The 112739-nt window shown below is 36.5% G+C and overlaps 11 protein-coding genes and 1 long non-coding RNA gene across 27 annotated transcripts; 4 read left to right on the top strand and 8 right to left on the bottom strand.

Moving 5' to 3' along the window:
- Nucleotides 1-26552: 26552 nt before the first annotated feature.
- Nucleotides 26553-32951, bottom strand: LOC103984335 (exopolygalacturonase-like). The gene is made up of 7 exons (XM_065152919.1): nucleotides 32763-32951; nucleotides 32144-32539; nucleotides 31817-32045; nucleotides 28095-28165; nucleotides 27596-27901; nucleotides 26976-27494; nucleotides 26553-26877 (listed from the first exon to the last, which is right to left on the bottom strand). Exons 1-7 carry the CDS (start codon nucleotides 32949-32951, stop codon nucleotides 26641-26643), a joined length of 1947 nt encoding a protein of 648 aa, XP_065008991.1. The 3' UTR covers nucleotides 26553-26640.
- Nucleotides 32952-44008: 11057 nt separating this feature from the next.
- Nucleotides 44009-45764, top strand: LOC135637585 (uncharacterized WD repeat-containing protein C2A9.03-like). Its single transcript, XM_065150200.1, has 4 exons — nucleotides 44009-44149; nucleotides 44219-44324; nucleotides 44641-44727; nucleotides 44887-45764. Exons 2-4 carry the CDS (start codon nucleotides 44235-44237, stop codon nucleotides 45298-45300), a joined length of 591 nt encoding a protein of 196 aa, XP_065006272.1. The 5' UTR covers nucleotides 44009-44149; nucleotides 44219-44234; the 3' UTR covers nucleotides 45301-45764.
- Nucleotides 45765-46488: 724 nt separating this feature from the next.
- Nucleotides 46489-47277, top strand: LOC135638131 (photosystem I reaction center subunit V, chloroplastic-like). Its single transcript, XM_065151094.1, has one exon. The coding sequence runs from the start codon at nucleotides 46637-46639 to the stop codon at nucleotides 47117-47119; it is 483 nt and encodes a 160-aa protein (XP_065007166.1). The 5' UTR covers nucleotides 46489-46636; the 3' UTR covers nucleotides 47120-47277.
- A 1531-nt stretch (nucleotides 47278-48808) lies between these two features.
- LOC135581744 (uncharacterized) lies at nucleotides 48809-55571 on the bottom strand. Of its 4 annotated transcripts, none has more exons than XM_065151875.1 (5): nucleotides 55484-55571; nucleotides 55288-55354; nucleotides 53990-54277; nucleotides 52484-53633; nucleotides 48809-51839 (listed from the first exon to the last, which is right to left on the bottom strand). In XM_065151875.1, the coding sequence occupies exons 3-5, from the start codon at nucleotides 54115-54117 to the stop codon at nucleotides 49104-49106; spliced, it is 4014 nt and encodes a 1337-aa protein (XP_065007947.1). In that variant the 5' UTR covers nucleotides 54118-54277; nucleotides 55288-55354; nucleotides 55484-55571; the 3' UTR covers nucleotides 48809-49103. The 4 variants fall into 4 exon arrangements, with proteins under 4 accessions (XP_065007947.1, XP_065007949.1, XP_065007948.1 ...); XM_065151878.1 differs by lacking the exon at nucleotides 55484-55571 and having other exon boundaries at nucleotides 49209-49345; nucleotides 49437-51839; nucleotides 55288-55455; XM_065151877.1 differs by lacking the exon at nucleotides 55288-55354 and having other exon boundaries at nucleotides 55484-55499.
- A 2009-nt stretch (nucleotides 55572-57580) lies between these two features.
- Nucleotides 57581-58579, bottom strand: LOC135638506 (uncharacterized). The gene is made up of 3 exons (XR_010496619.1): nucleotides 58427-58579; nucleotides 58101-58354; nucleotides 57581-58011 (listed from the first exon to the last, which is right to left on the bottom strand). It is a non-coding gene; the product is annotated as an uncharacterized LOC135638506 (long non-coding RNA).
- A 2496-nt stretch (nucleotides 58580-61075) lies between these two features.
- Nucleotides 61076-63233, bottom strand: LOC135638505 (probable WRKY transcription factor 2). Its single transcript, XM_065151632.1, has 3 exons — nucleotides 62405-63233; nucleotides 62098-62256; nucleotides 61076-61950 (listed from the first exon to the last, which is right to left on the bottom strand). Exons 1-3 carry the CDS (start codon nucleotides 63217-63219, stop codon nucleotides 61386-61388), a joined length of 1539 nt encoding a protein of 512 aa, XP_065007704.1. The 5' UTR covers nucleotides 63220-63233; the 3' UTR covers nucleotides 61076-61385.
- A 14-nt stretch (nucleotides 63234-63247) lies between these two features.
- LOC135639136 (rho GDP-dissociation inhibitor 1-like) lies at nucleotides 63248-64112 on the bottom strand. The gene is made up of 3 exons (XM_065152917.1): nucleotides 63924-64112; nucleotides 63457-63829; nucleotides 63248-63376 (listed from the first exon to the last, which is right to left on the bottom strand). Exons 2-3 carry the CDS (start codon nucleotides 63754-63756, stop codon nucleotides 63248-63250), a joined length of 429 nt encoding a protein of 142 aa, XP_065008989.1. The 5' UTR covers nucleotides 63757-63829; nucleotides 63924-64112.
- Nucleotides 64113-66707: 2595 nt separating this feature from the next.
- LOC135581723 (syntaxin-22-like) lies at nucleotides 66708-72984 on the bottom strand. Of its 4 annotated transcripts, none has more exons than XM_065150793.1 (8): nucleotides 72733-72982; nucleotides 72407-72658; nucleotides 70186-70279; nucleotides 68955-69094; nucleotides 68270-68344; nucleotides 67207-67364; nucleotides 67028-67128; nucleotides 66708-66955 (listed from the first exon to the last, which is right to left on the bottom strand). In XM_065150793.1, the coding sequence occupies exons 2-8, from the start codon at nucleotides 72610-72612 to the stop codon at nucleotides 66890-66892; spliced, it is 840 nt and encodes a 279-aa protein (XP_065006865.1). In that variant the 5' UTR covers nucleotides 72613-72658; nucleotides 72733-72982; the 3' UTR covers nucleotides 66708-66889. The 4 variants fall into 4 exon arrangements, with proteins under 4 accessions (XP_065006865.1, XP_065006866.1, XP_065006867.1 ...); XM_065150794.1 differs by having other exon boundaries at nucleotides 72785-72982; XM_065150795.1 differs by having other exon boundaries at nucleotides 66708-66894; nucleotides 66970-67128; nucleotides 72407-72984.
- A 654-nt stretch (nucleotides 72985-73638) lies between these two features.
- Nucleotides 73639-82849, bottom strand: LOC103983891 (sodium/hydrogen exchanger 4). Of its 7 annotated transcripts, none has more exons than XM_065151147.1 (14): nucleotides 82588-82849; nucleotides 81477-81595; nucleotides 81286-81383; nucleotides 79082-79141; nucleotides 78883-78929; nucleotides 78591-78785; nucleotides 78280-78326; nucleotides 78136-78205; nucleotides 77762-77862; nucleotides 76861-76962; nucleotides 75691-75835; nucleotides 75490-75552; nucleotides 75331-75414; nucleotides 73639-74383 (listed from the first exon to the last, which is right to left on the bottom strand). In XM_065151147.1, the coding sequence occupies exons 1-14, from the start codon at nucleotides 82765-82767 to the stop codon at nucleotides 74129-74131; spliced, it is 1566 nt and encodes a 521-aa protein (XP_065007219.1). In that variant the 5' UTR covers nucleotides 82768-82849; the 3' UTR covers nucleotides 73639-74128. The 7 variants fall into 7 exon arrangements, with proteins under 7 accessions (XP_065007219.1, XP_065007220.1, XP_065007222.1 ...); XM_065151148.1 differs by having other exon boundaries at nucleotides 75691-75832; XM_065151150.1 differs by having other exon boundaries at nucleotides 78136-78202.
- A 4263-nt stretch (nucleotides 82850-87112) lies between these two features.
- Nucleotides 87113-88551, top strand: LOC103983889 (leucoanthocyanidin dioxygenase). The gene is made up of 2 exons (XM_009401224.3): nucleotides 87113-87716; nucleotides 87802-88551. Exons 1-2 carry the CDS (start codon nucleotides 87202-87204, stop codon nucleotides 88367-88369), a joined length of 1083 nt encoding a protein of 360 aa, XP_009399499.2. The 5' UTR covers nucleotides 87113-87201; the 3' UTR covers nucleotides 88370-88551.
- Nucleotides 88552-89407: 856 nt separating this feature from the next.
- LOC103983887 (calcium-dependent lipid-binding protein-like) lies at nucleotides 89408-107623 on the top strand. Its single transcript, XM_009401221.3, has 11 exons — nucleotides 89408-89786; nucleotides 91102-91203; nucleotides 93038-93088; nucleotides 95548-95668; nucleotides 96451-96569; nucleotides 96691-96789; nucleotides 97876-97956; nucleotides 98036-98121; nucleotides 100045-100270; nucleotides 105491-105658; nucleotides 107032-107623. Exons 1-11 carry the CDS (start codon nucleotides 89682-89684, stop codon nucleotides 107437-107439), a joined length of 1566 nt encoding a protein of 521 aa, XP_009399496.2. The 5' UTR covers nucleotides 89408-89681; the 3' UTR covers nucleotides 107440-107623.
- Nucleotides 107624-107801: 178 nt separating this feature from the next.
- LOC135637620 (uncharacterized) lies at nucleotides 107802-111932 on the bottom strand. 4 transcript variants are annotated; one of them, XR_010496336.1, is made up of 6 exons: nucleotides 111249-111755; nucleotides 109535-109831; nucleotides 109198-109413; nucleotides 108481-108609; nucleotides 107946-108318; nucleotides 107802-107856 (listed from the first exon to the last, which is right to left on the bottom strand). XR_010496336.1 is itself a non-coding variant. In XM_065150270.1 (6 exons), the coding sequence occupies exons 2-6, from the start codon at nucleotides 111053-111055 to the stop codon at nucleotides 108091-108093; spliced, it is 954 nt and encodes a 317-aa protein (XP_065006342.1). In that variant the 5' UTR covers nucleotides 111056-111084; nucleotides 111249-111388; the 3' UTR covers nucleotides 107818-108090. The 4 variants fall into 4 exon arrangements, 3 of the variants coding, with proteins under 3 accessions (XP_065006342.1, XP_065006343.1, XP_065006341.1); XM_065150270.1 differs by adding an exon at nucleotides 110972-111084 and having other exon boundaries at nucleotides 107818-108318; nucleotides 111249-111388; XM_065150271.1 differs by adding an exon at nucleotides 110972-111032 and having other exon boundaries at nucleotides 107818-108318; nucleotides 111249-111388.
- Nucleotides 111933-112739: the final 807 nt, after the last annotated feature.

The raw sequence follows: 112739 nt of genomic DNA, 5'->3' as shown, positions 1-112739 counted from the left end.
CCACCATTACTCTCTTTCCACCTCTCCTCTCTCATATATTCTCTTCATCTCCTCTCCTACCAACCACCTCTTCTTTTTATTATTTTTCTATATTTTTTTCGTTTCTCTTCCATTGGTAATGGATTGTCTGCCCCTTTGCCATCGATCGTTGTCTCTTCTAAGATCATTTTCTCATTATCAACTCTTATTATTATTGTACCTTAGTTATTAAAGTAAATATTATTCTATCATCATTTATGTAAGTTATATCTATGTCGACATTCGTGCTTAAGCAACTGAATTTAATATTTATCTTGTAATATTTTATATATTATCTTGTGTTATTTAATGTGCGTGAAGGTTTATGTTTACAATATAAGTTGATGAGATTAGTTTTATCATATTTTATGTGATTGATGTTTTATTTTTATTTGTTTAATATTTTTTAATTTTTATTAATTATGATATTTTAGATTTTTGCTATATAAAATTTTGAATTATTTATATGTTCTAAGGTATTTTCATAATTAAACATGTAGTCTGACTTGTTGATGCAACCTATCTCCGAGGGCTTAGTTGAATCACTTCTCGGTTATATTGATAACTATTTGTTGTAGTTATGATGCCACTAAAATTTAACGTATATTTTTCAAAAAAATATGAAACAAAATTGAGATATCCATTTTCCATGCATTGGATGCCAATTTGCATGCAGTACATTTTTTTTCCCTGATACAAGGAGGTTGAAGAAAGAAAAAAGGGAGAGGAACTCTCGTGTGGAATAGTTCATCACTTTTGCCTCACAATCCAACAATGAGAAACTAGATACAGGAGTCTGGTTTCACATTGCCATTGGAGCTACCATAGACATGAACACAAGTAGACGTCATATTTTTGGCTTGCTCGTCGTCGCCATTGCACTTCAAGCTGATGTCGTTGAGCTCCACGCCCTCACATGGAACAGCCTTGCTACAGACTAGTTTTATAGCTTCTGGCGAGGCAGTGGTCCCCGTGATGTTTCTGAATTTGATGTCCTTGATCTTAACCAGAGAAGGATCCTAAATGAAGAGAGGGAGGATGCACAAATTTGAAGACTTTGAGTCCAATTGAGAACTCTGATGATATATTTAGTAGTAGTAGTAGTAAGGAGGTATACCGTTTCGGGACAATTAGCATAGGGGCAATAGTTCTGATCTATGATGATGGGATTGTAGACATTATTCATGATGATGTCTTCGAAGACAAAACCGGTGGCCTTCAAACTGGATGGAGAAGATGGCCATGTCTTGATCCTCAATCCATTACTTGTACCGGTAAAAGTGCATTGCCTCACCGTCAACCCACTGACATCTTTCTCATTGGCATTTTTGCCGAGACTACCGACGCTGATGCCGTGGCCGGGACCGCATAACACATTAAAGATGGTCAAATTGGTGCAACCTGGGCCGATGGAGATGCAGTCATCACCGGTGCCGATGACCGAGTTGGCAACCTGGATATTGGTCGAGTCGGCTATGTGGATGCCATCAGTGTTAGGGCTGTCTCCAGGAGCACTGATTTTGATGGAATCAAGGGTGATGTCTCTTGATTCAAAGATTTGCATGTGGAATAACTTGCTGTCGATAGAAGAAATGCTACTGATGGTTGCATTCGTCACGAAACTGAACACCAAGTTCTATAGAGTAGCATTGCAGGGATTGTTAGTGCAAGTCAAAGTGAGAATGAATTAGTGATAAATTTTGCTTGGTTAGAGCAAGGAAGACAGGGCTAGAATACCGCGGGTAGGAGTTTGCATTTGCGTGTCTTGGGGCATTGGTTGTAAGGCCATGCAGAAGCTCCTTGTCCATGAAATATTCCACCACCTGAGATTACCAATCCATTAATGTACTGAAAATCGAGCCAGTTTTGTGTGTAAGCTTCGAGATGGGTGGATGCCAATAGCTGCCCTTTCACTTGCATCACCATTTTGCCTTTGCAAGGCCCTTTAAAGATTATTGGACCAAGCAAGTATTCTCCCTCTGGGATCACTATTGTTGCTGTCCCTTCCACTGCACATGCCGCACTCCATGTCGATTCAAAAGCCTATCGTATCCATAATTGTTACAACCGTAAGTATGGAGTTCTTGTGATAACAAATACAAAACGTTTCTTATGTTCGTCCTATGTTCCACTCAAACTTTTTACGATTCAAGTTCATGAAGATGTTTAAATTCATAGGATCAAAGACAAAAACTATTTGTAGTAGTAATAACCTATACTAAACATGAAAAGTTACCTTTGTGTTGTCGGTTTGGCCATCTCCTACGGCTGCGTAATCCTTCACATTGTAAACACCGACAATTGTGTCTGCACCCGCACCACTTAAGACGAAGAACAACAAGCTAATCCCAATAATACTTAATTCTAAACCCATTATCAAGAGTCCTCTCCTCGATCGATGTATTATTTGAATCGGTGCTTTTGTGTGCCTGTCAATATTCTGAATTAAGCAACCATTTATAGTCAGAGCATGCAAGAGATTTCTTCCCAAGAAGTCAACATGTCCAGATTTATTAGGCAATTTTTGACCACTAATTAATAACAACTTGCTATTTATATATGCTTGCGGTTGAGAATGATACAAACAAGTTTTGGTTTGCCATTGCACTATCCTATTCTTGGCCTATGTTGAATATGTAAACAACCTCTACCTTCCTAAAGTGTTGCCTCGATAATTTATGAACTTTGTGAGCTTTGTTGGTGTCTCGTATAATTAAAGTCTTTAACTTTTTTTGTCACATATAAAGTGAAAATGAACCATACATGATGCCATTGTGTCGGAAATAGTTATATATGTGAGATGAAATGAGATGAACTAATAGAATAGCACCATAATCAAATAATTAAGTCTTTTGTTTTGTGTTTCAAATTTTGGTATGATATATATTTAGATATCGGACGATAAAATTTAATCTAAAAACACTTCGGACAAAAGAAAAATGGAAGATTGACCTAATAAGGTTATGGTTATGATTGAATTAAGATGAATAGTGGCAATAGGTACACATGGATAAAAAGTCCTATGAGTTTAAAATTTAAACCTTTAGGGACAAAGAGAATGGTGGATTGGACTGATGTCCAATTTAACAAGTTTCATATATCATCTTCCAAGTTCAAATTCTAAAGAATAAAAGGTTGGAACAATTGGTTATTATCATCTTAAGTCTAATGAAATCATATAACTATTAAAATTAAATATATAGATATTTTAACAAATTTGAACGAATATAATGCTAAAATAAATACTAATATAAACACAGAACAATTCCATTTGTTAAATATGAATCATAATTTATTATTGATTACTGATAAACATAGTATTTTATCATTTTTTTACCAATAAAATAAATTATAAACTAACAAATAATTGTGTATCCGACGCACGTCTACAAATTGCACACATATACATTGATTGAAAACATATATTGTTACTTTTATGAATAGACCTGCTGAAATCATCATATACTTTTTATTATATATATTAGATAAAAACATATAATTCTCATACCTCCGTTTACTTGATCATTCGGATAGCACAAATCAACATGAAAATTTTAAAATTCTATTGGTAATTCAATACATAACCAAATATAATTAAAATATTCTATATTTTCTCTCTTTTTTATTTTTTACTTTTCCTCCATCACCATCAATTTAAGACTATATTTCTTTAATCTAGAATTAAATTTATTATCTAATATCATATAAGATCATATTAAATAGGGAAAGTCAAAATTAGTTAACCAATGGTCCTTAAATGCTCTATGCAAACTCCATTTTCATATAATTCATGTTTACTTTTGTTTTTCTTTAATCCCTTCATTCTCTTTATCACGAGAGCATTTTTTTTTCTTTTTTTCCAAATGTTTTCTTTACATTTAATAATGAATTTAACTATTATATAACTTTATCAATGTGACTAAATATCAAAATTAATTAATCTCTAGTACCATACAATATTATTATTAATAAAAGGACTCAAAATTTTAAAAATATAATGAATCAAGTGTTTTCTTGATATGATTTTATTATTTTAATAAAAATAAATCTGTAATAAAATATATCTTCAATACTTTTCTTTTTCTTCTCCTATCCCTCACTTTCTCTTCTGGCTCACATTGTAAGAGTGTGTTGTTTATATTTATATATTGTAGACCTTATATTGATTTATATTATACTCTTAGATTATTAAATAAAACTTGGATATTCGGTCCTTTCCTTCTAAACTTGACTTATGTATTGTGCTTCAACATACGAAATGATTAATCAATACTATAATGTTTTAATCCTTGTATGACATATCACTTTCCAATTAATAATGGTATAAATTTAATTATAAAATAATTTTTGAATTTTTTAAGATGAAAATATGAAATATATCATGACTCAAATCAAAGTACAGATGTATAAGTTACATCTCCAATCCTTTTTGAAAATATTGATAGATTTAATAAATCAAAATATCGATTTGTTATATATTTTAAATCACTTGATACTTTGAGTAAAGAAATTTTTAAGAAAATTTAATTTTCAACTAGGAATACTATGCCATATTTTTTCCGATCAACGTATCAATTTTTTTTGCATAATCGATAATAATGATTTTTTAATCAACCAAATGTTTTGAATTATTTTTTTAATTATATTAGGTCCAAATTTTTCTTTCACTAAAATCATCTCAATATAATGATGAAATATAATTTCTATCGTATAAAAATTTATTGGATTATTTTAATGCTTCTTAATACTTACTATTATAAATAAATTCCACCAATGATAATGATATGGTAAGATTTGAACAATTCAAAAAAAAAAAGTATTATTATTTCTCATTAATTATCTGCTTATGGCAATTGTCAAAATAAGAGAAATAAATGGTTGAACTAGAAAAACCTAGAATGACCAATTAGTCGTGCATTCAATGGGTTATATTAAAAACCAAAATAAACTAGTTGACCTTTATATAATAACTAATATTATTTAAATACTCTTAACTCTGGATCTTTCTTGTTGTTTGTTTTAGAGGGTATTTATGTTAATTTTAAATAATATTATAATGAGAAATAACATAATATTTATCAATGAATCACTCTCATTTCATCGCCCTCTCTTCTTCTCGCCATCTTTGCGCTTCACATGATCATCTTCCTCCACCATTACTCTCTTTCCACCTCTCCTCTCTCATATATTCTCTTCATCTCCTCTCCTACCAACCACCTCTTCTTTTTATTATTTTTCTATATTTTTTTCGTTTCTCTTCCATTGGTAATGGATTGTCTGCCCCTTTGCCATCGATCGTTGTCTCTTCTAAGATCATTTTCTCATTATCAACTCTTATTATTATTGTACCTTAGTTATTAAAGTAAATATTATTCTATCATCATTTATGTAAGTTATATCTATGTCGACATTCGTGCTTAAGCAACTGAATTTAATATTTATCTTGTAATATTTTATATATTATCTTGTGTTATTTAATGTGCGTGAAGGTTTATGTTTACAATATAAGTTGATGAGATTAGTTTTATCATATTTTATGTGATTGATGTTTTATTTTTATTTGTTTAATATTTTTTAATTTTTATTAATTATGATATTTTAGATTTTTGCTATATAAAATTTTGAATTATTTATATGTTCTAAGGTATTTTCATAATTAAACATGTAGTCTGACTTGTTGATGCAACCTATCTCCGAGGGCTTAGTTGAATCACTTCTCGGTTATATTGATAACTATTTGTTGTAGTTATGATGCCACTAAAATTTAACGTATATTTTTCAAAAAAATATGAAACAAAATTGAGATATCCATTTTCCATGCATTGGATGCCAATTTGCATGCAGTACATTTTTTTTCCCTGATACAAGGAGGTTGAAGAAAGAAAAAAGGGAGAGGAACTCTCGTGTGGAATAGTTCATCACTTTTGCCTCACAATCCAACAATGAGAAACTAGATACAGGAGTCTGGTTTCACATTGCCATTGGAGCTACCATAGACATGAACACAAGTAGACGTCATATTTTTGGCTTGCTCGTCGTCGCCATTGCACTTCAAGCTGATGTCGTTGAGCTCCACGCCCTCACATGGAACAGCCTTGCTACAGACTAGTTTTATAGCTTCTGGCGAGGCAGTGGTCCCCGTGATGTTTCTGAATTTGATGTCCTTGATCTTAACCAGAGAAGGATCCTAAATGAAGAGAGGGAGGATGCACAAATTTGAAGACTTTGAGTCCAATCGAGAACTCTGATGATATATTTAGTAGTAGTAGTAGTAAGGAGGTATACCGTTTCGGGACAATTAGCATAGGGGCAATAGTTCTGATCTATGATGATGGGATTGTAGACATTATTCATGATGATGTCTTCGAAGACAAAACCGGTGGCCTTCAAACTGGATGGAGAAGATGGCCATGTCTTGATCCTCAATCCATTACTTGTACCGGTAAAAGTGCATTGCCTCACCGTCAACCCACTGACATCTTTCTCATTGGCATTTTTGCCGAGACTACCGACGCTGATGCCGTGGCCGGGACCGCATAACACATTAAAGATGGTCAAATTGGTGCAACCTGGGCCGATGGAGATGCAGTCATCACCGGTGCCGATGACCGAGTTGGCAACCTGGATATTGGTCGAGTCGGCTATGTGGATGCCATCAGTGTTAGGGCTGTCTCCAGGAGCACTGATTTTGATGGAATCAAGGGTGATGTCTCTTGATTCAAAGATTTGCATGTGGAATAACTTGCTGTCGATAGAAGAAATGCTACTGATGGTTGCATTCGTCACGAAACTGAACACCAAGTTCTATAGAGTAGCATTGCAGGGATTGTTAGTGCAAGTCAAAGTGAGAATGAATTAGTTATAAATTTTGCTTGGTTAGAGCAAGGAAGACAGGGCTAGAATACCGCGGGTAGGAGTTTGCATTTGCGTGTCTTGGGGCATTGGTTGTAAGGCCATGCAGAAGCTCCTTGTCCATGAAATATTCCACCACCTGAGATTACCAATCCATTAATGTACTGAAAATCGAGCCAGTTTTGTGTGTAAGCTTCGAGATGGGTGGATGCCAATAGCTGCCCTTTCACTTGCATCACCATTTTGCCTTTGCAAGGCCCTTTAAAGATTATTGGACCAAGCAAGTATTCTCCCTCTGGGATCACTATTGTTGCTGTCCCTTCCACTGCACATGCCGCACTCCATGTCGATTCAAAAGCCTACCGTATCCATAATTGTTACAACCGTAAGTATGGAGTTCTTGTGATAACAAATGCAAAACGTTTCTTATGTTCGTCCTATGTTCCACTCAAACTTTTTACGATTCAAGTTCATGAAGATGTTTAAATTCATAGGATCAAAGACAAAAACTATTTGTAGTAGTAATAACCTATACTAAACATGAAAAGTTACCTTTGTGTTGTCGGTTTGGCCATCTCCTACGGCTGCGTAATCCTTCACATTGTAAACACCGACAATTGTGTCTGCACCCGCACCACTTAAGACGAAGAACAACAAGCTAATCCCAATAATACTTAATTCTAAACCCATTATCAAGAGTCCTCTCCTCGATCGATGTATTATTTGAATCGGTGCTTTTGTGTGCCTGTCAATATTCTGAATTAAGCAACCATTTATAGTCAGAGCATGCAAGAGATTTCTTCCCAAGAAGTCAACATGTCCAGATTTATTAGGCAATTTTTGACCACAAATTAATAACAACTTGCTATTTATATATGCTTGCGGTTGAGAAGGATACAAACAAGTTTTGGTTTGCCATTGCACTATCCTATTCTTGGCCTATGTTGAATATGTAAACAACCTCTACCTTCCTAAAGTGTTGCCTCGATAATTTATGAACTTTGTGAGCTTTGTTGGTGTCTCGTATAATTAAAGTCTTTAACTTTTTTTGTCACATATAAAGTGAAAATGAACCATACATGATGCCATTGTGTCGGAAATAGTTATATATGTGAGATGAAATGAGATGAACTAATAGAATAGCACCATAATCAAATAATTAAGTCTTTTGTTTTGTGTTTCAAATTTTGGTATGATATATATTTAGATATCGGACGATAAAATTTAATCTAAAAACACTTCGGACAAAAGAAAAATGGAAGATTGACCTAATAAGGTTATGGTTATGATTGAATTAAGATGAATAGTGGCAATAGGTACACATGGATAAAAAGTCCTATGAGTTTAAAATTTAAACCTTTAGGGACAAAGAGAATGGTGGATTGGACTGATGTCCAATTTAACAAGTTTCATATATCATCTTCCAAGTTCAAATTCTAAAGAATAAAAGGTTGGAACAATTGGTTATTATCATCTTAAGTCTAATGAAATCATATAACTATTAAAATTAAATATATAGATATTTTAACAAATTTGAACGAATATAATGCTAAAATAAATACTAATATAAACACAGAACAATTCCATTTGTTAAATATGAATCATAATTTATTATTGATTACTGATAAACATAGTATTTTATCATTTTTTTACCAATAAAATAAATTATAAACTAACAAATAATTGTGTATCCGACGCACGTCTACAAATTGCACACATATACATTGATTGAAAACATATATTGTTACTTTTATGAATAGACCTGCTGAAATCATCATATACTTTTTATTATATATATTAGATAAAAACATATAATTCTCATACCTCCGTTTACTTGATCATTCGGATAGCACAAATCAACATGAAAATTTTAAAATTCTATTGGTAATTCAATACATAACCAAATATAATTAAAATATTCTATATTTTCTCTCTTTTTTATTTTTTACTTTTCCTCCATCACCATCAATTTAAGACTATATTTCTTTAATCTAGAATTAAATTTATTATCTAATATCATATAAGATCATATTAAATAGGGAAAGTCAAAATTAGTTAACCAATGGTCCTTAAATGCTCTATGCAAACTCCATTTTCATATAATTCATGTTTACTTTTGTTTTTCTTTAATCCCTTCATTCTCTTTATCACGAGAGCATTTTTTTTTCTTTTTTTCCAAATGTTTTCTTTACATTTAATAATGAATTTAACTATTATATAACTTTATCAATGTGACTAAATATCAAAATTAATTAATCTCTAGTACCATACAATATTATTATTAATAAAAGGACTCAAAATTTTAAAAATATAATGAATCAAGTGTTTTCTTGATATGATTTTATTATTTTAATAAAAATAAATCTGTAATAAAATATATCTTCAATACTTTTCTTTTTCTTCTCCTATCCCTCACTTTCTCTTCTGGCTCACATTGTAAGAGTGTGTTGTTTATATTTATATATTGTAGACCTTATATTGATTTATATTATACTCTTAGATTATTAAATAAAACTTGGATATTCGGTCCTTTCCTTCTAAACTTGACTTATGTATTGTGCTTCAACATACGAAATGATTAATCAATACTATAATGTTTTAATCCTTGTATGACATATCACTTTCCAATTAATAATGGTATAAATTTAATTATAAAATAATTTTTGAATTTTTTAAGATGAAAATATGAAATATATCATGACTCAAATCAAAGTACAGATGTATAAGTTACATCTCCAATCCTTTTTGAAAATATTGATAGATTTAATAAATCAAAATATCGATTTGTTATATATTTTAAATCACTTGATACTTTGAGTAAAGAAATTTTTAAGAAAATTTAATTTTCAACTAGGAATACTATGCCATATTTTTTCCGATCAACGTATCAATTTTTTTTGCATAATCGATAATAATGATTTTTTAATCAACCAAATGTTTTGAATTATTTTTTTAATTATATTAGGTCCAAATTTTTCTTTCACTAAAATCATCTCAATATAATGATGAAATATAATTTCTATCGTATAAAAATTTATTGGATTATTTTAATGCTTCTTAATACTTACTATTATAAATAAATTCCACCAATGATAATGATATGGTAAGATTTGAACAATTCAAAAAAAAAAAGTATTATTATTTCTCATTAATTATCTGCTTATGGCAATTGTCAAAATAAGAGAAATAAATGGTTGAACTAGAAAAACCTAGAATGACCAATTAGTCGTGCATTCAATGGGTTATATTAAAAACCAAAATAAACTAGTTGACCTTTATATAATAACTAATATTATTTAAATACTCTTAACTCTGGATCTTTCTTGTTGTTTGTTTTAGAGGGTATTTATGTTAATTTTAAATAATATTATAATGAGAAATAACATAATATTTATCAATGAATCACTCTCATTTCATCGCCCTCTCTTCTTCTCGCCATCTTTGCGCTTCACATGATCATCTTCCTCCACCATTACTCTCTTTCCACCTCTCCTCTCTCATATATTCTCTTCATCTCCTCTCCTACCAACCACCTCTTCTTTTTATTATTTTTCTATATTTTTTTCGTTTCTCTTCCATTGGTAATGGATTGTCTGCCCCTTTGCCATCGATCGTTGTCTCTTCTAAGATCATTTTCTCATTATCAACTCTTATTATTATTGTACCTTAGTTATTAAAGTAAATATTATTCTATCATCATTTATGTAAGTTATATCTATGTCGACATTCGTGCTTAAGCAACTGAATTTAATATTTATCTTGTAATATTTTATATATTATCTTGTGTTATTTAATGTGCGTGAAGGTTTATGTTTACAATATAAGTTGATGAGATTAGTTTTATCATATTTTATGTGATTGATGTTTTATTTTTATTTGTTTAATATTTTTTAATTTTTATTAATTATGATATTTTAGATTTTTGCTATATAAAATTTTGAATTATTTATATGTTCTAAGGTATTTTCATAATTAAACATGTAGTCTGACTTGTTGATGCAACCTATCTCCGAGGGCTTAGTTGAATCACTTCTCGGTTATATTGATAACTATTTGTTGTAGTTATGATGCCACTAAAATTTAACGTATATTTTTCAAAAAAATATGAAACAAAATTGAGATATCCATTTTCCATGCATTGGATGCCAATTTGCATGCAGTACATTTTTTTTCCCTGATACAAGGAGGTTGAAGAAAGAAAAAAGGGAGAGGAACTCTCGTGTGGAATAGTTCATCACTTTTGCCTCACAATCCAACAATGAGAAACTAGATACAGGAGTCTGGTTTCACATTGCCATTGGAGCTACCATAGACATGAACACAAGTAGACGTCATATTTTTGGCTTGCTCGTCGTCGCCATTGCACTTCAAGCTGATGTCGTTGAGCTCCACGCCCTCACATGGAACAGCCTTGCTACAGACTAGTTTTATAGCTTCTGGCGAGGCAGTGGTCCCCGTGATGTTTCTGAATTTGATGTCCTTGATCTTAACCAGAGAAGGATCCTAAATGAAGAGAGGGAGGATGCACAAATTTGAAGACTTTGAGTCCAATTGAGAACTCTGATGATATATTTAGTAGTAGTAGTAGTAAGGAGGTATACCGTTTCGGGACAATTAGCATAGGGGCAATAGTTCTGATCTATGATGATGGGATTGTAGACATTATTCATGATGATGTCTTCGAAGACAAAACCGGTGGCCTTCAAACTGGATGGAGAAGATGGCCATGTCTTGATCCTCAATCCATTACTTGTACCGGTAAAAGTGCATTGCCTCACCGTCAACCCACTGACATCTTTCTCATTGGCATTTTTGCCGAGACTACCGACGCTGATGCCGTGGCCGGGACCGCATAACACATTAAAGATGGTCAAATTGGTGCAACCTGGGCCGATGGAGATGCAGTCATCACCGGTGCCGATGACCGAGTTGGCAACCTGGATATTGGTCGAGTCGGCTATGTGGATGCCATCAGTGTTAGGGCTGTCTCCAGGAGCACTGATTTTGATGGAATCAAGGGTGATGTCTCTTGATTCAAAGATTTGCATGTGGAATAACTTGCTGTCGATAGAAGAAATGCTACTGATGGTTGCATTCGTCACGAAACTGAACACCAAGTTCTATAGAGTAGCATTGCAGGGATTGTTAGTGCAAGTCAAAGTGAGAATGAATTAGTGATAAATTTTGCTTGGTTAGAGCAAGGAAGACAGGGCTAGAATACCGCGGGTAGGAGTTTGCATTTGCGTGTCTTGGGGCATTGGTTGTAAGGCCATGCAGAAGCTCCTTGTCCATGAAATATTCCACCACCTGAGATTACCAATCCATTAATGTACTGAAAATCGAGCCAGTTTTGTGTGTAAGCTTCGAGATGGGTGGATGCCAATAGCTGCCCTTTCACTTGCATCACCATTTTGCCTTTGCAAGGCCCTTTAAAGATTATTGGACCAAGCAAGTATTCTCCCTCTGGGATCACTATTGTTGCTGTCCCTTCCACTGCACATGCCGCACTCCATGTCGATTCAAAAGCCTATCGTATCCATAATTGTTACAACCGTAAGTATGGAGTTCTTGTGATAACAAATACAAAACGTTTCTTATGTTCGTCCTATGTTCCACTCAAACTTTTTACGATTCAAGTTCATGAAGATGTTTAAATTCATAGGATCAAAGACAAAAACTATTTGTAGTAGTAATAACCTATACTAAACATGAAAAGTTACCTTTGTGTTGTCGGTTTGGCCATCTCCTACGGCTGCGTAATCCTTCACATTGTAAACACCGACAATTGTGTCTGCACCCGCACCACTTAAGACGAAGAACAACAAGCTAATCCCAATAATACTTAATTCTAAACCCATTATCAAGAGTCCTCTCCTCGATCGATGTATTATTTGAATCGGTGCTTTTGTGTGCCTGTCAATATTCTGAATTAAGCAACCATTTATAGTCAGAGCATGCAAGAGATTTCTTCCCAAGAAGTCAACATGTCCAGATTTATTAGGCAATTTTTGACCACTAATTAATAACAACTTGCTATTTATATATGCTTGCGGTTGAGAATGATACAAACAAGTTTTGGTTTGCCATTGCACTATCCTATTCTTGGCCTATGTTGAATATGTAAACAACCTCTACCTTCCTAAAGTGTTGCCTCGATAATTTATGAACTTTGTGAGCTTTGTTGGTGTCTCGTATAATTAAAGTCTTTAACTTTTTTTGTCACATATAAAGTGAAAATGAACCATACATGATGCCATTGTGTCGGAAATAGTTATATATGTGAGATGAAATGAGATGAACTAATAGAATAGCACCATAATCAAATAATTAAGTCTTTTGTTTTGTGTTTCAAATTTTGGTATGATATATATTTAGATATCGGACGATAAAATTTAATCTAAAAACACTTCGGACAAAAGAAAAATGGAAGATTGACCTAATAAGGTTATGGTTATGATTGAATTAAGATGAATAGTGGCAATAGGTACACATGGATAAAAAGTCCTATGAGTTTAAAATTTAAACCTTTAGGGACAAAGAGAATGGTGGATTGGACTGATGTCCAATTTAACAAGTTTCATATATCATCTTCCAAGTTCAAATTCTAAAGAATAAAAGGTTGGAACAATTGGTTATTATCATCTTAAGTCTAATGAAATCATATAACTATTAAAATTAAATATATAGATATTTTAACAAATTTGAACGAATATAATGCTAAAATAAATACTAATATAAACACAGAACAATTCCATTTGTTAAATATGAATCATAATTTATTATTGATTACTGATAAACATAGTATTTTATCATTTTTTTACCAATAAAATAAATTATAAACTAACAAATAATTGTGTATCCGACGCACGTCTACAAATTGCACACATATACATTGATTGAAAACATATATTGTTACTTTTATGAATAGACCTGCTGAAATCATCATATACTTTTTATTATATATATTAGATAAAAACATATAATTCTCATACCTCCGTTTACTTGATCATTCGGATAGCACAAATCAACATGAAAATTTTAAAATTCTATTGGTAATTCAATACATAACCAAATATAATTAAAATATTCTATATTTTCTCTCTTTTTTATTTTTTACTTTTCCTCCATCACCATCAATTTAAGACTATATTTCTTTAATCTAGAATTAAATTTATTATCTAATATCATATAAGATCATATTAAATAGGGAAAGTCAAAATTAGTTAACCAATGGTCCTTAAATGCTCTATGCAAACTCCATTTTCATATAATTCATGTTTACTTTTGTTTTTCTTTAATCCCTTCATTCTCTTTATCACGAGAGCATTTTTTTTTCTTTTTTTCCAAATGTTTTCTTTACATTTAATAATGAATTTAACTATTATATAACTTTATCAATGTGACTAAATATCAAAATTAATTAATCTCTAGTACCATACAATATTATTATTAATAAAAGGACTCAAAATTTTAAAAATATAATGAATCAAGTGTTTTCTTGATATGATTTTATTATTTTAATAAAAATAAATCTGTAATAAAATATATCTTCAATACTTTTCTTTTTCTTCTCCTATCCCTCACTTTCTCTTCTGGCTCACATTGTAAGAGTGTGTTGTTTATATTTATATATTGTAGACCTTATATTGATTTATATTATACTCTTAGATTATTAAATAAAACTTGGATATTCGGTCCTTTCCTTCTAAACTTGACTTATGTATTGTGCTTCAACATACGAAATGATTAATCAATACTATAATGTTTTAATCCTTGTATGACATATCACTTTCCAATTAATAATGGTATAAATTTAATTATAAAATAATTTTTGAATTTTTTAAGATGAAAATATGAAATATATCATGACTCAAATCAAAGTACAGATGTATAAGTTACATCTCCAATCCTTTTTGAAAATATTGATAGATTTAATAAATCAAAATATCGATTTGTTATATATTTTAAATCACTTGATACTTTGAGTAAAGAAATTTTTAAGAAAATTTAATTTTCAACTAGGAATACTATGCCATATTTTTTCCGATCAACGTATCAATTTTTTTTGCATAATCGATAATAATGATTTTTTAATCAACCAAATGTTTTGAATTATTTTTTTAATTATATTAGGTCCAAATTTTTCTTTCACTAAAATCATCTCAATATAATGATGAAATATAATTTCTATCGTATAAAAATTTATTGGATTATTTTAATGCTTCTTAATACTTACTATTATAAATAAATTCCACCAATGATAATGATATGGTAAGATTTGAACAATTCAAAAAAAAAAAGTATTATTATTTCTCATTAATTATCTGCTTATGGCAATTGTCAAAATAAGAGAAATAAATGGTTGAACTAGAAAAACCTAGAATGACCAATTAGTCGTGCATTCAATGGGTTATATTAAAAACCAAAATAAACTAGTTGACCTTTATATAATAACTAATATTATTTAAATACTCTTAACTCTGGATCTTTCTTGTTGTTTGTTTTAGAGGGTATTTATGTTAATTTTAAATAATATTATAATGAGAAATAACATAATATTTATCAATGAATCACTCTCATTTCATCGCCCTCTCTTCTTCTCGCCATCTTTGCGCTTCACATGATCATCTTCCTCCACCATTACTCTCTTTCCACCTCTCCTCTCTCATATATTCTCTTCATCTCCTCTCCTACCAACCACCTCTTCTTTTTATTATTTTTCTATATTTTTTTCGTTTCTCTTCCATTGGTAATGGATTGTCTGCCCCTTTGCCATCGATCGTTGTCTCTTCTAAGATCATTTTCTCATTATCAACTCTTATTATTATTGTACCTTAGTTATTAAAGTAAATATTATTCTATCATCATTTATGTAAGTTATATCTATGTCGACATTCGTGCTTAAGCAACTGAATTTAATATTTATCTTGTAATATTTTATATATTATCTTGTGTTATTTAATGTGCGTGAAGGTTTATGTTTACAATATAAGTTGATGAGATTAGTTTTATCATATTTTATGTGATTGATGTTTTATTTTTATTTGTTTAATATTTTTTAATTTTTATTAATTATGATATTTTAGATTTTTGCTATATAAAATTTTGAATTATTTATATGTTCTAAGGTATTTTCATAATTAAACATGTAGTCTGACTTGTTGATGCAACCTATCTCCGAGGGCTTAGTTGAATCACTTCTCGGTTATATTGATAACTATTTGTTGTAGTTATGATGCCACTAAAATTTAACGTATATTTTTCAAAAAAATATGAAACAAAATTGAGATATCCATTTTCCATGCATTGGATGCCAATTTGCATGCAGTACATTTTTTTTCCCTGATACAAGGAGGTTGAAGAAAGAAAAAAGGGAGAGGAACTCTCGTGTGGAATAGTTCATCACTTTTGCCTCACAATCCAACAATGAGAAACTAGATACAGGAGTCTGGTTTCACATTGCCATTGGAGCTACCATAGACATGAACACAAGTAGACGTCATATTTTTGGCTTGCTCGTCGTCGCCATTGCACTTCAAGCTGATGTCGTTGAGCTCCACGCCCTCACATGGAACAGCCTTGCTACAGACTAGTTTTATAGCTTCTGGCGAGGCAGTGGTCCCCGTGATGTTTCTGAATTTGATGTCCTTGATCTTAACCAGAGAAGGATCCTAAATGAAGAGAGGGAGGATGCACAAATTTGAAGACTTTGAGTCCAATTGAGAACTCTGATGATATATTTAGTAGTAGTAGTAGTAAGGAGGTATACCGTTTCGGGACAATTAGCATAGGGGCAATAGTTCTGATCTATGATGATGGGATTGTAGACATTATTCATGATGATGTCTTCGAAGACAAAACCGGTGGCCTTCAAACTGGATGGAGAAGATGGCCATGTCTTGATCCTCAATCCATTACTTGTACCGGTAAAAGTGCATTGCCTCACCGTCAACCCACTGACATCTTTCTCATTGGCATTTTTGCCGAGACTACCGACGCTGATGCCGTGGCCGGGACCGCATAACACATTAAAGATGGTCAAATTGGTGCAACCTGGGCCGATGGAGATGCAGTCATCACCGGTGCCGATGACCGAGTTGGCAACCTGGATATTGGTCGAGTCGGCTATGTGGATGCCATCAGTGTTAGGGCTGTCTCCAGGAGCACTGATTTTGATGGAATCAAGGGTGATGTCTCTTGATTCAAAGATTTGCATGTGGAATAACTTGCTGTCGATAGAAGAAATGCTACTGATGGTTGCATTCGTCACGAAACTGAACACCAAGTTCTATAGAGTAGCATTGCAGGGATTGTTAGTGCAAGTCAAAGTGAGAATGAATTAGTGATAAATTTTGCTTGGTTAGAGCAAGGAAGACAGGGCTAGAATACCGCGGGTAGGAGTTTGCATTTGCGTGTCTTGGGGCATTGGTTGTAAGGCCATGCAGAAGCTCCTTGTCCATGAAATATTCCACCACCTGAGATTACCAATCCATTAATGTACTGAAAATCGAGCCAGTTTTGTGTGTAAGCTTCGAGATGGGTGGATGCCAATAGCTGCCCTTTCACTTGCATCACCATTTTGCCTTTGCAAGGCCCTTTAAAGATTATTGGACCAAGCAAGTATTCTCCCTCTGGGATCACTATTGTTGCTGTCCCTTCCACTGCACATGCCGCACTCCATGTCGATTCAAAAGCCTACCGTATCCATAATTGTTACAACCGTAAGTATGGAGTTCTTGTGATAACAAATGCAAAACGTTTCTTATGTTCGTCCTATGTTCCACTCAAACTTTTTACGATTCAAGTTCATGAAGATGTTTAAATTCATAGGATCAAAGACAAAAACTATTTGTAGTAGTAATAACCTATACTAAACATGAAAAGTTACCTTTGTGTTGTCGGTTTGGCCATCTCCTACGGCTGCGTAATCCTTCACATTGTAAACACCGACAATTGTGTCTGCACCCGCACCACTTAAGACGAAGAACAACAAGCTAATCCCAATAATACTTAATTCTAAACCCATTATCAAGAGTCCTCTCCTCGATCGATGTATTATTTGAATCGGTGCTTTTGTGTGCCTGTCAATATTCTGAATTAAGCAACCATTTATAGTCAGAGCATGCAAGAGATTTCTTCCCAAGAAGTCAACATGTCCAGATTTATTAGGCAATTTTTGACCACAAATTAATAACAACTTGCTATTTATATATGCTTGCGGTTGAGAAGGATACAAACAAGTTTTGGTTTGCCATTGCACTATCCTATTCTTGGCCTATGTTGAATATGTAAACAACCTCTACCTTCCTAAAGTGTTGCCTCGATAATTTATGAACTTTGTGAGCTTTGTTGGTGTCTCGTATAATTAAAGTCTTTAACTTTTTTTGTCACATATAAAGTGAAAATGAACCATACATGATGCCATTGTGTCGGAAATAGTTATATATGTGAGATGAAATGAGATGAACTAATAGAATAGCACCATAATCAAATAATTAAGTCTTTTGTTTTGTGTTTCAAATTTTGGTATGATATATATTTAGATATCGGACGATAAAATTTAATCTAAAAACACTTCGGACAAAAGAAAAATGGAAGATTGACCTAATAAGGTTATGGTTATGATTGAATTAAGATGAATAGTGGCAATAGGTACACATGGATAAAAAGTCCTATGAGTTTAAAATTTAAACCTTTAGGGACAAAGAGAATGGTGGATTGGACTGATGTCCAATTTAACAAGTTTCATATATCATCTTCCAAGTTCAAATTCTAAAGAATAAAAGGTTGGAACAATTGGTTATTATCATCTTAAGTCTAATGAAATCATATAACTATTAAAATTAAATATATAGATATTTTAACAAATTTGAACGAATATAATGCTAAAATAAATACTAATATAAACACAGAACAATTCCATTTGTTAAATATGAATCATAATTTATTATTGATTACTGATAAACATAGTATTTTATCATTTTTTTACCAATAAAATAAATTATAAACTAACAAATAATTGTGTATCCGACGCACGTCTACAAATTGCACACATATACATTGATTGAAAACATATATTGTTACTTTTATGAATAGACCTGCTGAAATCATCATATACTTTTTATTATATATATTAGATAAAAACATATAATTCTCATACCTCCGTTTACTTGATCATTCGGATAGCACAAATCAACATGAAAATTTTAAAATTCTATTGGTAATTCAATACATAACCAAATATAATTAAAATATTCTATATTTTCTCTCTTTTTTATTTTTTACTTTTCCTCCATCACCATCAATTTAAGACTATATTTCTTTAATCTAGAATTAAATTTATTATCTAATATCATATAAGATCATATTAAATAGGGAAAGTCAAAATTAGTTAACCAATGGTCCTTAAATGCTCTATGCAAACTCCATTTTCATATAATTCATGTTTACTTTTGTTTTTCTTTAATCCCTTCATTCTCTTTATCACGAGAGCATTTTTTTTTCTTTTTTTCCAAATGTTTTCTTTACATTTAATAATGAATTTAACTATTATATAACTTTATCAATGTGACTAAATATCAAAATTAATTAATCTCTAGTACCATACAATATTATTATTAATAAAAGGACTCAAAATTTTAAAAATATAATGAATCAAGTGTTTTCTTGATATGATTTTATTATTTTAATAAAAATAAATCTGTAATAAAATATATCTTCAATACTTTTCTTTTTCTTCTCCTATCCCTCACTTTCTCTTCTGGCTCACATTGTAAGAGTGTGTTGTTTATATTTATATATTGTAGACCTTATATTGATTTATATTATACTCTTAGATTATTAAATAAAACTTGGATATTCGGTCCTTTCCTTCTAAACTTGACTTATGTATTGTGCTTCAACATACGAAATGATTAATCAATACTATAATGTTTTAATCCTTGTATGACATATCACTTTCCAATTAATAATGGTATAAATTTAATTATAAAATAATTTTTGAATTTTTTAAGATGAAAATATGAAATATATCATGACTCAAATCAAAGTACAGATGTATAAGTTACATCTCCAATCCTTTTTGAAAATATTGATAGATTTAATAAATCAAAATATCGATTTGTTATATATTTTAAATCACTTGATACTTTGAGTAAAGAAATTTTTAAGAAAATTTAATTTTCAACTAGGAATACTATGCCATATTTTTTCCGATCAACGTATCAATTTTTTTTGCATAATCGATAATAATGATTTTTTAATCAACCAAATGTTTTGAATTATTTTTTTAATTATATTAGGTCCAAATTTTTCTTTCACTAAAATCATCTCAATATAATGATGAAATATAATTTCTATCGTATAAAAATTTATTGGATTATTTTAATGCTTCTTAATACTTACTATTATAAATAAATTCCACCAATGATAATGATATGGTAAGATTTGAACAATTCAAAAAAAAAAAGTATTATTATTTCTCATTAATTATCTGCTTATGGCAATTGTCAAAATAAGAGAAATAAATGGTTGAACTAGAAAAACCTAGAATGACCAATTAGTCGTGCATTCAATGGGTTATATTAAAAACCAAAATAAACTAGTTGACCTTTATATAATAACTAATATTATTTAAATACTCTTAACTCTGGATCTTTCTTGTTGTTTGTTTTAGAGGGTATTTATGTTAATTTTAAATAATATTATAATGAGAAATAACATAATATTTATCAATGAATCACTCTCATTTCATCGCCCTCTCTTCTTCTCGCCATCTTTGCGCTTCACATGATCATCTTCCTCCACCATTACTCTCTTTCCACCTCTCCTCTCTCATATATTCTCTTCATCTCCTCTCCTACCAACCACCTCTTCTTTTTATTATTTTTCTATATTTTTTTCGTTTCTCTTCCATTGGTAATGGATTGTCTGCCCCTTTGCCATCGATCGTTGTCTCTTCTAAGATCATTTTCTCATTATCAACTCTTATTATTATTGTACCTTAGTTATTAAAGTAAATATTATTCTATCATCATTTATGTAAGTTATATCTATGTCGACATTCGTGCTTAAGCAACTGAATTTAATATTTATCTTGTAATATTTTATATATTATCTTGTGTTATTTAATGTGCGTGAAGGTTTATGTTTACAATATAAGTTGATGAGATTAGTTTTATCATATTTTATGTGATTGATGTTTTATTTTTATTTGTTTAATATTTTTTAATTTTTATTAATTATGATATTTTAGATTTTTGCTATATAAAATTTTGAATTATTTATATGTTCTAAGGTATTTTCATAATTAAACATGTAGTCTGACTTGTTGATGCAACCTATCTCCGAGGGCTTAGTTGAATCACTTCTCGGTTATATTGATAACTATTTGTTGTAGTTATGATGCCACTAAAATTTAACGTATATTTTTCAAAAAAATATGAAACAAAATTGAGATATCCATTTTCCATGCATTGGATGCCAATTTGCATGCAGTACATTTTTTTTCCCTGATACAAGGAGGTTGAAGAAAGAAAAAAGGGAGAGGAACTCTCGTGTGGAATAGTTCATCACTTTTGCCTCACAATCCAACAATGAGAAACTAGATACAGGAGTCTGGTTTCACATTGCCATTGGAGCTACCATAGACATGAACACAAGTAGACGTCATATTTTTGGCTTGCTCGTCGTCGCCATTGCACTTCAAGCTGATGTCGTTGAGCTCCACGCCCTCACATGGAACAGCCTTGCTACAGACTAGTTTTATAGCTTCTGGCGAGGCAGTGGTCCCCGTGATGTTTCTGAATTTGATGTCCTTGATCTTAACCAGAGAAGGATCCTAAATGAAGAGAGGGAGGATGCACAAATTTGAAGACTTTGAGTCCAATTGAGAACTCTGATGATATATTTAGTAGTAGTAGTAGTAAGGAGGTATACCGTTTCGGGACAATTAGCATAGGGGCAATAGTTCTGATCTATGATGATGGGATTGTAGACATTATTCATGATGATGTCTTCGAAGACAAAACCGGTGGCCTTCAAACTGGATGGAGAAGATGGCCATGTCTTGATCCTCAATCCATTACTTGTACCGGTAAAAGTGCATTGCCTCACCGTCAACCCACTGACATCTTTCTCATTGGCATTTTTGCCGAGACTACCGACGCTGATGCCGTGGCCGGGACCGCATAACACATTAAAGATGGTCAAATTGGTGCAACCTGGGCCGATGGAGATGCAGTCATCACCGGTGCCGATGACCGAGTTGGCAACCTGGATATTGGTCGAGTCGGCTATGTGGATGCCATCAGTGTTAGGGCTGTCTCCAGGAGCACTGATTTTGATGGAATCAAGGGTGATGTCTCTTGATTCAAAGATTTGCATGTGGAATAACTTGCTGTCGATAGAAGAAATGCTACTGATGGTTGCATTCGTCACGAAACTGAACACCAAGTTCTATAGAGTAGCATTGCAGGGATTGTTAGTGCAAGTCAAAGTGAGAATGAATTAGTGATAAATTTTGCTTGGTTAGAGCAAGGAAGACAGGGCTAGAATACCGCGGGTAGGAGTTTGCATTTGCGTGTCTTGGGGCATTGGTTGTAAGGCCATGCAGAAGCTCCTTGTCCATGAAATATTCCACCACCTGAGATTACCAATCCATTAATGTACTGAAAATCGAGCCAGTTTTGTGTGTAAGCTTCGAGATGGGTGGATGCCAATAGCTGCCCTTTCACTTGCATCACCATTTTGCCTTTGCAAGGCCCTTTAAAGATTATTGGACCAAGCAAGTATTCTCCCTCTGGGATCACTATTGTTGCTGTCCCTTCCACTGCACATGCCGCACTCCATGTCGATTCAAAAGCCTATCGTATCCATAATTGTTACAACCGTAAGTATGGAGTTCTTGTGATAACAAATACAAAACGTTTCTTATGTTCGTCCTATGTTCCACTCAAACTTTTTACGATTCAAGTTCATGAAGATGTTTAAATTCATAGGATCAAAGACAAAAACTATTTGTAGTAGTAATAACCTATACTAAACATGAAAAGTTACCTTTGTGTTGTCGGTTTGGCCATCTCCTACGGCTGCGTAATCCTTCACATTGTAAACACCGACAATTGTGTCTGCACCCGCACCACTTAAGACGAAGAACAACAAGCTAATCCCAATAATACTTAATTCTAAACCCATTATCAAGAGTCCTCTCCTCGATCGATGTATTATTTGAATCGGTGCTTTTGTGTGCCTGTCAATATTCTGAATTAAGCAACCATTTATAGTCAGAGCATGCAAGAGATTTCTTCCCAAGAAGTCAACATGTCCAGATTTATTAGGCAATTTTTGACCACTAATTAATAACAACTTGCTATTTATATATGCTTGCGGTTGAGAATGATACAAACAAGTTTTGGTTTGCCATTGCACTATCCTATTCTTGGCCTATGTTGAATATGTAAACAACCTCTACCTTCCTAAAGTGTTGCCTCGATAATTTATGAACTTTGTGAGCTTTGTTGGTGTCTCGTATAATTAAAGTCTTTAACTTTTTTTGTCACATATAAAGTGAAAATGAACCATACATGATGCCATTGTGTCGGAAATAGTTATATATGTGAGATGAAATGAGATGAACTAATAGAATAGCACCATAATCAAATAATTAAGTCTTTTGTTTTGTGTTTCAAATTTTGGTATGATATATATTTAGATATCGGACGATAAAATTTAATCTAAAAACACTTCGGACAAAAGAAAAATGGAAGATTGACCTAATAAGGTTATGGTTATGATTGAATTAAGATGAATAGTGGCAATAGGTACACATGGATAAAAAGTCCTATGAGTTTAAAATTTAAACCTTTAGGGACAAAGAGAATGGTGGATTGGACTGATGTCCAATTTAACAAGTTTCATATATCATCTTCCAAGTTCAAATTCTAAAGAATAAAAGGTTGGAACAATTGGTTATTATCATCTTAAGTCTAATGAAATCATATAACTATTAAAATTAAATATATAGATATTTTAACAAATTTGAACGAATATAATGCTAAAATAAATACTAATATAAACACAGAACAATTCCATTTGTTAAATATGAATCATAATTTATTATTGATTACTGATAAACATAGTATTTTATCATTTTTTTACCAATAAAATAAATTATAAACTAACAAATAATTGTGTATCCGACGCACGTCTACAAATTGCACACATATACATTGATTGAAAACATATATTGTTACTTTTATGAATAGACCTGCTGAAATCATCATATACTTTTTATTATATATATTAGATAAAAACATATAATTCTCATACCTCCGTTTACTTGATCATTCGGATAGCACAAATCAACATGAAAATTTTAAAATTCTATTGGTAATTCAATACATAACCAAATATAATTAAAATATTCTATATTTTCTCTCTTTTTTATTTTTTACTTTTCCTCCATCACCATCAATTTAAGACTATATTTCTTTAATCTAGAATTAAATTTATTATCTAATATCATATAAGATCATATTAAATAGGGAAAGTCAAAATTAGTTAACCAATGGTCCTTAAATGCTCTATGCAAACTCCATTTTCATATAATTCATGTTTACTTTTGTTTTTCTTTAATCCCTTCATTCTCTTTATCACGAGAGCATTTTTTTTTCTTTTTTTCCAAATGTTTTCTTTACATTTAATAATGAATTTAACTATTATATAACTTTATCAATGTGACTAAATATCAAAATTAATTAATCTCTAGTACCATACAATATTATTATTAATAAAAGGACTCAAAATTTTAAAAATATAATGAATCAAGTGTTTTCTTGATATGATTTTATTATTTTAATAAAAATAAATCTGTAATAAAATATATCTTCAATACTTTTCTTTTTCTTCTCCTATCCCTCACTTTCTCTTCTGGCTCACATTGTAAGAGTGTGTTGTTTATATTTATATATTGTAGACCTTATATTGATTTATATTATACTCTTAGATTATTAAATAAAACTTGGATATTCGGTCCTTTCCTTCTAAACTTGACTTATGTATTGTGCTTCAACATACGAAATGATTAATCAATACTATAATGTTTTAATCCTTGTATGACATATCACTTTCCAATTAATAATGGTATAAATTTAATTATAAAATAATTTTTGAATTTTTTAAGATGAAAATATGAAATATATCATGACTCAAATCAAAGTACAGATGTATAAGTTACATCTCCAATCCTTTTTGAAAATATTGATAGATTTAATAAATCAAAATATCGATTTGTTATATATTTTAAATCACTTGATACTTTGAGTAAAGAAATTTTTAAGAAAATTTAATTTTCAACTAGGAATACTATGCCATATTTTTTCCGATCAACGTATCAATTTTTTTTGCATAATCGATAATAATGATTTTTTAATCAACCAAATGTTTTGAATTATTTTTTTAATTATATTAGGTCCAAATTTTTCTTTCACTAAAATCATCTCAATATAATGATGAAATATAATTTCTATCGTATAAAAATTTATTGGATTATTTTAATGCTTCTTAATACTTACTATTATAAATAAATTCCACCAATGATAATGATATGGTAAGATTTGAACAATTCAAAAAAAAAAAGTATTATTATTTCTCATTAATTATCTGCTTATGGCAATTGTCAAAATAAGAGAAATAAATGGTTGAACTAGAAAAACCTAGAATGACCAATTAGTCGTGCATTCAATGGGTTATATTAAAAACCAAAATAAACTAGTTGACCTTTATATAATAACTAATATTATTTAAATACTCTTAACTCTGGATCTTTCTTGTTGTTTGTTTTAGAGGGTATTTATGTTAATTTTAAATAATATTATAATGAGAAATAACATAATATTTATCAATGAATCACTCTCATTTCATCGCCCTCTCTTCTTCTCGCCATCTTTGCGCTTCACATGATCATCTTCCTCCACCATTACTCTCTTTCCACCTCTCCTCTCTCATATATTCTCTTCATCTCCTCTCCTACCAACCACCTCTTCTTTTTATTATTTTTCTATATTTTTTTCGTTTCTCTTCCATTGGTAATGGATTGTCTGCCCCTTTGCCATCGATCGTTGTCTCTTCTAAGATCATTTTCTCATTATCAACTCTTATTATTATTGTACCTTAGTTATTAAAGTAAATATTATTCTATCATCATTTATGTAAGTTATATCTATGTCGACATTCGTGCTTAAGCAACTGAATTTAATATTTATCTTGTAATATTTTATATATTATCTTGTGTTATTTAATGTGCGTGAAGGTTTATGTTTACAATATAAGTTGATGAGATTAGTTTTATCATATTTTATGTGATTGATGTTTTATTTTTATTTGTTTAATATTTTTTAATTTTTATTAATTATGATATTTTAGATTTTTGCTATATAAAATTTTGAATTATTTATATGTTCTAAGGTATTTTCATAATTAAACATGTAGTCTGACTTGTTGATGCAACCTATCTCCGAGGGCTTAGTTGAATCACTTCTCGGTTATATTGATAACTATTTGTTGTAGTTATGATGCCACTAAAATTTAACGTATATTTTTCAAAAAAATATGAAACAAAATTGAGATATCCATTTTCCATGCATTGGATGCCAATTTGCATGCAGTACATTTTTTTTCCCTGATACAAGGAGGTTGAAGAAAGAAAAAAGGGAGAGGAACTCTCGTGTGGAATAGTTCATCACTTTTGCCTCACAATCCAACAATGAGAAACTAGATACAGGAGTCTGGTTTCACATTGCCATTGGAGCTACCATAGACATGAACACAAGTAGACGTCATATTTTTGGCTTGCTCGTCGTCGCCATTGCACTTCAAGCTGATGTCGTTGAGCTCCACGCCCTCACATGGAACAGCCTTGCTACAGACTAGTTTTATAGCTTCTGGCGAGGCAGTGGTCCCCGTGATGTTTCTGAATTTGATGTCCTTGATCTTAACCAGAGAAGGATCCTAAATGAAGAGAGGGAGGATGCACAAATTTGAAGACTTTGAGTCCAATTGAGAACTCTGATGATATATTTAGTAGTAGTAGTAGTAAGGAGGTATACCGTTTCGGGACAATTAGCATAGGGGCAATAGTTCTGATCTATGATGATGGGATTGTAGACATTATTCATGATGATGTCTTCGAAGACAAAACCGGTGGCCTTCAAACTGGATGGAGAAGATGGCCATGTCTTGATCCTCAATCCATTACTTGTACCGGTAAAAGTGCATTGCCTCACCGTCAACCCACTGACATCTTTCTCATTGGCATTTTTGCCGAGACTACCGACGCTGATGCCGTGGCCGGGACCGCATAACACATTAAAGATGGTCAAATTGGTGCAACCTGGGCCGATGGAGATGCAGTCATCACCGGTGCCGATGACCGAGTTGGCAACCTGGATATTGGTCGAGTCGGCTATGTGGATGCCATCAGTGTTAGGGCTGTCTCCAGGAGCACTGATTTTGATGGAATCAAGGGTGATGTCTCTTGATTCAAAGATTTGCATGTGGAATAACTTGCTGTCGATAGAAGAAATGCTACTGATGGTTGCATTCGTCACGAAACTGAACACCAAGTTCTATAGAGTAGCATTGCAGGGATTGTTAGTGCAAGTCAAAGTGAGAATGAATTAGTGATAAATTTTGCTTGGTTAGAGCAAGGAAGACAGGGCTAGAATACCGCGGGTAGGAGTTTGCATTTGCGTGTCTTGGGGCATTGGTTGTAAGGCCATGCAGAAGCTCCTTGTCCATGAAATATTCCACCACCTGAGATTACCAATCCATTAATGTACTGAAAATCGAGCCAGTTTTGTGTGTAAGCTTCGAGATGGGTGGATGCCAATAGCTGCCCTTTCACTTGCATCACCATTTTGCCTTTGCAAGGCCCTTTAAAGATTATTGGACCAAGCAAGTATTCTCCCTCTGGGATCACTATTGTTGCTGTCCCTTCCACTGCACATGCCGCACTCCATGTCGATTCAAAAGCCTACCGTATCCATAATTGTTACAACCGTAAGTATGGAGTTCTTGTGATAACAAATGCAAAACGTTTCTTATGTTCGTCCTATGTTCCACTCAAACTTTTTACGATTCAAGTTCATGAAGATGTTTAAATTCATAGGATCAAAGACAAAAACTATTTGTAGTAGTAATAACCTATACTAAACATGAAAAGTTACCTTTGTGTTGTCGGTTTGGCCATCTCCTACGGCTGCGTAATCCTTCACATTGTAAACACCGACAATTGTGTCTGCACCCGCACCACTTAAGACGAAGAACAACAAGCTAATCCCAATAATACTTAATTCTAAACCCATTATCAAGAGTCCTCTCCTCGATCGATGTATTATTTGAATCGGTGCTTTTGTGTGCCTGTCAATATTCTGAATTAAGCAACCATTTATAGTCAGAGCATGCAAGAGATTTCTTCCCAAGAAGTCAACATGTCCAGATTTATTAGGCAATTTTTGACCACAAATTAATAACAACTTGCTATTTATATATGCTTGCGGTTGAGAAGGATACAAACAAGTTTTGGTTTGCCATTGCACTATCCTATTCTTGGCCTATGTTGAATATGTAAACAACCTCTACCTTCCTAAAGTGTTGCCTCGATAATTTATGAACTTTGTGAGCTTTGTTGGTGTCTCGTATAATTAAAGTCTTTAACTTTTTTTGTCACATATAAAGTGAAAATGAACCATACATGATGCCATTGTGTCGGAAATAGTTATATATGTGAGATGAAATGAGATGAACTAATAGAATAGCACCATAATCAAATAATTAAGTCTTTTGTTTTGTGTTTCAAATTTTGGTATGATATATATTTAGATATCGGACGATAAAATTTAATCTAAAAACACTTCGGACAAAAGAAAAATGGAAGATTGACCTAATAAGGTTATGGTTATGATTGAATTAAGATGAATAGTGGCAATAGGTACACATGGATAAAAAGTCCTATGAGTTTAAAATTTAAACCTTTAGGGACAAAGGGAATGGTGGATTGGACTGATGTCCAATTTAACAAGTTTCATATATCATCTTCCAAGTTCAAATTCTAAAGAATAAAAGGTTGGAACAATTGGTTATTATCATCTTAAGTCTAATGAAATCATATAACTATTAAAATTAAATATATAGATATTTTAACAAATTTGAACGAATATAATGCTAAAATAAATACTAATATAAACACAGAACAATTCCATTTGTTAAATATGAATCATAATTTATTATTGATTACTGATAAACATAGTATTTTATCATTTTTTTACCAATAAAATAAATTATAAACTAACAAATAATTGTGTATCCGACGCACGTCTACAAATTGCACACATATACATTGATTGAAAACATATATTGTTACTTTTATGAATAGACCTGCTGAAATCATCATATACTTTTTATTATATATATTAGATAAAAACATATAATTCTCATACCTCCGTTTACTTGATCATTCGGATAGCACAAATCAACATGAAAATTTTAAAATTCTATTGGTAATTCAATACATAACCAAATATAATTAAAATATTCTATATTTTCTCTCTTTTTTATTTTTTACTTTTCCTCCATCACCATCAATTTAAGACTATATTTCTTTAATCTAGAATTAAATTTATTATCTAATATCATATAAGATCATATTAAATAGGGAAAGTCAAAATTAGTTAACCAATGGTCCTTAAATGCTCTATGCAAACTCCATTTTCATATAATTCATGTTTACTTTTGTTTTTCTTTAATCCCTTCATTCTCTTTATCACGAGAGCATTTTTTTTTCTTTTTTTCCAAATGTTTTCTTTACATTTAATAATGAATTTAACTATTATATAACTTTATCAATGTGACTAAATATCAAAATTAATTAATCTCTAGTACCATACAATATTATTATTAATAAAAGGACTCAAAATTTTAAAAATATAATGAATCAAGTGTTTTCTTGATATGATTTTATTATTTTAATAAAAATAAATCTGTAATAAAATATATCTTCAATACTTTTCTTTTTCTTCTCCTATCCCTCACTTTCTCTTCTGGCTCACATTGTAAGAGTGTGTTGTTTATATTTATATATTGTAGACCTTATATTGATTTATATTATACTCTTAGATTATTAAATAAAACTTGGATATTCGGTCCTTTCCTTCTAAACTTGACTTATGTATTGTGCTTCAACATACGAAATGATTAATCAATACTATAATGTTTTAATCCTTGTATGACATATCACTTTCCAATTAATAATGGTATAAATTTAATTATAAAATAATTTTTGAATTTTTTAAGATGAAAATATGAAATATATCATGACTCAAATCAAAGTACAGATGTATAAGTTACATCTCCAATCCTTTTTGAAAATATTGATAGATTTAATAAATCAAAATATCGATTTGTTATATATTTTAAATCACTTGATACTTTGAGTAAAGAAATTTTTAAGAAAATTTAATTTTCAACTAGGAATACTATGCCATATTTTTTCCGATCAACGTATCAATTTTTTTTGCATAATCGATAATAATGATTTTTTAATCAACCAAATGTTTTGAATTATTTTTTTAATTATATTAGGTCCAAATTTTTCTTTCACTAAAATCATCTCAATATAATGATGAAATATAATTTCTATCGTATAAAAATTTATTGGATTATTTTAATGCTTCTTAATACTTACTATTATAAATAAATTCCACCAATGATAATGATATGGTAAGATTTGAACAATTCAAAAAAAAAAAGTATTATTATTTCTCATTAATTATCTGCTTATGGCAATTGTCAAAATAAGAGAAATAAATGGTTGAACTAGAAAAACCTAGAATGACCAATTAGTCGTGCATTCAATGGGTTATATTAAAAACCAAAATAAACTAGTTGACCTTTATATAATAACTAATATTATTTAAATACTCTTAACTCTGGATCTTTCTTGTTGTTTGTTTTAGAGGGTATTTATGTTAATTTTAAATAATATTATAATGAGAAATAACATAATATTTATCAATGAATCACTCTCATTTCATCGCCCTCTCTTCTTCTCGCCATCTTTGCGCTTCACATGATCATCTTCCTCCACCATTACTCTCTTTCCACCTCTCCTCTCTCATATATTCTCTTCATCTCCTCTCCTACCAACCACCTCTTCTTTTTATTATTTTTCTATATTTTTTTCGTTTCTCTTCCATTGGTAATGGATTGTCTGCCCCTTTGCCATCGATCGTTGTCTCTTCTAAGATCATTTTCTCATTATCAACTCTTATTATTATTGTACCTTAGTTATTAAAGTAAATATTATTCTATCATCATTTATGTAAGTTATATCTATGTCGACATTCGTGCTTAAGCAACTGAATTTAATATTTATCTTGTAATATTTTATATATTATCTTGTGTTATTTAATGTGCGTGAAGGTTTATGTTTACAATATAAGTTGATGAGATTAGTTTTATCATATTTTATGTGATTGATGTTTTATTTTTATTTGTTTAATATTTTTTAATTTTTATTAATTATGATATTTTAGATTTTTGCTATATAAAATTTTGAATTATTTATATGTTCTAAGGTATTTTCATAATTAAACATGTAGTCTGACTTGTTGATGCAACCTATCTCCGAGGGCTTAGTTGAATCACTTCTCGGTTATATTGATAACTATTTGTTGTAGTTATGATGCCACTAAAATTTAACGTATATTTTTCAAAAAAATATGAAACAAAATTGAGATATCCATTTTCCATGCATTGGATGCCAATTTGCATGCAGTACATTTTTTTTCCCTGATACAAGGAGGTTGAAGAAAGAAAAAAGGGAGAGGAACTCTCGTGTGGAATAGTTCATCACTTTTGCCTCACAATCCAACAATGAGAAACTAGATACAGGAGTCTGGTTTCACATTGCCATTGGAGCTACCATAGACATGAACACAAGTAGACGTCATATTTTTGGCTTGCTCGTCGTCGCCATTGCACTTCAAGCTGATGTCGTTGAGCTCCACGCCCTCACATGGAACAGCCTTGCTACAGACTAGTTTTATAGCTTCTGGCGAGGCAGTGGTCCCCGTGATGTTTCTGAATTTGATGTCCTTGATCTTAACCAGAGAAGGATCCTAAATGAAGAGAGGGAGGATGCACAAATTTGAAGACTTTGAGTCCAATTGAGAACTCTGATGATATATTTAGTAGTAGTAGTAGTAAGGAGGTATACCGTTTCGGGACAATTAGCATAGGGGCAATAGTTCTGATCTATGATGATGGGATTGTAGACATTATTCATGATGATGTCTTCGAAGACAAAACCGGTGGCCTTCAAACTGGATGGAGAAGATGGCCATGTCTTGATCCTCAATCCATTACTTGTATCGGTAAAAGTGCATTGCCTCACCGTCAACCCACTGACATCTTTCTCATTGGCATTTTTGCCGAGACTACCGACGCTGATGCCGTGGCCGGGACCGCATAACACATTAAAGATGGTCAAATTGGTGCAACCTGGGCCGATGGAGATGCAGTCATCACCGGTGCCGATGACCGAGTTGGCAACCTGGATATTGGTCGAGTCGGCTATGTGGATGCCATCAGTGTTAGGGCTGTCTCCAGAGCACTGATTTTGATGGAATCAAGGGTGATGTCTCTTGATTCAAAGATTTGCATGTGGAATAACTTGCTGTCGATAGAAGAAATGCTACTGATGGTTGCATTCGTCACGAAACTGAACACCAAGTTCTATAGAGTAACATTGCAGGGATTGTTAGTGCAAGTCAAAGTGAGAATGAATTAGTGATAAATTTTGCTTGGTTAGAGCAAGGAAGACAGGGCTAGAATACCGCGGGTAGGAGTTTGCATTTGCGTGTCTTGGGGCATTGGTTGTAAGGCCATGCAGAAGCTCCTTGTCCATGAAATATTCCACCACCTGAGATTACCAATCCATTAATGTACTGAAAATCGAGCCAGTTTTGTGTGTAAGCTTCGAGATGGGTGGATGCCAATAGCTGCCCTTTCACTTGCATCACCATTTTGCCTTTGCAAGGCCCTTTAAAGATTATTGGACCAAGCAAGTATTCTCCCTCTGGGATCACTATTGTTGCTGTCCCTTCCACTGCACATGCCGCACTCCATGTCGATTCAAAAGCCTATCGTATCCATAATTGTTACAACCGTAAGTATGGAGTTCTTGTGATAACAAATACAAAACGTTTCTTATGTTCGTCCTATGTTCCACTCAAACTTTTTACGATTCAAGTTCATGAAGATGTTTAAATTCATAGGATCAAAGACAAAAACTATTTGTAGTAGTAATAACCTATACTAAACATGAAAAGTTACCTTTGTGTTGTCGGTTTGGCCATCTCCTACGGCTGCGTAATCCTTCACATTGTAAACACCGACAATTGTGTCTGCACCCGCACCACTTAAGACGAAGAACAACAAGCTAATCCCAATAATACTTAATTCTAAACCCATTATCAAGAGTCCTCTCCTCGATCGATGTATTATTTGAATCGGTGCTTGTGTGTGCTTGTCAATATTCTGAATTAAGCAACCATTTATAGTCAGAGCATGCAAGAGATTTCTTCCCAAGAAGTCAACATGTCCAGATTTATTAGGCAATTTTTGACCACTAATTAATAACAACTTGCTATTTATATATGCTTGCGGTTGAGAAGGATACAAACAAGTTTTGGTTTGCCATTGCACTATCCTATTCTTGGCCTATGTTGAATATGTAAACAACCTCTACCTTCGTAAAGTGTTGCCTCGATAATTTATGAACTTTGTAAGCTTTGTTGGTGTCTCGTATAATTAAAGTCTTTAACTTTTTTGTCACATATAAAGTGAAAATGAACCATACATGATGCCATTGTGTCGGAAATAGTTATATATGTGAGATGAAATGAGATGAACTAATAGAATAGCACCATAATCAAATAATTAAGTCTTTTGTTTTGTGTTTCAAATTTTGGTATGATATATATTTAGATATCGGACGATAAAATTTAATCTAAAAACACTTCGGACAAAAGAAAAATGGAAGATTGACCTAATAAGGTTATGGTTATGATTGAATTAAGATGAATAGTGGCAATAGGTACACATGGATAAAAAGTCCTACGAGTTTAAAATTTAAACCTTTAGGGACAAAGAGAATGGTAGATTGGACTGATGTCCAATTTAACAAGTTTCATATATCATCTTCCAAGTTCAAATTCTAAAGAATAAAAGGTTGGAACAATTGGTTATTATCATCTTAAGTCTAATGAAATCATATAACTATTAAAATTAAATATATAGATATTTTAACAAATTTGAACGAATATAATGTTAAAATAAATACTAATATAAACACAGAACAATTCCATTTGTTAAATATGAATCATAATTTATTATTGATTACTGATAAACAATTAAATTTGTCCTCGTTTTTTTTTTTCTATAGGCCACTCCATATGGTTACGATATTTTTAGATTATATTATAGTGCTTTCAATAATATTAGGAAAATATTGTGGCATAGTGCTGTCTAGTTATAAAGTTTTTAGACTATGTTATAATGTTTTTACACTATGGTACAATCTTTTTATACTATATTATATTATTTTTTAGTATTACTAAAAAAAATATATTATATCATAATATTTTTGTTTTGCGTTACAGTATATTATGATAATACCTAGAATACCCTTTTTCTTCCTTTTTCCTATGGTTCGATCCGTAGTACTGCAGTATTTTCAGTAATTTTCAATTATAATATTTTTATATTATGTTACAGTATTTTTAGAAATACCAAAAAATATCCTAACGTAATATATATTTTCTATAATTTTATAAAAAATCTTATGTTTATAATATTTTTACATTATGTTATAGAGTTTCCAGCAATATTATGAATTATTTGAAAATTTTGGAAATAGAAATGTTTTCTGAAAAAAAACTTAATAAAAAGGAATTCTCCCGATATGTTTTAATCGGGAATCACGTACCATAATGGACGGCAATGATGAGATCATCGTGTGCTACATCGCGCGTGAATAGCGACGGAGCGATCTCCACTTCCCCGGAATACGGAGAGCTCGCGCGATCGAAGAGAGAAGGTTCGCTTCACAGGTGGCAACCACCAAACCCTAGCGCGCGTGCGCGTGGGAGTCGCCCTCTTCGTTGCTTCCGAGGTGACCACGGACTCGATCGATCGGCTTCCGCTTGCAATGCATTTTGAAGCCGGCCAGTAGCCTTCCGTTCCTGGATTGTTAGGGTTTTGATGATCTATCTAGATAACGGGTGTCGGTTGTTTTGCGTTTAGCCATCTCTTTTCTTCGTTCTTGGGATTTCGTCCCAGAAAGTTTGTTTATCCGTGTGTAATACTTTGCCTTTTGCTTGATCGTTTCGGTAGTCTGATCGTGCATTCCTATGTTTATGATCGATCTCAGTTGAGAAATTGGATTGGTCACTGATGGCTACCAAGAGGATCCAAAAGGAGTTGAAGGACTTGGAGAGCGACCCTTCGGTTGCCTGCAGTACAGGTTAACTCTATTTTGTTGTCGGCTTCCTCTTGATGAAAATGGAACCTTTTTTGTTTGCTTTCTCACATTATTTTAGTTTTTAGTTGTTAGTTGCTAAGAACTTTGTGAAATTATTTTTGAATCACATAAAATTGCATATTTAACTTAAGAAAAACAAGTGATAACGCCTTTAAGGTGAGTCGTAGCATTTTCGGTCTTAGCTATGAACTTGTCTTCTGTTTGATTTCGTATGTTTCTACGTCCTCGGATAATCCTACTGACATGTGGTGCTTTTTACATGTTTCTAAATCAGCTTCTATGAACATTTCTCTGCTTCTTGTGGCTATGTTTGTACTTATGGCCTTCTTTGCACATATCTTAGGCATCTCATATGTGCATTGGTGTTAACCAATAAGCAAAGTTCAGACCAAGCATTTCACAAGGATAAAGAGGTATAAGAGAAATAGAAAACAAACTTTAATTGTATTGAGTGTATTTAGTTGTCTTCCGAATAAAATTAAGTTGAAATATAATCATATTTAGCCTCCCATTATTTATGGCTGTTGTGGCTTGATAAATGAAGAATACATTTGGATAGAGTATATGTACAAAAAATTTTGATGTGTTAATTTTTCTCAATTATATGAAATCCTTTTTTACTTGTAACAATACAGACATAGAGCCTATATATAGAGACATTAATTGATTCTTATCATTATAAATTTAATAAATTTGACTTTAAATATTTCTTTTTTGTTTTGAGAGTATCCACTCTCGTTGATAGATAAGTTAATCGACTTCTTCACCAACTTGATTAAGTCAAATTGAAACAAAAATTAAATTAAATGCTCTGACATCCTCCCTTAATTTAAATTTTGTTTGAAACCTACTTAATCAAGTTGGTGAAGGAGTAAGTTAACTTAGTTGACAATAAGATTTGGTAATGAAAACAATAAGAAAAGCTAAAAGCAATGTTTTCAAAAGGTGAATGGGCGAGGCAAGGTGAGGCCCAAGCACCTCGCAAAACCTCCGGGCGAGGCGTTTTGATGAAGTGTCGGTCGGGTGCTCACTTGAGCCCAGGTGTCGGGCACCTTGGGAAAGCGCCCAAGTGGAGATGGGTCTAGGTTCGTGCCTGGTTCGATTAAATGAGCAAGTTAGTTCTCGAACCAATTTGTCATTGAAATGAAACCCTACGTCCATAGTCGCCAACTTCGTTCGCAGCTCCATCTGTCGCTGCCTTCGTCCTTAGCTTTGTTTGCCATCATCGCTTTTTTCCGTAGCTTTGTCCGTCGCCCTCTCCTTCCCCCACCTTCCTTAATAGCCGTTGGTTACTTCTCTTCTTTATTCCCTCTTTAGAACTATTTTTCATTGGTTAGAACTATTTAACACTATATTGATCCACTCTTTAAGACTATTTAGCACTGGTTAGAACTGTTTAGCACCATATTGATCCACTCTTTAGAATTGTTTGACACTGGTTAGAAACTTGTTTAGCATAGGTCTCTATAAGTAGAACCTGTTTGGCACTCGTACTTTATATGAATTCAATTTGATGTGGCATTTTTATTTTTATGATCATATTGATACTTTATATGATTTCAATTTGATGTGAATTTTTTTTTTTTATGATCATATTTATCAATCGTAATATATATTTTTAATTTTAATATTCTAAAGCGTCTCGTTTCGCTCGAGCGGGTGCCTAGGTGAGCACCTAGTACCTTAGGCATTTTGGAATCTTGATGCCTAGCACTTTTAAAAACACTAGTTTAAGGTTAGTATTGTCAAGGTCACATTAGCAAGAGTATGTTAATGTCTCTATTGATAGGTCATACATTTGTATGATCAACAAGTGAAGGAAATTATTGGAGATTGTGAGATGCTGCCCATGGACAATTAACAATGAGCATCTCAATATCGTCGACATGATTGCCATGACTTCTTTCGATATATTTCAATCTTATGCATTTTTGACAAAAAAATATGATCGTTGGAGTATTTATATGAATGTATATTTAAATTTCAAGATGTATAGAATATTGTTGATAAAGGTTTTTGAGAACCTAGAAATGAAGAACATTCTCTCACTGTAGTAGAGAAGGTCAAGTTGAAAATTATAAAAAAGACAAAATAACTCTAAATTGTTTTTTAGTCAAGCAATAGAACTCAATATTTTAGAGAAGATCATTAAAGCTCAGACATGGCATGAGGCTTGGTTAATTCTTCAAGAGACTTACGAAGGTGTGAGTTGAAGTTAGAAAGTACTTGGAGTAGAGTTTGGAAGTTTGAAGATGAATTATACAAAGTCTGTGATTATTTTTCTTGCACATTAGTCATCACAATTTAAATACGAATCAACAGAGAAAAGGTTAGTGATGTTAGAATTATATTGATTCTCAATATCTCTAATTTCTAAATTTGAGCATGTAGTATATTTAATTTAAGAGTCGAAATATCTTGACAAGATAATACTAAAGAGTTACTGAGACCTTCAATGGTCCATGAATCTATTAGGAAAAGAGTCGGCACTAAGAGGGAGGGTGAATTAGTGCAGCGGTAAAAATTACGTCGGTTTGAAAAATCTTCGTGCGATAAAATCTGATTTCGACGAAAACTATTTCGGAAAGATCTTTAAATTGAAAGCATATAGAAGTGTAGTTGATGTAAAGCAAGGAAGGCAGTTTGCAGTTGAGATAAATATCAAAACAGAAATGCAAACCGATTTATAGTGGTTCGGTCATTGTGACCTACATCCACTCCTCCTATTCCTCTTCCGTCGAGGCCACCGGCATCCACTATCGATCTTCCTTTAATAAGCGAAGATCAACCTCCTCCTTACACTCCTCTTCTCCTTTTATCGGGTTTAGGAGATTATTCTAACACCTAGACTAGAAGAGGAGGATTCTCTCAAGAGATTACAATACCGTTTTTCCCTCTTTAAATTCTTTATGCTTGTGTCTTGTAACTAGGGATGATAGGGGTATTTATAGGCTTCAAATTGATTCAAACTTTCAGCCTAAAAACATCTTATCCTTGGTTTCCTGGGTCCGGGTGGTACCACCGCCTGTGCTAGGCGATACCACCACCAGTGTCAGCCTGACACTAACATTGCACTAGGCGGTACCATCGCCCAGTCTGGCGGTATCACCTCTTGGCACTGGGCCATTGGGCGGTACCACCACCGAGACTGACGGTACCACCGCCTGACACGGTCTCGAAGACTATGCCACGACGGTGCCATCTCTTGGGTCACTGTTTGGGCCTTTCATTGGGCCCAACACAGTCCTTACATGGGCCCAATTGACCCATAATTGGGTTGGCCCAAATCCAATCCCAATTATGTGCTAACTATGAAATCTAAGGCATACTTAAGCTAAACAAGTCCCTAGGTCTTGATTTCTTTCGACGATCTTCCGGCGAACTTCCCACGATCTCCCGGCAATGTTCCAACGGACTTCCGGCAAACTCCTGGACTTCACGACAATCTTCTTGGCGAGCTTCTTCCGGCAAGCTCCTGGACTTCTCGGTTGGTTCCTGCAGAACTTCCGACGAACGTCTAGACTTTCGACGAACTCTCGAACTCCCAACAAAATCGCGTCCTTGACTCCAGGACTTCATTTTGGTCTTGCCTTCTTTAATGAGTTGCATCAAGGTCACTGCCTAGGGATCACTGTACAGTCCATCATGGAAAGGAAGTTAGGGTGCAACTGACTTGCTTGGCCTCTGCCCTCCAACCGTATGGCATTCACTCGCTCCACTTTCCAGCTCAATGCATCGGCCACGACATTTGCTTTTCCGGGCTTGTACTCTATTGCTATATCAAATTCAGCCAGGAAGTCCTATCGTCATGCTTGCTTTGGGGAGAGTTTCTTTTGAGTTTGGAAATAGCTCAAAGCGATATTGTCTGTCCTCAACACAAATCGCGATCTAAGAAGGTAGTGTCGCCAAACTCGTAGACAGTGGACCACTGTTGTCATCTTCTTCTCGTGCACCAGATACTGTCGCTCGGTCTTGTTGAGCTTGCGGCTCTCGTTGGCTACCGGGTGACCCTCCTGCATAATTACTCATTCAATAGCGAAGTCTGAAGCATCTGTATGGACTTCGAAGGGCTCCCCATAGTCCGGCAATTTGAGCATCGGTTCTTCCAACACAACAGCCTTCAAATCTTGAAATGCATTTTCACTTTTCAGACCACCTCCAAGACTACTCCTTCAACAACTCCGTCAGTAGAGTCGTACGCTTCGAATACCCTGCTATGAAGCGCCGATAGTAGTTGACGAAACTAAGAAAGGATCTCAGCTCTGGCACCTTCTTTGGAGTTCGTCATTCCACAACAGCTTGCACCTTTGATTTGTCCATCCGAATGGAGCCATCACTGATTCAATGCCCCAAGAATAAGATCTCTGTTTGAGCAAAGTAGCACTTCTCTCATTTCACGAACAAAGTGTTCTCCCTAAGCGTTTGGCTGTAGACGACGATATCGTCCAAGTAGACGATCATAAACTTATCCAAATACTTTTTGAATAGTTGGTTCATAAGAGTGCAGAACGTGGTCGAAGCGTTGGTTAAGCCAAAAGGCATCACTAAAAACTCAAACGCTCCATACCTGGTCACGCAGGTTGTCTTCGCTTTGTCGCCTTCAACAATGTGCACCTGCCAGTACCTCGACCGGAGGTCGAGTTTGGAGAAATACTTGGCTTTGCCCAATTGGTCGAACAAGTCCGCGATGAGCGGGATGGGATACTTGTTCTTCACCGTCATTTTATTGAGGGCTCGATAATCAACGCATAGTCGGAGGCTCTCATCTTGTTTATTTTGGAAGAGAACAGGAGCTCTGAATGATGCTTTAGAACTACAGATGAGACCACCGCTTAGTAGTTCATCTAACTACTTTCTGAGCTCTGCCAACTCTGGAGGGGACATGCGGTAGGGTGGTTTTACTGGAGGCTGCACTCCTAGCTCCAGCTCGATATTATGATTCACGCTTCTGCGTGGCGGTAGAGTCTTCGGCTACTCGGGTGGCATAACGTCTGTGAACTGCTTCAGAACGTTCGCCACCACAACAGGTTCATGAATGACCTCCTCGTTGAGTGGCTCTAGCTTCACAACAACCACGAATGTTAATTCGTCTTTTTATGCCTCTTTCTTCAGTTGTAATGCCGATATTTGTTGGGGGTCCCTGGTTCCTCTCCGAGAGACGTGAACCACACAAGGGTCATCACCTCCCATCATACATAGGGAGTTTAGGAACGACATTGGCACCAACTTTACCGCGTGCATAAACTCCATTCTAAGAATCACTTGGAAGTCATCCAATGGCACCGCCATCATGTTTGTGCTCCCGCTCCATGTTCCAATCTTGATGGGGACACCCTTTGCCAGCTCGAAGATCCGCTTGGCCTCCGAGTTCACCGCCTTCATCCGACTTGGGTTCTTCTCCAAGATCAGCCCAAGTCACTTTGCTTCTCAATCGGCAATAAAGTTGTGGGTAGTGCTCGTGTCCACCATTGCACGGGTTGTTTGGCCATTAAGCTTAATGTCCACGTACATCAGCTCGTTACTCCCTGCTTTCAATGGCTTTGCCTTTATGTTCTCCCTCACTTGACCCCGCAGTGCAATCAACAAATGCATTGCTTCTATTCTATCACGGACAAAATTCTAAACAAGATGTTTGATGTAATGCTTATGTATGTCCATGTCTTTTAGTTTGTTCATGCTTTGCACAGCATGTAGATGAATGGTCGAAGGCTTAACAGCCCCATTTTAGTTGGGTTTGGTGGCCGATTTAGGTTTGTAAATAAAGGTTGTGTCATGTGGATACTTGTGAGAAATACTCAGTTTGTAGTGGACCATTTTGACCCTTTGTTGTGCAACCGTTCAGAGCTTGTAAAGTTTGTTTGTAATTTGCACTGGCTATGAAGTGTTTTAAAAAATATTTACTTGTGGATCCCGAGTGAGGCGCTTTCTCTAACCCGTTTTTTCTTTTGTAAGTCCTAAGAGACCATGGGAGGTTTCGGGGAGGCTGACCTTTGTGGACGGACACGCAAGGGTGTCGCACGACTTAAGCAAAACCAGCTAAGTCCATGACAATTCGGGGACCTTACGACTCCTCATCGTTGCTACTGGATTTTGAACTGCTTGAACTGAGGGCGACGGCCTTGCCCTTGTCTAATTTGGGGGGGTGGATTGAAGCTGTTAAAGCATTGAGTGTTTGTTTCTGTGGGCACTCCCTCACCATGTGCGGCCCTCCACACAAGAAGCATCCGTCAAGTTTTGGGGCTTTGTCTTTTGAGCTTGGCCCTTTGTGAGAACTTTTCTTCCTTTGTTTGCCCCCGGGCTCCTTCCCTCGAAAATATTTTGGAGGGCGATTTCCTGAAGCTTGTTTCCTTTTTCCTGAGTCCTCAGAGGAAACAAAGTCGGTGAGCCTTTCTGCGACCGCAATTGCCTCGATCACATCGGTGATATTCCATCGATGCAGTTCTTGTTGAGCCCATGGCTTCAAACCATCGAGGAAGATGAATAGTTTATCCTTTTCGGACATGTCTTGTATATCCAGCATTAGTGTAGAAAATTGCTTCACGTAGTCTCGAATGGAAATGCTTTGGCAGAGTTGTCTCAGTTTCCTCCTTGCGACAAACTCTATGTTCTTGGGTAGGAACTGAGTTCTCAACTCTCGCTTTAAGTCCTCTCATGTGTCCACCCGACACCGACCTTGTTGGATCTCCTCCCAACGGGGTCGCTACCAAAGTTTTGCATCCCCATTCAAATACATGGTTGCTATCGAAACTTTGGTTTCTTCAGAATCATGCCTTATAGCTCGAAAGTATTGTTCCATGTCGAACAGGAAATTCTCGAGCTCTTTAGCATCTCTGGCACCCCCATAACAATGCGGCTCAAGTGCTCTCAAGTTTTGTGGTGGCGCAACGCGGGTGTTGCTCCCTCCCGCATTTAGTGCCTTTGTGAGCATAGTCACTTTGGAAGTGAGTTCCGCCACGATTTCGTGCAGATGTTGCAAAGAGTCTTTGGTGTCGTCTGATAGTCGATCGGTTAGGGCCTCAACCTTGTCGATCCGGGATTCAGCTTCTTCTTGTGAGCTCTCTACCCCAAGAAGCCTTCGTTGGCCCTGCTAGAGTTCCTCCAAGCTCGCTTCAAGAACATCCAAGCGGGTTTCCTCCGCTATGAGTCTCTCCTTATGACTATTTTTCCCGGTTAGCGCTTCAGATTGTGCCTCCTCCGCTTGCGGAGAGTAGCCAACTTCTCACTCATCATGTTCACTGTCGCGCTCCTCCTGAGCAGCTCCAATAGCATGTGAACGAGTATGCACTTGCAGCCCACCTGCGGCTGCTTGGGGCAAGGGTCCGGCTTGCCCCGTCTTGCTTGATTCGCCACGATGCTTTGTTATGGCGAAATTGCGAAGTTCTTTCGTTGCTTGCTCGAATTGCTTGTCCGCTCTGATACCACAAAATCACGGACTTTAGCTAAAATTGCCTAAGTCGTGAGGCACTTTTGGGGCAAAGACGCGAACTTAGCTTCAGTTGCCTAAGTCGCGAAGCACCCTCGCGCCAACTTCTCGGACTTAGTTGGGACCTAAGTCGTGGCGCGCCCTTGTGATATACGTCTGCAAAGGGTCAGCCAATTTGCAACCTCACTTAGGTCTCGAAGGACCTATAAAAGAGAAAGTTGATTTGTTCGAAAACGAATAACGGACAAGTCCCGACGTCTCGTGGAAAGGGAAGCTTTACAAGCAATTCAATAAGCACCTTGCGTGCATAAGAGAAAAGAGGGGAAGGAGGAAAACAATGACTCTAGAAGGTAGAACGAACAGTTGCAAGTCCACAAACAACTGCTCACCGAGTGTCGGGCGCGAAGGCATGTTCCCGTCTAGTTAACGTGCGAACTTGTGAAGATTTTTCAACGCCCGACAATATACCGAAGCCCCATCCAGCCCTGTGCCACTCGGGGGGTTCCAGGGTGCTGAGAAGGCTGACGTTTTGCGTGCAGCTACAGCTTGCAGAAAAGAAGCCGTGGCACACGAAAACGGAGCTGTTTTGGGCAGTTCGGCCCAGCGCGGTGAGCGATCGCACTGCAGCGCTGCAACCTATTCGAACATGCATTTTTACAAGCAAAAACACACAAAACTAAGGCAAAATATACTACCATGTCTTGGTACAAGCATGCAAAAGCGACGAACGGTTCGTTGAACGAAGTTGTTGCGGGTGCGTGACGACCGTTCGTGACAGTTTGACATAATTACTCTTAAGACTTGTATTGTACTAGTACTACTTGATTTGATTTGAGATGCTTATCCTTCTTATTGTGTTCTATTTTATTAAATTAGGCAACTGGGCTTTGGCAACTATGATTTTGGATACTATCATTGAAACAGCAGTTAGTTTGTTATATCCTTAGTTTGTCTTTAGGCCCTTTTTTGTTGTCAATGCTGTTGCAAGTATTTGGTCTTATTAGAGATTTGCTAGATCAGATTAAAATTTCTAAAACCTTTGTTTTTTAAGATTTTGACAAACTAATTATAGTTTCCTTCAGATAAATTACCTGCCATATAGACACTGTTGTTATTTGGGATGTGTGGTCATTTGATTGTTTGTCATTTTGTTATGGAATGTAGTATTTAGATCGAGAAGGAATCAGTTTTTGTTGCCGGACAACATACGAAGACAATGCAATAACTAACGCAGTTGAAATTTATAACAGTCCCAGGTACCTGATTACTTTGGCCATTTAATTTTTTTCTGTTGCTTGTTTGACTTAATATTGAAATTTATTTAGTGGTGCTGTTCACTTTATGGCTTCAAATAATGACTGTGGAGTTCGAGATTTTGACATGGAGAAGTTTCAGCTTTGCAAGCATTTCCCATTCCCATGGCCTGTGAATGTAAGCTATCTGCATTTTAGCTCATTATTGTAGGTTGGATCTTCTTTTTTCATTCAGTAGCTAATCTTAAATGGATAAATTGTAACTTAAAGTTATTTAAGCGTTAGTTTGGAATTTGTTAATTCAATAATGAAGCTATTCAGTAGTAATTCAAGAAGTGAAAGTGCCAAATTTTAGCTATTTTGCTGCTGTGATATACTTCCTCATTAGTTGAATCATTGCTTGTTCATGTACTCCATGCTGGGTGTTGTATCAGGAACTAATCAACATTGGGTTGAACTAGATGAGGCTTCCTTACCTGCTTTAACTTTTGCAGCACACATCACTAAGTCCCGATGGAAAGCTTCTTGTCATCGTGGGAGACAACCCTGAAGGAGTTTTGGTTGATTCTCATACCGGAAAGGTGAGTAGGATGTGACTGCTGGTCTCGTAAGTTGAGAAAACGGTAACAGCAATCAGTTTAAAACCTGACCTAGAGAATTTGGTTTTAACACCCTACCAGATTTACGTCCTACTTGGAAAATGAAACAGAAAAATGAGTTTTTTTGGTGTGTTCTTGCAGACTGTGCATGAATTTCAGGGTCACATCGACTTCTCTTTTGCTTCAGCCTGGCATCCGGATGGCTTTACCTTTGCCACTGGCAACCAGGATAAAACCTGCCGAGTTTGGGACATTAGGAATCTCTCCAAATCTGTTGCTGCATTGAGAGGCAATCTCGGTGCCATAAGATCGATCCGCTTCACGTCTGATGGACGATTTATGGCAATGGCCGAACCTGCAGACTTTGTTCATGTCTTTGACGTCGGAAGTGGGTACAACAAGCAGCAGGAGCTGGACTTCTTCGGTGAAATTTCTGGCATATCGTTCAGTCCCGACACGGAGGCTCTGTTTGTCGGCGTATGGGATCGCACCTATGGGAGTTTGCTGCAGTACAACCGTCGCAGGAACTACTCGTACCTCGATTCACTGCTTTGATATGAACAAATAGCAGTGTCAAGTGTTGTGACTGTGTGATATACTACTGCCCCAAATAGAGAATGGGGGCCTTCAGATGCATCCTTCTTTCGTCGCTTGGCATCAAGAGGCAACGAGAATCATGCTTGATATGAATAAATTTGTTGGAAGTGTTTGAAGAAATGTACAGATGCTTAGGGACAGCATGAGATAAAGACAAAAGACAAAGAAGCATCAAGCTAAGCTCTCGAACTGTGCTTGAGGCCTTCTCTTTTAGAACTTTTGAGTGGTTCTTACATATCATCGTTTCCGATCTTTCTTGCTTGTGTAATAAGATTAGTCCATCATCTTTGCCAGGGGCGACCTCAGGTGTAATTGTTGCTGTGACATCCTACTTTAATCTCCTATCCAACATGGGAAGAGGTTTGAGTTGGTTTATATGATTAGATGGATCTCTTATTAAATCAATGATTCATGTTCATCAAGTTAATGAGTCGGTTTTTTCGAGTTTTATAGTTTGTATGACCTGGCTCTTGAAATATAATAATCTGAAATCAATATGCTTATGATGTGAATTATTAGGGTTCAAAAAAGCTGATTATGGTGTTATTGAAGCACTAATAAAACCTTAAGAAAAAAACTTCAATCTTCCTAGTATTTCAAATGTGTCTTTAATTTTAATCTAAAAAAAAAGAATGATGGTAAAATATGTTTAATTATAGATTATTCACTATAATTAGTTATTTTTTTTAGCATTTTGATCTTTATAATTTTAAATTTTATATTAAAAAATAAAATATTTTTTTTTTATGTCATCGATTTTGTTTCGAAAATATCACATGTATTTGATTCTATCTCAGTTTGATTTATCACTAAATATGTATGATATTTTATAATTAAATATTTTAGTATTTTTATTAACGGAATCGACCGTATGAGAAGGAATATGATGAAAATATATGATTAAATATTTTACTTTCCTATCTAAATGTAATCACACTGGTAAGCTTAGCACCAGATAAGGATAGAGAAGTCATTTTGCTTCTAGGAATCTAGTCTCGATAGTGGGTTGTGATCTAGATATGCTATCCGCCATCGGCCAATCGCGTCCGCCCACCTCATCTCTCCTCGGATCTTCGCCTCCCTCCTCGTTCATCCTCCTCCTCACGAACCCTCTCTCCGCCACCACAACAATCCTAGTTGTCCTCCATCAGAATCTTTCACGCTATCCGACTCCCATCTCCACTATTACTTACCCCTTCGCCCTCTCTCTGTCTCTGTCTCTGTCTCTGTCTCTGTCTCTGTCTCTCTCTCTCTCTCTCTCTCTCTCTCTCTCTGGAAGAAGAACCAGGACACCATGGCTACTTCCACTCTCTTCACCTATCCCATGCAAAAGGGCAGCATCCTCGCCCCCTCCTCCACCTCCTTCCGTGGCCTCCGCCCCCTGAAGCCCACTGACTCCTCCCAGTTCCCCCAAACCCGAGCCATCTCCATCAAACCGGTACGTCCCGTCCGCAAGCCAGGTGGGATCCGGGCCGAACTGAACCCGTCGCTGGTCATCAGCCTCAGCACCGGCCTCTCCCTCTTCCTGGGCAGGTTCGTCTTCTTCAACTTCCAGCGCGAGAATGTGGCGAAGCAGGGCCTGCCGGAGCAGAACGGCGTGACGCACTTCGAGGCCGGCGACACCCGGGCGAAGGAGTACGTGGGTCTGCTCAAGTCCAACGACCCCGTGGGGTTCAACATCGTGGACGTGCTTGCATGGGGATCCATCGGCCACATCGTCGCCTACTACATCCTTGCCACCTCCAGCAATGGGTACGACCCCAAGTTCTTTGGTTGAGGGTGTCGCTGTTGAATCATGTAAGAAGGCTTCTGGTTGTACATTTTGCTCTCATGATCGATCGTTTGGGGGTGTGAAGATGGGAAGTTAAACATGTGGTGTGGTCGTGGTGGTGATGCATTTCTTTCTAATCAATGGAAAATTGCTAGCTTTGTTTCTTCTTCTTCTTCTTCTTCTTCTTCTTCTCAAGATCTTGAGAATGACACCAAATAATGGATTTCCGCTACATATTAACTGAGTAAATCAGCAAGGGGCTTGCTATTTCTTGTGGACTTGACAATCCTTCGCAATAAGTCTGAGATACTTCAATTTCCTTCGATTCAGGGTTTATCGTTCTCGTCAATCACAAACATAATCCAGAATCAGCAATGACTTTATGCCATGATTTGCTTCTGGGCCTAAATCATTGACGTAAAATGTATAAGCTTAGTTTAATTATAGTGTATACCCATTGAATCCTTACAAGTCGATTCAAGTAGCACACTGTGAACCTTTAAGCTTCAGTGATGAAGGGCCTCAAGCTCCTTCATCACTGAAGCCATCTCTATCTCTTGTGCTCATCTATCCAAATCCCTCCTGCACGTAGCTTCCAACTTAGGCATCTGTACTTGGTCTCATGTAAACAGTGCGGACTTTGACTGTAGAACATGGTAGATGTGACTTGAGAGAGAGTGAGAGAGAGAGAGAGAGAAAGGGGCAGGCGTCGGGCACGCGAATCCCGAGGAGTCTAAACGTTACCGATGAGCGTTGTCTCTCTTTCTCCATGCAATGCACGCTCCTCGATGCCCATTCCCTCCATTAATAACGCCGAGCAGCACCACAAGCGGAGGAAGAAAGAGATAAAAAGCAGAGATAGCCGACACAACTTGCCACATCTCCCCCCATTCCAATCTCCACGCCTGTCACTGGCTGATGGATCTCACATGCGAGCGACGCCATGATCCGACTGGGCGACAGCTTTTTGCGTGTCTTCTACGCCGCACACTGCTTTGCTTGCCCTCAGGATCAGTGACATCACAAGAACTTCTCGTCGCCTTGCCACCAACCTTTTCTTCATCAACGGCTGCTACTTTTCATAGCCTCTCTCTCTCTCCTGCCTGTTAGCTTACCTTCTTACTGTTCATGCAAAAAACTGAAGCTTATGCAACGGCTATATTTCATGTGACAGTGGAATCTACGAATGTTTTCATGTGTCTCTCCTAATGTTAACATTAGAACATGCAATGGGATCACTAGAACTAAGGATCATACGAGTACTTCAAATCCTCTGAACACGTTAATTAGTAATGGAGTATATAATGCAATCAGGCAAGCGGTTCTATTTTGCCGTTCGGATTGATTCATTCACTTTGGTGAACTCGATAATATGTAGGTAAGCAATTGCATTTCAAATGTGTATGCACTGACAATGAGATTTTGACTGCATCACTTCTGATAGAACCACCAGTGAAGTAGCATGCACAAAAGGTCAAGCAAGTATTAGAACTGCTTATTGCCACATAATATTTCACACATCCTACAAATTTTGATTATTTCATAACATCATTCTGGAATAGAAAAGAAGTGTAAAACCTGCAGAATCCTCCACAAATATTCAGCACAAATTATATATGTGAACCGGAATGACAATTTGAAGAAAACATATTGCCATAATTAAAAGATGATTTAGATGCATGGATTTTTGAGATGTTGAAGGAAAGTATTTCTGTTGCAGCCAACAAGGTCTTTAAAACATCAATTTTTGATACACAACCGACTTCAGAACTCTAACAGTCAGATTCTTATACAAGTTTCATTCTTTTTGTTCTGATGGATGTTTCACAGTTATTAAGAAGACCTATATATCAAGAAGTCTGAGACAAGGTAACCTCAGCTTCAAGACAGACCTTTCTTGGTGCCTGCTGTTTCATTGGATCAGGCAGAGATGGCTGCAGAGCAGAACTGGAGAAGAAACATATTCCACAAGCACTTTGTACAGGTAGGATCAGCGCAGGGTCCGAGAGTAACACACTGATGGCCTCATGTGAGCTGTTGTAGCAGATTGGAACACAAAGGGGCCAGGCGGTAGACCGCTGTGGCCTTCCAAAGTGCCACCTCGCTTCATCAAACTAGCATTGACCCCAGTGTACGGATTCGGTAACAAGTGTCTCGGACCACCAGGAAGATCCCGAATGTGGCTTCGTGAGGAAAAGTAGGACATCGGTCTTTGAGACAAATGATTCAATCCTGAAGTAGCAAAAGGCAAAGTACTTGTTGGACTTCTTAGACTAGTAACTGGTTTATTATCAGTTTCGGGAGAGTCATCGATCACAATCACCTCATTCATCATATGAGACGCTTGAGAGGTGTTGGGCCTTCTGTAACCATTCTTTTGTTGAGTCTGCCGATCAGGTCTTGGCACAAAAGCAGTGTGCAGGGGTGTCACTGAAAAACCAGCCACTCGGGTGCTTGGCAGCATGAACACAGGAAACTGGTGCCCACCCATTGATACAGCTGGATCAAAGGCAGCAGAGCCACCAAAAATCTGGTGATGGCATCGAAAATTCTCCTGCTCCAAGAGATTGTTGGTTGAAGCATATCCAAGAGAAGACAAGATGGTTGCTCGTGGTGCATAGTCCAAAACTGCACTTTGAGGTCGCACAAACTCTTCGTTGTTCCCCACCATCAAATTCTTACCCATCAACCTAAGTATCGGGTTGGAGTTTGACTGGTTCTCCGAATGAGATGATGGGGTACCAGAACCCAAGTCACTGCAAGTTGGAACCTTACCTGCAGAAGTAGATAGAGCAGATGGTTGCAAGCCGGAGCTGACCATGTTATTAGATTTACAATTCTGATACGAGCTAAATGAAGAAGAGACTCTTGGCCTGGCAAATAAGTTGGAGACCTGCTTTCCCCTGGCTGTCCTGAGTGTAGTACTTTGTCTTAACAATTGAGAATCTCTTGAAAGGCTCTCCCTACACGACCAACAGAAAGGTTTGTCATCCACTGAGCGATCAGGTTCATTTGCTGGCAGATTCACCTTGAGTTCTTGATTCTTTCTCTCATTATCTCTTCCTTCAGCTACTACTATGGTGTTTTCAGTAATTGGTACTACTGAACCAAACTTATCTTGAGCATTAATAGCACTTGCAAATGGTTCAGCCACTGAATCTCGACAATTGGAATTTTTTGGAGAAGGAAGAGATATGGTAGAGGCAGTTGAGACAGGTGATCCACATGGTTCATTGTCACTAGCCAGATTCATAGCACCCTTTTCAATTGTTCTAACTGAGGTTATTGATGTGCTCTTTTCGGGTATTTCAGGCTCCATATCCCCATGACTAGTCAAACAACCACTAGAATCCTGGATGGACATGGTGTCAACTGTACAATTTGTAGGATAAACTACACAGGTGTCTTTCCCCCTTGTGAGTTCCATCTTATCTGCTATTTGGATATTGTGGCCGTTATTCTCTTGTCTGGATATGTCATCACAGCTCAACTCTTGCTTCTCAGATCTTTGTACAAATCGTTCCACATGGACTTCACTTTTGGACGTAGACTGAACATGTTCAACCAATGGAGGAGGCTCTAATTTAGAACCACAGGCTGCTTGCAGGTTTTCTGAAGTCACAGTGTCATTAGAAAGAGGATTACCAGAATTCACCCTTGTCGAAGGTTCACTGACATAATTTTCATTGCCCAAGACCTCCACTTGCATATCTAGGTTTTGAACATCAGGACCAGTGCATTCAGTTCCAGGCCATGGCTTCTTCAGTGTACTGTTTTTCCACTCTTCTGTGGTGCTTCTGTCATCTCTTTCCGTGGACTCTGGGAGATCTTTCCTGCTTGGAGATTCCGAATTCATCATTTCTCTCACTCTAGATACTGTGACACTCTTTGAATGATCAAGTTCACAAGATCCTGGGGATTCCCTTGTTCCTAAAATATCAACACTGGAACCATGCAGTCCACTGGCTGTAGATTGAAATTCTGCTCCACTTCTGCCACTCCTAAAAATGGATCTATGCTTACGAAACCTTTTGCAGGTAGATAGTTTCTCACTTAGATCAACTTTTCTTGATTCCAAGTTCAAGGGTGATCTTCTAAGTGAGTTATTCTTCTTCAGATTTGAAACAGTATGAACGTTCATTGAGGTAGAACAGATCTCTGCAGTCATGTTTGTCTTCTCAGAAAAACTATCTGATTGATGGTGAATCCCCATGTGAATCTCGTTTGTTTTCCTTCTGGAAGTAGCCACCAAATTCACAGATGACTTTGATATTCTCAATAGACGACCATTTTCTACACTATCATTGGGTGACCATCCGGAACTTGAGATAGGTGAGCTTTCAGATTTTTCCATGCCAACATCCATGGAGTGAACCATTTTAAACTGTAAATTATTTTTGTTTGATTTCTGAAAGTTGGCTAAGTCTTCAGACGATCTAGAAAGCTTCAAGTGGTGACTTATAGCAGCAAAAGAATTGCCAGCATCCAGTTGGCTACACTCAGCCAGCCTACTCCTAGTAACTGGTACAGCAGCATCTGTGGTGCTATGGACATTCTTCCTAACAAGCTTCTTTGAGACATGTGATCGTCTTGAACAAATCCACTGTCTTAAAGATGCAGACCTACTGCACTTGGTGAGCTCTCCTGGATCTGATATATGTAAAAGTGATTCTACATTGTCAGGATGAGTTTCTGTATTATGATCTCCTTCGGATGCAGTTCGAATCTGGTCAAGCAAATACATCTCATGCTATCAAATCAGCATAATGATCAACACGGATGAGGTTTAAGATAATAAAATAAGCATGAAAACATAGAATTTGCATGAAATTTGCATTGTAAATCACATCTGATGAATGTTGGAAGAGTGTGGTCAGAGTTCAGGGAGAAAATCGAACAGTTGGGTACAAAGCTGCAAGAGAGGAAAGCATCAAATCTTGCAAATTTGAAGTAGAGATAAGCTAAAGCCAAGATCATGATTGAGAGAGATTGAATTGGGAAAAAGTGAGGGCAAAACAGTTACAAGTTCCAGCTTCCAAATACAGTGAATTTAGAGGAAAAGGAACTGAAGGAGATACTACTAAGGCTAGGAATGTAAGAAATAGTATCGGAGGTTCCTTTAGACTTTTTAAGTGCATCTAGAATTTAAGCATGTTGCAAACTTCAATTATAAAGAGATGATGTTAATGACTAATATACTCAATCAGCATGTGATTAAATAAACCAAACAACTTCCAAAAGAGTATAAAACTTATTGAATACTGAAACTTCTTCAGTTTGCTTAATATGAGTTTATGTAATAAGGTTTACTAGTATATGGACTCAAATGCAGCCATTAGATTCCCCTATGAAGAAGAAAGATAGAAATACCTGTTTTTTCAACAGTTTGAATGAACTCAACTTCTTACTTTGTGCCTTCATTTTCATCTTCTTTGAGTACTTTGCTGTGACATGCTTCTTCTTGCTATTAAAAATACTCTTGCTCATCTCTGTGACTTTTTCATGTATCCGAACCTTCAGTTCCTCCTTGGGCTGTGCTGTGTCACTAAGCTTGGATAAAATCCTGAGCTTTATGCCATTTGAATCAACATATACCGCCCCTTCATTTAGGTCATCACTAGAATCTGTTGGTAATAACTTCCGTTTCTTGGTCTCTATATCAATTGCAGCAGTCGGTGCAGTCGCAAATGCCAATTCAACGGCCCAGTTTGTTCCATTCCTCTTATCAAGGTCTTCGAGTGTACAATGAGGAGCAGTGGTGTATATATCCACCATCAGCCTTTTCTTCCCCGGTTTCACTTTTGGTTTTAGGAATTTGCTTGAAACCAACTTGGTGTTGGACTCCATCGAGAGGCACTGGTCTATGTGAGCATTCAAAGTCGTGTTTGAAGTCGAAGAAAATGTTTTACAAACCGGACAAACCTTTGAAGCCATTGGATCTGAAACTGTGCTACTGTTAGATATTACGTCCTCTGCTCGGCTGTTCTCTGAGATGATGCCCAATTTGACTACCAACTTGCACCTTTTGCCTAACACTTCACGCGAGCTTTCGAGTCTTTTGGTTGGTTCAATGATATCTATTTCCGAATGTGCTTCAGAGGCACCTCTATTTACAGCTACTGAGCAGGAAAGTCCACCGATCTCACCAGAAGTAACATTAACATGGTCATCGCTTGTTATCAGGCCAATTTCTGCATCAACATGATCATGACTAATTCCTTGACAAGCGATCGAATTCCCATCTGGAAGTGGGTTCTCTAACAGTGAGCACGGGTCCTGTCTGATACCAGGGTCATCCCCTTGAGCATCGACGTGAGGCAGGATCGGTTCAACCGCCGAGCATGCAACAGGCCGTCCTGGTTCTATTCCCTTTCTGCAGCAGCGAAATCTCACCAAACCTGGAGGTTCGAAAGGTGGCAATAGATCTTTGACACCGTGCTTCAAGCAAAGCTGCAAGAAATGCTGCTTAAACGGCCAGCTCGTCCCGATGCTTTTGCTCCTTGATGCAAACACATAGTCTCTGAAATCAAAGCAACAGGTGCATGGGAATAAGCTTCCAAAGTATTTGCTACCACTCCAATAACTCAAATTTCAAACATAGGCAACTAAGGAATTTGATACCTCATAACAAAGAGTTCAAACCATAATGCAAATCAATCGACAAAACTAGATACAAATACATGACCCTCTAAATCTGTCGCCCTTAGCATAAGGGTAACTTCATCTTCTCGGATGCCATGGTTAATTTAACCCATAAAATTAATCATCACATCAAGAAAACTAAACCCTAAAAAGATAAAATCAAGTCCTCCATTCCTTGTTGCTTTTGAGGAATATCTCAAGAAGCAGTATAATGGTATTTAAGGAAACTGTTACCTTATGGAGAAATTAGGAGTTGGTGTCTCTTCAGGGATGGCGAGGCTTTGGGGAGCACTCTCATCAGTTGTCAGTGCAGGAAGGTTGAAGGAACATGAAGGGTCTGAAGGGCTTTTAGTGGATAACATCTGAAGAAGGCCTTCTCCGATCTTGCTAAATCTTCTAACACAAGTGGTAGCCCAAGAGCTTTACTGCTACTGGGCCTTCTCGTATCCTTAGCCTCCAGCATAACAAAGGACTTGAGCTCCCAAGCAACCCCTCAAAAGAAGAACTCACCTGATTTGATGCCTGCAAAAGGAGAAAAGAGAAAGCATTTACTAGAGAGGAAATAGGAACCACGACAGAAGGCGGAGTCTTCTGGAACATTATTTCATGTAGAAGAACTAAGACTGGATTTTGGGGCTCCTCAGTGCCATGAATGTAGATGAGGCTCCTCAAAACCAGGCCTCCCAAACACAGAGAAGATCAAAAGTCATGTGGGTGGAAACTTCCAGAGCTGTCATTTTATGTGACCAAAGGGGTAAGGAGAACCACAGGGGCGACCACGCCACTCTAGAACAGTACAGGAAGGAAGCTTACAGAAAGATCACAAGGAGGAAGCAGAAGACCCAAGCACATGAAATGATGAGTAAAAGAAACAAAACAAAAAGAGAACATAGTACGACACGAGGTTTGGGCGTCAAGCTAAACAACCACCCAAGGAGATTTAGAAGCATAGCCACCCAAGGAACTTGATGGAAATTTAGAGAGAGAGATGAAGGGCATCAAGGCTGAGACACTTTCACATTCATCTTTGGGGCCTCGCTTTGATGGATTCCTAGGATGGAACGGAAGGGAATAAAGTAGGTGAAATTACAGTTTCTTGGAAGGAAGGATGATGAAGAAGATTTTCCTCCTCACCGCCATTCACTGGTTAAAAATGACTAGCAAATCTGAAGAAAACCCCTTTCAGATTTTCCTCCTCTTCCCAAGAAGTAACAGAAAACCCAACAAAGATCCAAGACATCCAGCAAAAGATTTAAGGAAAGGAAAGAGAGGCGAGGAAGGGAGGAGAGATTGATCAGATGGAAGATCCAACACGAGGACGTGAATGATGCAAGCTGATGCAGGGGCTGAAACAAGACCCAAAGAAAATACATGAACAGTACCCCCCCCCACCACATGGAGACTCTCAGAGTCTCAAGGACTCTGCAAGAAGAATTATGTGCAAGAGATCGAAGAAGAGAGAAATCATGGCAGGAGGAGATACAACACAAAAAAAAATCACACTAGAGAGAGGAAGCGTCTCCAGGCCTTACGCAGTCTTGGACTCACAAGGAAGAAGGGATCCAACCAAACTCGAGATTGCAACTGCTGTAGAGTTTCCTGCACAACAAAAGAGAGGAAGAGAAGTAGGAACTCAAGAGAAAGGAGAGGATGTTTTCTTTTTCCTCCACCACTCACAGTAAGCAGATAGGAGGGAATAAAAGATGAGCGAAAACACCACCCACTCACATATCAAATGGCATCAGGTTCCCCACCAAAGGCAGGCCCTGTACATCAACAGCAACTTCCAGAGAGAGAGAGAGAGAGAGAGAGAAGGGCAAAGTAAATGGAGGAGAGTATTCAGAGAGCTGTCCTATCCTGTACCAACTCTATTAGCTTTTCTATCATCTTCTCACTCTCCTTTTTCTTTTGCTGACATTATACTTAAATGAATTGAGGATGCTAAACTTTTGACCTTGCCTTTCTCCTAAACCATAGTGATGTCCTTCTTTCTTCCATGGTCCCTCAGTTGGCCAAACTGCCCTTGTTCAAGGACCAAAATGCAAAAGAGAGATCATCCATCTATCTTCTGATGTCTCTCCCACTGGCAAGAAGAGGTTAGTGAGTAAGCTCAATGTTTGCATTCAGACTTCAAACTCTGAGCAATCTATCAATCAATACTTTAAATTCTCCCAATCATTATTAACTCAGATCTCTTTGAAGCCAACCTACCTGCATTGCACAACAAATTCTCACAATCTTTGCCTTTATGCACATGAACAAATGTAAAGGTGTTCATCGGAAAGTACTCATTAAATAAAAATCAAACGTTCTCTTTCTTCTTTCTTTTTTTTTTTCCCTCTTCTAGTTTAATTCTTCCAGTACACTCCATGGATGGAACAAAGATGCTAGCTTTAATGTTGTGTCCAATTTTTCATGATTCCCAACACGCCACCTTTTTATTTATAGGAGATATATCCAAGGCACTTCTTCCCCCTTCTCCTTTTCCAAAAGACAAAGAGACAAGGATGGTGCGATGGACCAAAAGATATCGATGTTCCCTGATACGCCCCTGGCCCCTTAATGCAAGGATATACTACAAAGCGAGGCACTTCATTCATTAAACTAAGATTAGTTTGACTAGCAAAGGTATATGCTTTTGGGGTTCAGAAAAGAATTGCAACCTCTTGCAAAGGCTCGGAGACTTTCTGATGCATGATGCCCAGCTTGGATGGATTTGGGGTGGTGGTGGTGACCAACAGCATAATCCTAATCCTCTTTCATGTTTGCCGGTGAAAGAATCCTTGGTTCATTACAATCAAAATACTCTGTGATTTGGATGCCTCTTTTTGCATTAAATTTTGGCTCTACAAATAATCATTATTAGCGTTCCAAAAGTAACTTAAATCTATCTTTTATAAACAAGCATTGTAAGCATTGATTGCAATTGAGCAGTACAATTCTCCTAGGCGCCAATACAATACAATACTGACATCATTAACAGTAGATTAAGACATATAATAAGAAACCCAGGATAGATAGATAGATAGATAGATAGATAGATAAATATAAACCTATAATTCTCGGTATTTGGAGCTATGAGTTGTTGCTAAATGGCATGTACATAAGCCTACACTTGAGGTTGGTGAGATAAGATTGCAGAAAGAGATTAGGTGAAAGAAGACAATTTCTTCCCCTGTTTCAGTCGATTATGGGTCTTTTGAAGTCGAATGAGTCCAAGCGAGAGTGATTAGGCACCTCCGATGCGGTCTCGAACCGACCGGCTCATCGGACCGGTTCTTCGGTGTAAATGATTTCTCGAACCGTATGCCCGCAACTCGAACCTCGACTTAGGGCGCGACTCACGCACAACGTAAAAGACGATGATGACGACGACGCTTTGGGGAGAGAGCAGAGGTACGACACGACGACCGGGTTGCGAGGCGGGCCCCGGTCAGGACGCGTGGAGCCCGCCGACGCAGATGGCCTCCGACCGACAGCACGTGCACCGCGCCACGTGGTGTCGTTACATGGTGAGGTGGCGGGCTGCGTTCGGTCCGCAGCGCCGAAATGTCGGACGTCCATACGTATCATCGGATGCGGATTTGATCTACAGGGGATCCGACCCGAGTTCGGCAGCATGGAATGACTGATGGGCGGAACTGGTGATGCGTCTCTGCGTGGTGGGAGGTCTTTGTGATGGGCCAGCCATGGAAGCTGTCGCACAGGCCCTGGGAGCTGTCCTCACTGAACTCCCATACTTAGTATGGCTTGATCTGTGTGTTCATTGATGTGGACTTCTGGGCTCCAAATTATTGCTGCACATGCTCTGCTGCTACGAAGACCTTTGATAACACAGTGTAGATTGTTTGATTCACATCGATGTTAGCATGATGCATGCGAGTATTATAGCAGTTGATTGATCACCTTCAAAGATGAGTTGTGTGATCAGAAGAAGAATCCCAATTGTATCACTTAAAGAACAGATGGAAGTATGTTGACCTGTACTTCTTCAGTGCATTGACCTTAGAACAGCAAACACCTTGTTCGATGAGTTAATGTAATCTTAAGCTTCGATTGTGGCATTTGCTTGCAAGTCACAAAGCGGCAGATGAGATGAGACGGCGACGGAGACAAGGAAGTGCGCCCACCCACCTTGTGTGTTGGGATAGAAAAGGGTGATGGGGCTGCATGCAGTACACGACCCCTGGGAAGATCACATGAACTGATTGCTGACAGAAAGCAAGTTTTGAGGCCACCATCTTTTTTATCCGTTCCTGCAACAGCAAGGATACTGGAAATTAATTCACGGTTACCAAACAATTCAGCTCAATCTCTGTGTAATATGAGATACCATTTCACTTACATTATGCTTGGTGCATGATCAAAATTTGCAAGCAGTGCAGCAGAGTGAAACCAATATTTCCTCCTGATGATGATCAAACATTATTTCGCAATGGAATGCGAAAAGATGGGATTCAGATGCATCTTCTCCGTGTCATTCCGATAATGGGATGATTTGTGAGGAAGATTGCAGGAGCCCAACTTCTCAAGAGCAAAGATCCATCCTTCTGTTGGTTGCCTCCTGCTACGCTTGTGACATTTTACCTCCTCAGACAACTGGAGGAAAATTATAGAGCTAATTGTAAATGTATCAAGCTGCTCTTAAACAAAAATCAAAAGCATCCAAACCAGTATTGTGCCTTGTCGATTCTTCATTTCAGAAAAGCAAGTCCATGAGTCAGCCAGTCATTCCCTTCGTTCTTCGATTTCTAAAGTTCGCAATGACCATTACTAATCCTGGAGATCCTGCATTTTGTAATCGTGAGAATCAATAAAAAAAAATGGCTATAGTATGCCAGCAGAAATAAGCATGAAACTTCATCCAATATCTCGAATTGTTATGCATATGTAAGACTCTGTTAGGAAGCCTTTTAGCTTTAAAGTGATTCTTCAGCCTCGACATAAATGTTTATTTTCGGCTAACCTAAATGCTAGTAAAGATAAATGATATCTCAGTTTACCTTGCATACAAATTCTCCAACTCTTTGTTGTCGTCCGTCCATACCTTCAAAGTCGGCTAAAAACAATGAAGAACTTGTGGCTCCGGTAATAACATTCATGTCTAGAACACAGGGGGAACTGAACCATGAGAGGATCATGTTTACAGTGAGAAAATAATTACAAAACAAAGCATTCAATCCAATCTCACTGAACTTACTATGTTTAAGGTGGAATTCATTGAAGAATAACGGTAAAATGATGCATTAACCAGTTGATACACCATAGTATTTTTTTTTTTCCTGAAACTTGCAACTAAATTCATGACAAATGAAGGGTTACATGTAGTAAAAGCCAAAATAAGCATTAATCTGATGTAAGCAGATGGATTAGGCCGTGCTATCTATGCTGGCAACTAAAGAGACAATATCGATACCACCAGAGGTGAACCCTCTGAATCTTTATTAGCACTTATCTTTAAGGAAAAAGGATGCAGTAAAAATATTTCCGATTGCTTATTTCCAAAATAAGCATTAGGCTGATCTAAGCAGATGGATTAGGTCATGCTATCCATGTTGGCAACTAAAGAGGCAATATCGATACCAACAGAGGTGGAATTCCTGAATCTCTATTAGCACTTATCTTTAAGGTAAAGGGATGCAGTAAAAATATTTCCAATTGCCAAACATAATCAATCTTTTAGAAAATTACTACACACAGCAGAATATAACATATTATGTGCAATACTTCTTTCTTAAGCTTCCTTGCGAAACTGTAAGTGAAGCTAACCTTCAATTGTCCTACAGATTTAGCCTTTTACTTGTAACCAATAGTATCTTCATAAGTTAAAAGAAGTCACAAGGACACACATTCCACACTGAATCACTCAAATTATATCACGCGAAAAGAAAAGGCTTCTTCTTTAGTTCCCATATGGTAAATATGAAAGCAATAAAACTTATCAAAAGAATGAAACCTCAATGTAGGTCAACCTCTAATGCTAATAGAATCCAAAAACCTCACTAAGTGGAAAGTCACCAATATCTTTCTCTTGTTACAATCTGTGTAGCACCTCGGTGCTTCATACGACTTCCCCATCTTTCTACCAGCACCACTGCCAAATCTATCCACCTCCAATTCCATCGGACAACCAATTTAATCTCTCATCTATTTCATTTGGTGTCTCATCTCCTCAAGAAAACAAATAATGTTCCAGTGATTTTGTCATTGCTACCACATAGTTTCTAAGAACTTCTCCAAATAAACCAATGTCTTTTTGTCATGGTCATGCAGATTCCACAGCTATTTACCAAACTAGCAACAAAAGATGATGTTGAACACATTTAATGATAAGAATCACGAATCTGAAAGAACAGAATCGAGAACATACAAGAAAAAGGCTTTCACCATTGTTTTTACTCACTCGGTGAGCAACATCTCGACAGACACTTCCGATCCTCCTCCTTTATCAGCCACAGGATAGCGTCCACCCTCTGCCGCATGATCCAGGAATGTGTGTACCTCCGGGTTGTCCTTGTGGAACCGGTACGTCTCTGTCTTCTCCTTGTCCTTGAGGCACGCTCCATGGCCCCGGGCTCCTTCACCTGCTTCAGACGCAGGTACGTCTCCATCATCCAGTCGCACCACCCGTCCACAAACGCCTCGCTCTCCAAGTAGCCTTCCTCCAGCATCCGCAAGATCTCGTCTTTGCCGACGGTCGCCGTTTCCCGTACCACCAAGTCGCTTGTGGGGGCATCCTGGTGGCCGGACCACTCAATATCTTGCCCCGGGGTTCGTCCTTCTTCCCTCCTCCACCGTCAACGTCGGCAGTGAGGCAGAAGATGAGGATTCCTCTCTCTCTCTCTCTCTCTCTCTCGCGCGCGCGCCTATGGGGCACCCCACATGGTTATGGATCCTATCCAAGAAAAACTCTGAATGAAATCTTGAAATTCCTTACATCAGGACCGTCAAACTCCAACTCGGCCTCTCATATGAATATAAATATTAAATGTCACTTCTCTTTTAACTTTGTAACAATTATATATATATATATATTAGAATCCATCAAATAAAAACAAAACATTTGTGCTTGGGAAGCAACTTTGGTTTATCTCAATTAAAATTTTCATGTGATGTATTCTTAAGCCATCTTTCAAACAGTTGTTTCATCTGCTAAGACTTGGCATACTTTGGTGAAGTCTTGCTTGCAATAATTGAGAACAGAGTATAGTTAATGAAGCTCAGCATCAACAATTACACAAAATGGACATTTCATTACTGATCACCCAAAACAAAATGGACATCTTCTCAACACATATCCTTCTACTGGAAGAAAATTCATCAGCATGAAACTGCAGTCCTTCCACTAGACCATCTGAAGATGATGTATTAAAATCTAAAAGACAAGTGAAGAACAATCTTTATCAATTCGATAAAAAGAGATGTTTGCGATATGCCTGCTATCAGGTCATGTTGACGATAACAAAACATATATTGCACTTACCTATATTCCTGGTCTTCTCTTAGAGAAGCACATCGCTAGAACAAGTCTGAAGGAGCAAGTCTGAAGGAGCAAGGATGATATCGAGGTTAAGAGAAGCATCTTTTTCTTCCCGGTGTTAAGAGAAGCATTCAGCTTTCCTTCTGTTATTTACAGGTGCGGTCCTAGAGGTAGCCTGCTCATCATCTGATGATAAACTGAAGTTGCATTTGGTGGCACAGGCAGCACTGAATCCGGCGCAGATTCCTCCTTTGGCCCTATTTTATGCATCATATATCCTGCTTCAGCAGGATGATGATGACCCAGATAGGGATGAACTGGAGGAATAACTGGCATCTTCATTGCTGCCATAGGACCCAATCCAGCCATAGCAAGGTTGGTCAAGCCTGGTTGTCCCAGTGCAAAAGGGAAGCAGCTAGTTGCTGGTCCTAACTGCTCTCTTCCAGGGAACCTAAATGTGCCAAGAGGTGCATGGCCGTCAAACCTCACAAAGTTGTCTTGGGTTGGCTCTGACCTCTGCAGAAGGCTATGAGGTTGAGGATCTGAATTGGGATTTGAGGAAGGAGCAGAATTTGGATGACTGCTGCTTCTAGCCACTGGGACGTCATGGTTGTGCTTGCCCTCATATGTTGTAATCACCGACTTAAGATCATGTGAGGCCCTCTCTATGTGCTTCCGAACTATGCATCCTGGATTGGTGCACTTATAATAACTCCTGCACCGAGACAATGCTTCTTTGAGAGAGTATTTCAGATGATCTCTCCAGCTCCAACCAATAACATACGAAAACAAATAGGATTCCCATGAATTAGAGTTACATGTGCAGCCATCAATTGAACTATGACATAGGTAACAGGCGTACCTTGGATTTGGATTTCCTTTGACAACCTTTTGTCCGTACTTGCGCCAACGATACCCATCATCCAGAATGTCAACCTCACTAGTCGTCTGAACCACAACTCTTGGTTCACGAACTGCTCTTGAAGCTGCACTCATTTCGATGGCACAAGCGTCTATCTTCCTGAATCACAATAGATGGAAACAGGCAACTTATTATTGTAGTCCTCAGACACAAAAAAATGAAATAACTAAGTTTGGCTATCAGGTGAAATTTTCCTAGTTCAAACTACTGCAGAAACTCAACATTAAAGTGGTAACAAGAAATTAACCTTCTCTTAGACTCGGTCTCATCTCCCTCACCATCACAACCAAGTGAGACACTGCCATGGGTTGCTCGATCATCATCTTCCTCGTCATTGGACATTGTGGATGAAACACCAATAACATCTGAGGATAAACGGGTACCATCTTGGTTCTGCGGCAAGGAGTTAGAAGGGTCACACTGTTCAGCAGCAGCAGGGGCAGATGAGGTTGCCTCCAGGCCATTCACCAACCAATCTTGGCCTCCATTACCACTCTGTGAGCTTCCTTTTGCAGGTTTGCCATCACAATTTGTTTGCGAACCAGGTTGTTCTGTGCTGTCAATCTGAGCATCATTGAATGGGTGAGAAGAAGGAATACCAGGCCGGCGATTTAGGTGAGGTTTTGGGTGATTATGGGCACCCTTGTAGATTATCTCAGTGATATGGCCCTCATGAGAGCGCTCCACCTTCTTTTTCACCTGACAATTTGGTTGAGTACATTTGTAATAGCTTCTTGGATATTCGCAACCCTTTACCTGTTTCTGCCCATATTTCCTCCAGTTGTATCCATCCTCAGCTGGAGTGCCAGCGGCTGCAGAAAGTTCTCCTCTTAGGTCACCTTCCCCATCATGCTGGTCATCAACAGCTGGAGAATGGTGACTTGCCACTAAGGAGTTGAACATTCTCTGGTTTAACTTAGTATTATTGATAGTATCTTTTCTGTCAGATGGGGCAGAAAAGCCAGCCTGGAGGTGAAATTCTTGTTGATTTTGGATGCTGTTCTTGTCAGCTTCTATACTTCCTGCTCGTGTAGGCTTTTCTGGTTGAGTGGACACCTCCATGCCTGGTAACTCCTGCGGCTGATCAATATTAGCGAGTATGTCGAACGATGATGACGAACAAAAAGTTGGCGAGAGAAAGCTCAGACTTACCGCCCACAGAATTCAAATCCACGCTTCCCAGAAGCTGTTCCTTCCACTTCCTGAGGCTCTCATCATCCTGCTCCCAAAATACGCACGATGAAACGGAAACGAAAGCCATGGGGTTGAAAGTTACGAGGAAAGGAATCGAAGCCAAACCTTGTCTTTCTCCAACTGGTCTTTGATGCTGACCTGAGGCCCCAGATCAAGCCCTTTGGCGCCTTTTCCATCCTCCTCCTCGTCGTCGTCCTCCTCCTCCTCCTCGGTGGCGTGGAGAGAGATCTCGCTCATCCGCCTGTCGAGGCCCTCCCCCCCCTCCCCACCGGGACGCCCATGCTCTGACTTAATTTCCCTTTCGCCCTCCCTTACCGTCAAAATCCCATTTTGCTCAGCCTTCCCACGCTTCTGCTCCAAACCCATGTCCCTCGAACCGGGAAGATCTCCAACGGCAGAAGACATATCAACCTCACCACATCCACAGCAGGAGACCCCAAGAAACACAGCCAAAGCAGGTCAAAAGGAATTCCCTCACCTGCCAACGGTCGGAACCACAAAAGAAGCATTAGAACCCAAAAGGAGAGACGACAAGGAGAATGGACACAAAAAGGAGGCAGCTTGGAACATACCTTGCAATGTGCAGCCCTGCAGGAACAAAACTAACGGGAGAATTTGGCTAAAGAGGGAAGAACTGCTGCAGCGAGCTTTCTCATTCGGCGGGGAGAGAGAAAAGGGAGAGGCTTAAATTAGGATTTAGAGGGAGATGGAGAGAAGGGGAGGGTGATTGGACGGAGGCGAGCTGCTCGTTTGACCCATTCTTCGAGCTTGTGGGGAAGTGATTGCCGATATAAATAGTTTATAGCGGATATATATTTGAAGTGATATCTATCGTGTTACTACTATTGCTGCATTGATGATGAGCAGACTACAGTACAGTACAGTACAGGATGTGCAGTATTGGTGGGGGAGGGAGATAAATGCCCGATTTGATGTCCAAGATTCCATTCCAGATGAGAAGATTTGGTGCCCTAATCAAGCTTGGAAACATGATGACTTCTCTCATACATATATTGTTAATTGACAATAATATAGATAGAAATTTTGTGACTCATATAGATATAGAAAATATAAATATCTTACTAATCATTTAAGTCAAACAAAATTGATAAACTAATTAGCTCATAAATTATGATTCATAATACCTTCATAGTTTATCGGAAATATGGATTGAGGATCTATTCGAAATGATTGAATTATCTGAAATATGGATTGAGGATCTATTCGAAATGATTTATTGAAAATTAATTTTAGCAAAGTCGAGAAGTTTATAAAAATTTTTCTGATTTTTTTTTTTGACAAAGACACTCCAAATGTAAGATTTTTAATATTTGATAATAAATATCTTAGACAAAAAAAAAAATTGAATCATTAAATAATTGAATAATGATGTTGGTCGATATAGTGTTTTTAACTAGCTTAAGATTACATAACCTGACATCACCTTGGTGATTCTGTCCTACTTGATAAAACACATATGTTAAGGATCTGCTAGAGAGGAAAGTGCCAAATATGAGTCAAGGATTCATTCCAAATGATTTGTTGAAAATCAATTTTATCGATAAGTTTATAAAAAGATTTTTGAATATTTTTATGGGACAAAGACACTCTAAGGGTAAGGTTTTCAATCTTTGATAATAAATATCTTAGACAAAATTTTTTTAAATAATTAAATGGTGTTGATGGTCGATATAGTATTTTTAACTAGCTTGAGATTATGTAACCTAAGATCACCCTAGTGATTATGTCCTAATTGATAAGACACATATATCCATAGAGATGGGGAGTTATGCCAAAAGAATCTACCAGAGAGAAATCATCGAATATGAGTTGAGCATTCATTTGAAATAATTTATTGAAAACCAATTTTAATGAAGTCAAAAAGTTTATAAATTTTTTTTAAATATTTCTATGAGACAAAGTTTTCAATATTTGATAATAAATATTTTAGACAAAAAAAACTTGAATCATTAAATAATTAAATGATGTTGATGGTCGATATAGTGTTTCTAACTAGCTTGAGATTAGGTAACATGAGATCACCCTAATGATTCTATCTTAATTGATAAGACATATATTGTTAGAAAAATTTATCGTTGATATTTGTATTAACACGACATGACCTTGATCTGAGTTCGAGAAGTCATTTGAGATGATATAAAATCTTCTACTCCTTATTGGTCTTTTGATGCCTAATCTTCTACTAAAGTCGAGAGGGATTCTCTTGAGTTGGTCTTTCGATGCCTAAGTTAAACGCCTTCTTTTTCTTTTAAAGCTTTGAGTGTATTTTTATACTAACCTTGAGGGAGAGGAGTAACCTATGTGGATCTCGTGGATGAAAAGTTTTTAGTGATATACCAATAACGAAAGATAATCGATCCGAACTATTTCCTAATCTTCTTGGAATATTCTGATATTTCGAAAAAGAAGTTGATTCATATAGTGGTAATAGCTGCATGTAGCGATAGTCGTGTTGTCATTGTAGACAATGGCACTGTTGCTACCTACGACCGAGACAAGTTAGCTATCATAAGGCTATCACACACTCTACGACACTTCCGCTATGTATGTAGCCATTGCTCGTGACTAGGTTGGTGATCACTAGATACCATCACCCTCAACACTATTGTCGTTGACAATAAAATGTCGCCAGTTGTCCATCAATCAAACACAAGGAACCTCGCATCGATTACAAGTAAGCGACAAGACAAACGAGATAAGAAAGCAAATCAACAACACCAACAATCATTGAAGTATGATAAATCAAAATCGAATAACATCTTTTTGACTTATGAGATTAAATATGTGCAAGTTGTGAAAAAAAAATAAGGTTAAATATTTTACTTTTATAAATATAAAGATACCAACGTAATGTTTAAAAATATAAATATTGAAATGCTTAATATAACTAATTACTTGAGATATTTATCTTATATGTAATTAGCCCGATATTTGATAAATGAAGTAAAGTTTCTGATTTGATGGGGACTGAGTTGAACCATCAGTGAAATATTCAAAGTTAGAAGAGGAGTTAAGTTTGGTTCGACTTTGAATAAGAAAACTAACAAAATTTATAGAAAAATGAATGAGATAGTTGAAATGAAAAATAAAAGAAAAATGTGTCAATATTTATATTACTAATAAGAAAAATGAAAGAAACCTCAAAGAGGAAGAAACAACTTCCCAAACTGAAGAAAACTAAAATGCTAATCTCAAAACAGGGATGATTTCTTTCGTTAATAGATAAAAGTGAGGAATATACCTTTAATATTAGATATAATTGTTAGTCTCTTTGCTCAGTGCATAGACAGGCAAGTCTCACTTCTTTGATAGGCAGACCATAAAGAAGGGCATCATATAAAAAGGCACCCGAATAACTTAACATTGGCTTAATGGCTATATCATGTATTTACCATACAGCATCGCAAAAATGCAACATGGCTTCATCTAACCGGGATACGACAATAGGCTTTTCGCACAAAAATTGGCTCAGATGATGGTTTCATTTATCAGATCGCGGTGACTTCTGATTCCTGAATTAAGCTGCAAGAATGATGATCACGATGAGTAGAACGACGCCAAAGATCACCAACAGCAAGCATGTCTGCAGAAGTAAACCTTGCTGAGAAATGGACATTCGCTGGCAAGCTGGATGCACAAATTGAAGCTAATATACCAGAGAAGAATTGGACTTCTGTGCTTTAGATGCTTTGGTGAGCTGAGTCTTTGCCTGTACGGCTGCTGCAAGTGAGTTATCAATGTGGGAATCTATGTCATCTGCAAGTGGTGTAACTGCTTCAGTCCGAGAAGCCAATGATGAAAGCTTCAATTGAAGATGCAACAAAGAAAATTTACCAATCATAGCTCCTTGATCATGAACTAGCACTGCAAGATCCTTGAAAATTTCGTCCACCTCACTGATCTGCTGTTGAATCTCCTGTATGCCTTGCTCTCTCTCCTCGATTATGGCCTCGTTGAAAACAATTTCAGTATCCAACAGAAGTCCTTCTTGTCTAACATAAGTACATTTTTAGTTGACATCGAAAAGTTCTATTAAGAACTTAACCAGTCTAAGACATCAACATTACTATTGTAAGTTCAGCAACAAGTTCAAGGAATGGTTACCAAGCGTGATATTGTACCCTCTTAAAGAAGATTGAAATTTGACTAATGCTAAATAATTCACACACAGACAACCAAAGCCCATCTACTGGACATGACATCAATGGTCCAAAGATTAATGTAAAAATATCTTGCGTGAAAGTTCCTAGCTGAATTTTAGGCACCATGTTCAAGATATCAATTCTATATACGAAGTTGATTAAAAAATCTAAATTCAAACAACAGCTTATTGAACGTACAATGTATAGTTGTCAAATGAAAATTCTAAAAATAAGTTTGTCAAACGAAACATAACCATCGTAATTTTTAGCAACTATCCAAGCCCGTAGATCTTAAGCAAACAGAAGTAAGCAATTTACTGACATCCATGGGCCCACATACCTTATGCAGAATAAATAAGTCATTTTTTTATGACTGATAAATAGATAACCAAAGCTCTATCAATATCATAGAAATGTATTTTCAGAATAGCTGAATTACAAAAACCATCACATAACTGTCACACGAAAGTTACTGTGATCAAGAAACTAATATAACAGTATGGTAATAGCTACAAACCATAGTCTGCTCAATGTGGGTGGTCCGCATACCGGTTCACAAGCGGACCAGTACCGGGCGGTACGATTTGAAATCGCAAACCTTGGTTTTAGTGCCTTAGCACTAAAGCCTTGGGCTTAAACATTTTGTGTATAGTTAGATGTTCCATACATATTAAAACATTGTGCTACTCAGATTGTAACAATTTTAAAAGCATAAGATCACAAGATTAAAGAATGAGGTTGAGTCCTTCTCTTACCTCCTAGATTCTGCTAGCATTGAGCATGCCTCAAATATTTTATCAGAACTACCATCTACCCCACTCGACGCATAGCTGCACAGCATTGATCAGGCCATAAGAAATAGTAATAAGGAGGTGAAGGTAGGATGACAACTACAAAGACTAAGAAACTTAAATGAATGAATTACAACATTCATATGGAAACCTCAAGTCAAAGACAAACATAAATTAGAAAACTTATGCCTAAAATTAACTATAAAGGTCTTGCTTTCAGTCATTATTATTTATTCATGCATGATGAAAGAAAACTACAGAAGCTACACATCTAAAAATTGTAATATGAACAAACAAATACAAAGAAAAAATTCATCCTTGAAATGTTGAGATGAAGAATGTGTCCCTCAACAATCGGAAGCTATCACAAATACCCATGAAAGACAGAATTTTGTTCTCTTTTTGGAACAAGATTCTGTCAGAAATACCCCTCAAAAGTGAAACAAGGATTATTATTATAAAAATATCACACTTTTTGAAAGGCATGCTTTTTTGAACTTTATCCAAATCATTTGTAGCACAAAAAATCTAAACTCAACTAAATTGATGAATAGGTTGATGCATGAAGATGAAAGAAAAATGACTGACAAAAATCAAACTTTAAAGGCATAAATTAGCTGATTGACCATATGAATCCGACAAATACCACCTTGATGGAAGAACTGCTTGGGGAACAAAAGGGATGTAAGCAGTTTCCCTCTCAGCTGCAATTCTTTGAGCTTTCTGAAACTCTTTCAGAATTGCTTGGAAATCTTTTGCGAGCTTTGCATCAGCAATCTTTTTGCTTGTCTGCAATAAAAAAAGCATGAGATAATAAGTATGAACAGAATTTAGTTATTCTTTGCCTCCAGCAATAAAGCATGAAATTAACATAAAGAGAAACAACATGTTCCATGTCCAACTTAATGGAACAGAAAGACATCACTGATTGAAAACTTCAGCTTATTATTGGCCAACAGCAGAGCTGATAATGTCTTAGGGCCACACTTGGTCTCAGGATTCCTCACAGCCACACAATATAACAACTTTCAGAGATAACTACCGAACATCGATTGCTGTAACTTATTGACAAGCAACTAACAATGAAGAAAAAAGAGAAAAAAAAGAAGTGTTTGCAGACCTTTCTGATGGACAACATAGCACACTTCAAATACACGATAGAACTTGATCAATAAAAGAGCTGTGCCTGCTCAAGCCTTCTATAATTTAATATAAATAAAATACAAATATTTGATTATGTAGTATTGAAGGACTTCGTTGGGGAACTGATATTGGCATGGCAAAGCATGGTTGACAAAATGGACCTCTAGCTTTGTTGTGAAAAATATGAAAACCTGGGCTGAAATCGCCAGCATTCATGGAGAGCTAAACCATATGTTTGGTCATCAATAGACCTTTGATGCTTTAATCTTTTCTTCAAGACCTCCAAAATTGATGATGATGTACAAGATCCGAAATCAAAATAAATTGAAGACCAACAGAAATGACAAAATGGTATATGCATGATACTATTTTAAAAAGAGGGTAACTTAACAAAATGAGCCTATTAAAGGTGGTAAATATGAGAAATCATGAATATTGATTTGAATGCATGAGACTAAGTGTTAACTTCATAACAAGTAGCAGATCATGTTCACTCAAGTAAAATTAGCCCCGACCAAAACTATCCCAAGCAGCTCAATTCAGTGAATTCTAACTAATATAAGCTCCAACCCAAAGTATTGAAAGCTGATGAGGATGCTTAGATCAATTTCTCACCTATAACATGTCATTGTCAGACCATGCAAGACTAACTCTGAGCAGCCAGGCAGTATTATAGTTGAAACTTAATAAATTGCCAAGAAATAGAAACAAAGATGGAGACAAACAATTATACTCACACTAACTTCAGCATGATGATCTGTTTCACTGGCTTGTTTAAGTTCGGCAGCTGTATCCTTTACTAATTGTTGAATATCTAGCCTGGTTTTGTGCCTGTACTAGGACATGGACATTTAACAACAGAAAAAATTAGAAAGGCAACTTGTGCAAATGCAACATCTTTCAATTAATAAAGAATTTGTCATAGCATTCAATGGACTTGTATGATATAAAAAATATGAAGCAAATCTATGAAGCTCATGCAGGGGTTTGGTGATGAAAAGAAAAAAAAGGTTATACAGCCCAAGGTTTACTTATGCAAGAGTGCTAGCTATGATGTAGCTAGGTCTTGTTTTCAGTATTGGCTCAGGTCTTTCTTGTGATGATGTCTTTTGGATTGATGAAAGAATTCTCTGATCATTCTGATAAAAGATGCAAATCAAGTTTCTGTAGTGGATTCACCCCTTTGCTGAAGTGACACCTCCGGGATGTTTAAACTTTAAAATGGTCTGACCATAATGATCTCGGACCAAAATAACTGTAGTAGAATTTTAGATTGATCTGGCCAACAATACACAAGATTTTAAAAGTTGATGTGCAGAAACAAGCTGAACAACTTTTCCTCTCAATGGGCAACTTTAAACTTATTATTTCAATATTTATGATCATTTCTAAGGTTAAGATGTTAAGACATGCAAATAAGAAGAGCCTAAGTGTCAAAAAAATAGATCTTGATGCCTCATTTCGTATTTTCCATTATATTCCAGACTAGTCTAGTTTATCAGTTTAAATTGTTTGAGAATGCTTTTATATCCACAAAGATAGCTCATGTTAAAGACATATAAGGGGCATTTTATCACACGTCACATACAGTTATTTTCAATAGTTTCTGACAAGATTCTTTTAGTGTATTTGGTCAGCCAACATTTCTTTTAATCCTAAACGTAATGGCCTTCATCACACTTTTAAATTGCATATGTATAAGGATCTAGTACACAAGAACTTCAGCAAGTGAATAAGAACAAAGAAAATGGTATTGCCTATGCAAGATATATGGAGAAAAGAGATTAAGATCATACTTAAAATGATCAGGGACATCCTTGCGAGAAGGCAAGGATATGATAATCAAATGCACTAATCAAAAACCACAAAATCCAAATTTAATTATTATAACACAGATCAGCCCTGGCCTAAACCAGGACTAACATGCCTTTGAAACCAACCAGGCCGGCCATGTGTGGGGACAAGATGAGACTGGTTCAACATACACTCAGAACAAAATTGTCCTTCAAATACCTGAACAGCTCAAGTCAAACACATCAGAGACTCTAGATTAAGACCTGGCCAACACAATAAGTGGTCAGCCCCGTCCTACTTGAGTTAGGAGTAGAGAGAAGCACAACCACGACTAACAGAGTAGGACTAGAAGTGGAGGCAGCTGGACAGTTTAGAGAAATATGGAGAGGAGAATTCAAGTGGAACAACACTTTATCTAGGATATTTTCCATAACAGGCACATACTTGTTGCCTCCTTGAAGGTTATGAGAGCTCTATTTAGGAGAGGATCATGCCACCATTGAGCCACAACCTAACAGTAGCATGTCTACATTCCACAAGCTTGATGCCTTGATGCTCTGGACAAAAAAGAATCTGCTCTACAAGTACTTCCAGTACCTTGCTAGGAACAAGGCTTTCTGGCCATCCTTGGAGCTAAATAATTCATGTCAATCAATTTCTTATATGCATACCTCTTAAAGCAAAAAATTGACTAAAAGCCTTGCCACTAGGACACTGCTGTAACAATTGAATTTACCCATCAAGCAAATGCAAAAGTGAAAGTGGAAAACCCAGATCACCATTCAAGAAGCAGGACAAAAACATAAGCTTCTCAACGACCAAACGAACAGTCAAACAGATTCCTCATGAAATTCATCTTTATTAAGAGAAACAATCACACTGCTTTTTAATGTATGAGAAAATTCTAATGCAAAAAGACTAGGTAAGTGCGACGGCCATACATCATGAGGACCTAGCCCACCTAATCGAGCAGGAACAAGATCAATCCCCTGTACAGTCCCGTACATTCTTGACATAACACGACTGCCGATCTCAGAAAAGACAAAAGCAAAAGGATAGAAAGAAACCATATTGCCAATGCTATCCAGCTAATGAATCATCAAATGCGCAACCACAAGCAAAATGAAAAACCCGGAAGAAGAAGAAGAAGAAGAAGAAACTCACAGCCTCTCGCGGAGCTCGGGGGTATCCTTGGGGGTGCCGAGGGTGTTGACGAGGCGCTGGAAGGTGGAGACGGCTGTGTTGATCTGGAAAACACCAGCGACTACCGCCTGGGTCGGATCCTTCCCTCCTCCACCTCCATTATGCATCGAATCTCGCCACCGTTTCCCCGACAGCGGCCGGCCCGACTCAAGATCCTGAAAGCTCATCTCCTCTTCCTCTTACACCTTCCCCTTTCCTAACCAAATACGAACCCTACAAAGAGAAGACATCCGGCAGCAGCAGGGGCGGGGCAGAGCGATCCGAAGCAGAATTGTGAGAGGAATTACGGTAATAACAGGAATTGATGAATTGGAATAGGGCTTCTTTTTTGTTTTTTACTCGTTCGCTGTAAAGGCTTCTAATCAAGCAAAGTCCAACCGAGCAAGGGAAGCAAAGGCGACCAGGAGCCGACGAGCCGCGGGGGGTTCGCACCGCACAAGCCCAACGCGAGAGAGGTGCATCCTTTCTTGTGAACGGAGGTGGAGCGTTGGGTAACGAAGCCCCGGCACATGTCGGTCGCTCTGCCGCTTATGAGTTACAAGGATGCGTGGAGTCCCGGCTGTTCCGGTTGGGTCGTGTAAGGTCTATGGCGAGTCGATGTTACGGTGTACTTGTTATTGGACTTTAAATAACCACCGCATGATGTTACATCTATGATGATCGGCCCAAGATTCGTTTGGTCAAATTTTGACTTTTGGATTGAAGTCAACAAGACCTGCTCCATCTTGACCTTTCGCTTCTGGATTAATTATTTTGACACTAACATAAATTACGACAATTGAAGATTCATTCATGCACGTACAAATGTAAATTATCTATTATTTTACTAATAATGTTTTTTATCTGGATACATCAAAACTCCAAGAATTTGATAAAAAATAAAAATTAATTACAAATTATCCTATATAATTATCGTTCCTAAACTTAAAAAAATTATAATAAAACTTTTATAATTATAAAAATAAAATAATTAATCTTATTTATCTTAATGATTAAATATTTAATCTCATCATAGATTTCACGAAAACATTTTACTGTAGTTAAACCTCATCTTAGATTTCAATCAATCGTGTGAGAATAAATGAGATTAAATATTTTATTTTTATAATTATAAAAATTTTAATATAAAATTTTAAAATTAAAAATAAAATATTAAAAAATCTAACCGGATAATTTCTAATTAACCCGACAAATAGAAATAAAGGTTTACTACAGATTTTTCAGCAGCTTTCTCCAAGTCTGTCCTGAGGAATCAAAATACTACAAATAGTATGTGAAGGGACGCTATCAGATATAAACCTTATAACTAATATTAATCAGAAGAAAAAACTTAATATACATATAGGCCAACTGAAGGCCAGAAAACAAAACTCTCTTTTGTTTAACACTGCCATAAGAGTCACTTGCTCAAGCTTTAGCTGCATTGCTTTGTTGATGAGGAATTCCCTAAGAACCAGCTGCAGTAATCCAGTAAAACATGTTCAGCAGAATCCCACAGCTCCATGCCCTATAGGAGGTTAGTTGTTGATTTCGATCTTAGCAACAATTTGAGAATAGCACTCCATGAAGTAGGGAAGCCAAGAAAGAAGAGGAACGAGTAATCTGTACAAGTCCACAGATCCAGACAGTAGCTTCCATGTTTGTCATTAGAGGGTACATCTGCAGCAAGAATAAGGGGACGATCTAGGTTGGACCACCAAACACTGGCCTCATGTACTTGTCATCAAACTTCCTCCAATATGCATGTATGGTATGTACTGGCCTCGCGAGCAGCCGTGACAAACTTCTTCTCGCTTGTTGAAGCCCAGACTCAGCAGAGTCCTCAGGAGGAATTAAAGAAAGGGTAATGTCATCGGTTTTAGGTTGTTGATCGCTGCCGTGATGCACATGATGAGGTAGTACAACATTTATGAGTGGCTTTGTCAGAAACCCGAACACCTGAGATATAAGGTAATCCAATCATGTGACTAACAACAGCTGATAAATGAACAACGGTTGGGCATCCTCAGTTGAGAAGAAATTCTGTAACAAGAACCAACCAAAAAGAGTAAGACTGCAACTTTATAAACTGATAATGCCAAGACTACAACGCAAACCTGGATTATGCAAATGACAGTAACTTCTGTTATAGGGACATCTTCGTTTTTTTGTTTCCTAATGTTGTCACTCTTACTAAAAATTGATAACCTCGATCAGAAACATGATACAATGCCTTTAGCCAAACCTGGAATCTATCAGTCACACTGCCTTTAGTTTTGGTGCAGTTCCCTCAGGTACCAAGAACAAACACCAATAACAGTTTGCAATCTAACATAACTAAACATTATATTAAGCAAGTGTTAGAATAATAACCCATGGCAAGATTTGCCGCATTGAATCAGCAGCAAGTATGTTAAAAAAAAGAAAAAAGGAGACAAACCTATAAAGTATACAGATCAGGTTAAACAGCATAAAATACAAATAATAAATCAAGGCATGATAGTTATGATTACACTAAAATGGACAAATTTAACCTTAATATTCAGATTGCAAATAAGGTAAATATTAGACTAACTTGATTATTACTGTTTGCATTGTTTGTGATCAGACATTTAGCTCATCTGATGCCAAATTGTACGAAGTTTAATTCAGCAGTTGGCCCTCAAAATGATAAACGAAAGAACAATTCAGTTTTTATTTAAAATATAATAATCTTCAAGAAGAAACTGCCACATGGTTGTATCTGCGTGCCTGGAATTTGTCAGCTTTGGTTGACGTATAGTATAATGTAGAACAAATGGGAACAAACAGGTGTACTTATAATATCTCAATATTAAAAAATAGTCACTTCCGGAGAAACAAAATTACATATATGAAAGTGTTCGTATGTGGGGGTCATGACTTACCAGAGTGCTGAAAAGCACAACTACCATTGTGCTGGTGATCATTGTTGCATAAACTGGATCCCATGTAACACCAGAGTGTGCAAACTGTAGAAGATGGAGATTTGAGTTGTCTCATACTGATTGATGTATTATTGTATTTAGAATAAAAAATAAGCTCACCTGACTGAATGCCAATGCAATAGACACAGCTCCCCTCGTGAGACCAGCCCACCAAATCACGACCTGGCAATTCAAATTACAACAATCATGCCGTCGTCAGTGGAACAGACAATGCAATAGATAAAATTTTATAAGCAAGATCATTCATTTCTATATCCAGAGACTTGGTGAATGTCAAACAAAGAAGAGTGAACATGTAACCTGGTGTCTGAGTGTTATCAGTGATGTTTCAGAATGCGAACTTATGTAGTTGGATAAAATAGAGAGAGGGAAGACAAATGCAGCACGGCCCAGCAAAACTAGAAAAATAATGACACCATAGATGCCAAAGCACGTCTTCAAACTGCTAAAAAGATGACATTCTTCAGATTGGAAAGAATCAAATTATAGATTACATTGCCAGATGATAATGTAGATAAAATTTGAATATAATCTTGGAAAAGCAGAATCAAATGATTGAAAAGTAACTTTGAACTTATTTTATTCCTACTTTCAGGAGTTAAGTCTGAGATATTATAGCACTGCAAAAAAGTAATTTTAAAACACCAAAGAGATCAAAATTTCCAAATATGGAAGAGTTTATGGTTTCAAGTAATTTTCTAACCAAATTTTCTGATAATCTTAGGAAACAATCTATTGTTGATTTAACTCACTAAGTTAAATTCAATAAACCTTCCTCAGATGGCACATATTCCATGATGGACTTATCATGCTGAAACCAAGAAACACTGCACACATTCTACTACTGCATTCTACTGCTGGAACCAAGTAAATTTCTAACCAATTTTTTCTGATAATCTTAGGAAACAATCTATTGTTGATTTAACTCACTAAGTTATATTTAATAAGCCTTCCTCAGTTGTCACATATTCCATGATGGACTTACCAAGCGGAAACCAAGAAACATTGCACACATTCTACTACTTCATCTCATGGTAGCACAAAGTTACAAAAGAGAGTATCGAAATACATCATACAGAAAGAAAATGTTATACATAGATCATAGAAACTATGATAACAGAATTTAGGATAACAGCAACATGTTCCATGTGAATAATTAATTAGTTTTCCACCTCTTATTGCAAACCACAACATGTAGATAAGTTTACAATCTGTATGTATCAAAATGGAGATACCTACTGACATTGAGGTTCCTATCAGAAAAGTTGGTCAGCAGTCTAACAAATGAAGGTTTTCTTATGAAGTCCAATGTAGAAAAGAAAATTTAAAAAAAAAATCAAAACTGAATACTAGACCTCAAAACATGTCTAGATTGCCCAAAAGAAGGCATCATATACCAACAAATCATACTCATGCCGCCAAGACAACACAAAAATAAAGCAAAAAATTATACAATGAAGCTAACAATACCTTGTTTTCATTGCCTTCCACTTCTCAATGTCAAGGGCATCCATTCCCACATAAAGAAAGATGAATGTTTCTGCAATGAATGACATGGTAGCAAAAATATGCCTGCCAAAAATAAGGCAAGTATCTAATGAATATCATTTTATAACATCAACAAGCATAAGAAAATTTTTTTTTACAATACATGCAATCAAGGCCAACATACTTTATACCATGAATCTAAATTTTTTTTTTATCAGGTAAGGCCTAGCCTACTAGTTTTAGATCATTGTCATAATTAGAGTTTTGGAACCCCTCCCAGGTATGATCCAAAGGTCAAGTATTTGTTTCCCTGATAACATAATTAACATAACTACACAGTAAATGTGCCTTCAACTTCTTAAATTATCCTATCAATCAAACTGAAAATAGTGGTTCCACTTCCAAGCACAATACATATGTTGCTATCTGATACTGGTTTATCAAAGTCAATAAAAATTTCCAAAAACTTGAGAATATTTCTACAAGAGAATTCATAATTATATTTGTTGACCAAATTATTGACTAATAATGTCCGATCACAAAAAAGTCCTGAAAAACCAGATTGAATCAAGTTACTTGTTTCCTTGATCAATTTGCAAATCCAGAAGGTTCCCTCACTACCTTTCATGTAACATGACAACAAGCCCTAACACTTCAGTTCTACACCCTGACCCAGCCCCTTTCATGCTTCAACTAGCAACTCAATGGGCTGAAATTTGTTCTATGTCATAACAGGACCATATCAAGCTGCTGACAATATAGAGTCCAGAATCAACAAGACAACCGAGAAGACACACATAAAATAGATGAAACTTATCTAATTAAGAAAAAGAAGATAATTGCCACATTCCAATTCTTTCTGTCACAAGCATTAACAGGATACCTTGTAGTGATCCTAGAGTTTTCAGTTACATTATGCCATGCATAATGGGACATGACAATCCCACAAAAGAAAACAGTCAGAATCCCGCTCAACTGAGACAGCTGCATGAACAATTTGTGTTAGAGAAATAAACTTATCCCTCACAACTGAGCAGTCACTTTGATATAATTGACCAACATTATAAACAGAAGTAAAGAAAATGGTATCTACATCATCAACTTGGCCCTGACTTAAAATTGAGACAGAATCAAATTACTTAATGTTAATGAAATAACAGCAAAATGGTGAGATGTCATAGACAAAGCAAGGATTTTTTTTTTCTTTTGAACATAAAAGCAAGGAAAAGATAGTTAAATAATTTATTTTGAACTAACCTCAGCCATCATGTAGGATAAATATGCCATTAGAACCATCAAAGCTATTTCACGGTCAGTTGAATGCCTGCTGACAACATTGTAGTCATAATGTCAAACAAATATATAAGGATAATGCCTTCTTCTTTTTTTCCTTTCACTCACCTACCAAAGTAAAGGGCCCTAAGAGCATAAGAAGTCAAAAGCCCAATCTGCAAAAACAAGGTACAACAGTGAAAACAAAACCATGAGCATAAATTATCAATTTGAGAAAACATGATTGTACTTGGATAACAAAATCCAGTAACAATAAAGCACAATGGCATGACTTCACTTAATAAGACATTTAACTGCATAAGTTATCCAGATGAAAATCATAAAAAGAGACTAAAGTTGTTTACTTAGATATTAACCAACCATTCTGACAGACAGCACTATTCTAATTCTTTGTACATATGGTGGCAAATAAAGCTTACAGCAATTCCCAAGATTGTGCTTGTGGAAAACAAGTATAGAAAATCTCCAAAAACATGTAATACAGCCCAGCCTTCTAGTTTAGAGACATCAAGCTTCTGGATTGTGTTGAAAAGGACAATAGATGTAGCATCATTTACAACTCCTTCACCAAACACCAAGCTGTACAGACGGGGAGTCTCATCTTGATGAAGTACCTACAGATTACATATAATTGGTCCTGGAAGCATATCTGACAATGACTGGATTAAAGCTAAATCTGAGAACTGGTAGAGAATTCTGGGGCACACCAACCTGTAACGTACAGACTGTATCGGTGGAGGAAAATATCGCCCCAAGAGCTGAACAAAAGGAAAAATGAAGAGACGATCAATTCAAAAAGATCTATTCCACAAGGTGAATATGAAAAAACAGTTGCAGTAATATTTTATCATATGTCTCCTCAAATATGAATTTGACAAATAATGAGTAATAACAGTGCTTGAAGTCATACCTAAATATTCCTGAATGCTCAGGCCTGTAAAACCAATTTTCGGAAAGAGCTTCCAGCTACCTGAAACAAACAAGTAATACAACAGATACAAGAGAATTAAGTTGCACACAGCATAAATCCACCAATTGTTTAAAACTTAAAAAAAATGATTTGAGGGTTTAGTTGAAATGTAACAATGAAGAGAAATGTATAGTTATGTGAATTTCAAAAATAGAAGCCTCACTTGTCAATTTATAATAAATAATTATTAAAAATACTACTGAATTTTTTGATTGACTATTACCCCAATGGATTATTTGGTGGTGTGCACCAACTTCATAAAGCACTTTTGGTCAAGTGAATTACTCATCATTAAAAGCATATAATTGCATGTGTTGTTTTGAAGAAGCATGTAATATAAACATGGAGACGGACTCAACAACACCACAACTGATAAACATGTATCAGATATGCATCTTGGTAATCTTGTTAATTAGGTTATAAATGAACAATTCAGAAAGTTGTGATCCATGATCAATAGTATATGTATATATATATATACACACACACACTTATACGTAAATCAAAAGAAGCTTAAAAGATTCTTAACGAATTAAAAACCTTTATAGTAAATACTAAATACAACCATTTAATAAAGAACTTCAAACTAATATACAAAATATTGAAGACACATTCTGCACAATAGGAAGTCAAAAATCTAAAACAAATACACGCTGGCCCTGAATTCAACATGTCTAGAAGTTTTTAGCAGTAAATATGTATTTGTCAAGGATCACAATCTTCGACAACACCACATTCCTATTGGCCAAGGGTAGATCAATTTAGTATGTTAGTATGAGCTGAGATTTTAGAATGTTGCCATAGACAGCTGTCAGGAAATAGTAAAGTGGGAAAATTAAAGGGATAGCATGCTTCAGACTGCCTTGTTCTTCTCAACCTTGTGGCTAGAAGGAAAATGCCTTCAGATTTAGGTTTGCCACCGCCTAATCGCTATGCGATGTCCACTACTCAGACTTGGAAAAAATTGGATTAATTGGAACACTTGACAAGCCCAGTTAGGTGTCATTGACACAGAAAACACTTAAGGGTTCCAAGTCCTCACACCTGGTTTGGATACCAGGCAGGAAAATGAATGGGCCACTACTCATTGATTTTATGCCAGATATACTGCAAAACCAACTTCCTTATACAGTGATAATATTTGTTCAGCTTCCTGTTCCTAAATAATCAGTCAGAGATAGAAATATACTAAAATCATCTCCACATGCCCTGCAAACTATCAAAAGAACCAGCCAAAAGAGATAATCTTTAGGAATTTTGAGTAACACCAGCATGACTTAAAGTTCAAACTATGATGTAAGTGTTTTGACACTAATATGTTTTTCCCAGGTAAGGATGTAAATATAAGCAGATATGTGGAAGATGTAGTTTCATTATCAGTATATGGAAGCTTCTTGATGACAGAAATTTGGCTTAGCGCAATTTGTTTATCAGAACAACTGTGACTTAAAAAGGTGTAATGTCAATTTTGCTACCATAGCATTTTCGCTTCTACTATTAATTCTATAGTTTAGTAAAAAACTTGTAAAACAGGAAAAGTATCACTGTTAATCTAAGCCTTTTTTCATTAGCCAAGAAAAACATTCTGGCTTCAGCAGGCAAAGCGTAATGGAGATCTCATAAGTGAGATCTGATGGAAAGTTTGTTGGTGCTGAAGAGCAAAGGATTTCCTGGATCTAACCAATGAGAAGGAAATGATTTTGTATCTTAGGACTATCAAAGACAAGAATTTATGACCAACGGTTCTCTATGACCATCAACAGTGTGCAGGTACTATAGAACATGATTGCACACAGAATACGAGTACATGTCCACATAGGTATCCATGTGTTGCACAGGATTTCCTCACAACCACTAGACAAGGAGGAGCGTTAGATAAGATGGGCCAGCTAAATTATCAATTTTGAGGTAGCAGCCACAGAACCAGGACAACTTATGTTATTAGAAAACAGAAATTGCACTCCACATCACCATGACATCAGCCTGCAAGTGCTTCAATTCCTTTAAGATCGGTGATGAGGACATGAAAACAATATTTTTTAGCAAGTAATACATTTTTTCTTGTATTTACCATCTTATTTATCATGATCCACAGTTGCAATATACAAGCAATTAGTCATAAACTTGAATGAAAGAAAGATTACCTGCTGAAATGATGACAAATGAAATGAAAATGCCAACTACTCCAAACAACAATATTGTCAAAAAATTATGGAAGAACTGTTTCTTCTTAACCTGAAACCTGAAGCAGTATAGCATGTGATTCAAGTCAATAAAGACATTTCAGAAATTTTCTACAAAGGCGATACTAGAAACAGGGTTTTAAAGCACTTACCCAGCATTGAAGATGATTGGTGGTAGAAGATACATGAAAAATAATTCCTGATCAAACCTGACAATGTGGGAATTTTTTCCTTTGCTAGCGACCAAGATTATGGTACCAACGATGCATCCCTAAGTTAGACAGGGAGTTTAAACCTTTGCCACTTGGAAAAAATTTCTGACAGGCTGAAATATATAAATTGCTCAAACATTATGGAAGTATTAACAATATCATTAAACGAAAGATATAAGCTAGGGAAGTGTATTTCTATAACGTTTGTCACTCACTTCTTGACCGCCTGAAAAAGTAATCTAAGTTTAATTTTCCATTTTATTCCAGCCCGAATTGTCAATGCACTCATTGTGCCTCCTTTTCTTCTCTTCCACCTTAAGGTTTGCTTGTTTACAGAAGATTGTAGGAAATCAGAGCATGAACTATACATAAACTTGTTCAACTTGTTATCTGCCTTTATGTACCAAAAGAAAGAACATTCTTACACTTCCTCTGGACAGAGCACAACTGCCCACGGATCAGGCCATTAAAATTCATTTTCACTATTTTTTGACCCTTTCTTGTTCAACTATTGCTGAAAAGTACCATTTTATCTACTTCTTCCTCTTCATAATCCAATAACGTACAACTCAAAGAAACTGAGGAATAGTTCTATCAAGTTGAAAAGAAGAATCCAAGGAACTGTGCACCAAATAACCAACCTTCAAGAAGCTGCATGTATAAACATCCTGTTCCAAATCTACCATTACATATCTTCTGGATAACAGACATGAATGCCGTCGTCACATGGACACAGATATTGTACCAAAACCCAGTTAGAAATAGAAAAAAGCAAAAGGCCGTGATCTTTTCCAACGAACATTTGCACTACGTTCAACTATTAGTCCAATGGGAATTTCGCACTTTTGGAAAGCCAGATGACACGTTTGCACATTTCATTCCACCAACAATAACTTATTCTGCTACTCAGCGGAGGATAGATCTTAATAAGGTTCTAATCACTTCATTCCACAGATGGATAGAAGAACTCTACCCTTTTTCACCTTGGACAATCGCTTCGGCGCATCTGACAAGATTAGCGGCTAAGGAAAAGTCAGGGATCAGTGCTTACGATTACGATGGAAGTGATGGACTCGTTGGTCCATCGGCTTTCTTCCAGCAAGTGCCCCACGACCATGCACAGGCAGAGCACGGCAACGAACATCGAGACGGAGACGACGCGGCCGCGATCGGCGGCCGCGGCGTTGTCGTCGAACACCATTCCCGCGAGGGGGAAGAGATCGAGCGCCATCTAGACGGGATCTCTATCGCATCGCCGGCGACGAAGGGGTTTGGACAAGGGGACGATCAAATGGCAGCAAATTTATGGCTTGGGAGAGATGGAGATGACGAAGAGAACAGTTTTGGTGGGACCCGGGAGGGGGGTTTAAGGAGATCGGTGGCAGCCACGTGCCGCCCCTATCACGGACAGACGTGCCACGTGTTTGAGTGGGACCCACGACAGGATCCACTACAAGCCGAGGTTGCAGTGAGTCGCTAGAATTCCGTACAGATTTATATTTTCTATTTTCTCTGAGGAACATCTTATTTTACCCTTAATAACCATCCCTTATGATTTGATCAGAGCAGAATTGTAACGATTAGCTGCAAATTAACTTTGCAGGGGATTTGAGCCCATAGCTGGTCGTTCGTCGTATTTTGAGAGGTGGCCAATTTCTTGTGGGCCGTTTGGGCCTCGAAGGATCTAAACTCGAAGGATCTAAACATGTAGTGCAAAGAGCCCAAAAGGCCCATGATGGACCCAGTGACTTCATGCCTTGTGAGAGCCAGACTGAGAAGTGATTACGTGTAACATAAATTTCATGTAAATATAAACTTAAAAGGACTTTGATCCAAGACATCATCATTAACAAAAGTATTTATATCTAAAAATCAATAGGAGTTAGTTTATTATATCGATCTATATGTGAATAATATTTTACTAACTAATAGTGAACTTGGTTTATTATACCAAACCAAGAAACTTTTCACCAAAAGAAATATTTTTAAAATGACTAGAAAAAATTAGATAAAAATAAATATTCCTTATATATATGCATAGTTAGAAGTCTATTATATATTCAAGTTTATACTAGGGTAGATTTCAATTTTATAATTAAAATATTAAGTATATATTAAAGTTGTTTAGGAATAATATACTAAAATATTACAAAGAAAGTATTAAGATATTTGAAGAGACGATGAAGTATATACTTATATACATGAAATTATATCAACTTGAATGATGATATTTTCATATGCTGAATTTGGAAATTATCTCTAAGAAGTTCACTTTACGTTTTATATTTATATTAGTTGAAGGAGCAATTTATAAAAAAAAATAAAGTAATATATTATTATATCATAAATAATAAAAGTTGATCTTGTGACATACTTTGAAGCCATTAATCAAGATTTATGAATGTGAAATTTTATCTTAGGGCTTTGTGTAGTCAAATTTAATTACTAAGTGATAGAAGATACTTTGTGACATATTACAATAATTTTTTTTCTCTAAAAATAACAAGTACTCTAGCAGTGCTATACATTATGGAATAAAGTACTTGATGGTCAGAAAAAAAAATCCATAAATAACTAATATTAATTAAGAACTTGAGTCCTATTATATTAATTGATAATCCATTCACTTAGGATTTATAGCCTAAAGTGTTTGAAAGAATATATTATTATGATTGTGTTTGTGAGCAACTCATAAAAGATATGATGATGCATAGAGTGTATATTATAACTGATATTTTTATTTATATAATTAAAATTATTTATTTTTACTATCCTGTTCATATTTATATATGTACATATTATGATTGAATACGATAACACGATTGTCTTTGCAAGATAGATTACAGAAGTTATTTTGAACTGTATTACAAAGGGATAATAATATTATAATTCATACAAGGAAGTATGATATTCATACAACCATTATAACTCATATTAGTAGTCATACTTAATGGTATTATATTTAATAGATTTATTGATCTATTTTATAAAATTTATATGCACGTGGTTTTATGTTTATTGGACTTATTAAATTATTTTATAAAATTTATATGCACATATAAAATATTTTTTCAAAATCCAATAAAGTACTTTCAAATAAATTTTTATTTTATTATTTTAAAATTTTTTATATTTTATTAATTAATGGCTCGGTAAAAGAATATTAGATTACGTGGCCCTCTCTGATTAGATAATATATATTATAGATATGATCGGATTCCGATTACTTTTATCGGTCAATAGAAAGGACTCTCGAATAATAAAATAATCATTCTTATATTTCTTTTATTTCTAATCTATCGTTCATGGTGATCCTGTGATTGTGAATGATAGGAAGAGATGAGAAGAAAGAGTATAGTTTTTTTTTAGATCGATATTATTATAATTTTCAGATCGATGGTGTATTTATAAATCAACAAAGACTTTCTAAATGATATTGAAACGTACACATCATAAATTTTATCTATTATTATTTTAATTTTTAATATTAAAATTTTTTTATGATAAAAATATAATGATTTTTATGCTTTCTGACGTGCCACTAGTCTGCGTGTCTCACGTCTAAGTGATGCTTATCACACCAAGGCAATACCTTTACTCGGTCACACTATCAAGATTTTGGATTTTTGATATTGGATTACTATGTGGCATTAACTTCGATATGATGTAGAATGAGAAGTAATTTGAATCATAGTATAATATATTAAATAATTTTAGTATGTTTTGATATCATCTGGCTGACTTACAGCATGTTTTAATAACATTATATTTTTTTGATTGGTTAAAAGCACCATGAAACTATAGAAAAATATTATAAGTGACTTCTCTTTAGTTATCATTACGAGTGATTATAACATCCTAATTAGTTCAACATTGAAAATGGATAATGATTATGATTAACTTATATGGGTCTGATAAGTATATTATGATAATTTCAGCTTAGATCCGTGGTTGAATGATAACTTCAGCTTGATCAATTAGCTTATTAGGCTCGTGTCGTAACAATTATAAAACCAAAATTACAATAGTCTCAATTTGGTTTGATTGAGGTTATGAATTCATTTATATCATTTATAGTGTTTTTAGGTAAGCTTTGTTATGATAGTTAAAATAGTAGCTAGTGAAGAAAAATATCATTATGGTTGGTGAAAACTATTTTAGGCATTATATTAGACATGGGACACCTTTTGAAACAAGCTAAAAAAAATAGACTTTTTTTTTTTTAGTGAAATCAGTGTGTCTACATTCCACCACTAATATATTTCAAAATAACCTATAAATTAAATTCTTAGGCAATTTTAATTAATCTTTCCGGATTACCATCAGCATGTCTATTAATAATAATAATAATAATAATAATAATAATAATAATAATAATATTATTATTATTATTATTATAACACATTCTTCAGGTTAAAGATTAGCTCAAGCCATTACAAGAAACAAAATTATTTATACTCTTAGCACTACGATTTTGGGTTTATTATTAGCTACATGACCATTAATATACATAAGTTGTTAGAAAGCTATCCAATTGATATTTCATTTTTATGATAGCGATTAAGCATTAATCTGAGATAATGATAACTCAACTAAAATCACAGGTTTGACGGGAAAGTCACGTGATACTGTCATAAAAGGAGTGCATTCTATAAATTGCTTCGTGCAACTCACCACTGCATCCTCTTCATGTTTGATCTCAACCCAATCCAAATCCAAAATTCTTTAATGGGAGTGCAATCTCAAAGAATTTAGCCAACATTTATTATATGTATGTAATAAAAAAATATATATATATATATATATATATTTCCAGAAATACAATCAACAGTAAAAAAAGAACGATCTCAAAATAATAATAATAATAATAATAATAATATAGTTGACGTGGCAAAGCACAATGGTTTCCTTCCATGAATACATGACAAACATTAACATCATCAAAAGAGCACATTAATGCTTTACTGAGATGGCCACATATCAGGGGAAGTGATGATGCGTATGTAATCCAAGTTAGCTCAATTTGCGTTGCGACCATCTCGACATTGTTTAGTCCAGACGTTGGTGTATGGTCTACTATGGGACCCACAGCGGATCCGATCCTTTACGTACTTGGACTAATCCGACGAATAGCCAACCCCATATGTCTACTTCAACGCATTCTCGCAGTTGCCGAATGCGAGAACTACCAACGTCGCTCCACGAAGACGGTTGGTTACACTGCGTTCGCATCAGGGCGGTTGGTGCGCACGTGCTTCCCTTTCTGGATTCACGTGCTTAATATCCCGTCAACGCCTCCTTCCGTGGCAGATCAAACCCACCGAATCGGATGGAGGGCCTAGATTGAAGGCTGGATTTGTTTTGTAGAGCGTGGCCCCACGTGTCACCTTAATTCCTTCTCTCAACCATGCCCTCGTTTTCATTGTCGTGGCTGTGACCACCGGCGCCATTCATACTGTAGTACCATGATGCCCCCCTGCACACCGGTTAGGTGAAGAAGTTAGCTGTAGCAGGTGCGGGGCATCCGCCCCTGGTTTCTCCGCTCACGTTTGCTGCCAGTAGCGGAAGCTTCTCCTATATATGTACTGCAGCCTTCCTCGTTGGGACAGCAGCAGCAAGCAGCAGCCCTCTTGGAATTGTTCCGACGAGGACCGAGAGAGACCAGATGGCCACCAAGGTCGTGTCTGTGGCGCCCAGGGTGGAGATCCTGGCGAAGAGCGGCATCAACGAGATCCCGACCGAGTACGTCCGCCCCGAGTCGGAGCGGCTCGACCTCGGTGACGCGTTCGAGGAGGTGAAGAAGGCGGCGGAGGGGCCTCAGATTCCTGTGGTGGACCTCCAGGGTTTCGACTCGCCTGATGAAGATGTGAGAAGGGCGTGCGTGGAGGAGGTGAGGAAGGCGGCGACGGAGTGGGGGGTGATGCACATCGTGAATCACGGCATCCCGTTGGAGCTCGTCGAGCAGCTGAGGAAGGTGGGGAAGGAGTTCTTCGACCTGCCCATAGAGCAGAAGGAGCAGTACGCGAACGACCAGTCATCAGGGAAGATCCAAGGGTACGGGAGCAAGCTGGCGAACAACGCGAGTGGGCAGCTCGAGTGGGAGGACTACTTCTTCCACCTTATATTCCCGGAGGAGAAGATCAACATCTCCATTTGGCCCAAGCAACCAACCGACTACATGTCAGCTTCCGTCTCCCCGTATCCGTATTCCTATTTTTTCTTCTCGTCGTCTTCCTTCAAAGGTTTTCTCTATCCGTCGGTGCAGTGAGGTGACGAAGAAGTTCGGGAGGCAGCTGAGGGCGGTGGTCACCAAGATGCTGGAAGTTCTTTCCCTGGGTCTTGGACTGGAAGAGGGGAAGCTGGACAGGGAACTCGGAGGGATGGAGGACCTGCTGATGCAGTTGAAGATCAACTACTACCCTATCTGCCCACAACCCGATCTCGCCCTCGGCGTCGAGGCGCACACCGACATCAGCGCGCTCTCCTTCATCCTCCACAACATGGTGCCGGGGCTGCAGATCTACTACGGCGGTAGGTGGGTCACCGCCAAATGTGTGCCGGACTCCATCATCATGCACGTCGGAGACTGCCTCGAGATCCTGAGCAATGGGCAGTACAAGAGCATCCTCCACCGCGGGCTCGTCAACAAGGAGAAGGTGCGCATCTCCTGGGCGGTCTTCTGCGAGCCTCCCAAAGACAAGATCGTGCTGAAGCCACTGGAGGAGCTCGTGGCCGACGGGACGCCGGCCAAGTTCCCCCCGCGCACCTTCGAGCAGCACATCCAGCACAAGCTCTTCAAGAAGACTCGGGGGGACTTCAAGACCCCAAACTGAGATCATCGCCTGTGGTGCAACTGTCCTTTTAGTACATCGTCACGCTTCTACCGTCCCGTGTTAACCACGTTGCTTTCCGGAGTCCAAGTATGTGATTTAGTCGGTCTTCTCCTTGTAGCACCGTCCTCAAAGGTCCATGGAAATGCTCTCCAATAATATGCTATGTATGTTCTCTTGTTCAACCTCATGTCTTAGTCTACTTTGAAATCCTACTCACAATAAACATCATACGATCAGTGGCTGGATGTGTGTTGGAATCTCACTTTGGTCCGCCAAGAACATATCACTAGAGAATGGCCAACACTTTAAAGGAATTTGACATGCAAAGTAATTTCTTAAACAATACATAGCTTAAATTCGTTAATTATAATTGTTAAAGATAAAGATTCAAATTCTGCATGCCCCTTTTAGAAGACCTTTCACCCTATTGGATCGAGTAGTTTATCAAACATATTACTTACTATATTGTCGAAACAAATTTGAATTATGTGGATCATGATTTAATTTTATATTTGGAACAATGAAGATCATGGATTATTTAGATTTTCATCATTGCATTAGGGAAAGTAAACTCGTATTAAGTGCAATATCCTATTGAAACGTTAAATATATTTGTATCAGCTAACTTTAATTAATGGGGACAAGGAATGAGTCAAACTTACGAACTTATGAATGCAACCATTCTCTCTCTCTCTCTCTCTCTCTCTCTCTCTCTCTCTCTCTCTCTCAAAAATGACCTAATGTAACTCTTCCTATTCTACATCATGACAAACATCCCTTTCTTTTATAGTTTCTCACTTATTTTTTTGTTTTTTTCAAGCAAATCCCCCTCAAAATTTTAATTTTCTTCACTTTATTATTATTATTATTATTATTATTATTATTATTATATATATATATATATATATATATAACAATGTTAGAAGATCTATTATTATTATTATTATTATTATTATTATTATTCGAAAGGTGCGGGGCCCATGCAACTAACGCCCGTCTCCTCTCATTCGTAACCCCCTCCGACTCTTTTTCGCTTCTCTCCTCTTCATGCTCGTCTCCGATCCTCACTCGTAACCCCCTTCGACTCTTTCTTCTCTCTTCTCCTCTGCTCTCTCTTTCGCATTCCTTGTTTTCTCCTTCCTCCACACTCTCTTTGCTTGGATCGATCTGCAACCGCTGATTCGGTTTGGTCTCTTCTCAGCTCCGGGGTTGGCTTTGGAAAATCTTTTGAATGACACACTTGGTTGCTTGAGAGGTCGTTTTGCGGTGTTGGGATTCGTGTGAAACGGAGAGGAAAGGGTCACCGAGAGGTATGGGACTGATCTCGGGGTTGGTGATGGGGTCGTTGGTGGGGATTGCGCTAATGGCCGGTTGGAGCCGCGTGATGAAATCCCGGAGCATCAAGCGCGTCGCCAAGGCACGAATTCTCTGATCTTCTTGGCGCTCTTTTTTTTTGTTTGATCCTTGCTTAATCGTCATGTTTTTCTGAAATTTGCGTAGGAATATGGCATGTTGCTATCGTGATGTCTTTTTTTTTTTTTTTACCGTAATGATGAGGCTCTCTGGATCTGGTCTGTTTGATTAGAATGCCACTGCTTTGGAGTTAAGATTGAGAATGGAATAGGGATTTTGCAGGCGGATTAGGAATTTATGATAGTAACTTGCACTTATATACTGGTTTGGTATGTTAGAGTAGCAAAAAATGTATTTGGTAAACCAACACAATTTAAATTTTGATCTGAAGAGTAGTGTGCGTTTTTTGTTATTGTTTTTTAGGTGGATTTTCTTGTTATTCTTGCAACTTATTTGGTGAATTATTTGTCATTTGTGTGTGTTAAATTTTACAAGGTGAGAGAAATCTAGGAATGGGTTGAAACCAAACCTTTCATTACCATCAGAATTTTGTGTTAATTGCAATTTATTTTTTTATAATAATTTTTTACTATATTAAATTGTGTATATGACACACACATGTGGACTCGAACATGAGACCAACCAATCACTTGTGCAACAATGCACTGATCATCGGTTGTCTCAAACTCTCAATAAAGACTGTAATTTATTTTTAAATTTGACCCTTTAAATTAGTATAAGAAGCGTTTATTGCTGATTTGACAAAAGCCCGATTGAAAACTTAATCCCCACCTCCCTTTTCTTTTCTGGCCATACAATTATCACCCTTGGTTTCAAATGGCAAATGAACTTTCACTAATTGATATCTGGCCATAAGTAACATCTTGGTATGACTGAATTCTTATACAGCCATATTTCTTGGATTTTAAAATTGTTGTTTGGGCGAGGATGTGGAAATTGAAGGATAGTCAATATATGCTGCAAGTTAAACTGTGTCAACGTAGAAGGTCGATTAAGTCTTATCTTGAAGCTTGAGATTTCTACCTGTAAACTTTACACTAAAATAAAACCAACAAATTTTCTTTTAGATGGTAGCTTATAAGCCTTATATTGTTCAACTTGTTTCTTGTATTTTTCTGTATATTGATATAACTGCATTTTTGTGTTAAATTTACAATGGTCACACTAGATGTCCATGGTTAGCTCAGCAGTGGTTTTAGTGGAATGGATATCTAATCCAGATACAAACAACATGCTTCTATCTCAGATGTCCATGGTCATTTTTATTAAAAGTTGAAACCATTATGCTTCTTGACCAAAAAAGACAAGGAATTGAAAAGGTGAGTTCCATGCTGTTGCTTATGTTCTCTTCTTTACAGGCTGTTGATATAAAACTTTTAGGGTTTCTGGGCAGAGATGATTTGAAGAAACTTTGTGGTGACAGTTACCCTGAATGGGTTTCCTTCCCTTTATTTGAACAGGTTAGCTCAATGGATCATTACCTTTTATTTATGACATGCCTGTTGGATGGATATTTTTAGTCATCAGGTACCTTAGGTCAGCTTCCACTAGCAGTTTGAAGTAGTCCAGCAATTGATTTTACCAAATATTTGAATGGTTCCTTGATAATGTTAGCAGAGTAAGAGAGAAAGAGATGCAGATGAAAACTAAAATTATATGGATTGACAATATTTTAATCACATTGTGAAGTAGTGTTTGTGATTTTGACTATGAAGGATACTTCAAAATTTTAGATGTCATAACACAATTTGAAATATTTTTGTTTAACATTTTCTTTAGCTGGATTAATTTTAAAACAAAAACTGTAGCCTTTATATGGACATTTGAATTTCATCTTTTCATACCTTAGTATGGTAGAAAAAAGCCTATAATGGTATAGAAATAGTAAACTTCACTTGCAACTGCATGCTAGAGAAGCATAAAACAGAGCTACGATTCTACCACAAAACTACTTTCAAACTATTCTTCGAAAACTTCAAAATCTGTGTTATAATTTTTAGATTATGTAAGTCATTGTCTATATTTTTTCAACTTGTGTCTTATGGAAGTTACTTTGATTATCGAAGTATTTTAGTTTTATTTGTTATCCAAATTTGAATGAACATGGTGGTTCCAACTCTACTTCCAAGAAATACCTAGGACCATTTTTTGTGTAAATAAATGTAATAGAAGATTAGAACAAAAACTTTACCACTAGATTACTTTTAGACCATTCCTTGAAAACCTCAAAATCTGCTTAATTTAGGGATCATGCGAGTTATAGACTATATATCTTTCATGTTTTCTGAAAATTAGTTTGTCTTGTTTGTTTCATGATTTTTATAGTTACTTAGACCGATAGATAATCTGAAAATCTTAAAGGAGACCATAGATGCTCTTGATTTAATTAGAGATCTTTCATTTTATAGATCTCATTGGTGGGAAAAGATGTACATGATATTATGGATTTTATTGTTGTAGTTAGACCGTGGAAGTTTTAGGTTCCAGTTTTCCACATGGTGCCAAAATATCCCTCATGTTTACAATTCAATATTCTTTTACATGGTTGACATTGGAAAATAGGATGTAATTATAGGAATTTTTTTAAAGTAGTGGATTCCTGAGGCATTATGTTCGACTTACAGTTAACTAAGTGAAAATATCGATCAAATTTTTTTTATGGCTTGACCATTTAGAGCATAATTGACTTCACTCAGTCAGAAACTAACTGGTTCTTTTGCTAATGCTTTAAATCAAGTGAAGTATAAAAACCTTTTAGAAAGATTAAGTGGTGCTAGGATGGGTAGTTGATCATTTTAATGGTTTTATGGAGGGAGAGTAATAAGAGGCTATTTAATGACTTAGCCATACAAACTTTATCTATAGCTAAAGAAGCTATCAGAATTCTTCTTTCTGAAGCCTGATAACCTGTATGGAATTGATCAACCTTTGAAGATTCTTTCAAATGCAATGCTCTTATCTTTGTGAAATCAGTCATAACAACTTGTGGTTGATTCTCTTTCTGTTCCTTTGATCCTTTCTCCTTCTCCCCCTCTTTCCCCTACCACCCCACCCACCCCCTCTTCTCTTTTCTCCTCTGTCTTTTCTCTGCTCTCTTGCAATTATTTCACCACTTCAATGAAATAAGCGCATAGTTTTCTGCCTTTCCCTTATAAAAGGTGTTCATATAAGGGAAAACTTTGTTCCCAATCTGCACTTGTCACATTTGATAAATTTCTTTGTGTTTTACTTAATTATAGTTTCTGCATTTGTTGACTTCAAAAAATGGTTTTTTCTGTTTCATGGCTTCTACAGGTGAAATGGCTGAACAAGCTGCTGGGTAAATTGTGGCCTTTTATTGCAGATGTAAGCTACTTGTGGTTTTTTTTCTCTATCTGAATATTTTGAATGCATTAACCTATATTGCACTCTATTGACTAGAGAATATTTATAAATGCAACTTCATTCCCTTTTAATTCTTGTTTATTGGGCTGAGAAACTTTGGCTTTGGATGTTCCCAAAATGGATTGGATTTGGCTTTGGATGTTCCCAAAATGGATTGGATCAGCTTTCAGGCCCATGTCTCGTTTATTGGGGTGAGAAACTTTGGCATTGGATGTTCCCAAAATGGATTGGATCAGCTTTCAACCCCATGTCTCGAGGTACTGCAGAAGAGAAAACTGCAAAATCTGATCTAGGGATCGATTTGGCTCTCTCAAATTTTCTTTTAATGAAGCAAAAATAAAGAGATGTAGATAAATGGAAGGTTGTTAGAAAGAGAGAATAAAAATATCAATCAGACCACAGTTCCAATAAAGGGAAACCAAGGAACATATGTCTTCACCTGTAGATGTATATACCTGATGTGAGTCGACTTTAAATCCATGCATAACAAATACAACAACAACAATAACAAAGGTGTAAGTCCAAAAATCCATTTATAACAAATCATGGAAAAAATACAAATGAAGCATCATATCTAAATTAATAAAAAAGTCCAAACATGGTGCTAGTTAGATTGTGTTGTGAGCAAAAGAACTGAAATGGTGCCATAAAGGAAATATTTACCAAGTAACAAAAAATGGTGCTTTAAATCTACCACAAGTATGTAAGAGTCAAAGTTCCCTAATTTTCTTCCTTGAACTCCATTATGCTGATATGGTCACTGGTTGAACTTGGATCAATTCCTTGGGGTCAATGTGAAGTTGAATTAAGTCTACTGGTCATTAGGTCTAGTGTAGTTTATTCATGTCAATAAGATGGAAGTGATGCAATCCCAGTAAATTCATGCTTAGTTTCAAGCCAAAATCTGGATCAGTTTGAGGCAAGTCAGATTTTGGTTCATTATGGATCTTGATTCCCAATTTTGGTATTTATGGGTGGAATTTTTGTCACTTTTTTTATTAGTATTTAGAAGTTATAAATAAAACCAAATTGGTAACTTGTCCCTCAAATGATATACACTGTCAATCAATCTTTTGATCAGTTATTTTCTTTTCTCCCTATTCTTTATATCATTCTCCTTTTTTTTTAACTATTACATTGCTACTAAATTTAACTTTTTAAGTTTTTATAGAACTGTTATCTCTTTATTTTTTTCCCTGTTAGTAACAACCTGCTCTTTGCTCATTAAAGCTGCCTTATTGCTGGAATTCAACCTGATCATCATGCTATCTGAACCCTAAACCCTATTTCTTAGATGTATCCTGAATTTGCCACTTGAATTAAGAAGTTGTGATGGTTTTATTTCTTGAGATATTGGATAAGAAGGGATGTTTTAGAACAGATATGAACTACCGGTGGTATGATTAGTCTGACTTTGAGCAGCGAAGTAGCATATAATCTGCTTATGATTGAGATAATACCAAATGACCAGTTGTTATGTTGGAAATAAGATAGTAAATATGGTAAAAAGAGAACTCAATTGATATATATAAAGAATGAGGATGAGCCTTGGTATAATGGTAAGATTGCTCCTTTGTGGTTTTGCGGACCAGAGTTGGAATCACAAAAAACAACCCCTCTACTTGTAGAGGTCAAATTGCATACATCAACCCTTGTCAGATGTCACATTGGTGGGTGCTTGGAGCATTAGGTTTGCTCTTTTTAATAGATATCTATAAAGAATATTGACATGAAATAAAGAATAAAATAACAAATATATAGGTATCCATACTAAATGGAAGGTAGAGGAGCCTAGATATAATCTGAACAAATTTGGACTCACAAAGAATATACCTAAACTTTTAGAAATGAGGGGCAATGGAATAAGTCAATGAACACTTAGGAAATATAACAAAATTTCAGGGTAAATCAAAAGGTAAAATGAATTTTTGCATTTGAGTATCAGTTATTAATAAGAGGAATTTGTTTCTATTTTCAACAAGTATCGGCATGTATGGAGGATAATACGAAATTCATTGAGCACTTGGAATCAGGTACTTATAAATCAACTATCTACATGGTAGAATATTAATGTTTTACTTCCAATTTAGTGAACTAGTTCTTCAATAAAAGAAATAGTTCTTTGCTCACATGTTCCGTGCTCGAAAAATGAAAATTTGCAAGCACCATTTATCTAATACTCATATCCAAGAAATAATACATAAATATATATGTTCCAGAACTTGATCTCCTACCCTAGCCATGGACACTGAAGGTAGAAAAGTAAATTGACTATTCAATGTGAGTGCTTGCATACTGCTTTTGTCTTGTTTTCTTTTATGCAGGCTATATAGCAAATTCTTGCAGCTGCTGGGTAAATGATGTTTATTTGGTATATCAATTCTGCCTACAAGTTGGTTTATAGGTTTTTATGGTCTTAGGCAGCAACATTGGTAATCAAGGATACAGTTGAACCATTACTGGACGATTATCGACCACCGGGAATATCTTCACTAAAGTTCAGCAAGCTATCTCTTGGGAATGTGCCACCAAAAATTGAAGGTTTGTACAGGATGCAGTTTTAGTTTGCAGCTTCAAGTAGTTGATAATTATCTACTATGCTCATTAATTGTTGTAACTTTCCTGGTGCTTAACAGGTGAGATTAATTCAATTGCATTGGACCTTTTCTAGATTGCTTAAAGAATGAACTAAGCAATGCTATTTTAGCATCAAGATTTACCATGTGTTTTATTGAATCATTTTGAAAAATTGTGAAGATTCTACTTTTTGCAGCACTGGTGAAATTGTGCCTATTTATGCATGCAAGGGCATATATGACTATTTGCAATGCTTCAAGGGACACAACTTTGGAGGAATAAATACTAAAATTGATACCTTTCAGGAGTACATGAGAAAATTGCCATTATAGAAACAGTTTGTCATATACATGACTAATGCTCATACAACATCTTTTTTTTATCTCAGAAGAAATTTTTTGATGATGTTTATGGCTTGTGGATCTAGCCTTAGTTCTTTCCCATAGTCAAATAGATTTACTAAATATTTCTTTCAGTTATCCACTTTTGGCACAGCTTTCTACTTGTGGAGAATCAGTATTCTCATTGATTCTCACTTGTTTGCTTATAATGATGCTAGTGTTGTGTTCATAAATAATTATTGAGTTTTGTCAAAATGTTCCTATCACATTCCAAATTTCAATATTGTACATATCTTTTGTTAATTCATGAAGAGGAAAAGGTTAATTCTATTGCTCACTATAGAATAGCTGGTTTTCTTATGTTAAATGATACATTATATTTCATGTATTTGCCATTTTGCAAAGGAATCCGTGTTCAAAGCCTCAAAAAAGGACAACTTATAATGGACATTGATTTCCGTTGGGGTGGAGATTTAAGCATAATTCTTGCAGTTGAAGCACTTGTTGCTTCATTGCCTATTCAGGTTAGTTTGTTTGGTTGTAACAATTACTTGATATATATTTAAGCAGATGTATCATACTCAGTTTACATCACAGTTCGGTATTGATGAGGTTTTACATGTTACTTTATATCTGTGATTACAGTTGAAGGATCTTCAGGTCTTTACTGTGATACGTGTTATATTTCAACTTTCTGAAGAGATACCCTGCATTTCTGCTGTTGTTGTTGCGCTTCTGGCTGAGGTATGTTTAGGGCTATTGCTTGTTTCTGTTGAGAAATCTAATCTATACTGATATAGATGTATATGGTCTTTTCCTATTTTTATTACATAAAATACTTGTGACGTATGATTAAAATGTTGGGATTATTAAAACCAATGAATTGTTTGTTATGATAATCTCATGTTTTTTTATTTGCAATGAGGGGATAAGATATATATTTAGGTACCATACCGGTATCTAAATAGAACACTGTTTTAAATGATCGAGTTCATTGTGAATTCAGTGTTTGGTTCGAGTGAGTTGAGAAAAGAGTTGATATACAGCCATTTATAAGGTAAATTTATTTGGAAATTAGCCAATGTTTTAATTTATCATTGATATTTGAACTTTAATCCTGAAATATGGAATCATATTATACCATGCTAAAATCACTAGAATGCTAATCAGTCATTCAATAATACTTCATGCTTAGGATTCATTAATATATTTATTAGTTGCTTATGCGATAGCCGCAAAGTTGCATATTCTGATCCCAATAAAAGTTGTGGCACGTTAACTTAAGTTTACGAATCACTAGTATGATCAATAAGCTTTAGTCTATGACCACTTCTGTAATGATTTTTGTTATTCTACTAGGCTATCTTTAGTAGTTTTGTGTTGCTAGCCACACAGAACTTTGAAGAACTTGCTGGAAGTCAAGTGACAATATAGAGTTCCTTGGAATTTATATTGTGGCCATATTACTCCATATTACTTGATTGAAATGGTCAAAATATGACTTCAAATTTTATTTTAAACTTTAAATTTTGAATCAGGAGCACTAACAACATATCTAGTCTTGTACAATCTTCAAATTGGTGAAATTTGGATATTAGATAGATAATCATGTGCAAAATATTTTAAGCTACAAATTGTAGGTATTAGTCACAAAATTATTGCCATATCTTGTCATCTATCTTCCTAGATGGCTTCTAGATATTTGAGTTTAACCAATATACGCAAATAACAGTTCTCTTTGTTCTGGCATCTGAATTGTTTTATGATAGCAGTGATGCTTGGAACTTTTTGGTATCCAATATTTGCAATGATAAAATATTTTTCTTTCAGCCAAAGCCTAGAATAGATTATACATTGAAGGCTGTAGGAGGGAGCTTAACTGCTATTCCTGGGCTTTCAGACATGATTGATGTAAGTTTAGTTTGATAACTGTACAAATTTTCAATTAGTGGGCTATTTGATGCAAATTTATCTAAATCTTGTTATATAGGACACTGTCACCTCAATAGTCACTGATATGCTTGAATGGCCACACAGAATTGTTGTTCCACTTGGTGGAGTGGATGTCGATACAAGGTCTATTTCCGTTTCTTGTACTTCTGTTATGATGTTTTGGTTTCAGTAAAGAGAGTTAGTTTGTATGTTTGAAGGTTGTAGTAGACATATTTTAAGCTGGTCTTGCAATGATTATCTCTTCTGTACTTTCTAAAAGGAATCTATTATTTTCATCTTGAGATTATTTAGAATTATTTAATTTCTATAAACTTATTAACAATTCATCATATCTACATATATTGCATCATGGAACTATTAAGATATTGAAAAGTTATTGTCAAGATTTCCAATTTCAGGTACCAGACCTGTGACAATTCGTAACCGGACCAGCATGAGTCCAGATACCAATGGTATGATATAACATACAATGGTACAAATACGAGGGGAGGGGAATGGGGGAGGAGGTGGCGAATGATAAGAAGAAGAGGAGGTGGTGAAGAAGAAGAGGAGGAAGTAGAGAGGCGCTAAACAAGGGCTGGGAGCAGTGGGCGGGGTCCAGAGGCAATGGGCAGCAAGATAGGAGTTAGGTGTGAGTAGACTTCGTGAAGAGAGAAAGAGACACGCTTTGGGGTGGCTGTGTGGGTTTGGTATTAGGGTTAAAAAATTAAATTATTAAATTAATAAAAAAATCAGGCTTATCACTCGGTTCACAGGGCTTACTGGTCAGTAAGCCTGTTTAAGAAGTAGATCGCCCTGTTTAATATTTGCTTCTCTGAAATTTCATTAGTCAAATCTATTATATTGTGAAATGCACTTAAAATTTTATTTTGTTACCAAAAGTATTTCCTAATTGAGTTGCTTAAATTTTGAAGTGCTAAATAAAGAAAAACTAAAAACAGTTTGAATACGAGTGTTCACATTACCATTGACCATCTTTATTGTCCATTTATGGGATGATAATGCATGAAGCATATAATTTAGCATTTCACTATATAAATTTGTAGTTGTACTGTCCCTTTTGCTGGCACTTATTAGTAACCACAAAACAAGGATTTAAATATCTGTTTGATACCAATTTCCATAACCTTTTGGTTTGGTACGATGCCAGTAGGATGATATATCAATCCATACCTTCTGATATTGGTTAAAATAATAAAAAGTTAAAAATGAACTGATATATACCAATATCAAGTTACACATTTCAATGTCAACACCTGGTCGGACGGGTAAATAGTAGTAGGTATTTATTCACCAGTCTGATTGATACTCAAAACTTTGTACCAAACTGAAAACCACCTGCACTTTCAGATTCAGATGTATGATAGTAGATGATTTAAAAATAGGTTAGGCATTGACCCAGCATATGAGTTATATGTTCTTAGTGACACTTTAATCCCTATTCATGAGGTTATTTTTTTTGTTGTTTCCCATAATGAAGTTTCTTTGTTTTCTTCTCTTTTTTGGATTGTTTCCATGTCTGAAGGAACCAAGGTTCGCAATACCGTATCGTACCGGAGTTTCAACCTGGGCTCGGTACCGATACGGTACGGTATACTGCTCGGTACACCCAGGTGTACCGAGCGGTATATTCAGGCGTGTCGAGCACTGTAGCAGTACTACGCTGCTACAGTACTGCTACAGTACCGGACCGGTAACAGTGCTCTTTTACCGGTCTGTACCAGGCGGTACGGACCGGTACTGCAAACCATGGAAGGAACTTCAAATTGTCTGCATGTAGTTGATCTTTTTTACTTCCCCTATACTGATGGGAAAGGGCTCTTGTTTAGAAATGCTGATGACTCTTCATGTAATTAAGCACTCTTGATGTTTTCATCTTTCTGTTTTGGTGATTACAGTCTAGTCCTATCCACATCTATTGTGTTTAGGTAAATTTAAAAAATGAAATTTCATCTTCAACTTTATTATTCACCCGAAAATTTGACTCTGTTTTTCAGATTCTATCTCCTCTTTGACAACCTATACTTTATTTATTGTGTTGTGCAGTGAACTAGAGCTTAAACCACAGGGAAAGCTCACAGTAACCATAGTGAAAGCAAATAATCTGAAAAATCAAGAATTTGTTGGAAAATCCGATCCGTATGTGGTTTTATTTGTCCGCCCTGTGTTCAAGGTTAAAACAAAGGTAGTTGATGACAATCTCAGTCCTGTATGGAATGAAACTTTTGAACTGATTGCTGAAGACAAGGAAACACAATCTGTTACTTTTGAGGTATGATTTCGCATCTGACTCTTCTTCTATATACTTGGTGATATTTACATCATAATTGCGAATAGCCGAATATAGACATGGGTATTTAACTCATATGCATGTCCAAGCTCCAGTTTCTCAAGGTGATGAAAAGGAGATAGATATGGAGATGTGTAGTAATAAATATTAAATAATATATTATGATATTTGTTAAATTATATTTTAATATGTGAAAATGTGACAAGCATAAGATATGTTAAGAAGACTCAATAACCCAAAAATTCCACTTCGTAGTAGGATGACCTTGTTGTTGAATGTCCACCAGCTACTTAATATTTAAAATTGACAGCCAAAAGTTCCAAAAGAAGTCCAGTTTATGAATATGCATTCTGTGGACATGTATCATACACAAATTTCCGGGGTGGGCTGCTGGCTTTGAGGAAACAATATACTTTTTTTATGAACAATTCTTTTTGTCATTTGTAGCAGAAGTCTCTTGATCTTTCACTTAGCCGAGCATTTTATGGAGGATTTTTTAATATGCTTTTTGCTGCTCATGGGAGATTTGTCATTTTAGATCCATTCCAACAATGAATTTGAGTTTAATCATTGTTGATTGTCTCTATATATTCTTTTGATTTCAAAGTGTGGCTCTATATAGATGTGAGTTGTATTTTTCAGTTGAAACAAGTCTAAACATGAACAATGTGAACAAAGCTTGACATTGGAAGCTAGCAATGCATAAAAAACTATTAAAGACATCCATATTACCATTACTAGTGAAGGAAAGGCAAATATATTACCACTTGTCTTCCATCACAAGTATGGACATCACATTTGCCATGCTGCCTTTAGTTATAGTCTATTGTATCTTTGAGAAGTAAAAGTTCAGTTCTTGTTCAATGTGTTAGTGTAGCCCTTTGTTTGTGAATTAAAACTTTTCTTACACTTGATGAACGTTAGGTAGATTTTATTGACATTAGTGTTTGTTGATTCTTTTAACAAAATAAATCTTTTCAATTTAAATTATGACGTTTGACAGCTATTGCATCAATCTTACTACTGCTACTTCATATGTTTTAGATGTAGGTCGGGTTTTAGGTTAATCCTTCATCCATCCTGACTTTGGGATCATGATGGAATATACGAGTCCCAACCCCAATCCGTTAGTACTGATTAGGATGGCTGGGCTGATTTTGCCAGAATCGAACCAAATCGCAGTCCATCCTTAATCGCGTTTAAGAAACTTATGTAATTGATTTAGTAACATTGTGTTTGCATCCCTAAGCCTACCATTTGTGAATGCAATTTGGCTTTGTTGTGAGAAGCAAGAGAGCTGCCAATACAATGTGAAACCAAGGTTAGAAGTTACCGGCTTGATACAAATACTAAATTTGATTTGAACCACTACAGTACCCACATCAAGCCATAGTAGGTGCTGGTATGGCTAGGTATTGACAGATCCGGTCGACATCTATGTTGGACTGGTTCTTTCCTCTCTTATCTGCTGATATTTGTATGATGAAAAAAACATAAATCAATTTAACTAAAATTCTAAAATTAGAAAACATTTTTAATAATGAGTCATATATCTATAATGAATAGTATGTTTAATTTACATGAGATTACAAACTTTGTCCATAACATGTCTTACTGTCCCTCACTAAATGAGTGTTTGTGCTATCTCAGGCACTGCCTGTGACTAGAGGTCATATATTGCTCCTAGGTCATATGCTATTGGTAGACATGCTAATAAGATGAACAATATCAACAATGGAACATCAGTCAGGTAGGGATCTGTATACCTTTATATGATGCTTTACCCCAACAGAGTTGGGAGGAAAAGATATGGTAGTAGAGGCCATCCAGACATTGGTTGTTGTAAATCTTTAACTCAGCTCATTAAAACTAGGTTTCAATACTATTTTATGGCCCATGAAATAAATGCCTGTAGAAAGATAGTGAACATGAGTAATAGCATACTCAAATTTTGGTAAGGCTCTCCCTAATTTGTCAAGGTAATAAATAGCCTTTCCTAACTCTTTCCCTTCCTTTCATGAACTCTAGTGGATTGTTTGGTGCCATGATATTGATCCTAGGTGGCGTGAGTAAATATCTGGTCCTCTATTCACATGCTACCACTTTGGATCATGGAATAAGATCCTTGCCATGGTAATTATTGTTAATATGAAATACAAAATCCTTAGTTCAGTTAGGTTTGACTGTCACTGGTCGATGGCCGATCGAGATGTGGACCAACCCCATTTTGAGCTGTCCACTTTGAGTTAACAAAATCTTAGGGCTCATGGATGAGCCCTCCATGCCTGCTCGTGAGCTTGTACTGTTGCTCTCTCACGTTGCCCACCTGTTGCTGTTGCTCACTGCCATTGCCTGTCATATGTGGATATCTCTCCTCCTTTTCTTCTCCTCCTCTTTCTTCATTGTTTCCTCTTCCTCCACCTCCTCTCCTCCATTGACTCCTCTTCCTTCTCCTATGTCGCCTCCTCTTCCTCCTTTGTCTTCTTCCTTCTTCCTCTTCTCCTTCCACCCTAAATTGTTCCACAATATATGTATCAACATACGGACATATAGTATACTGATATGGTTTGGAACCGTACCAGTTTGAGCCAGGATGATACGGGTCTGGTACCTGAGATTTTGATCCTTTATTGTTAACAACATTATTGTCATTGAACCAAAACTGACCTGAATCAAACGGTGAGGCTTGCTATCCTTAAATTGTTGATAAGCCATCTTCTAACATTGTCGTCACTCCTTGGAGGACTTACTTCTCGTAAGACACTCAAATCTTGCATTGTCATCCTCCCCATTTTGAACCGTGAAGGAGGTTGAGATTTGGTCTTGTTGGTCTAAGAATCTAAATCTTTGTTCCCCCTGATTTGTTCAACATTGAATTTAGATGGACGTGGTGAACCTCTTCCCTTGTTGAGCAATGGATAGTCCTGATTCTTCACTATGCATCACTAATCTAGCATAGCATGTATTGCATTCTGCATATAATTGGAGTCTACCTTGGCCTTCTCCCTCTCTTGATCCTCAATGAAGTACTGCAGACATGACACATATTATGGTAAAATATACTAATTTCTCCAAGATTTGCATAAAAGACAGTTTTTCATTCATTCATGGACCAAAGAGAAGGTCAACCAATTTCAGTGACATCGACTTGGTGATGTGTTATACATTTGAAACCACATAATATATTTTTTCAGATGAGTTGTGTTATACAATAGAAACCACAAGTTTCTCAAAACAGATGTCTCATAAAGGTACAATAACTCAATTAATACCACATGTATTGTCAAGGATGATGACTTTCAAACATGTCGATCATGCCTTCATGCTAGGTTGACACTTTGCTATGATATGGTATCAGTTCCTGGGAACATTGATGAGTATGCTTAGCAAACATATTGACATGTAGATATGACTAATGCAGAGCTGGCCTAGATATTTGTAGACTTTGGTAGGATCCACATTGAATATGCACGGATCTATGCCTAGATGTACCAGAAATTATCTCGGATCCACATGTGTAGAGGTTGGATGATCTACCTCGATATAATTTAATAGGTCTAGCCCTGTTCTAGGCTAGATTGGTGCCAATTCTGATACCAAAGCGAGGTCACAGGTCTAGGCTGGATTCGTGTAGATCTGTGCTTGATCTAGTCCAGAATTATGATATATGTCAACATTAAAGCTTAATGCTAAGTCGATAAATGAAAATCAATGCTTTTAACAAAAATCTTATCTTAAAATTCGATGGTTTGGAGTGAGAATATTTCTATTGAGGATGCAGCATCACTGGATCTTCGAAACAGAGCATGAAAACAAGAGATGGGAAAAGAGGGCTGTACTAGAATGACAAGAAGATTTCTTGCCTGAAATCTTCTGCCCACGGGCTTTCAAAATGATAATAAGATGCTATATATTGGGTGGTAAACCTAATCCTCCAGCACAGGGTTAGCAGTATGTCTTGTATTTGATAAATACCAGTCAGTAAGCTCAGTTACAATTTTTACCAACTGGTATCGATGGATCCTTGTACCAGTTTGGGCTTGGACCAGAAAAAACCAGTTGATGCTTATCAGTGTGAGCAGTTTTTAACCTTCTGTAAAACAGTGATTTAAAAAGCACTAGGCGTCAAAAAGCACCAAGATCCATAAACGCTCGAGGCGCTAGGCGCTCGCCCGAGCGAAGCGAGGTGCTAAAATATTAAAATATATAATATAATTATTTAACAGTATTAAAATCAAAATAATATATCATTAATCTAATAAATACAAATACATTACTGTTACTAGTATACTGTTAACAGTATACTTTCGAAAGAGGAGAAGGAAGAAGAGTGTAAGGGAAGACCGAGGGTGCAGCGATAGCGGTAAAAGTGAGCAGTGGCAGCGAGAGCGACGAGCGGTGACAGTGGCAACGACATTGGCAGCGGGAGCGGCGAGCGGTGACAACGGCAGCGGCAAGCAGCGGCAGCGGGAGCGGTAGTGTGAACGAGAGCAGGGTTAGGGTTGGGTAGTGGCAGTTGATATCGGTGCTTTAGTTGGTTCGATTGAACCAACTAAAGCACCGGAGACTGAACCAGACCTAAAACGCTAGTTCGGTTGCCTGGTTTAACCCAAGCGCTCGCCCGAAGCACCAGGCGGTGCCTCTTTAAAGCGCGCCGCCTGGAAGTGAAGTGAGACGCTCAGGCCTCGCCTCGCCCGAGCGCCTATTGAAATCACTATTGTAAAACAAATTTTATGTGAATAATAACAACAAAAATATGTTTAAAGATTGCATCCTGTATTGAGACCTGAACTCTAGTGGTCAACACGAAACAACTAGCATCTCAGCATTTAAGGCCAACATCAAGGGCTACTCCTGTGTGTCAAGGGCCTTTTTATTATGCTTTAGTTTAGCATAGCTGTAGTTGATAATCTTTTATGACTTGTCAAGGGCTACTCCTGTGTGTCAAGCATCAAAGATTAAAGTCACAGAAGCGGCCTATGCTTGCAGAACTAAGGCTGCATATGTTGAGCATTCCTTCCTCCTTTCTGACAACTCTGCATTAGCAGGAACGTCATGCATTTGGTCATCCCTTTTTGATAATCACTAATGCATTAGTCCTAGTTTTAGACGTACCCTGCATTCCATAATGTGAACAAAGAAGTGCTTTCTTCTTTGAAGTATAAACTAATTCAGATTTATGATTGCTGGTCCTTTGCACAGGTATATGATGAAGACAAACTTCAACAAGATAAGAGAATGGGCATTGCAAAGTTATCTTTGAATGACTTGGAACCTAAAACCTTGAAGGAAATTGAGCTAAGCTTACTGACATCATTAGATACACTGAAGGTTAAGGATAAGAAGGATAGAGGAACTCTTACGATAAAGGTCAGTGGTTTATATTATCTCCCTCCATTTATTTGTTCTCTGTGTATGTGAGAATTGTGTGCAAGAGATTATTCACGATGCATAATAAAGATGCTATGGTTATGAATCTATTTAGTATTTTATGTCATCAAATAAAAATTTAGAGTTAAACAAGGCTACTTGAAGAATGGCTTCAAAAACTGTATTCATGCATTTAGTTCATTTTGATGTGCATGGTTTGATTGAGATACACAGATGACTCTTTGTTTTAGCAAAATTGCCTAAGAGAACCTACATGTAGTTTCTACATATTTATTTTTTTATTGATCAGTTACTCTACTATCCTTTGAATTGATTCACCATTCTGTCTCTTATTTCCTTCTGTAGCCAGCCTACTTAGCGCATGCCTACTGGCTCAAGATGATCTAACAGTGTAACGTATATGAAGGTTAAAACAGAAATTTGAACCCTGTTTCAAAGCTTAGCATGAGGTCCATATAGTGCATTAACTCTAGAATTGACATGGCAGCTCACTTTACCTTGTGATATGGAAGTTGCATTATTTAGATTGATCCCCTATTGGTATTCGTTGATGTGTTGCTTGTTTTTTGGATTTTATTCTTGTGCAGAAGATTCATTGACATTAACAATTGCAAATGTCAAATATTCTGACTTAATTGTTTCCTTTCTTCCTTTAACATGATTATAATAGAGTAAACTAATTGCTCCATGCTAGAAGCAGTTGTTAGTAGGGTTGCGCATTCTATGACGACATAATGTTGAATCCTCTCATGACTTCAATTCTTGAGCAGCATTTATTTCTGTAATTCTTTTACTTATCAACAATAGAAAACTTGCATACTGTTGCATGTTGCTTAATTATTAAGTTGAAAGATCATGGCATTTTTCTAATATGTTTTTCTTTTTCAACCAAACAGGGCTCCTTTGAGAAAATAAGTCTTCTACAATAAATTTAATTATGTCTAATATTCTATACAATTTTTTTTTGTGTGTGTGTGTATGGTGGGTTGCAGGATCATTGATATCTTCAACTAAGAGATGAGTTTTACCAGGAACCTTGGATAAATAAGTTGGTTGGATCCATGGATGAGATTTCCTATGGACTGCCATAGGGCACTGCTTTCTGAAACATGCATTTCTATTTTCATTATTCAACTAGAAAACCATGTTGTGCGATTCTTTCATAGGGTGAATGGTGAAGAAAATTACTTCAAAAAATATATACAATTATATTAAAAAACCGAAAAATAAACAGGTAAATGACCATGGATGTGCAAGATCTTCTTGCCATCTGTAAATACTGGTACTGGTACTGGTGGTAGTGTGCGTGCATCCCATAGTATATACGATGAAGTTACTGACGATCCTTGCAGGTGCTGTATCACCCATTCACCAAAGAGGAACAGCTAGTGGCCCTAGAAGAAGAGAAGAGAACCGTAGAGGAGAGAAGGAAACTGAAGGAGGCCGGAGTTATCGGGAACACGATGGGCGCGCTCGGTGGGGCTGCATCCCTGGTTGGTTCAGGGGTGGGGATCGTCGGCACAGGCCTGGAATCAGGTGTCGGCATGGTGGGCACAGGCATCGGAACCAGTGTTGGTATGGTCGGATCAGGTCTCGGTGCTGGTGTTGGGATCGTAGGAACTGGACTCGGTGCTTTCGGCAGTGGTCTCAGCAGAGCTGGAAAGTTCATGGGCAAGAGCGTGACAAACCAGTTCAGCAGTTCTAAGCGGAACTTTAGCGGCCCCTTCCCTGCCGTGCAAGGAGATGGAAATGCAAGTTAGCTTAGTTGTGTTTTGCCATTTGTATGGTTTACTTCTTCCCCCTATGCTTATTGTTTCACTTGCTTTCGATTGTTCGGTCTACCTTCTGTGGACTGTTTGCTTCTTGCCGCATTCATCATCTTTGAAGATTGTAGCTGATAAAAGCAAGGAATTATGTTATTTGTTGTACTACATAAATCATCATAACCTTGTTATGTTGGATTATTCGTGTCTAGATAGACTTGGAAAAGAAAATACTAGTAAAACCCAGCAGTACATATAAAGGTTACCTATCCCTAATCAGATTCTTCTCATCATAGTTTGACGGGAGCTACGCTTTCTCTGGTCAAGCTTTTGCAAGAACACACTTGATAAAGCATTGATTTGATGAGAACATCCTTCCATAATTTCCTGATGCCCCATGAAGATTACTACTACCTTCAAGAAATTTGAATGTCAAACCAACTTTTAAGAATATTTGATGCATATGAATCATCAACCAATCTGGCCTTAAGAGGCCGACTTACCAACAACTACATGCTATTTTCTAGGCCGAAACCTGAGTCATTGCTCATAAAGAGTGTTCATGAAGTTCCATTATCATGCTGCACTATTTGAGGAGTATTATTGAAGTATAACGATACAACTTTCTCTTGTGATTTTTGTCATAAGTCATTCATTCGCTTCTGTCAATATCGATGTCGATGGCAAGACGGTGGAAGATGCAGCTAGTGGCTCATGAACTACTGAGTTGGTTGAAACAAACACAGGGTTCCCCTCCAGTTGCAGCATGATGCTCCCAAGAATCTCCGTCAGTGTTCTCTTGAACCCTGCTTCCTCCACAATTTTACCATCATCTCCTTTTACCATACCGATCGCCTCATTGATGATAACATCAACCTGCAACATTACAGATGGCAAAATGCTTTACGCTCTGAAGTCCTAATTCAGCCTAGATTGACTTGAGATCATAAGTTGTCATGATTTCTAGAAGTTGTCGTGATTTCGGAATAATCTATGCATCTAGATCATAAGTTTACACGATCTAGGCAGTTGCATTACCCGATCAACAGCGCTGTAAGGAGGTAAACTTGCTGATGCAGCCATGCGATCGAGTGCAATTCGAAGGTACTCTTTTGAGGTTTGTTGATTGTGATCTTTCGGTAGGTCTCGCCAGACAGAATCCAGAAGCTGTATCATTAAGTAAATGAAGAAATTAACTGAAGGGTAAGATAACAATCTGCCAACTTCTTGGAATCAGTGGATGTATAAATTAACTGAAGGCTGAGATAGTACTTTGCTAAAATCTTTGCATCCGCCAACAATGACATAAACAAGCTTGGAGTAAAAATAACTCCAGTTATGAGCCTATCTAGTAGAATTTTTAGGAGAGTCTTATGCATCTCACAATGTTGTCTTCTCCATCTACCTCCTCATAATTTGTTATGAATAATTAAGAAATCAATATATGCATAATTAAATGCATAGTCACATCAGGCTTTGTTATCTACATTCTTTAACAGAACTTGAATATCATGCCTCTTTTCCTGCTCACCAAATGTTTACGATAAACTGATTACTGCAAAACAAAGCACATATTTGTAGATCTCTTTTTTCCTATTTATTTTTGGGTAAGTTGTAAGTACCATTTATTTCAAAAGCTTTAGTTGTAAAAAATAATATATATATATATTAGAGTAGCACAATTGAACAATTCAGAAACCATGCATTAAGGTCTGGAAAAGAATACAAAATTCAATAAACTGGACAGCGACTGACCTTATCCAACTCAAACTTGTTCGAGAGAAGTCTCTTGATGCCACTTCCATCAAAGGTGTTCTCACTGTGAGCAACAATGACAGGGTGTTCCTGAAGTCTTCGAATGACATTACCCAAAAGCTTTTTGAAGTTCTCCAATATGTCTTGAGAAGCTGGTTGTTCGAGCAGATCAGAGGAAAAGGATTGGAAAGATGGTTCCACAATATTAGTTATGACCTGCAATCATGAGAAAGCTTGAATCATATTCTTTCTATTCACCAGTAAATGAACATTGCTCTATCAATTCACCATATAAAATATATCATGCATATGATGATTATATCAAAACTAGAATTACCCAGGAGTCTGAAGCAGGTGGCATTCCATGTTCGACAGTCAACTGTTGGAGAGCAGTAGTCAAACACTTTCTCAAGGAGGCATGGGCTGATTCCATCCCTGAGAACATCGAAATTGCCTCTGTTTCGAACAGAGGGCTCTCAACAAACTCCTTTAGATCTTCGCCATCGATCCTGAGGATAACTATGGGGTCCCTGTTAAGCCCAGCTGCCATGCCCAAAAGAATGTCTGAGAGTACCTCCTTGAACTCAGATTTGCTTACTTCTTCTTGCTTACCATGAGTGAACTCACTCAAGACCTTCATATAATGACAACAAATCAATCAAAGATAAATCCGCAAAAGTTAAATATAAGTTTGAAAAATGTTATAGACCAAATGGAGGAGAGCCTAGAAACCTGTTCATCGCTCATTCTTCAATCAAGCAATTGTGTCTTTATATCAGTTAATTCACCTTTTATCTTTAAACTAGAGAAAATTATGGTAACCCTCATAATTCAAACATAGAGACTATCATTTTTACAACTAAAAATGGCGTTAGTGTATTGTGCTATACACATCACTCTCCCAGTTTTTTACATCATCAAGATGTCATCTAAACAGACTCCCAAGTTTATCTCCTCAAGAAATTCCCTGAGCAGTTCGTAAGTAGTGTGCTAATGACTTCGGCTGTCATTCTAGTGTATTATAATAAACCATTACATACTAGAAAGAAAAATGGTGTGCATGAGTCTCCTTCTCACTAAAGTTGCAAAAGAACAACCTTTGTGGCATCATTGCTAACCTTTAATTACAAAACACTGCATACCAACACTAAATAAATATACAAGAAAGAAATGCTACATTTTACTACAAGGTTTAGTTAAAATAACTGCTCTGATCACATAGAAAAATGATATTAAATGATTTTTTAGTACTCAAAATTCATCTTTGAAGCCAATAAAGGAATCACTTTTGATGCTTTAGAATATGTAAGAATTGCTGCTATTGTAGGTTATATTGCTTCTTCCGATGATCATGATATACGTATGTCAAGCCTAATCCTAGTAGGAGTAGGAGACTTCAGCATGATCTTCCTTTATAGGGACACAAAACTGCATCTTAGGTATAATCCTATTTTAAGAGGCAATTTTAGAATGTCTGTCTCTAAAGTTCAACTCATGATCTAATTAGTGCCAAAAAAACACTCCCGAACGCAATCTAAAAAGCTTAAGCTCATTAAGTTGCCTGCCAAAACCAAAGTAAGCCATCTGAGACTCCTCTTAGTCTTATCTCAGTCTTTTACTTATCAACCAAAGAAATTCATAATCTGGCTTACTTTGCAGCTTAACTTGTCAGCCTCAAACAATATTACTGAATAGAAAGTTTCTATAACCAGTCTCAAGCTCAATCACTCTACTGAAATCCATGACAGTATGAAGCAAAGCATGACATCATTACCAAGTTGACTGTGCACCCTATGGAGCTGTTGAATCTTTCTGCCACTCTGGTGCTCCATGTTCTGCCCTCACTCCGTTTCCACATTCCATGGTCAGTAATGCATGGTTAAAATTCTACCAAGGAGATCAATGTTATACTGCACAGTCTGATAGGTTAACCTTGCAACCCAATCTGCCAACTCGGCCTCATCTTCTTCCCCAAGACACTAACTGGGGGAGTGATGAGGAAAAGAACAGGAAAAGAGGAACCAAGTAACCTACAGAGAGAAGGGGCTCACCTCAGAGTAGATGTGGTCAGATTTGGGGGAGCTGCCCGGTGCCGGAAGCCCGATCGCGGCGCCAATATCGCTCACGGCCGGCTGGAGCTCCTTCACGGAGAGCCTGCCATCGCCGTCGACGTCCAACTCCCGGAACTTGCTCTCCACGAATCCGCTGAACGTCGCCTCGTCCTCCACCAGCTTCTTTATATCCGACCCATCCAACACTACCGCCTTCCTCGTCTCCTCCTTCCCTTTGCCTCCGCCACTCTTATTTCTCCACCCGAACCACCTACCACTGGCCATCCTGTTCACGTATCACCTTCCTCCCTTCGTTTTCCACCCAAAAAGGGAAATTAAAGAGCAATCTTTCCCGTGACGCTCTCGTGACCGTGCTCTTCCTTTGGCTTTATAAGGGGTTCCCGATCGCGTCCCTCTCTCACGATCCACTTGAGTCAACTCCGTGAGGGAGAGAAGTGTGTGGAGGGGATGGGGCGGAGGAAATAGCAACCGCCTATCCGCCACCCACCGGCCTTGAGTTGAGACACGTGTGGTGTCTGGCTTTTCCGTGTCTAGATTTTTCATCTACGGAAGAGAGGTGGGTGGATCGCCGCTTTCGCCACCTCCCCTGTCCTTATCTGCTGCATAAAACCTCCGATAACGTCAGAATGCTCCGCCAATTCATCCCATTGCAACGATCATCGTCATGCTTCACGGTAATCCTGTGCCTAACTTTACGTGTGAAATGGGCGAGGAAGAAGATGACGATCGTCTCTATCGGTACTCCAATTCTCCGATTGTTCTACTTCACAGAGCTCAGAGCTTTGTGTAGCACTGCGAGTCTACGACGAGCGCTGCAATCCACGTGGCGGACAGGATGAGGAAGGGACGGGACTGATGGGCCCCTGGGGATCTATGGGGGAGTTCGTGGACAGAGATGTGGGCGAGAGGAGGAGGAGATGGGGACGACACACAGACATCCTTTTGTTGTATTGGTGTCGTATGCATTCATTGTTGACTCAGTCAACACTGATCCTTTTGTTGTATCAGAAATATATGGAATGCGAGAGGGTGTTTTGGGAAATAGCGATAATAAATATGTTGGAAATTATCATCTTTCTTTCTCCTCTCCTCCTTTAAAATTTAATCTAAAATAGTATTCTTATTCTTCACACCATCTTCATATATTTAATTGATTTCCATGAACCTAAAAAATATATAATAAAAATAATAAGAGGTCAAATAATTAGATCAATATAGAAATAATAAAATATGAAATAACTATTGAAAATATTTAACAAGGAATTCTAGAAACAATTTTTTTAGGAGCGTGAGGGCCATAAAAGCAAAATATGGTTGGATGCTTTAAAAAAAAAATCAATGAGAAATGTTAAATTTATAAGAGAGTTAGAAAACATGGTAATAAAAAAATAAAGCTTTTTTGTAGAATAGCATTTGATATTTTTTTACATGAATTTAAATATATTTATGTACATATTTGATGTATTTCAA

Source organism: Musa acuminata, chromosome BXJ3-5, assembly GCF_036884655.1.
Source record: "Musa acuminata AAA Group cultivar baxijiao chromosome BXJ3-5, Cavendish_Baxijiao_AAA, whole genome shotgun sequence".
In the NCBI taxonomy this organism is placed as follows: domain Eukaryota; kingdom Viridiplantae; phylum Streptophyta; class Magnoliopsida; order Zingiberales; family Musaceae; genus Musa; species Musa acuminata.
This window is presented reverse-complemented; position numbering and strand designations above follow the sequence as displayed.

Bases quoted from the DNA above. Each gene is read 5' to 3' on its own strand.
- LOC103984335 (XM_065152919.1), bottom strand. From the start codon at position 32,951: ATGGTGATGCAAGTGAAAGGGCAGCTATTGGCATCCACCCATCTCGAA. The intron at 32,540-32,762 runs GTATTCTAGCCC...CATCAAAATCAG, and splicing joins AATGCAAACTCCTACCCGCG to TGCTCTGGAGACAGCCCTAA. The intron at 27,902-28,094 runs GTAACTTTTCAT...TGGATACGGTAG, and splicing joins GCCAAACCGACAACACAAAG to GCTTTTGAATCGACATGGAG.
- LOC135637585 (XM_065150200.1), top strand. From the start codon at position 44,235: ATGGCTTCAAATAATGACTGTGGAGTTCGAGATTTTGACATGGAGAAG. The intron at 44,325-44,640 runs GTAAGCTATCTG...TAACTTTTGCAG, and splicing joins CATTCCCATGGCCTGTGAAT to CACACATCACTAAGTCCCGA. The intron at 44,728-44,886 runs GTGAGTAGGATG...GTGTTCTTGCAG, and splicing joins TTGATTCTCATACCGGAAAG to ACTGTGCATGAATTTCAGGG.
- LOC135638131 (XM_065151094.1), top strand. From the start codon at position 46,637: ATGGCTACTTCCACTCTCTTCACCTATCCCATGCAAAAGGGCAGCATC.
- LOC135581744 (XM_065151875.1), bottom strand. From the start codon at position 54,117: ATGTTATCCACTAAAAGCCCTTCAGACCCTTCATGTTCCTTCAACCTT. The intron at 53,634-53,989 runs GTAACAGTTTCC...CTTTGATTTCAG, and splicing joins ACTCCTAATTTCTCCATAAG to AGACTATGTGTTTGCATCAA. The intron at 51,840-52,483 runs GTATTTCTATCT...TTGCTTGACCAG, and splicing joins TCAAACTGTTGAAAAAACAG to ATTCGAACTGCATCCGAAGG.
- LOC135638505 (XM_065151632.1), bottom strand. From the start codon at position 63,219: ATGGAGGTGTCCACTCAACCAGAAAAGCCTACACGAGCAGGAAGTATA. The intron at 62,257-62,404 runs GTTAATTTCTTG...ATTGTGATTCAG, and splicing joins GAGACCGAGTCTAAGAGAAG to GAAGATAGACGCTTGTGCCA. The intron at 61,951-62,097 runs GTACGCCTGTTA...GTCTCGGTGCAG, and splicing joins AAAGGAAATCCAAATCCAAG to GAGTTATTATAAGTGCACCA.
- LOC135639136 (XM_065152917.1), bottom strand. From the start codon at position 63,756: ATGTCTTCTGCCGTTGGAGATCTTCCCGGTTCGAGGGACATGGGTTTG. The intron at 63,377-63,456 runs GTTTGGCTTCGA...TTTTGGGAGCAG, and splicing joins ACCAGTTGGAGAAAGACAAG to GATGATGAGAGCCTCAGGAA.
- LOC135581723 (XM_065150793.1), bottom strand. From the start codon at position 72,612: ATGAGCTTTCAGGATCTTGAGTCGGGCCGGCCGCTGTCGGGGAAACGG. The intron at 69,095-70,185 runs GTGAGTATAATT...TTTTTATTGCAG, and splicing joins ATCATCATGCTGAAGTTAGT to ACAAGCAAAAAGATTGCTGA. The intron at 67,129-67,206 runs GTAAATTTTCTT...CACCACTTGCAG, and splicing joins TGATCAAGGAGCTATGATTG to ATGACATAGATTCCCACATT.
- LOC103983891 (XM_065151147.1), bottom strand. From the start codon at position 82,767: ATGGCGCTCGATCTCTTCCCCCTCGCGGGAATGGTGTTCGACGACAAC. The intron at 79,142-81,285 runs GTAATCTTTCTT...TGTTTGTTTCAG, and splicing joins ATTTGTCATCATTTCAGCAG to GTAGCTGGAAGCTCTTTCCG. The intron at 78,206-78,279 runs GTGAGTGAAAGG...CAATGTTGTCAG, and splicing joins AGGGCCCTTTACTTTGGTAG to CAGGCATTCAACTGACCGTG.
- LOC103983889 (XM_009401224.3), top strand. From the start codon at position 87,202: ATGGCCACCAAGGTCGTGTCTGTGGCGCCCAGGGTGGAGATCCTGGCG. The intron at 87,717-87,801 runs GTCAGCTTCCGT...CCGTCGGTGCAG, and splicing joins AAGCAACCAACCGACTACAT to TGAGGTGACGAAGAAGTTCG.
- LOC103983887 (XM_009401221.3), top strand. From the start codon at position 89,682: ATGGGACTGATCTCGGGGTTGGTGATGGGGTCGTTGGTGGGGATTGCG. The intron at 91,204-93,037 runs GTTAGCTCAATG...TGGCTTCTACAG, and splicing joins CCTTCCCTTTATTTGAACAG to GTGAAATGGCTGAACAAGCT. The intron at 95,669-96,450 runs GTTTGTACAGGA...CATTTTGCAAAG, and splicing joins TGTGCCACCAAAAATTGAAG to GAATCCGTGTTCAAAGCCTC.
- LOC135637620 (XM_065150269.1), bottom strand. From the start codon at position 111,533: ATGGCCAGTGGTAGGTGGTTCGGGTGGAGAAATAAGAGTGGCGGAGGC. The intron at 109,832-111,248 runs GTGAGCCCCTTC...CATTATATGAAG, and splicing joins CTGACCACATCTACTCTGAG to GTCTTGAGTGAGTTCACTCA. The intron at 109,414-109,534 runs GTAATTCTAGTT...TCATGATTGCAG, and splicing joins CACCTGCTTCAGACTCCTGG to GTCATAACTAATATTGTGGA.